The sequence below is a fragment of the Gavia stellata genome, chromosome 6, assembly GCF_030936135.1.
Source record: "Gavia stellata isolate bGavSte3 chromosome 6, bGavSte3.hap2, whole genome shotgun sequence".
NCBI lineage: Eukaryota > Metazoa > Chordata > Aves > Gaviiformes > Gaviidae > Gavia > Gavia stellata.
This window is the reverse complement of record NC_082599.1, coordinates 5,136,469-5,280,647: the sequence shown is the minus strand read 5'-3', so window position 1 is coordinate 5,280,647 and position 144,179 is coordinate 5,136,469. Positions and strand designations below refer to the sequence as shown.

At 42.0% G+C, this 144,179-nt stretch overlaps 1 protein-coding gene across 1 annotated transcript; it reads right to left on the bottom strand.

The window, feature by feature from the left end:
- Positions 1 to 32,018: 32,018 nt before the first annotated feature.
- CRHR2 (corticotropin releasing hormone receptor 2) lies at positions 32,019 to 143,007 on the bottom strand. The gene is made up of 12 exons (XM_009820612.2): positions 142,890 to 143,007; positions 142,628 to 142,747; positions 103,599 to 103,684; positions 97,154 to 97,260; positions 81,926 to 82,043; positions 77,504 to 77,657; positions 75,625 to 75,685; positions 68,515 to 68,587; positions 51,790 to 51,875; positions 48,497 to 48,632; positions 46,694 to 46,735; positions 32,019 to 32,192 (listed from the first exon to the last, which is right to left on the bottom strand). The coding sequence occupies exons 1-12, from the start codon at positions 143,005 to 143,007 to the stop codon at positions 32,052 to 32,054; spliced, it is 1,242 nt and encodes a 413-aa protein (XP_009818914.1). The 3' UTR covers positions 32,019 to 32,051.
- Positions 143,008 to 144,179: the final 1,172 nt, after the last annotated feature.

Genomic DNA, 144,179 nt, shown 5'->3' with positions numbered 1-144,179 from the left:
GAGGCCTTGGAGGACGTGAAGAAGGAAATAGTTCACTAGAAAGGGGAAAAGCTGGAGCCAGCTTGACCTGCAGAGGGTCTTAGGTTAAGAGGAGGGCTTGTAAACGCAGTGGGATATGTCAGGGTTCAGGGGTCCTGGAGCAGGGGCAGTCAGCAGAGACATAGCAAACATGCTGGTAGTAGACGAGGGATAGCACATTGAGCTGGAGAGAGGCAGGCTGTCCCTCCCCATAACCCGCAGTAGCAGTTTCTAAACAACACAGCAAATTTCCCAACACTGGTGCACGGGTAACGATACTCCCTCAGGAGGGCGGTAGATGGCTCATGAAGCTATTTGGTCTGCAGAGAGGAGGACTGTCCTGGGAGCTGTGGAATTTTCTCTTTGGTGCTTTCTTAGTGATCTGGATTCTTGGGTCCCTTCAAGAGCTTTTCAAGGTGTTTTGAGGAGATGCCAACTAGGATTATCCTTAAGGAGGCCTTGAAGCTGTTTTTGGACAGGCTAAAAGAGGAGATGTGGAATGGGTCAGGAACAGGAAGACCAGTGCCTGCTTGAACTAGTTTGCAGAACTTTGGCTTCCATGCCCGCAAGCAAATGGGGAGAGAACAGAAGACTCCAATCCCCACCTGTCCAATGCAGCTGATGGCCCCTTGAGCGTAGATCCTGCAGTATGTTAAATTCTGCAGATCCTGCAAGGATTTTAAACTCAATAGTAGAATGGGAGTGGCTTCTCAAAGCTTTCAAGGTGTGAACCTACCCTAGACAGGATGGATCTTTTCTCAGCTTTGCATTTCCTATCTTCTTATAGCAGGCTACTGTCTCCCAGAAGATATAAGTGAGGGATCAGGAGGAGACAAAGCTGTAGCATTCTGGGATGAAAGCAGGCTGACTGTAGAATCTGTGATTGTCCTGCTTTGCTCTGGGGCCTTCATGGGGGCAATAAACAACTCCTGGATGGCAAAGAGTCAAGAATGTGACAAGTCAAGCTTGGGAAAGGGATGTTTATAGACAACGTCCTACTGTCACTGAGGCATTTCTGATAGGACAGAGGAGTGCAGAGGAATGGCTGGTTTCTGTACATGTCTGTAATTTGTGTTTAGTATTTTGCAGTTTTCACTTGGTCCTTAGCAGTTTAATGCATTCATTTTTGTCCTTTAACCTTGATTCCTTTTAGAGACTCACCAGACTAATTTATATTCCATTCTGATGTTTTAGTACTTGCTCCAGACAGCTAAATGGGTGATGTGTCAATTTGTTGGCTGTATAAACCAGAGAGGAGCCAGTAAGCCTTTTCCTCTTAAACTCTCGTTGTCTCTTAGTAAATAAGCATCAAGAAAAACTCAGTCCTTAGCCTTAATGGGTGACCTCCTCATTTCCCTGATTTCTATGTGCTTTTCTTGGGATTGGCTCCTGGACATCTCTGAGGAAGCCAAGTGTAAATATGTGTGAATATTCCTGCAAGGGGAATCTTGATCCATCCTTCCCTTGCAGTTTCCAGGAAACATCCATGTTCTTGCCGTGGCTTCCCAGTCAGGCTAGCTGGTGTCCCAGCCAAGGCTTTTCAAAGGACTAAAAAACAGCACAATTCCTCCACAATCTCCTTGCACAGTCTGTTTCCTATACCACTCCCATTCACATGGAAAGATCACGAATAGTTACACGATGTATTTTTATACAAGAGAACAAGGTGTTAGAACAAGCAGTTTTTTCGGCACTTTGTTGGAGCTAGTTGCAAGCTACTCAAAAACTACTTTACTCCAAAAATGCACTCACAGCTTGGGCAGTGATGGACCACTGTGAGTGGGGAGTGAGTTTGCTGATTTTGTCAAGCTCCGGTTAGAGTCACTTGTGGAAACCAAAAATGTTTCTGCTGGGATTGCCAAGGGTTTGCCCTGTGAACTGTAGGGCTATTTGATCTCAGGACTGGTGTGCATGTGAGCGCATTGAGCTACATTTAGGCAATACTTCCACAAAGCTAATTCTGGGGTCCTGATTCCTCCTCCACAGGGAAAATGTTGTGGAAAATACAAACATCAAATGTTGCGGTGCTGCTGGTGTCAGAAGGTGCGATGCTACCACTGCTCTGTAGATCTCCCTGTACTGGATGTTGGTGGCAAATAGCTTACTTCAGACATGTTGGCTCTGGCTTCATCAGCTACTGGAGAAACAGCCCTTCAGTTGCCTTGAATAGGATTATATTGTCAAAGCTGTTTATCTCTTATTTTCGAAAAGTGAGTCAGGGAACAGTCTGAGAGCATAGGGGTAGGGGGGGCCTTACATTGTGGGTTTACTTTTCTCTCTGAAACACAAAGATGAGGCCAGTGTCTATTGCAGAGCACAGAACATAGATCCAAGAATAGACTGCAGCGTGACCATTCCTCTGTTCTTCTGTCCATAGACGGCTAGCAGACAAAAAGGTTGTTAAATGTTGGAGTTAGGGAAATTTCTCTTGCTTTGACTCAGCTAACAATTTCATATTAAATTCAGAATGGCAATTTGAACATGGATCAAAGCATTTTGACAGCTGCCAGCCTTTGATATAAACGTTTCATTGGAAAGAGTGCTGGAAGAAGCACAGCTTATATATTGGTGGATAATGGATCTTAAATTGCACATGCTGTCACACCTAAAGAGGTTGGGATTTTTGCTGAGAACTCCTGCTCTCTTTCTTTAGACCACAGTATGTTGATGCTTGAGGGAAAATGGGTTTTCAGGACCAGTTTCCTGGCTGCATTGAAGCCCTGTTGAACTGAAAATATTTAACAAGACCTTGAATGGACAAAAAGAAGCCTTCAAGACTATTTTTCCCCTTTACTGTAGCCTAAAGTCAGCAAAGCAAACAAGCAAATTGCTGCTACTTCCAGTTTTCTGGCATGCGCTACTTGTCTGTTACAGCTATGCTGTTTTAAATGAGGCCGTGTTGTGGTGGTGGTTGCTGCTGTTATCACAGATTTGCTCTTAATAAGTGTCTTGGATCCTCAGCTGTGAGTGGAGTAGGTCTCATGCAGGCTGTGTACAACCACATCAAAAAGACAGATCAGGCATGATTAATCTGACAACCTCAGCTAGATGTCTAAAGCTGGACCAGTCCCCTCAGCGCCCTTTATTGCCAACAGAGAGAAACAGACACTTATAGAGGCCTAAAAATCTCTTTCAGATGCCTCTTTTAAAGATGTGATAAGTCATGCTCTGGACTCTTGACGATGTTAACTAGCTCTCTGTTGACCACAGAAGGAGCATAGGAGAAATAACTGAAAGAGACTTTTCTACCCAAGGTAATGGCCATGAGCTGGATGCTGTGGATGCTCGTGCAGTATTTCATTGCCAAAGGTAACTTGTGTCCAGAGCGGTAGAAATGACTGACTTTTGACAGAAACAGGTTTTACAGTTAAAACATGCAAGCAATGCTTGATCATAAAAAAACCCCCTTGTTGCTAGCGATTCAGTCAGCTATAGCTGTTACACATGCCGCTGCAGAGCAGGCAGAGCATAGCTGTCTGTTGGCTGCAATTACAGGGATGAACGTGGTGATCCAGCAGCAAGGGTCAACTGATGGATGGTAACCTTGTGCTCTTACTCTTAACCCACCTGACCTGCAGGTGAAAATCTGTGTTTGACCAGGCTAACACTTCGTGGGAAAGGGAGGTGAAGCCAGCAGTGACAGCTCTGACAGCTGTAAGCAGAATGTAAGAAAGCTGTGATCCCATCCTCAGCTCACCATGGTTTCGTCTGTCTTGTCTTCAGGAGTGTCTTATCTCAGTGGTTTTTGGTTGGGTTATTTTTTTTCTTTTTTTTTCTTTTATTCTGGTTTGCTCCCAATTAGTACTGCCATGTTTTCTTCATGTGATGAGCACTTTAGTGTCACCTCGCCTCTCCTGTGTACTTCTCACACAGACAAATAATTTCTCTCTGGGAAAGCAGGGACTGGTAAGTGAAGTAGTTGCACTGTAGCAGACACTCCTAAGTTGCTAAACCACAGTTTTAAATTGCATGGGTAAAAATACAGTGGTGTAAGTGGGGAAAAGTGACTCTGCAGAAGATCAGCATTGCTCAAATTTGTATTTCAGTGTTTCCAGACCAAATGCCCTCTATCCTCAGGAAATGTAGTTCTTTTCTAACTGGGGTTGTCATGGTCTTCATGATGTATGCAGCATCTCTGGTGCTGGAGAAGGATCCTTTCAGCTGGGATGGGGTGGATGCAGTCATAGCCGAGTAGTTCCAGCACCCTGGGCCGGTTCGCGGGCATTTCCCAGGGCCAAAGTGTTTCAAAGGGGTATTGCAGCAGCTGTGCACAATGTCTTGAGCAGGGTCTCTGTTGCACACGTGCAGGGCCAGCTCAGCACGATGTCTCGTAGGACTGGCCTCTCATGCAGGGTGCCTGCATGGTGCACGCACATTGACCAGCCTCTCTGCCATGATGCCGTGATGATGAGGGATGTCTCACAACCATGTGTGAGGAGGGGGCTTCTCTTGCCTGGGTGCAGGGAGGTCATCTGAAGTGGGCCTGGGCCATCTGCACTGTGGAGGGACTCCTTGATGTTACAAGAGGGAAAATTCCATCTGTCCCAAGGCAACGTGGCTTGTGGTGCTGCTCGTCTGTGGCTGTGCAGGGGAGAAGGGAGTCATCCTAATGCAGATGTTCTTCTAAGTCAAACCATGAGCCGTAATGCTGTTCTCCATTGCCTAGGTTAGCAAAGGAAGGAGTAGCTCTGATTAGGATTTGGAGACGTGGCTTCAGTTTGTTTCCTTGTCACAGACTTCCCGCATTATTTGGAGTAAGCAGCTGTGATACTCAAAGGCACTGAGGTGCCTAATCCAGCCAGAAACAGGCACCTGAAATGCTCTGAGCTCTTCTGTGTCTCCACTTCTTCTACAACACTTAGAAAATAGCACAATGCTGTTTCCAGGGAGAAACATGTTATAGGTGGTGAGGTGCTTGGGGACAATGCCAATTCATGATCCTAACAGATCTCTGCTCTATGGGGCTTACAGAAAAAGAAAAATGCCATGTGGAGGAGACTAAGAAGACAGTATATTACACAGACACATGAATCTTGATTCAGTTGCCCAGACACAGCATCTCCTACTGTTGGAGATGCCCTAGGGTATCCCACCTGGGTTATCCTAGCTGGCTGTTACCTGTTATACCTCCTAGCTCCATGTGGAGCTCTCCAGTACCCTGGGATATTTCAGATGGCAATAGGTCCCCAGTTCCAGGTACATGAATTAAGCTCAGGATAAGACACAGTCATCTACAATAGAGATGTCTCTGTACCTCTTTTACAGTCTGTGGAGATGAAGACAATGCATAGGATAGGATCTAGGCTGCAACTCATCCTACAGCAGATGTCTAAACCAGGGCAGATCACGTGTCTACAAGCACCTATTTCTGTTCAGAGCAGGTAACCCCTTCTGCTGTGTGCAGGACAACGTCTGCTGTGAGCCCTTGCTGCAGAAGCGTCCTTCACAAAGAGATTATTCATACAAGCCCTTTAGTCCTGCTGGGATCCAGGTACCAAGCCTGCACTCTGATTTCTTGGATCTGGGCATTTTACTAAGTAGCTGAGGAGGCTGTGAGACCTCAAGCTGATAACAACATCTGGACTATTAATTTAAAAGGATGTCATCTCAGGTCTTACCACAGAGATTGCTTCCCTCCAGCAAAGCAGCAGTGATCTTGGTATCCTGGGATGAGGTAGGACATACCTCTAAAATCTCAATGTACTTTTTTTTCCATGACCTCTATCCCAGTGGAAGTCACTCTGAGATTAATCTGTCCAAGACACGAACTATTGGGAAATTTTACTTCTGCTATTTTTTACATTTTTTTAAACAGCCTTGAGCACTGTCTATTTATGGACAGAATAGTCCCTTAAACACAAAGTACAGTCTTTAGTGGTGTTATTAAACAACAAATAACCTGCGTTAATCAGAGACGAAATACAAGGTCATCTCTTTCTTCTGATTAACTTTTCCTCTTTAATTTGACTTCACTCCACGTGCTGTTGTTTCCTTCTTAAAAAAAATATGCATTTTGTGTATATATATATAAATCTGTTCGAGTTGCTATAGTGCTCACTTGTGTTATGCTTTGCTTCTTCAAGTCCAGAAGATGTACTGTGCAGAGAGAAGTTTCTGCAGTGGGACCATTTTGTGTGTAGTTTCAATGGTATTGCTGCAATGTTCAGAGCAGGATTACAGGAGGCTATTATTGTGTGACTGTATACCTCGATCAGGCTTTACGCTGGTGAAGCTAGTACCACCATCTCTATAGCTTCCCTGTATCCATACACAAGTGTATGCACACACAGGTTGCCAACTAGTCAGGCCACCAGGAAAATTTACATTTTCTTATGGCAGACTCTCTCTCTGTCCATCCCCTACAGAGGATGCCTATGTGCACTATGCTTCTTTGGGGCCTCAGGTAGCTGGATACATAGACATGTAGATAGGGAGGAGGCACCTCATCAAAAGAGTACGATATTTCTTTGTATTACTGAAGAATGTGGTTGAAGTACAGAAAAAGGGCAAAGTGAGCATTATTTGTGCTAGATCTTATTCTAGTCCCATATATTCTTTAAATTAGAGCTAATGCCACAACCAAGTTCACTTGTGATTCACACCAGTATGAGTTAGAAATAATCCTGTGGGTGTTCAGGTAATGTTTTTGGTGTACACTGATATAAATCAGATCAGGATGATTCATTGGGATTATAATGGAGTAAAACTGTGTAAGAGAAGAGTAGAATAGGAGAGTGACATTTGCCTCTAGTGGGGACTTCCAGCTCCCATTACAATCCGTGCAGATCTATTTCACACTGTGAATGGTACCTAGAACTGTTCAAATGGAAGGGCTTCATTTGCTTACCAGCACGTAAGCATCCCCTGCCATTTAAGACCTCCTAAGCTATTCCTTGTGGCCTCCGGCTGCTTCCCCTGAAAGTCCACATACAAGTCCTGTGTCATATTGGTCAGCCAGGAGTATGTCTCTGATGCTGTGAGGTATCTCTTATGGCAGGAGACACCTGTATTTTGGCAAGAAGAGACAGAGGGAACTGTGTATTTACAGGAAAGAACAGCACTCCTGCTGTCAGCTTTAGTAAAAATGTAATGAAAAAGAGACAGTAAATAATGAGGTTTTTGAGTAGCTGGGATTTTATTTTTTTTTTTTTAGTTAGAGGTTGGTTTTTTACCCCTACTCTTTCCTTTGAGGATAAATTTTTTAAATGTCTTTTTTTTCTGTGCACTTTTGTCTGTGTAAAATTTCAATAATACAGTTGTAGCATAAAATAAATATTTCAAGGTTCAACTTTGCAAAATAAATTTGTAGTGACAGTGTGATTCAGGAGATATTTTCCTCTAGAAGAATAATGATATCATCAGTAGTTTTCTCCTCCTACTTATGCCACTCTGGATCAAAAGGAGCTCCATAGAAAACAAAAGATGTGATTCATCATTACATTATACTAATAAAAAAGCAAAGTGACACACCAATGAAATAATCCCAGTGGACTTAAGCAGGTTCAGAATATAGGTAATTTCTGTGCTAAGGCATAAAGGGTGAATTCATCTCACTAGTCACTGAGGCTCCCTTTTTAGTAAACAGAGAAGTCAATGGTACAGTAAATGGAGTTCACTGTGCCTAGGGAAGGTGTCTGTAAGAGGATGGGTGAGTCATGGTCTCAGAGTGCCCATTCCTCTCCAGTGTGTTGAGTGAGAAGCTCAAAGATCAATTTCTACGTGGTGGACATCCCGCATGAGCTGAGATGAATCCTTCTATCCAACACCTTTGCCTCCAATATCTGTAGGCTACACGTCCTCATTGTACCTGCAGTAACTGTTGGAGTTTGTTGTCCACAGGGCACGACCGTGTCCTAAAACAAGACAAAATTGGGTTAAAAAGTTACTGATTTTAGTTTATCCTATCCTTAAGGGCCAAAAAGAAAGAGAAAATCAAGGCATTGGGCCCTTGGGGGGCACTAAGACTTTTTGCATGAAGACTGCAAGATCTGCAGCATCAGTCCAAGGTTTCTTCCTGCCTTCCTGGGCTCTGGGAAGATGTCACTATGCTTTGTTTAATTGTTGTGCATTTACCTTGAAACTTGTTACTCATCCTCAGAAAGCACAAGATATTTTCCACCTGCCAAATCTTTAGGAAAGTGTTTTGTGAGACAGCAGCATTTGCTGGAGGAATATTTGAGGAAGGTTTAATAAAGGTGAACTTACTGTACAGCCTTTGCTTTAGCTGAGATACAAGTCAGGATGCACTCCTCCCCACTTGGATACCCACATAAAGGCACATACCTCAAAACACATCTTTCCACTGAAAACCAACCAAACAACAAACTAAATAAAAAAAAAAACCCAAACAACAAACTCACACCAAGAAAACCCAAGCTGTAGTGGGATCGTTGACTGATTAAATCTTAAGGAGCCCAGCAACTTGGTGGCAGCAGAACATAGAGACTGAACTGAGGTTGAGGTTAGAGAGGGTCTGCTTTTTACATTATTTCAGCCATGATATTAATGTGCATTAATTGCCATTTCTTATCCCAGAACAGAAGTAAGAGCTGAATATTTAAGGCATCTGATACGCAATGGGGAAGATGTTTCCCACAAGACCAAGAGTGTGTGGTACACCCTCAGGAAAGCACTTGTTGCCATCTTCCACTCCTTCCTCTCTTCCTTATTGCTGTCCATGGAAAAAGAAGGAAGGTGACAAGAAGAATGGGCTCAGGAAAGGTGAACGGAGGAGAGTGCTATGGATGCACATATTGCCCTCGGCAGGGTTAGGACAACAGATGAGAGCATTTGTAGGAGCCACACGCTCACCTCTATACGGCTCTGAGAGACTTCAGAGACACTGCCATGCCTCTGTGTAGAGACAGAACAGTTTTCTCAAGCATCCACTGGTGTCTGTAGCTGGAAATAGACCATCCTGGGTCAGATGGACCTTTGTTCGACCCAGTATGGCATTCATATTTTTTTGTCCTCTTTACTTACAGCCATGGGGTCCTGCAACACTGGAAAATTATTTTAGTGTGTGTGTGTACAAATGTACTGTGGTCACATCCCTGCCTCCGGCTTCCCAGACTCCTCCTGTTCCTGAAGCCTCCCACACAAAAACATTTCAGAGCACCAAAGACGGGCTTGTGCTGCAGATTGTCCCTTGAAATAGCCACTTTTGTTATCAACTACTTAAGGATCGTAACAAATACCCATGTGTCTCAGGTTGAGTGAGTAATATAAATTTATTTAGGGTTTTATTTCAATGTTAACCAGAATCTTCTGGCAAAAGCTTAAATTAAGAAAGGGCTAAGTCATGCAGTAACCAGGGATTGAAAAGGAGACCTCGAATTTTCTGATCAAACTATTGGTCTCTAGAAAGTAACAGGTCATTGAAAGAAAAGCTGATTGTTGGAAATCATTAGTTTTGAAGATTCTCAAGGGATAAAAGCTATTAATAGCAATAGATAATTTGTTATGACATTCCTGACATTGACTATTTTTGCATGAGTGTTTTTTCCTCTTGAAAATCATTCTTAGTTCAGAAGTCTGAATTAATATTCATTAAAAATTATAGTTTTAGAAGGCTAACATCAACATGAAATTTCTTTTTTTCAGTAAGTTCATGAACATTTTGCAATATCTATGTTTTGTTCCACTTTTTTCTCCCTTTGAGTTGGTCCTAGTCAAGTTCATTTGCGTTATGAATTAATGACAGATTTCCTGTAAACTTTTGGTAGGTAGATCTGCTATAGCCATGGGGAGTGAAAGGACTTTAGTTTTTCCTTTCTTCCTACTGCAGTGGTTGGGAGTGAAAATCCACCCTATGTGCTAGCACAAATGATTCTGCCATCAACCTGGTGAAGGCTTACCGCTTCCCTAGAGCCGTAACAGAAAATAGCCACTGCCACCTTTGTGTTAGGTAAGTATTTCTCTTAGGCTGGGTTTTCATGGGTTTTATTGTAGAGCTCTGAGACTTATGAACTAAAATTGTGTCCCTGTGGCTCTTCAGTCTCAGAGATAGTCGGATTGTTTGTCTACAGAGGGCATGTTCCTTGCCAGCCTTTAACTTAAAACCAAGCATGAAATTTGCCCTGACTTGGTTTGCCTTGTTGCTACTAAAGACTATGGTTAGGAAATGTCCTGGTTTCGGCTGCGATGGAGTTAATTTTCTTCCTAGTATCTGGTATAGTACTGTGTTTCGGATTTAGGATGAGAATGATGTTGATGACACACTGATGTTTTAGTTGCTGCTGAGCAGTGCTTACACTAAGTCAAGGACTTTTCAGCTTCTCACACTGCCCTGCCAGGTGCACAAGAAGCTGGGAGGGGACACAGCCAGGACAGCTGACCCAAACTGCCCAAAGGGGTATTCCATACCGTATGATGTCATGTTGAAAAAAAACGGTGGGTATGGCCGCTGCTCAGGAACAGGCTGGGCATCAATCAGTGGGTTGTGAGCAACTGCATTGTGCATCACTTGTTCTGTATATTCTTTTATCATTCTTATTAGTATTTTCTCCTTTTTTTTCCTGCCTTATTAAACTGTTTTTACCTCAACCCATGAGTTTTACTTTTTCTCCGATTCTCTCCACCACCCCACTGGCGTGTGGGGGGTGAGTGAGTGGTTGTGTGGTGCTCAATTGCTGGCTGGGGTTCAACCACGACAGGAAACTAGTGGAATAAGCTCATGATCTGATAACTGAAAACAGTAAATACTTTCCTAAGGGTTATTTCCTAGTTGTTATTTCTTCAAGATGCAGCTTACACCAAATCTTCTGTCTGATATTCAATACTGACACTTGACAGCTCAGTTGTAAGTTTTTCATGTACTAAGAGCAAAAGGCAGCAAAGAGAAGCTATAAAAAAAAACAACTCTCAAAACCCACAGTACAGATAACCTCCTCAGATTCAATGCATGTTTCAAACGTTTCTCAGCTAAAGTATTTTCCTTCTCTTTTTCACACCAGCCTCATCTTCTTCTCCGAAGGCGGGACGGGGGGCTGCAGGCAAAGGGGAGAGATACCTATTCAGGGTCTGGATCAGGACATTTCTTACATCTGAAAGGGCTTAGAGCAGTGTCTGCTCCATCTCTGAATGTTATGGCCTACCTGTACATCTCCTGATAGTGACTTAAACAATTATTTTCTTATCCTAGCCTCCAGACAATTTTACTCTGATCCTCATGGAGAAACCTGGGTTGGATCCCACAGAGCCAAAGACCCTTTGGACCTAGATGAAGTTTATACCACGTATTCAGGCCAGAGGGGAAAATCTTCAGTAAAATTACAGGTAAATTGTTACCTGGTGTGCATCTCAGTGCTATCTTCCTATGCAAAAGGAACAGAGGAAGCCGCAGAAAATTAAGTCAGTGTAAAGACCTACCAGCTGTATCTGAAATAGATTTAGGAAGAGGTGAGGAAGGACTAAAGGAGGAATGTGTCAAGAGTTTGGCAAATAATACCAGAAGGGTGGTGGTGGGCTGTCACATTAATTCAAAATAACTCCCAATTCTTGATACGGTTGCTTAAATAGTTGAAATGCGCTATACATCAGACACATGGATTTGGAACAGCATATATGATGGGAGTGCTAAGCAAGCTAGAAGGCCTGGACTGTCCTTGACCAGCAGTAGGAGAACCCCAGGCACCTACACTGTGGACGTCTACACATGAAAGTTCTACATGACCGTTAGAGGGAAGGGACAGTGAGCCAATATAATAAATTCAATGAACTCTGTCATTGTAAAACACACAACCACAGCTGCTCAGAGGAATGCCAGCCTGGATGTTGAATCTGCTTCGTCAGAGGAAGAGGGTGAAGGAAGAGCTGATCATGACCTAGAGAAAAATTTGCAAGCAGAAGATTTCTGATAGTACAGGGCTCTCCAGCAAAGTAGACGTGAGCAAGGGCAGATCTGCAGCCAGGTAACTGAAGATAAATCAGTTCAAACTACAAAATTAGCATAACAGCAAGATCATTATTATTAGTGACAATGCCATTATTTGCAGTAACTGGAAACAATGTGTCAAATGCCACTTCATTTTGATTGTAAGTTGCTGAGGTTTGGTCTAGTTCAACCACAAAGTGGTGCCTGACAGGGTAAATGTCCGAAAAAAGCTGTCTTAGAAGGTTAACAGTCTTTATCTGGGCCTCAAAGTGCCCGCAGTTCTGATCTCTCACATGTGATAAGAACAAGGACTGGAGGAACACATCTGAGACCTCATCCAGTAGTTAACTTTTGGCAAAGGAGAACTTTCCATAATGAGACTAAAGTTTTCTGGAAGAGCAAGCATTGCTGGGAGCTAGTTTAAAGCTCTGGGATGAACTTCCTGCAAGAACTAATGGCCTTCACAAGCCTCACCACCTTCTGCGCAGGCTGCTTTCAATCTCAAGGATATGGAAGTGCTTATAGGTTACTTAAAAATAATGCACTGTTACCTGCATACATACACACACCCTCTGCCAGGAACAACAAAAAGAAAATAAACGTGAAAGACATTAGTCTGATTAATGCCTGTTTCATTACTAGTCATTATAGTCATGGTCAAAAATGAAGTTGAAATTAAATAGTTAATTCAAAGCAAACATCACGGTGTCCTTGGACGTTGGTGGTCATTGCCCACACCAATAAGCCAGAATTTGTACTTTACTAGGTCCAATCTCATGAATCTTTTCTTTTTTTTTCACTTTGGAGATTCAAATCTTTCTATGTCATGGTGAGATCTATCCTTTCAGATTATGGACGGCTGAGGGGTGGAGTCTCTGTATCAATCCCTTGCTCTGATCCACTCCCCCAAAGCAGCCAAAGACATGTTTAAGCTCTTAGAGAGTTGCTGGAGCAATGAATAGACAAAAACAATTTAAAGAGGTGGAAAAGTGCACTTACTGCCACCTGACACTACCTGCAAAACCTGGTGATGGATCAATTATATATAGATATATAATAATACATTCCTGATCAGGAGAGAAGGGAAAAAAAATCTGGAAAAAGCTGTAGTACTGAGACATGAGGATCCTGGTGCTTTTCCATCTGATAGCTGGGTACTCGCTGAAGGCTCCTGAATGCATTATTATGAAATTAGACAAGTAGTTTCCAGCAAGATGGTATGTCCAAGAGTCAGTTAAACTCACTGATTTCTCCAAAGAGCTACAAATAAAATATGCACATGTGAAAAAGACAGAAGAGGTTTTTTTAACTTTGCCATGTCTGACTTTAAAATGCCACTCTCTGTGCATTTACTAATTTGTATCAAACCTTGAATAATTCCCTTTCAATTTTCTGCTGAGCACTAAAGTGACCAACTAATTTTTCTTTACTTACAGTGAATTTGTGCTGGAATAACATGAGCCCATAATGACTCTTCATCCAGGCTATGTTTGAATTAGCTAATAAACCCATAAGACAAGTCTGCAGATAAATCCTATATGTTAGGCAGAATGTGAAACTCTGCTTTGTTTACCTTCTTGTACGTGAAAGAAGAGAAATTAACTGAAAACCGAAGTCAGATGGAGATTGTCATGGGCAGTGTCTTGAGACAGATGTGGGCTCCGTGCTGTAACGAGACAAGCTGGCTTGAGCATCATCTCACAGGCTGGCAGTGTAAGGAGAGGCGGTAGTGGCAAACAGAATTACTGCAAAGCAATGAAGAGAAGGACAAAGGGCAACTCTCCATCCCCAGGTGAGACCTGACTTTTAAGCTTTCTACACAAGCAGAGCCTGTTAGTCACTTACTTCTGCAGCCTGGACTCCACGGACTGCGCAGACCAGAGTCTGGGCTGACTAGCTCAAATACAGCAGCCAGGCTGTAAACATTTACATTCAGGTGAATCCCGCAGTCTATTATGGGAGAACGCTTGCTACACTAGAGGATTCTGTAACTTAGCTGAGACATAAGCAATTTTATTTTTTCACTAATGGGGCTAAGCATTGAAATATATTACCTGAGCACAGGGAAGATTCTAGCAGTATCCAGAAACATAGTTAGGTGGAGGGGTAGCAAATCTGCAAAACCTATTTTTTGCAACACGTGGAAAAAATGGTAAGTATTCATCGGTAACCCAGGGGATTTCATATGTAAAAGGTACTATGTGTGTGCAGCCTCTATGCAAGTAAATAAAGCATTTTATTATTATATTCAAAGTGCTTGCAGCATGGGCTGGAATTTTAATATAGAGAAAGGGAGAAAATGAACAGGACAAGAGGTCTGATGGGAGGATTATTGCTTCCCAGTGGCAGCATCCTGCAGTTCACTTTGTTTTTCACTCTGAACTGTGAATGAGGGACAGCAATGATGCTACTAATAAAATATTCCTTGCTGGCTCCTGAGGGGTAAGGTCATCAGGACAGAGACTGTCCTGCACAGCGGAGAGTGGATTTCAGGTGAAGTGCAGGGAATGGGAACCCCAGGGAATATATACGTGTAGGGGAAATGGAAACGTCATGGGGGGTATAGCTGAGATTATAAATTGCACAGGGAGAACACATCAAACTCCTTTCCCCACATAAGAATGGTGGGATTTAGTATGAAGGGCCACCCAAGGAGAAAAGTCCGTGATGCCCTTGCTGATTTCCCCAAAGGAGGCTTTAGGCAAGCTTTGTGGGTTTCCCAGGCTGGGAGCCCTGTCCCACCTGCACGCTGCTTGAACCCACAGGGCTGACATGCCCTAGGACTGCTGGAGATGAGACCACTGGCTCCTCTCATCTCCATCTTCACCGAGACACTATCTTCTAACTTGCCTACCGGGCCTGTGTCTGCTCCAGAGGTTATGACACATCCCAGCCCAAAAGCTGAGTCAGAAAAGGCTCAGAGTTGCTTTTGACAGAGTTTTCTTCCCTCAGGTCTCCAGCCAAAGCCAGCGGTTTTACAACGGAAAACTGCAGTGTAACTTTGGAATGTTTTCTTTGGTATTGTGTATGAGTTATAACCATTTTATAGCTTTTATTCTCTTTTTTTTTTCCTCAGCTTAATTGTGCTAGAAAAGCAGGGGGCATAGAAAACAAACAGCAAAAAGAACCCCACACTCAAGTCCTCACCACCCTCTGGCTCTCTCCAAAGAAATACACATCTTATTTTCCATTCCTGAGAAGTAATTTGATGACAGTGGACCCCAGACAGTGCCATTTTCTGTTCCCCTTGCAATCACTCCTTAGCATGTGACACCAGCTTGTACTACAGAAAACATAACGGCGAGCTCCTCTTTGTCCATCCCTTCATTACCTTGCAATCATTGCTCTTTGCTGCTGCCTCCTCTCCTTACACCGCCAGCCTGTGAGATGAAGCTCAAGCCATCTTGTCTGGTTACAGCACCCAGCCTACATCTGCCTCGGTTTACAAGTGTGCTGGTCTCTGCTCACTGCACTGTGCCAATTCATCATCACAGCAGAAAGAGACGTGACCTCGTGGACTTTCTCTCTCTCCTTCCCAGTGCTGTCCAAAGCTGTGATAAAAGGACAAAATAAATAAAAGTCTTCATTTAGGAAATGACAAAGAGAAGAAAACTGGGTGACTAATGCAGGGTAATCAGAGCATTTCAACTGCAAATGAAGAGCAGGAGGTACAGGAGAGGTTAAGTAAATACAAAGAGGTTTTCTTTGGCTTGATATAAAATGATAATGTGATGTGGTACCTGTGATACAGAAGAGCCCCACACAAGAGATTCACCTACTGGGTCTTGCACCTTTGGAGCCCTGCCTGGTTTGGCTTCTCACCCTGCCACCCCATGGGGATGTCTCAGGCACCCTAGGCCATCTCAGGTGGCACTTAGCAGGTCTGTTTAGACACGTCAGTTGACCAAGTTCTGAGGTTTAGCTCAGGAGATACTTCTTTTTAACCCACAGCTGTCTGAGCCAGCCTCCCATCTCCTCTCATAGCCAGTGGGAATATCGTCACTACAGCCTGTGGGAGCTGTTGGGGTCACCCAAAGGCAAACACCTGCATGCGGACAGGATCAACGGCTCTCTGGGCTGTGCTCACCGCATGGATGAGACCTCCACTGCTTACCATGAGGATGAAGACAACAGCTCCTCGGACACACCTGAGTACTGACACCTCAACTTAGGCTTCCTTCTCAGCAAGGTGAATCCCGACGGGGAGGTGTGAGCTTGACCTGCCCTTGGAGACAGGCAGGAACCGGGGTGCTCGGTACACTGCTCCTGCAGCAGATTTGAGATGTCTGCTTAGGTTGGGACACAGGTGAGCCGGGAAGCCTGCTGCATTGTCATACAGCAACAAGACACTTGGGAAACTGCCACCCTTTTGAAAGCCCATTTTGAATCTCACGCAGCGAATGCCCTCTGTATAACAGCTACACATGTTTGGCATGATCTCTGCAGAGTTTAAGGTGAGTCCTTCACGTGGTTCTGCTTATAGATGTTAATCTGGCCCAGGCAAACAGAAGATTCTTCTTTCAGCATGGACACAGATAGGAATATATGTAGTGTATTCAAGGGGTATACAGACACTGTCATGCCAACAAAATTGTAAACAGTAAAATAACTGAGCTGAGACAGTTTGATTGTTTGGGCTGTTGATTCAGATAGGAACAACTAATAAATAACACCATTCAGAATGATGCTGATGAGTAAGCGATAGGGAAAAGCATGTGATCCTTCCTTGCTAAAACAAGGACCAGGACGTCTGATGTATTTGGTTTTTAATTGACTTTGACTCCACAGTCTTTTGGTTTTATGTTGCAGATGGGACTGCTTGTAATCATTTCGCAAGGAGCCTGTCCCATATGTATCATAAATGTCTTGTGGCTAGAAGCTAATATCATTTCAGAATGTGTGGGAAGGGCTGATTTATTGAAGGAGTCACATGATGAGTTTTAGGTCTGCACAAGCTTGAGGCTTTCCTTTCAATCCTTAGGTGCACAGTGAGTTGGAGGGGGTGGCAGATTGGATCTGTTCATTTTACATCTCTGCCTTTATGAGTTCAGCAGGAGAGGGAACAACATGCATCCAAGAAGATTTATGATGTTGGCAACTTTGATATAGCATTTTTATGCAACTACTTCTTTTTATTGCTTTGCAAGCAACTTCCCAATACTTGTCAATGCTGACCAAAGCAAAAATGCTTTGAAAGCCTGTGTACACCAAGTGGGGGAAAAGAATGAGAATGAGCAAGCCAGCTGTTGTTAACAAGGTGCAGGTTAGCCTGGAGAACAGCACAAATGTGGAGACATACTGCTAGTCACAGGTTTTTGTCAGTGAGCATGTTAAATCATGCAAAGTGAGTAACTCTAATAAAATGAGAAAATGCAAATCAGCAAAGCTGAAAGAAAACCTTCAAGCATCCTTACTGATTACAGCATTGGATGTTTGTGTTGTTGTCATGTGTTACTTCTCCCAGGCAATGAACATTGCATGCACAGTATGGAGCTCAGGACCAGTGCAAGAATGTCACTTCCTACTCCAACCCCAGGACTGACTATTTTCCATGCAGTCTCCTATGCCTTCAAACCATTTAGTCTTTGCAGCGTGTACCAATGGTAGCAGCCCATCTACAGTGCTTCTACATTCAGCCCTTGTCCTGGTCTCAATAAGACTTTCCTCAGAGCAACCATCTCTCCCCAACCTGACCTCTGGACAGGTTGTTCACTAAACCATCATGCCCAGTAGGCTGGTTCTTGTTGCTCCGAGATGAGAATTGACTACTCCTTGGAAACCTCTCCAAGTTCAATCTCTATCTCTCTGCATATCCCTCTCTCTGGCACTTGCTTTCTTCACATCCCTGAAGACCATCCTGCTGGCAGGATAATATCCAGTTGGGTTCATATTCTTTGTACTCCCAATAAAAACTCATGCCCCTGTGATGGGCACATTCCTGTGACCAGCTGGAGGAGGCATCTCAGAACTGCTCTAGTCTTGGCAGAGGAAGACTTAGCTGTCTCTATTCTGCAGCTAGGCATGGGAGAAATTAAGAGTACAATGCCAAGCAAGGATCAATAAATAAGCACGAAGTTTCTGGAAAAATAGAAATTGAGGATGAAGTGAGCGGGTGCTGAATTGGCTGGAATTCAGAGGCTCCTAGCAGGACTCGTGACACTGTTGTCTCCACATGCGGCGGAGAAAATGCATCCAAGTTTCTCCCAAGGACTCACCCATAACCTCAAGTCAAGCTGAGGCCAAAAGCAGTCACCAAAACACATGGAGATAACTTGTAGGGTAAAGCACATAAGTGAATTAGGGTTGTGAGGCATTTAAGCACTGATTTTTGGAAGGAAGAGGGGTTTAGAGCAGTTAATGGAATGGGTAGCTGCTAAATGGGCACCATCCATTTCAAAGCCAATCCTGCCAGTTCTCTGGACATTCCCTTGCCTTCGATGGTCATTTTTGCTTTCGAAGTTTCAGTGAACACTGGTGTAACGTGGCTTGGAGAGGATGTGCTTTTAGCAAGCTCCTGATTTTCTGATGGGGGACGTTACTATCAGTTCTTTAGATGGCAAGTGACTGCAAAACCCAGGAGAAAGTACCTTGAATGCTTCAAAGGGAAAGTGTGCCAGATAGTGCCTGGTAGGAGAGAGTAGGAAAGAGATTTTGTAAAATGCTAAATTCCTGTTTTTTCTAATAAAACTTTACTTTAAAACATGTGAAGAAGAGGGACTCATGTGCTTAAAGCTCATTTAGCTTTGCCAGTGCATGACTGGATCTAATAAAAGATATGGTGCTTAGTAGGAAGCCGTACAAGCCAGGGCAGCAGCTTTATGCCAATATGTCCAAAGCTGATGCAAATTTTGGAGCTTGAAGTCAGTCTGTGTTTTGTCACATACTGGCTGGGCAAGTCAGAGGGGAAACATAAAACCCACGGTCAGTGAAGTGATAGACGTTTGCTTCATGGGCTGCTGATCTCACATAAGGAAAGCCACCGAGAAGAGTCCGTTGGGAACAGGCAGCGTGTGGCAGTCAGATCGACTAGGAGATGTGTTAAGCAGCTTTCATTAGTGATGTCTAAGGGAGAAAAGAAGAACCAGTAAGAGTCTCCCATTTTTACAAGCCCATCTTTACCAGGTATTCATGGTAGGACTAGAGTCTGTAGACATGTCTGTAGCGTGTGGATGTGGCATTGTGGGATGTAGCTTGATGGGCATGGTGCTGTGTGGTGTTGGGTGGGTTGGTTTTTGGTGTGTTGTGGTTTGTTGTTGTTGTGTGGTGTGGTGTTGGTTTGTTTTTTTTTTTTTTTTTTTTTTTTAGGTTGGACTTGATGATCTTACAGGTCTTTTCCAACCTTAGTGATTCTGTGATTCTGTGACATTTGCAGAAGTAATCTCAGCCTCCTCTGCTGACCCACAAACACCGGAGAAATTGGGAAAAACAGAAGGAAGCACCAGGTAAAGAGCTTCATGTTGATTTGACATAGGAGTAATTTTTTAAATCCTTTTTTTTTTAAAAGAATTTGGTCAATTTTAAAATAAAAAAGATAATTTTTTAAAATGTGTAATAAAGTTCTTAGTCATCAGTAACAGCATTTTGAACAACCTGTTTTCCTTCAGTCAAAATTATTGCCTCATTTAACCCAGTTTTGCAAATAGCTTCAGTTCCTGTGAAATTCCCTTTTGGGAAAGAGACATGAATTTGCTGTCTATTGGAAAAATGTCATGTTGTTCTGGTTCAGTGACCTGAACTGATTTGGTGATGGAGCTGGATATGTAAATGGTACCACTGGCACATACTTACCCCTCCAAAATGAATACGCTGCCTACAAAAAGATCTGAAGAAAGAAAAAAAAAAAGCCCACTCACGTAAATCAAAAAAAGCAAGTGAAAAATAACAGAGATTTTTCCTCTTTGTATTTTCACATACACCACCATCAAAGAAATCCAAAATGGCTTCAGGAAAAAGAGCAATGCTGTTCCTCCTACTTGCTCTTTTCCCAAGGTATACGATATCGGGTTCAAAAGCTTGATCTGTGTCTTCAAAGCTCTCAGTGGGTCAGATTTAAATTATCAAAACAGAAAAGAAACCAGTTGGTGGCTGTGAAGATTAATTCTTTTGCATCAATGAAGCCATGGAGCTTTCTGCAGTGCGTGGAGGACTCGGCACCGGTGGTTGCACTCAGCATCTGGGCACTGCCGGCCATCGTGGCTGGTTTTGTTCCCTGAGACACAGATGTGTCCAGCCAAAGCCTGCTGAGGTCCAGGAGAGCCTTTCCATCCAGTTCAAGGGACATTTGCAGAAAACCTGTAAGACTTGTTTCACAAAAGCATGTATACAGTGAAAAATACACGAACACCTGTAAGGGTATTTACAAAGTCAATTAACTCTGGTGTGCTCTCAACTCCACCAGAAATCAAAGGGAATTAAGTACTCAGCGTACACAGGAATGTTTGAAAATGTCATTAGGTGTCTATCTGCGTACTTCGAACCCAAAACACATTTGGCCAATAGCATGGAAAAATGTACATTATTTCTGGATGACTGTGTTTGTTAGCCAGCCACCTCTAACAGGGGCTTGTTGTTAGCAGAACATATACAACTCACACCTCTCATGTCTGTGCTAAATTACAGATCAGATGGACAATACCGATACAGTACTGTATGCTACATTTCAGATGTAGATTGAACTGTACATCTCTCACATTATTAATTTTTTTTTTTTGTATTTTGGTATTGCACATTGAAAAAAGAGCCCACACTGTGTTAGGTGCTAGATGCTATACGGATGCTCACTGAGAGAAGTCTGTACTGGAAAGTTCTTTCAGTGTAAGTACTCAAGCTAGACAAATGCAGGGAGAAACTACTACAAGCATATAGGGAAAGAAACTTCCTTGGAGTGACACTAGAAGTCTACAGGAGAGGTGGGAAGAGTGCATAGGGGTTCTATTCCCAATCCAAAACTTGATTTGTGAGTCACTCTTTAGCCATAAGACATCTTCTTGAGTAAACAGAAGGATCAAAAAACCATGTGTGCTCATATACATACATGCAAACAAGTCGAAGGCTAATGAAAGCCATCACTAGATATTCAAAGTGAACTCTACCGTTCATTTGAGTGTTGCAATTGTGGCAAAACAGCATAGGATGACTAGATTTGTGTTTGGTTGGGTTTTTTCCCCAAAAGATTATGTAATCCTTTTGTTAAAGAAGGCTGCTCTAGACTTGATCGCTTATCTGAAATACCTGCACACATTTACAGAATTGAGGCCAATCGCCAAATGGTTGCTGGGCAAAGAGGCTTGCAGGGATCCCTGGGAGATATAAAACCATGGCAATCATTGAATCTCACAAACAAGCAGTTGGGCTGACCTTGTGGCCTGCATTACTTTGGTTGCATACTGCTCCTGAGTTGGTTTAGATGTTGCCTCACCCTTGTACTAGGAGGAAGCAATCTGTTTCTGAACTGGGAGGTGGTCAGTTAATGTGTCAGGACCTACTGGTTGACACGGCAGCTGATCAGTTAGCCTCTGGCTGAACTGCTGAGCTGTAAGTCAGCAATCAGTGAGCATCCCCAAGGTCAAAATGAGTCAACTACTAAATCACAGGCAAGCCAGCTGAAGGACATTCAGAATTTCTGCTGTCTAAACGTGCTTTCAGGCTGGATGTGGCTGGCCAGGATTGGGACGACCCAGGTTAACCACTATTCCCTGCTCAGCCTGGATGGGGCAGCTCATTAGCCACTGTGCCAATAATCAACACAGTACTGCTGGACCCTGAGGAAAGCATCCCTGCAGAGTGCTGGTGCTGTTTCTTATGACCTTGCCAGCAGCTTTATAATTTGCCATTTTTCCACCTCAGAAGACTGAATCACTCATTTGACATATGCCAATATCCAGAGTGCAATTAATTGGTTCAGCCTTTGACATGACCCCTTGCAGCCTGGGAGCACAGAGGAAAGACGTGTCAAAAGGGTCGGAGGGTTCGTTTCACAGCCTTTGGAGACTGCTGAACACAGATAGCCTTAATGGAAGCTGGCTTGCTCGTTAGCATCTGGGAAACTCATTAAAGTTTTATGAGTTCTTTTTTAAAACTTTGGCTTCGAGTAGCTTAAGGTCACTATAGCACTGCTCTATGGTAATTATACTAATCAGAAATATTTTCTTTCTACTACACTAATTAGCAAGTGGAGAAACTTAAGAAACCAATGTAGAATACAACAGGACTATCCAGATGATGCATGTTTTTGTTTTAGCTACATATTATGCCATCAGTCCACAAATTATAGATATGCTCTATTTCTTTTCCAAAAGTTTCTCTTGAGATGCTTGTTATCTTCCAGTTCTATGGCACTAAATGAGAAAGGGAATAAAGTGAACGAGCCTATGGAAATCTGGAGGATTTACGTGAAACCTTCACACTCATGAACCTAAAATATCCTTTCCACATAGGGAAATACCATGTGCTGAGTGGTGAACTCAGAGGACTGTAATCCCACAGGTGCTTGGTTTCTCTCCATGGACTGGAAGGAAAGCCTTCTGGTAGCTCTCTGCAGAAGTAGATATCAACACTGCAGAACCAGTGAGGCTGACCAAAGACCAGGGTGGTCAGAAGATGGCTACATCCCTTCACAACTCCTCTCTTCCCAGCTCCACACTGTCCTGAAAGACTCAGCCCTAGCACCAAAACACGTTTTCTACTCAAGACCAAGGCTTGCGCACATCGCCTTCTCACGTTGCAGAGCACATTACCAACGGTATTATGCGCAGCCAAGGTGATGAGCACTGCTGGAAGTTGTACTACATACCATGGGTTCAGGGCTGTGCTACTCTTGCCCTCCAGCCAGCTCAGAGCTCATGCAGTACAAACTCCTCTTTCCTTCAAGGTGCCATGCACATATCCCTCTCTGTGCACACTGCAGCCAAATGCTCAGTGCTAGGGACAGCAAAGTTGTGTTAAGTCTCTGTAAGGAAAGCTTTCTGCAAGTCAAGGGGCAACCAGGAAAACAGCATCATTTGCCTCATCCCAAACCAGCTGGTGATCTGTCCCCAAAACAGCCTGCTGCAAGACACTTAGAAAATCATCCAAGGCATTGCCCTGTTAGTCAGTGCTAAGAGGTTCATAGTGGAAAAGGGATTCAGAGGGACTTGCTTTCAGCCCCTCCAGGCCTGGCAGGAAAGGAGAAGATCTTCTGGAGAGGTGTGTGAGCTTCAATGAGTTGAGTTTCTGTTCAGGTGGGAGGCTTTAAAAGGATGTCCAAAATCTTCTTTCTCATACTTGCTTATCTCAGGATGCTACACTGAAGAGCATTAGCAAGAAGTGACCTTACTCCGAGGAGAAGCCTTGGCATAGCCTCTCTTTGGAGTCCCTTGAGCTTTTCCCCACTCTGGGAAGAGTTCTTCAGCGGACTCTGCATATTTGCTGTGTTCATCCTTGTGACGCTCACCTGAAATTGGACCTCCGCCTGACCACGGAGTCAGGTTCCCTTTTTCTCCCTCTGATCCTTAAGCCATACTGACCTCTCTGCCCCGGAGGCCCATCCTCCCTTCTTCCAGCATATGGGTGCTTTAGGTCTTGTGTCTCTCTCTCCTCCTCATCCTCCAACAGACTGTTGCCAGGTTTGTCAGGTGACTGTTAAGAATAGTAAATCTTCATTGTGTTCTTTCCTTTTGCCATTTTAGCCTTCAAAACTGTACTACTGTGGGCTGGTGGCCAGCACTGTCCACGTGTGCTCCACTGGAATGGTTAATACTGGTATTCAATGTGTAGATGCAGGGGATTTTTACTGGTATCTCCTGGGGGTTGGAGCTTTGCTTGTAAGCAAAAGATGACAGAGGAGGCTATGAAACCGTGCATTTAAAATGGAATTTGCCATCTGATACAAGTCTCCACAGTGATTCCTCAGTATCAAACCCAATCCCTAAGCTGATATCCCTGCATCCAAGGAACTGCAGTGCAGCATCGCTGACTCCCACAGGGAATACTCGGGATGAGGCAATGTGTTGTCTTCACTGCAAGTTGGGACTGGGGATTTATTGCAAAGGAAGAGGGTGACAGGATTTAAATAGTGTCAGAAGGAAGCAATTAGTCCAGATCCAAAGTAAGCTTACACTTGCTCTCACATGCCAGCTGGCACATGCATTATCTGCAACACTGAGCACTGCAAACTTTTCCCTGGAAGACCTCTTACGTTTTCTGATTCAAGTACTTAAGTGTTCATGGATGTTCATTTCTATAATGATCCCCTGAAAACAAGAAGCCTTGTTTTCTTCATACATAATATGCTAAAAATGTCATGTCCAGAGAAGGGCAATGGAGCTGGTGATTGGTCTGGAGCACAAGTCTGATGAGGAGCAGCTGAGGGAGCTGGGATTGTTCAGTCTGGAGAAGAGGAGACTGAGGGGAGACCTTATCACTCTCTACAATTACCTGAAAGGGGGTTGCGGAGAGGTGGGTGTTGGTTTCTTCTCCCAAGTGACAAGTGACAGGACAAGAGGAAATGGCCTCAAGTTGCACCAGGGGAGGTTTGGGCTGGATATTAGGAAAAATGTCTTTACTGAGAGAGTGGTGAAACATTGGAACAGGCTGCCCAGGGAGGTGGTGGAATCACCATCCCTGGAGGTGTTCAAGGAACGTGTGGATGAGGCATTGTGGGACATGGTTTAGTGGGCATGGTGGTGCTGCGTTGATGGTTGGACTTGATGATCTTACAGGTCTTTTCCAACCTTAATGATTCTTTGATTCTGTGAAATCAAAAGTAACTTGACCAGTTTTCTTCACACACACAGACACACACTCACACATACAGACTTGCAATTGGACATGTATGTATGTGTGCATACACTGATACATAAACACACACACACACACAGAGGTTGTCAGTCCATCATATCCACAACCATTTTCCTGGCATAGCTGAGACTTTTCCTGCTGATCCAAAAGCTACATCTGAATCATCCCAGATCTGTGCTATGAATGATTATTTTGTTGAAAAAGACATAGGGCTTTAAAAGGCATCACAATGTAAAGGAGATAGTTTTCCCTAAAGAGATGTGACTCTACTCATCTTTGCATTCCAGCCAGGAGAAAGCAAAGGAAGACACTTCTTTTGAAGACAGGGGGCATGAGCATATTTCCAAGACTCCTGAGGTGCACCTGAGAAAACTACAGCAGCCAAAACTTGCTCATGTTCTTTCTTCCCTAGTGTTAGTGGAATGACTGGCAATATTACTACTAGTTTGATAGGATAATTCAGGTTGTAAGGGACCTCAGGACGTCTCTGGTCCAAATCCCTTGCTCAGAGCAGGCTCAGCTATGATCGCAGGTGAGGTTGCTCAGGGCCTTATTCAGTTGGGTCTTTAAAAATCTCTGGATCCCACCCTCAGTGGGCAACTCATCTCATTGCTTGATTGTCCTCCTGATGAAAAACTTTCTCCTTATATCTGATCTAGCCCTTTCTTGTTTCAGCTTACGTCTGTTGTCTCTTGTCCTCCTGCCACACCATTGTGAAAGGCCTGGGTCTGTCATCTCAGTAACCTCCTTGTAGGTACTGGCAGGCTGTTACTAGGTCCACGCAGAGTCTCCTCTTCCCCATGCTGAACCAGCTCCTCTAGCCTCTCTGCATATGGCAAGCGCTCCAGACCTGAGCATCTTGGTGGCCTGTGGCTGACCTTGCTCTAGTTTATCAATATCTTCTTGTACTGGGGGGCCCAAAACTGGGCACAGCATCTAGACGTGGTCCAATGAGTGCAAAGGAGAGGGGAATAATCACTTCCGTCAAAACAGCCCAGACTGCTGTTAGCCACCTTTGCTGCCAAGCCACATGGCTGGCTTGGGTTCATTTCAGCATCCACCAAGGTCCCTGGGTGCTTTTCCTCATGGTTGCTCCTCAGCCACTTGGTCTTCACCTTCCTGAGAGGGCACATGTGGCCAAGGGACTCCCCTTTGCTGTCCAGGACACCTGTGGATCATCTCAGTAGCTCTGCTCACAGGTATCCTGAACAATCATCAAATCATTAAGTCACTATTGAATGACAGCTTGAAAATCACTCACAGTCCCCCCGGACCTTGGAAATGGACAATGCCATTGGAGGCCAAACACCACTGGGGTACACGGCTGGTGTGGAAGGCAGGGAGGAGACAACTTTCTCAGAGACATGACTCCAGTCTGTGAAGATGTAGCTGAAAATGACAAGAAGGTGAGTTTGACTGGCAAATTTGTCATCAGAGATGGGAGCTCCTCCCTGTAGAAACCCAGGAACCTTGGCCCAGAAGTGCGCCTAAGCCAGTGCTTCCCCATACGCTCCTGTTCCCACCTTCTTGTCCAGCCAGACTTTTGGTGTCTGAGCTGGGATGATCCCTGAAGGGTGCCTTAGGTTCCCAGGCAGCCACAGGCTTACTTGCATGTGTTAATGCAAATTAGGAAATGCTTGTCTTCTTGAGATGAGGGTGTGTGGCTCACCTTCAGCTCAGCCAGCATTTTTATCAAAGGCTACCCAGGGAAAATCGAAGGTCTTCCTTATCTGTTTTGCTGCCAGGTATTTTTCTCCTGGCATGATTTCCAAACAGTTTAATTTAAACGGATTCAGTTCTGAGCGGCCCCATGACTTGATCCCATGCCAATGCCTTGGGATGGCATCAGCAGCTACCTTGGCTGGTGTTTCGAGGAATGGTGGGCATCTTGTCATCCCAGCTTGGATATGCCAAATGTTGTTGATGGCAGAAGTCAGCTCTCCACCAGTGGGACTATACAGTACAGCAAAGAAAAGAGTATCACCATTGCTATCAAAGTGAACTGGGAGCTGCTTCCAAACTCCTATGGGTGAGAACTTGCAGAGTCGAAAATGTTATTTTTACCTTCTCCAAATTGTTTACACTAATAAAATAAAGAGTACCATATTTTTACTCTTGAACCATGCCTAATAGCAGAGAAAGGAAAGAGACCCTCGTTAGCCTTATTTATTTAGGCAGTGCAAATTTTACTGGCTTCAGTGCACTGTGCACCAAGCTCATTGCTGGAAGAAAAAAGCACCATAGTCCCTCCTAGCTTCCTTGGCTAACTAGGTCTCCCTACACTCTGCAGCTAATAGAGGCTTATTTGCAGGATCCTGGATTAGCTAACTTGATCCTCTCCAATTCGATTTCTCCCTGGGGGAAGATCAGAGAAGTAGTTGAGTAAGTGTACAGGTGTACAAGACATTCCTAAGTATCTATTTCCATCTGAAAGAGCTTAGAGAAGGTGGGACATCTGCACAGGCCATACAGCTGCTTTTCTGGACTGACAACTGGAAGGCAGCTGGGATTCCTGGGGCATCTGAAATGGCACTAGAAGCCTATATTTAGGCAACTGAAACAAGCCCTCAGCAAGGCCAAGAGATGTATTCCATCCAGCAAGGCCAAGAGCTCCTCCTGAAGCAGATGCCCCCTGAAGGTCAGCTAAGAATCTCTGGAGAGTTCACTGCACAATTTGCTTAGGAATGCACCAAGTGTATTGGGAGATCAGACACCTGACTTACTGAGACAGAGGCCAAATTTAGGTGTCTTCATCTATTTATTGATCTTAAATGTTTAGTGAATATTTATTGTGAATGAAAACAGGGCATCCCAGAAATAGCACTGAAAACACTGGTACAAGGTCGGTGCCCTGGCATCGATATATTCTAGTGGTTTATTGTGAAGTCAGTGACTCTAAGCTCTAAAGAACCTTGTGAAAGAAAACCTTGCAGTTGAATGTCTATTGCCAGAGACATTAGTTCACTTCTTCAGCTGCCAAATTTCTTTTTTAGTCAGACCTGCTAGATGTCTGGATTTGATCTGGACAATACAGATTTGAGGTCAGGCATATGGACTACACCACAGTCCTTCAAAAGCTTGGTTGTCCAATTCACAGAGTCTAGATAAGACTAACTTCTTTCTGTAGCCACACCGTGGGACTAGAAAGACACGTGGCTAACTGCATCTAGATCAGGGCTAGACAGATCTGGCAATTCTTCAATTCCAGTTCTGGTACCTGGACTCCTTAGTTCTTGTGAAGAGCACAAAAATGACTTGTTACCACCCTCTTACTGCATACGGGCTACAATATCTCAGTCCATGTCCCTGGTGTGGGATTCAGGCTACCAAATTTTGCACTGTGTCTGTCTCTACAAAAGCCAGTAAGTCAGGTGGCCTTTATGGTCAAGGGACAAAATAGGTGTTGGGTGCAATTTCTCTGCCCTATTATAGACATCTCCTTTAGGATCAGATGATTCACACCTTGGACTCCATTGACTGTATTGAGCAGTTCTCCAATAACCACAGAAGGAACTAGGTCCAGCTGAGACTTGTGAAGAGCTACATAAAGCCAAGAGAGTCCCACTAGAATGGTCTTTGGGAGAATAGTATCCTGTGCCTAGATCGTACTTTTGCTCCATTTACTGGACAAGTCCTCCCTTCCAGCGGCAGTTACCCTGGTTGTTTATACTGCCCCTGAGACTCCAGTTGTCGCTGAGAACTATATGGTGATAGGTGTCATGGAGACACACATGACTAAGATGATCCCTTCCTTACCATACTAGCGAAGCCTCGTCTGACACAGGGCAAGCTTCACAGCTCAAGGATAATAATGAGTCACTCTGGCTAAGGACTCCAAGGGCAGATGCAGCTCTGCCCACAAAGTTGTGTTTTGTATCTATTAAAAAAAAGCAAATACCCCACTATAGGGGAAAGAAACCAGTCCAGTGAAAGTGTTGCTGTATTGCTGCATTACACTTGTACCTCAGAGCTGGGTGCATGCCCACAGCAATGAGGAAAACTCAGGATGAATCCTAGCTCTTCACCCTGAAATGTGAAGGGTAGGTTGGTTTCACAGCTAACATGGGCTATACTGACTCGTAGTTATGGTATTGAGTAGGATCTTACTGCACCTAATAAAACCAAATGAAGGATAGAGGCAGACAGGTGAACTTAAAGAAGCAATAAGATGATATTGATCAGTTGGCAGATTGGGGGAAAAAGAAACTGCCTTCAAAGCACTATTTCCATGGAGACTACTTTCCACTCCCTTTTTCTATGGCAGCTTTCATGAGGAGATCTTGATTGCCCTATGGTCTGCCTGGTCCTTCATGTGGAGGAGAGAAAGGGAAGGATAGGAATTGCCTCTTTATTGAGAACCAGAAAGGGATACTGAGAGGGCAAATATGAGCCTGACACTAATTCTACTGACAGCAGTAACAGTCCTTCCAGAGACTTGAAATGTATGCCTAGAAAATAGACCAATGGTGACCACCTTGCAAATGCAGAGAGCCCACACTTTGTGTGCCTCAGCTTGTGGCTACAGAGGAACCACAACATGAGCTCCAGGACACAGATATTCCACTTCTTGTTGCTGACCAGGAGGGTTTGGTGCCCACTGAAAGGTTAGGCAGCCTACAAACCAGTCATCGGTTGTCCACAGGGCAGCCATGTGCAGAAAAGCTAGAGCTCACTGTATATAATGGGAAGAGCTTTGGGTTGAGCCCCATGTATCCAATTTCAGATAGGAAACCCTCAGCTGGTGTAAATGACATTCCTTCTACTACCTGCCACAGAGCAGTCACCCCCTAGGACTTTGCCTGATATAACTTAGACCCTGCCTTTTTTTCTCAAATCCTGGCCTTTATGACTCCCCCAGATATGCTGTGTTCAGAGTTACACACCTCTCTATCTCCATCGTTCTCCCCTGCTGTGCACTCTCTGAGAAGCCAAAAAAAAGCCACCCTCAAAATAATTTTTTATTACCCTTCTGGGGATGGTCTGAAATCTTGCTCTGACAAGGCTGATGATGGTAGAAATTCAAGCTTGATTTTCATCACAGTGCTCTAGAGAAAATGGGCCATGTCTGTCAGTACCTCAGGCATGACAGACTGCAGAAAGCTTCCATGGCAAAACATAATTAACATAACCCATATCCCATTAATGGTGTATGTCCACCATGCTGGCTTGAAGCAGGGCTGGAAGGACTGAAAATCTCTGCTTTGGACAAATACTAATTGCAAAAAGCATTTTATTTTTTGTGAAAAATAAAATCCTGGTAGCGACAATAACCTGCAATTTTGACAGTACCTGCTGGATTGCAAATCCCTTTTTTCATTTCAGACTGGCCTAGAGACAGAGCAAGCACAGAGGTACTCAACCCACATATTTCTAAACTGTAGGTATATCTGTCCCTTCAAACACAAAATGCCAGGGGGCTGTGCATCGCTGTTGTGATGCATGCAATAAATAAAAGCACTGACACAGTCCTCTCTTATCAGACACTTTTGTTTCCCAGCTACCATGAAGATGGTTTGCATCACTTTGCAGAACTCAGGGCACTGACAGCAGTGAGTGACATAGGCAGGCACTTTTCCAATCTTATTTGTATCCCTGCCACACTGGGATCTATCTGGTTGGCATGCCACATGGAAGGCTATGTGAAGACTCTTCCCTGCTCCTCCTCCTTGGCAGACATGACAGGTCTAACTAGACAGAATCTCAAATCTCCCTTCTCCCTTCTCCCTCAGTTATCTCATTGAGGCACATGAATCCAAATATGAGTTAGGAGGGGGAAAAGTTACAAAATTTTAATTTGTTAATTTAAATTTGCTGTGCAATCTGCTCAAAGTTGAATTTGATCAAGCTGTTAGGACAGGATGCCTCCAAAAGCAGAGGATTAGCATCAGTGTCTTCCAAGATATTTTCCAGCCCTGTGTAATTCTGAAAACTAGAGAAAGACCAATTTAAATCTGGAGATTTAAATCCAACTTGTGCTGGAAAGTCCTCTAAAACATGTGAAGAAAATTCAGAATAAAGATGCTAAGGTGGAAAGAGCTAATTACTCCAGCACTGGTGAGATACAGGTGATGGAGAATATAGTAAACAACTTGCTTTTTTCTTTCTGCTCTTGCAAAGCCCAATAGAGGGAGGGAGAGTGCAGAGGGACAGGGTTCCACTGTAACACCATGAGCTGAGAAGGGAGACAATTCATCTTGCATTTAAATGCCCTCTTGCTCAGGTTTTATCATGAGGTTGTTCCTCCTCTTATTGGCTCATTATCAAACAGGATTTCTTTCCCTGATCGTAGATACAAAAACACTCTCAAGATAGGTGTCTTCTTCCTTTCCAGAGTAAAGAAAATGATGCCTGGTTTTACTGAAACCAACCCAGAGTAGTGTTTATTATTGAAAATATACAATATTTTTGAACATCACATAAAAAGCCTAGTAGATACATCTGCTCTAGTTCAAAATGCTCAATAGATAATCTTTGTGCAGCATGTAGCACTATCCTCATAATGCAAACATCCTCTTCTCATTATTATTTTTACAGTGCTTCCTTTTTATATTTTTTAAACCCAGAAAACATGTTCTGTTGTCCTTCCCCACCACAATCCTCTTAGCTGAAAAAAACCAAAGACTTTCCAAAGGCTACTTCCATTGTGTTGAAAGCGTGGGGCTAAGAGGAATAAGGATATTTTATAGAGCTATCTAGAGATACTGCTGTCCTTTTCAAAACTTTGTGGACAAACAGGGCATGGTTCTTGCAAGGCAAAGTGCCCTGTGTTAAACAGTCCAGCAATGCCCTGGCCAAATCCCAGTCTATCAAAGACAGAAATGGGGAAGGTAGATAAATTCAGATTTTTCACACCACCTTCCAGATGCTTTTTCTTGCTGCCACATGTTCTCAAATGACAGTTCTGCAGAGAAGAAATTTTTACAAAGAAACAAGAAAGAGACGGGCTATCTATACACCAAACTGTTGAAATCATTGGGAATCAATGTACAGGGTGAGATGGGCAGCATGTTAAAAATAGTCTTTGTTCACCACAATACGGAAGGGAAAAACAAAAAAAGAAAGGAGAAAAAAATTGATTGTTCCTGCCAGTGTGCTGTTTTAGACTTTGTGTTGTGAACTTCCACAAGGTGCAATCAGTGTTGAATCTCTTTCTTCTTTGAATCTGTTTCACCACCACCTACTCCAAGAGGTTTTTGCCTGGTTGCCTTAAAGCAGCGTCATGAATATGGGAGATGAGAATCCGCAAAAATATGATGGGCATCTCATTGCGAAAGAGAGCAGTGCAGAATAAAGGGAGAAAGTTTGAAGAAAGGGTCTTGGAGAGAGTGAAGAAAGAAGAACTCTGAAGGCCACCAAGTGGTGTGTGTGTGTGCAGGGCATATCACACAGCTGCCGTCTGTTTGATGCTATGGAAGCTGATTCGTGTCGGAGAGGTGGGGATAGACATGGCACGTGCCACACGCACTCGGAGGGAGTGATGGTCTTGCCAGCGGTGCCATCTTTTCCTGGCAGCAGAACGGACCTGGTGAAAAAAAAAAAAGGAAGGAACATGAACACTTGGAATACTCAGGTGTCCTCTGTAAAGGGACACTAGACAGCTCTGAGACACATGATGATACATGTCGAGCCAGTGAAACATGCAGGGCTTGATTCAGCTGCCTAAACATGGGCATCTAGTACACTTCATATTCTCCTGCGCACTGCACTCTGGGAAAAGCATGGGTTTCACATATCTCATGTCTCATATCTGACGTCTTAAATACCCCAGAGCATTTCAAATGGCAATAAATACCCAAGCTTATGCAATTGAATCAAGCTCTCAAGATGGATGCACCTGATGGAGGTCTTAGAGGAGACCTATCACAGGGCCTGTAGTTGTCCCTTTTTCCCTTGTATATGAAGGGGAATCACAGATCATCTAACTAAACATTGGCGTCTACAACACAGACACACCTGACCTAATCCTGTGAGCATCTTGTGTAGGCAGTGGAGAGCTACTCTATGGTCAACAGAAGGTCATCCTCAAGCAGATGCTTACAAATAGGCAAGATGAATCTTGAACTTTAAGTGCATATTTTGTTGCATGAACCAAAGAGAGAACCCAGGAGCTCTAGCTCAAATATAATGTATATAAGCAAGAGAAAGGCAGGTGATAGGAACTCTAGCCTCAAACACAATGTGAGGGAAAGCTTGAGATAATCCTAACACAGACTGTAATTTTTTTCCATCTTTAGTGGTCCTTACTGAGAAGGCAGGAGGAGGAGAGAAAAACAGCAGGACAGAAGTCTTTCCATGTCCCTACAAGCGTACATCTTTGAATGTATTTCCTACACATGTAGCATATTTCTCTGTGCACTCTCTCTACAGTTTGTCTCCCTATTGACACACACTTCTGTGGAAGCTCCTAGATTCACAGGGAACATCTACAGAGAAGTCTTCCTGACAAATCATTGGCACAGAAGACTCAAAGTCAGAAGCTGAAATGAAACATTTAGACCAATTTCTGGATATTCTTGTTGATCTCAGCTTACAGTAGAGATGAGAGCAATTCAGACCCGTAACATAGGCAGCTAGGTAAGCCTAAAAAAATCAGGTACGATGAATCTGGGCCCAGTTTCTTGGACAGTCAGTGGATAATTGTACTTATGATACTTGGAAAGGATGTTGACATTCTGTTGCCAACCTGAAATCCAGTCAACTTTGAAAAAAGAGCATTTTTACATACAACATCTATATCAAGCCAGGGTGTCCTTTGCCAAAACCACACTTGTTTAGAAGGTGGGGTTATAAATAATATAATGTAGACATCCCACCTCAGCTACTGACCCATAGTTCTCTTCCTGACCAAGAGAGAACCAGTCAGTATGGTTAAAGGGTATGATTTATCACCTCCTAAAGCAGATGTTCGAAGTAGGCCAGATACTGTGGTCAGATGAAAAATACCTATTTCCTTTCATTAGTTATAAAGTGAGTCTAGACAATTAGCTCTGCTTTAGATGTCTGGATTATAAATTTAGCTAAATTTAGACAATATTTATATCTTACCCTGAATGTTTTTCAATCTTTAATGTACTTATCTTCACTGCATCCCTCAAAAGTAAAGGAGTGCTCTCATCCCCATTTTACCACCGGCAGGCTAAAGCTTGGGTATTAATAACAGTGATGTTGTTGTAGAGTAGTTGTTGTAGACCTCAAAATGGATCAGCTACCATGGCAACTGTACAGGGCCTGGGATGAGCTTGCACAGCCTGTGTGAAACCCATGCTGACACAGCTTCTCAGCTATCAGCACCTGAGGCAGAACAAAGCCATCCTGGGTGTATCTATAATCACCATGGGGATTGCAGGGAAGATGGTCTTGAAACAAATTGTCCACAGCTGCACAGCCAATGCTTTTATCCATTTCTCTTAAAACTTAAGGCCTGCCTTCATGTGCAGTGTGAAGTCTACTCAAAACTTGAGCGACACGCACTCCCCAACTCCACTTCAGACCAGCTCCAACTGCTGTCTAACAGGTGCTCAAATGAGCTGATGCACTCTAGTAGCAGAGGTATTTCTCACCCAAACCACACGCTATCAGTGTTAGGTGTCCTAGATGAACAGGAGTGATGGCCTAATAGTTAAAACATACAACGGTTTATAAGGAGGACATGGGAAGCGGGGATCTGCACTCCTCTCAGATGGTTTCAATCCTCCCATTTCTTGGTGGGCCTTCAGGGACTCAGACAGACCCATGGTCTGTAGCACTAATACTTAGAAACTCTGCACTGTTGTGGTCTGGCACCTAACAATCCCTTCTCATCACCAGCTTTTTCCATGAAATACACCCCATTTCAGGTTTGTGAGTATCAACTTGGAAAACAGTTTTGCAGTTGCCCTCTTTGGTGCCTTGTCAGGGGAATTCTGAAGCTGGAAATAGGGCCATTCTATCAGAGCCTTTCTAGAAGGCACAGATTGGGCAAATCAGACCTGAGGCTCTCTTTCTTTGGTTATTTCCTCAACTATGTGTGAGCTGTGCTGCTTGATCCAACATTTAAGGTAAGTAGCTGCAGATGTTTATAGTAAGGTGAGGAGACTGCCACACTGCGTTTCTTTCTTTTGATTTTGAACCAGTGATTTGTTTCAATATAAAATAATGTCTTTTACACTTAATAGGGATGGGACAGACCCTAGAAAAATAAAGGCTATGAGGCAATAGGACTGCTTGCATGGAGAGGGGGAAGAGTGAACATCCAATGAAAGAAGAATTAAAATTAAAAGATAGCACTGCCAGGAGGCAGTGATCATCACGAATGAATTTGTGATGAGAATGAGAATAGTGTGGCTAAAGAACAGTGCAGGAGATTTCTAAAAGACCCTCTCATTATGAAGTAGTAGATACAAAATGCCTCCACTAGTTTCAAGATAGGGTTTGGTCAGTTTACAAAATCAGTTAAATGAGATAGTTATATGAGATAGCCAGAGTCAGGATGGGCTGACTCAGCTGTATGCTACTACAGGTAGAAGCCAGCCTGGACTGCTGACTTGCACTGTCTCATCAAACTGACCTCACTGGTTCACTGAACCCTTCTGTTAAAACATGAGAAACAGTGGAAAGAAGACGTGTCACGGTGTTGCACTTTCCTGGATGCCCACTGTTTGCAAACCTAACGTTGTTCTACCTGGAGTGGCCAAGGGATACTTATTTCTGATTCTGGATTTAAGGGTGCATATAATATGCACCCAAAGGCAAATACATGTGTCAGAGCACATATGAGGGGGGATGCATCTCATCTGAAAGCTTGATACCTAGTCTTGGCCAATTATTTATGCTTTCAATATAGACAATGGAGAAAGTGAGATGATCCCCCTAAGCAGGTGACAGATATGTGGAATGAATAAGTCCTTGCTCCATCTTGCTCCTCTGAGTACAAAACCAGCTTAGCTAAATGTTGGGCACCTAAGGCAAATGGTATAAGTAACATGTAAAGTGTCAGAGGGGTAACCATTGTCATCGGAAATTGTCCCATGAAGAACATGGGACTTGCTCTGCAGAGGGTTGCTGCCGCTCAAATGCTCATTTCTTCCCAGATGTCACCAAATGCTGAGATATTGTTAGAAAAAGTTTTTTTCCCTTTCTGCTGGAGTGAAATTCACCCTTCTACAGGGAGCCTGTGATCCACTTAAGCCCTTCAAAGAGGTGAATTTCTTCTTCTCTGGTGCAAAAGCAGAGAATAAATCTCTGTGTACAGTGCAGTCTTACTAAAGACATTAATAGCAGACTGGCAGTCCTGTGAGTTCCTGTATCCCAGGTACTCCTACAGCAGCATTTCCCCGGGGCATGAAAAGGGGGAGTCACCTGCTGGGCTTTTTGTGTTTCTGAGCAACTTGTGTGAACAGATACTTACTCAGCCAGTGAAGCCAGACTAGATTTATCATTTGTGCTTCAAACCAATCAAGTCAAAAAGAGTCACCTGGAGACAAAGACGTGAGTCTAAACAAGCAGTTGTCCCAATGGCTTTTATGATATGGTTTGTTTACAAGCTTTGAGAAAGGATAAAAAGTAGTAACAAAAATGCTGTCTTCTTGTACAGCTGGAGCTATTCCTAACGGACTGAGCACATGGAAATAGACTCTGCACTTACAGGGGTGAGTGCAAAGCATTTCTTAATGACAGAATAATTCACTGCAATTAGGATGTGACCAGAGCGCAAGCAGAAAAGGTTAAGCTCAAATTTATCTCTTACAATTGAACTCAGAAACAAAATGCTAGCTTAAATTTAGGTCAGAAAAGAAAAAAGAAAACTGGCTGTGACTGCTATAATAACATGTTAAAAAAGACACCAAAAAAGCTATTACAGCAGCAGAAGAGTAATAGAAAAAGATAACGCAAAATAGCAACTTCAAACCTGGTTGTTGATCTCCATGAGAGAAACTACCTCTATCCATTAAGCATTTGTAGAGTCAGTGCCATGTCCTAGAGTCAGCATTAGCACATCTATGACCTGAAATTAACAGCACTTGCCTGTAACAGCCCAAAGATACGTATGGGCTGTCATCAGTGGTTAAAGCTTAACAAAGAGTTTTGGGAATACAAATTATCAGCTTCACGGCTACCTAACTTTAGTTACTTGAGATGGCAAAGTTCATCCGTGCTGCTGAGCAGAGAGCTCGGTTCTCTGTGTTCACCCTTGGTCTATCTTTTTCTTGCAAACAGTTACTCTCTCAGAATTACCCTTTTCAGCTTTTTGCACTTTGCGTACTGTGAATAATCACAGTTTCTGAACATGTGGTCAAATCAGATTTACCAGCATATTTGTGCCTACAGAGTGTGGGCACTGCTCTCAGCAGGATTGCTTTAGAACAGTCAGGAGAAAGAATTCAGGTGATGGGATGGAGAGAAGTCAGTGGGTGATAGCTTTTCTTTCCTGATTGGATCACCTAACCGAGGAGTTCTCAAACTTTCAGATCACATCTGAAAATCACTAAAAACCACATCTGATCATAAAAATTGTTAAAAAACCTCCTCCTCAGAAGAAGAAAAGCAAAAAGAATGAAACAGATGGAGAGAAGGATGAAAACATGCAGAGAAGGTTTGCTTTTGATAAAATAGTCATCAACTTTGTATTGCTATTACTTATGCTAGACACTGGCTGCTGGCTAATTTTTTGCAGCCGTCAATTAGAAATGAGCTGAAGAAAGAGCCTTTAGCAACATTAAAAATCAGTTTTTGGAAGAAATGTCATGTCTTATTAGCAGAGAGGACAAAAACTTGATCCATTTACATAGTGCTTAGAACAAAGGGGCCCATTCACTTGGGGCTTCTTGACATAGTACTAAAATATAATACTAGCAATGTAGGTAAAAAGGAAGAGTCTGATAAGAAGAGTAGGATTAAATGAGCTATCATGGTAATGGAAGCTGGAAGTAAGACTGTTGGGACACCACCATACTCTGTCCCCAGAGAACATCTCTCACATGAAAGCATTAACAAGTGAGGGGCAGAGGGACACCAGGTACTCTCTGACTATCGAATAATCATAGTGTTCAGTAGTAACATAACCCCAACTAAGTTCTTGCTTTGCTCATATGTAACTTTTTACTCCCAGAAAACCTGATCCAAAGGCAAACGAAATAAATGAAAAAGTTTACATAGATCTCAATGGCCTTTGAAACAGACCGATTTTTGCTCTATGAAAATAGGTTTCAGTGATGAATTCGTCAAGTTCCACCCACACTTAAGCACCTCTGTGCCATCTTTCAGATCCTTGTGCTGCAGTTGGAGGTAACTGGAGAATAACTTTTGGCTTTAAACATCTTTGGTTATGAATGGTGGTGCAAATTGTGGAAAAGTTAATGAAGATTTATTCAATCTTATTGTAAGCTACAAATGAGCAAGAGGGACTTTCAAGCAATGTCCAGATAAGCAAAAGGGAACTGTCTATGCAGACTTTAAACTTCAAGACACTGGTCTCACTGTGTCTGACTCTGCAGTGTAATCCAATTCGATGAAGTTTCTGAAGCCCTGGCCTGCCTCTGTATCCAGCAGAGACACAGGAAAGGCCATAAGGTATTGACAACAGTTCATCAAAAAGAGACAACTAAAACAGGTCAGTTGAAATCTACCCTCATTTGGGTGAATCATTGCCTATAAATGAAGTTGAGGGTGATCAGCTCAACTGCATATGTGTATGTATTAGATGTCTAATGTTAGGGGGATAAATCCCATCCATTACATAATAGAACTTTAACTAACGTAAGGTGATGCCTTACATGATACCTTGAAAGTTTTCCAAAGGGTTAGGGTGTCCCTCACGGGAGGAGGGACAGTAAATGCTGGATTTAATAATAAATGCTGTGAAGAAGCCTATGGGTCAAGCCTCTCCAGATCCTTGGAGGGATTAAGTGCAGCCCTGAATGGAAGCAAAGAAACAGAATGCGTAAGCACAGAGACCACTGGACTGACAGACCGGGGGATCTGCAGATGAGGAACACTAACACTCTCAGAGGGATAGGAGTGAGCCTTTATCCATTTTTTGTAAATAAAGTACCTCACTGAGCAACTATACGTATGTTCTACAGCCACCTCTCACCCTATTGGTATGGCTTTACAAGGCTCCCAGTAGAGCCAACCTCTCAGGCCAAAGATGGTCATGTTACCATTAGACAAAAAATTGAATGAAACATCTCTATAAAGATGCCATTATCAGTGTTTAATCCTCCTAAGGTAGGGCAGGGATGTAGTCAAAACAATCTGCAAGGCTCAAAGGAAACAAAAATGAAGCTCAGGTGGAACATTTTTTTTCCCGAATAGCCTACATCACACCACTATTTTATGTAACATTGTTAAGTTTCTTTTTCTCCCCCCAAAAATTAGCCTGCTTAACTGGTCTGCAATTCATTTTTTTGCTGGAGTCTTTGGCAGCAATTCCATACAACCTGGTAACAGGTGGATAGTTTTGCAGCACCTGCCAGACTGCGATGTTTTATTTCTAAGATCACAACAGTGCAATTTTGTTATCATAACAGTTTTGACTAGTTATAAAGATTTGCCACACATTTTGGGGTGGAAGCAAATGCTGCTCCTTTCTTCTGGGTCACCAAGGACCAGAACTAACCACTAGAGAGGGAGGCGATGAATGCAATCTGCCCACCTCAAGCCTCCGTGATTTTGTTGTGGAGTGCTCTGAGTCACGCTCACAACAGCAGTGGTGTAGGGAAAGGGAAGATGGGGTGGGGAAGGACCCTCAGACCAGCTGCTACCTTTCACCATGCCTGGACTTCTCATTTTTCTCTCTCTGGCAGGACCCCAGTCTGAAGAGACCTACTGGAGTCACAGCAACGAAGGTGACTTTCTACCAGAACACATCTGGGTGTGGGAGATGGGTACTGAGAGGAGACTGCAGTCCTGTAATGAACTGCTGCCTGGTGGTCCCAAAGGGAAGGTTTGATCCCTTCCCTATATTAACCAGGCATCCTCAGGGGCATTTAGGAGTAGTACTCATACTTACACTGCTGGGCACCTTTGCTCAGAAAGCAATCGTTGGGAGATGGAATTAAACTTTAGCCCTCTAGTCCACCCCCATATTCATATTTATTCAGTGATTTGAAAGAACACTTAATGCATGTCCTTTGGGTTCAGAACGATTAATGCGAAGCCTGTTTAGATTGATGGGCAGGTGGATGACTAACCATTTAGGTGGTGATTCATAGCTGGCTATTATAATGAATAGCCTACCAAGACGATCAGATCAAAGTAACCCACTTTGAGCTTAATAGATTTTGAGAGACAGATGGTGCCTGGGTAAAGGATCAGCACAAAAAAAATTAAACATATTTATCCTTGCCTCGCACCTTGTTGTGAGAATAATTTACAGCATCGTCTAATGAAGTAACCTGTTCTATTCCTCTCTGGTTATGGTTTCTCTTTAAGTCAGCTAATTGCTTCCCATTTTAAACATTAATTCATAGTTATTTATCGATATTGACCAGATAATACTAGAATCTGAGGCTTGCTTGAGCTAAGAATTCATGCTTTGCCAGATGATTTCAGACACAGGCCTTGCTAGTTATGTATCCCTTCAGGACATGGTTAGAAATGAAAGATAGCCACCTTATTATGGACACAGGATTCATGAATTATAGAATAATTAAGGTTGGAAGGGACCTCAGAAGGCCTCTGGTCCAATGCCATGATCAAAGCAAGTCCAGCATAGAAATTTTATCCAGTTTTGAAATTACGTCAGGGCCTTACCCAGGGCCATTCAAGGACAGAGATCTCAAAACACCTCTTGGGCCTCTCTTCTAGTGCTTAAACATCCTCACTATGATTTTTTTTTCCACCATGTTTAATCAAGATTTCCCTTGTTTCCTTCATTCAGTTTGATAGTGGAGGCTGCTCTTCTGTCTAGCCTTTCATCAAGCACTATCACTTTATAAATTTGGGTCATTCTCACGCACAATCACCTTCATTCACAAGCACCCTGTTATGGTACAGCCGTGGTATTATGTCCCATTACAGTTGGTAAGGTTTCCAAGGATCACAGAACTCTCTGAGGGATCAGCACTGGTGGTTATTGGAAATGTCATGAAGCACCTAATAACAAGGACAGGTCTTCTCCGGAGGCAGGGATCCTTCCTCCATTATCCCCTTGTTTCCATCATGTCTTTGTTGAGGTAGCAGGAGTGGAGTCAGCCCTATCAGTGAAGTTCTTGTTCCTCTGGAGGTTCACCTGTGGCTGGCTGGAAATATTTTATTTCCTTTTCTGGGAGATGCTGCAGCATCTGAGATCTCACCTCCTCCACTCCAGACTCCAACAAACAGCAGCCATAAGACCAAAGCTAACACAACCCTACAGGAAGATATATTTGGAATATGAAACACTATAAATGCACTCTTTCCCTCGCTCTCTGAAATACTTTATTTTCTCTCAGGAGAAAACTGTCACTAGCAAGGAGGTCTGGCTGAGAAGGTAGATACCACACTAGAAAGGGAACTGGAGGGAAGATCCATCTTCCTTTAAAGATGCTTTATCTGTAACCAGTCAAAGAGAGAAGAGAAATGCTGGAGTGCTGTACCCATCTGCCTGTGAGCAGAAGGTGCATACTAAAGAACTGAGAGAAGACCCTGGAGACAAAAGTGTGATGAACCTTTAAGTGAGCTGTGAGCCTAGAGATCAACGAAGAGTGATTACAGCACTAGTGAGTGTCACTACTGCCTTCTGTTGCCTTCCTTCGATGCTCTCCTGTGAAAAGCCCAAGGTGACAACTATCTTCATTGGCCTAATAACAGGTAGCCTCTTTTGATCCTGAAACTATAATGAATGTTTTTCCTGGGTTTTATATCATACAAACAATTATAAGTCTACTTTACATATGCCTAAAGACTATAACCTTCACTGAGCCTTTTTTCAGTTTCAGGTCTGGCTGTGACCTGGATAGGATAATGATGGTTTTATCCAACATTCAGTTCTCAAGATCATTGTCACAAAAACCAGAGGTACCATGTGAGATGAATCTCACACCAGATACCTTTTTGAAAGACAGGCTTTAATTAAACACATGCTATCAAGCTCAGTTACTGGATTGAATTCATCAGCTGGTCGTACAGAGGCTGAAGAGATGATTTAGTGGTTTCTATGGATCTATACTCTTATCCTAACTTACATAAGGATGAGATACCATGAAAGCATACCCCTGATTATACCTTATTATCTTGTTATAAGCAAACTGATCTAGGTAGCATAAATTTCATCAACTAAAAAAATCTAAATATTTCTTAGTCAACTGCAATAAAAAATTGTCCAACAGGAGTTTTGTGGAAATGCATTCTCTTCAGCACAGTTTCAAGCCATTGTATCTATCCTTGTTCCAAAAAACTCCATCTTAAACTGTTTTTTTTTTAATCCTGTGTTATGTGAAATTAAATCCACTCTTGTGATCTGTGAGTTGATAGAAAAAATTTTGAGGAGCATCTTGATTTTTGCAGTCATTGAAAAAGAAGTTCACAACCTACATTCATTCTTTTTAAGTGGCATTTAATGTAAATGCATATGTATTTTTCATTATGCCATTTTTCATAACATCTTAAATTCTCAGAAATCTCTCATCCTCAATTTTCTTGGAAGTCCAGAGATGCTCTTTACCACTCAGATTTAATGAAATTTGCTTATTTTTGCCCTCTAGTGCTAGTAGATTTTCTCCGTGTCCAAAAAATACAACTTTTTTCCCATAAAGTCTCTAGACAAATTAATGAATCAAGTGCCAATGGCCTCTCATGGCCATCCATGGCACACACAGTTTGTTCAAAACAGCTTCAGAACTTTTCAGAAGCAATAAAACATAAAAGCCTGTCAACTTTGTATCTAAACTGCTGCTTCTCCTTAGGTTCACTGGAATAACTCATGTATAATGTGTTGGCTTGGAAAGACATTCATATTCAAAATCTGAAGGATCATATCTCCAGTAGAGGGGCCCGAATGATGCACACTCTCTCAAGACCTGGCCCATGGGCTTAATTCTCACTGCAGCCAACAAAGCTAGTCCAAGATCTGTGTGAAACATTGTGTGTTGGGGAAATGAGGGAAAGGGAGATGTTTGTATTCCCAGGTCAAATGCCTGCTCCAAAGCATAAGGAAATAAACTTGTCCCATTTGAAATTCTTTGCATGGACTGCAATCTAATAGGTTCACTTTTTCCCTTCAGTGATGCCACTGCTGAACTGTCAGACCAAATCACTGCAACATCAGGACCAAGACCTTTTATGGTAATATCTTGTATTACCAAGGTGCCACCTTCAGTTAGAGTGCTGGAGGCGCTGCCTTCTCCACTAGAACACCAGATCTATTCAAGCCTCACAGCTGTGTAACTCCTCTGATCTGAGGTAAAAGAGCTCTTAGGGAGAGAAACACTCTGAGTCATAAGGACATACTTGTTTAAATCAAGAGAGCCTGCAAGACGTGACAGAGAAAAAACTTGTTTCTGTTCCATTTGCCAAACTTCACAGGTAGAAGAACACTGACAAAAAGCCAGAAACTTTGATAACTTTCATCTGCGATCCATATTGTTTGAGCTCTACTACAGACAGTTATTGGAAGTTCGTAAGTACCTAGTGGCATCTGTATCAAACACAAAATGGTAGAGACGCAGCTGAGATCACAGCATTATTAAAGCTTTAAATTAATGGATTTTCTAGCCTTTTTGCTTGTGTCATCATTCAGAGCAGGCCTGGCACTGTATGGGATGAATAACCTGTTACAGACTATTATTACGTGCATTTAAAGAACCAAACTCTGCCATAACTGGAAAACCTGAAGTATTTAAAACCTTCTAAGCAGCAAGTCATCAGCCCATCTATCACAGAGACAGGAATATCAGGCTCACTGAAGATATAATAATTCAACAAGGCTTCAGTGATATTTATAAAGATTTCAGGCTACTGAAAGGCTACTACTTACAGGCTATTTTCCTCTTGTAGAGCAAAATCTGCTGTGGATCTCACTAAGAGTGCTGGTACCTCATGTGGATTGAGTGGCATTACCTTCATCACCACTTCTAGTAGGGATGCCTTTCTGAGAGCAACTGATGTCAGGAGAATGTCAGTGATACTTCGGATCTTCTGTACTTCTGATGTGATGCTGTTCACATGCACTAAGAAATACAGGCTTTTTCATAGCAGATAATTGAGGAAATCAATGTACTGCAAATCTAACTGAGCAGTAAATCAGTGTGGCTTTCACTGCTAAGACATGAAAGTTTACAATAAGAAAACACACTTCTGTTATGCTAACAACCAAGGCCTTCATATACGCCTCAGTTGGCAATGTAGCCTGTACAGGCCTCTCACTTCACAAGGAGGCAAGACACAGCATTATTGCAAGCTTTTGCAATGTGATGTGATGTGGCCTTCAGGATGCAATCTGGGAAGCGTAAGCTCTTTTTAGAATGCTTTGTGAGTATGTGGAGATCCAGGGAGGATAGGCACTATCACAAGAGAGATCTTTTATAATAATATACTACAGGATGCAAATCTTTTTCTGGACAGTATCATTACCAACCCAGAAAGCTCTGAAAATTCACTGAATTTGCGACTTGTTTGTAAGCTGTGTGGAGCTGAAGCTAGAACAGAGCAGGAAATTCCATCCTTTAAAACCTTTATGAGACTTCAAAAACATTCCCACAGTACCTTAAGATGAGTCCAAAATCCTTTCACAGTTTTGAAGTAGACAATGCTGCAATATTTGGGGGATTTAGAGGTATGTTATATCTCAAAGAAGTAGTTAGGGAGTTGCTATGGTTTAGCCAGTCAAGTGGAAGTTGAGCATTAGATGTAAATATATGGATACAGGGAAGACTTTGCTCACAAATTCATCTATCTGTAGGTGTTTACATGTGAGCGGAGTGTCTAGGCATGCATTATAGTCGGGGGAGAGCTAGTCCCTACTGTCAGTGAAGACTAGAGTTCAGGTGAGCAAATTAAGGTCTCTATTGCAGGCTAAGCTGATGAGAAAAATATTGTATTGACCGGCTTGAATTAGTGACATAGAGAGCTTGTGCCATTTGAGAAGCCTCATTGTCTCTCACTTGGCTTCCCGCTTCCCAGTCAGAAGGTGTCAATCTTCTACAGACCCTGTATCATATCTGGTAGACTCATGTGGATGCCTCAGATACTCTATAGACTCTCAAGCAGCACTAGATATCTTTGTTTAGGGAAATGAATCAAGATTGCCTAGATTACCCCAGTTGGGTGTCTTAACCTTGAACTGACTCCCACAGAAATGCCCATTCAAACTGTAATAGTAGAGTGATATAGCTGTTATGGAGTGATTCCACTGTTATGGAAATCATTCCAGATCTGCTAGTAGATTGTTAACAAGACATAGAAGAAGTAAGTACATGAGGTGAATCATCCTGCCTTTCAACAAGCCTGATTATGTCTGAACTTACTTAAGATACAGGAGATGGGAAGGTGGCTCATGGCCTTGGACAGAGAACTTCAGACTGCTGTAGTGTAGGAGATATTTCTCCCACTACAAGACAGCTGAAAGAATCCCAGAACAGCCAAAAAAGTGAAAGCCTGGTATGAACAGCCAACTGGTCCTGGCCCAAGTGCACAAAATAGAGGTGCACTAGGGTGGTACAAAGTCCTGACTTACTATGAAATCATGTGTTTCAGGCCCTGATGTTCACTGTGGCACCAGTGAGGGGGGCGAGGGGGGGGGGGGGAAGGAAGAAAAAGAAGACAGGAAAAAAGCCTGCTGTCTACATGGAATATTCTCCTTCTGAATTATCAGTGTAAACCTGATGAATACAAGTACTACTGAAGGAACATGCCAGACTTCTGGTGCCTTTAACCTCATCAGATTGTGCAGCAGAGTGGCTCACAAAAAAGACGTATGGTCACAAAGCAACTCAGATATCTGGCAAGGTTTTGAGGTAACTGTAGTCACACAGTTAATGTGTCTGTACTTTTGGGGGAAGATTTCACCTCCGGATTTATTAAGAGGCAAATGGAGTGGTCAGAATTTATTGAAGGAAAGTTGGAAAGAGAACTGAGAACACTCTGCTGCCAGTATATAAAAGTAGCATGTGCCTAACCTGAGAAAGCAGTGCTGCTTCTTGTTAACATCGCCTCAGAATTAATGAGGAAGAGGGGCAATGAAGAAAAGCAAAAAAAAAACCAAACTAGTGGTGCTTCATCAGCTGAGATATAAATAATGTTGCAGAGCAGCTGGGTGAGAAGACATGCCCATTCTTTCTCATAGTGCCACACAGGGAGGCCACAATGAAATTAAGAAGCAGCACAAACAAAATACATACTGATACAGCAGGAATAATTAAGACATTGAATTAATTTCTGCACAGACCCAAATTTTAACTGGACAAAGATGACATGCTTAAGTGCAGGTAAATGAGACACTGACAGTGTAAGCAGGGGAAAAGATACAAGTCTTTCACACTTTGGGGTGTAAGTCAAACACTGAGGGATATTAGTGAAACATTTCCTGCTTGAGTAGCAGTACCTAAAATTAATTCTGAGGAACACCACCGACCCTGTTCCCAACCCTCTTTTCTGAATGCAACAGGTATTGATCACTCAGAGATGGATATCCATACAGAAAAACTCACTCACTCAACTCAGCATGGCAATCCCACTATATAAATGGGTCATCTGCAGCATATCCTTAACAAGAGGCCAGCTCAGAATTAATGCTCATGTATGCCCAGAAATCATATTTACAATTAACGAGAAACTTCAAAGAAGTCTTAAAATGAAGAACAATAATTTTATAATCTGAGAAGACATTTTTTCCTCTGCCCTGACTTCCCAGGTAATAATCTAAATTTGATAAAGCTTTGTGAACAAAGGACACCTACAAAGAGGGCTGGGAAATTTAGATGCACATTAACAGAAACTTGTGCAAAAGCAATAGACTGATGGGACTATGGCCCCACGTAAAAACATCTCATGTCCCCATAATGAGGCATTCAAGTAGGTTTCACCTCCAGAAAATTAATTACACCGACAGCAGGGGACACTACTTACCTCACCATTCAAGAAGCAGTAAAATACTGACACAAAGAAGCCCTGGAAAGAATAGAAAGCAGTCAATTATTAGGTAAGCATTTTAACACGCAGAATCGGGGACTGAGCTTTATCCTGGGATCATCCTGAGCAAAACCGTAATCTTGTTGAGATCATCCACTTCCAAACAGATGAAATCTTTACCCTACAACTTCATGAGAAAATACTAAGTGTCTTGCAGCTCACAGGTGAGACATGAGAGCTAGAATCTAGACAGCTCTTCCACTGATAGAGGGGATTGCCACTCCACTGTGCTAAAGCATATCGACAGCTTCCAGCTGCCTCCCCAAATGGCACAGACCCCTCACAGGTGCTATTTCATGCCTGCCAGCTCTATGCAGATGTCTCAGACACCTACAGGAGGGTGCCAAATGGCCTTAGATGGTCTTGCGTGGACCATCAAGTGTATTATCAGGTGTATCATCAGGTTGTTTACTGAGCTGAATTTATCTGAGCTGAATTGCTCTGTGGAATCTATTGACAGCACTGACTAGACCCCTGTAATGACTGCAAAGATTGTAATGACTATAATGGAAGCTCAAATGACAACATGATGACACTTTCATCTCTAAACCTGCGAGCGGAATCCTACCCATTTTGCTTTCAGCAATGGGTTGTAATTCTTGTCACCACAACAGAGAGATACCCTGTGCTTTCTTTCTTACGCATGTCTTCATAACACTAACAATAATATAAGCAGTGTAGCATTTTTTGAGACATTGAGCATCAGCAGATAAACAATACAAATAATTTTAGGGAATGAAAAATGTGCATTGGTTCACTGGTAAAGGCTAAAGTTCCTTTGTTCATAGATTAAAAGATATTTTGTATATTCAGTTGTGTTTTCTGGTGGGATGCTCTGTGCTTCAAAGCTAAACATGCAATCAGTAAAAACAGTAATTTAAAACTAAAAACTTTTGTAATCCATAACCCTAGATTTGGCTTGACAGCATGTGTGCTGTATATTTGTAATGACATCCTGGGTATGAGAGTGCTTGTTCCTTCAGATATCAGAGGTAAAACATTAATATAAAACATAGTTCCACCCTAGTTCAAGAAGGTCTTTAAGTAGGGGTAGTAAAGCTGTAAGACACACCTAAGCAGAAACTTGTGGCTAAACACCATTCACGGTCTTCAGTCACTTTTGGTTTTGTGTCAAATTCAGAAAGCTCGTACAATTACTCACGTTCCACTGCCTTTTACATCCTGGCAGAACTCCTATTAAATTCAGGGGAGGGAGGAGAAAGCGTATGAGTTCTCATACACCATTGCATACACCATTGCAGGAGCGCTGGAGCGAGAGCCTGGGCAATACAGCTAATGTCTTAATTGAGTGAGCCCAACAGGTAGGAGTTTTTTCCCTTTGTATTAGCAACATCTAGTCTAAGTCTCAGCTCACTGTGTGCTCTGTGAAGAGAGAGGTACCTTGGGAGGGTGATTCATCATCCTCTCTCAGGCAGTTTAGCATAGAATGAAACATCACCTCTCTCTCCATTGACTAGAAGGAGCCCAGGTGAGGAGCTGTAGCTATAGACTGAACATAGTGCTGATGTTAAGGGAGATGAATCCCTCCCGTATACACCTGAGAGGAGATCTCCACTCCATATGACATGCTTATATGTCTATTATGTAAGCATGAACAAAGCTGAGCTATTTTCAACTAATATTTCTATCATGGACATCATTGCTATAAGTTTCATGGCTGAAAAGCACGGAGGATCCTTTCAGCAGTAGCTGATACCAGCTGTAAAATTGCTTTCTTACCTGAAAAGACTGCAGGAAGGAATTGAAATAGATGAAGACGATCTGGGAAATGTCATCTTCACCAGGGTTGACAAAGAAAAGCATATAGGTGATGCCTAGCAGAGGCAGAAGAACTAATGTTGCCTTGACTGCCTTCCTGTGGGCAGGAAACAGAAAACATCATAAGTGAACACAAGAAAGAGCAACTGAACCACTGTAGATTGACCCAATCCAAACAAATCACTCTTTTAGGGGAGAGAGAGGATGAGTCTCAGAGCAATTCAGAGGGAAATGAAGTACCTACATCAGCCAGAGAGGGAACTTAGGTGCCTCCTTGAGACAGTTCAGCACCTGCACATGTCAAACAAGGTGAGAAGAAAACATAAGGATGGCCTAAGACGTGTCTGCTCAGGGCTGTCCAATATGTACAGTCACTGGAGGAAAGAAGCATTTTAAGAGAGAAATTCACATGTCAACTTCTATCCAGTGTCTAACATGACTGAATGGACTTAGGGAACACAAGTACTCCCTGTGGGTACCTCCATCTCTCGAGGCATGCTGCCAGAGCATTTGCTGAGGATAGCAGTGGAAGCCTATATTTGCACAATGGCCAAATAATTTGAGCTTTTTCCCAGGAGGACATGTAAGTTTTAGGCACTTCTCAGCCTGCCTGCACAGGAACAACCCCAAGGTTTGTGACCAGCTCATTGTGTAACCCAAGATGAAGGCTCCTAGGGTCCTCAGGCAATGAAGAACACAAGTTTCTTAGGGCTCAGGAAAGGTTATTTAAGAGGGAGCCTGATCACATGTCCAAAAGACTGGATAGAGTTTAGCAGGGGAGCAGGGAAAGAGTGATAGCCTCCACTTTAGGTTGTGAAGCCACAGGTAAGTTTTCTAGTTAACACTTTCTGACCAGTGCCCGACCACTTGGAGAAATGTATTCTAGGAAAGCCTTTGCCTTTCAATCCTGCTGTTTGTCCCCACACTCTGAACTCTGGGTGACAAATGGGAACATTTTTTTATATCCCTTCCTTTCTCTCTCTTCTTCCTCCAGACAGTTTCTGTCCTATCAATGAGGCTTGCATTAGGCTGAAGCCTTGAGATTCTCTGCAGGTTTGGTAAGTGATTTCTTATACCTCAGGGTGATGTGATAAGTGCACAGTTTAGCTGCTGACCAGGGCAAGAATGCTGTGCCCACGAGATCTGCTCTATACCCATCTTTTGATTCTGTCTGCAGTATAAATGCTTTCTTTCTCTCTGCAACACCTGCACACCCAACTCAATTGCTTAGGGCTGCTTATAAATAATAAACAAGCTGGTGTTGTATAATGAAGCATAAGTGATTATTAACAGAATTATTAGGGGCTAACCTTTATTATTGGCACTATAATAGTGTCTTGGGGTGTCAGCTGCAGAACAGCACCTCATTGTGCTAGATACTGTACAAACACAGAAGACTGCGTTTTTGCTAAGTCTGTATAAATCTCTGTATAATGCCATAAGAGGCAGATAAAGACAGGCAGGTAGGCAGGCAGGGGAGCACAAAAACATTGCCAGTGTCAGCATAGAGTGACTGTCCTAACAAAGTAGCTACCACATCATTTAATACTTGCTTAACAAATGTTTGGAGCAGTCAGCTTTAGAGCAGCAAGGCTTGCCCCAGGCTTTCCTGGAATTATATGGCTTTCTATTTAGGCTGTGAAAAAGAAGATTCCCTCACAGAGCCTGTAGCAAAGATAAGATCACTGTCACCTCTTCAAGGATGAAGGCAGTTACTTTAGATTGCCTCAGAATCTAATATCTCTAAGGCTCTCTGCAAACTGCAGAAGGGATAAAAATGTATTGAGATTTGAATCAGGGTTTTTTCATGCTAGTTTTAGTTTTATGGCATGAGGTTTGAGCATGAAAAAGGGGTATTTTTCCCTTTCATTTCTCAGGAAATGTGCAGAGAAGAATCTGAACAAGAAAATCAGGCCACTGCATTAACTTCACATTTGTCCCCAAACCTCAGACAGGAGTAAAAGGAAGGAATCAGTCAAAACGACAAACCCCCATTACTGCAGCAAAACTACCTCCAAAGTCAAGAGCAGGCTGATTTGAGGACATCAAGATTCCAGCCTCAGTTTGATACACTGAGATTTTACCTAGAAATGATTTAGAGGATTGTGACCAATCTTACTCCACAAAACCTGTGCTATTTCCCCGTGTGAGGATGCTCCAAACATCTTGCAAGACACTGCAAATGGTAAGAGAGGGAGGGCAGTCAGCATCTCCTGATCTCAAAGAATTTGCTTTTGGACTGTTTAGGCTGATGTAAGTTCACACTGCTGCCAGAAGGGGCCAGGCCACCTTCCTTCTGCTGCCCTGGGCTAAACATTCATGTCTTCTCCTTTCTGCCACACTAGTGACTGCGAGGTTGCACAGTCAGCCAGCTCAGGGAGCTGATCCACCTGAGAAGCCACCCCATAGAAAGGTAATGATTAGTTAAGGATCAGGTCCGTGATGCAACCCACTGAGTGGTTACACTAATGCTGGTACCAGTTGAAGGGAGAGGGCACAAGCACCCTTCGTTACCACACCCTACACTCGGAAAAGAACATTAAACCCTACTGTAAATAACTATGTGCACAGTAATCATCAGTAATGATGCTGTTATTGATTACGGATATGATACGAATGTTTTGGCCAAGACTCTGTTCTTCTTTTACTTCTGGCTCTGCTAGGATGTTAGTATGAACAACATATCTTAATATGCATATGCACATGATTTATTGGGAAGTCTTGATATTGTATTGTTCTGCATCTACAAAGCTGGAGACTGGGACAGAGAAGCAACCTAGTAGTTTTTCACTGATTCTCCAGATTAGCTGAATGAATGGTCTAGTCATCAGTGAAGGGAGCTATGATATATTTATATAATATAATACAGATGCTTGTGTACATATAGATATTGATAAAGTTCCTATCCTCACTTGAAATCAATTTTATTGGAAGGGTGAAATTTCATGTGTCTGTTGGGGCATGTGCAAGCCTGAAAGAGGTAAAGAGGCTGGTGGCTGTGGCAGTGCACATGCCGGTAAGCCAAGGCTGTTTGTGTTGTTTGGACATGGAAATGGAGTGGAGAGAAAAAATGCAGGAACAGACAGCCTGCAAAAATACATACTGTATACCTGACTGTATGAGCTCAAGGGGCAAGAAAGACACCCTCTGAGATCAACAGTGGCATCTGGAAAGACAAAGATGGGACAAGAACAGAGCAGGCAAGGCAGTTTTTTGTTAACACCACAAACAGCAAGAAGCATCAGTTGACTTACCTGTACTGTATTGTTTCCGAAGTGGTTGAAGCTCTCAGCTTTGTCATTAAAATCCTAACTATGTTAAATAGAAATACAAAATTTATCTGGAAAAGAAGGAAAAGCAAGGAAAAAATAAGACCAGTGAGTCAAATACCGGCTTAAAGGATATGATACACCTTAAAAGGCACATATTGCAGTTCCAATCTGATTGAAAACAGCCTCTTGGTTTTACCATTGATTGCAACAGACTCAGAAGTTTACTAGAAATATCAGATTATGCAGCAAATATCCAACAGCTATTAATGTTTTCAAAACAGCAATGAAAATGGAGTACAAAATTAATGGTCCCAGCAAGGATCTTATTTTTGCTCCATTTTACTCCTTTTCTGCGTGCCACAAGGAACTAAAGGTGGGATTTCTTTGGCTATTTGCATCTGTCTCTGTCTCAGCTCATCCAAGGCTCCCTGCGTGGAGTATTTGGCAGCACTGTGCTGTGTTGATATGGCAGGTGTTTGAAACCAGCCTCCCAGTCCACAGCAGGCTGTAACGGTTAGGTAGCGCTCCCAGACCCAACGTACAAGACTGCAATGCAGAGATCTGAATGTGTATTCGGTGGAAGGTAAACATTGCACTCCACAACAGATATTTAAAACAGAGCAGATGAATCATACCTGAAAAAATACCTCTTTTTTTGCACTGTCTTTAAAGGTGAGATGATGGATTTACCACTTCCCTTTTTAATCTGCTGAGCTGGGTAATTATTATTTCTGTCACAATCTCACCACTGAGAATTGAGATTTCCTCTAATTACTGTTGTAGCATCTGCTAGCGAGTTTCTTACATAAGTTCCCTCTCAGTGTGAACAGGAAAGAAAAAAAAAACCTCTGAAAAGAAGATTCTGATTGTAGACTGAGATCAGCAGAAGGATTTGGCACCTAGGAGCAAGTTTTGGGTTGCTTTCAACACATAAAGTAGGGTAGCTTACAACATACTGACCTGTCCCAAAATTGTTGGTGATGTACACTGTCAGAAGTATAGAATTGTTATCTCAGGATTGCTGAGGTCACAACCTAAGCTTGTGAGAAGGTATTTCTCTCACACGCATTTCCAGAGTCCCAGGGCTCCTGGCATTTTGCAGTCTATGAATGGAACAATTCTGTGATTGATTTCCAACTATTTATGAACACTGTAGCAGAGCTGCCAATTTAAAGGTGTTCTCAAAATATGCTCTTTTTTTTTCTCTATGCAATGTGCTATATTTCAATTACAGTATCTTGGCATCCATCATATCATTCCCTGCGGTTACTGTAACATGGTTTATAATAAATGGTGCAATAAGCACCTGAATAGACACTGGCAGTGTTGGGAATTATGTACATTAAGCACTTATTATGTGAGATACAAAAATGCTGCTCTAGGAGTTAACATGTGACATTTTTTGAAATGATTTTCATAGCAGAGCAGGGCCTTAGGGAGCATAAGAAATAAATACAACAGTGCCATTTGTATACTTGTTCTTGCTAGAACTGTCTTTGTCATATTTAAGAGCTTGAAGTCAACTGGTTCTCACTTTATTTATCAGAGACAAAAACTGCTTCATATCACCGGTTTGACTTGAATCTTAAATTCCTCACATTGGCAATTGCACCATTCCTTGATAACACAAAGAGAAATGTTCAGGCAGTGTCTGCTGAGGGGGAGGTGGATGCGGGTGTTCTTCACTCACAGAAAGAAAACTTCTGCCTCTGAAATTCTGCTACCAAATCTTGATGTTCTTCGTCAGCTCAGAGACAGGTCTGGTTACTTCTACTGACAATGCAAAAAAGGCACCAATCCAAAACTTGCCACTTTTGCAGTCATAATGGAAGGTGCCAGATGGAATTATAGACTCTTAGGCAAGGGCAAGTTCCAAATATAAGTAAGACTAATAACATGGGATTAACATGATCAACTGGACTGGAGAAAGCATTTCAAGTTTCATAAGTCCTACTTTGATGTGAGAGCAAGGAACTGGAAATTCAAATTGCCACAGGCTGCATCAGAAAAATTAAGGATTTTGATCTTCTCTGAAATTAAGTTGCAGAAGTGTGATTCACCAGTCCAGAAGGAGAATTGCTAGCTGAAAAGTTTGGGAGTTACTTCACTAGAAATGGGGTTGTTTAGCCTGGAGAAGAGGAGGCTGAGGGGAGACCTTATCGCTCTCTACAACTACCTGAAAGGGGGTTGCAGAGAGGTGGGTGTTGGTCTCTTCTCCCAAGTGACAAGTGATAGGACAAGAGGTCTTTTCCAACCTTAGCGATTCTGTGATTCTGTGATTCTGTGAAATACTCTTATTCTATATAAATCAGTTTCTCATTCTCCCACTCTTTCCCCTAAACTCCCACATCCAAGGGTTGTAGCAACAAAAAAATGATGACATACAGAAAGCATGTGTTAATACTTCTCACCTAGATTTTCATGTATGTTTGCACTGATCCCTGGTGACAGCTGGCTTGCTCATCTGGTTGGCAGCATTAACACTGGTTGTCTCAGTTGAAGCTCACTGTGTGCTGGGTACCACCGAAAGCGGAGCATCCCAGTGGAGGCCACATTCAGGGAAGCAGTTCAGCTACCCAAGCACAGGCCACAGTACCATTTGAGGCACTTTTGCATAGCTAAGGCCTATGAGTGGCATCGGTACATGTGACACAGGGCTGATAAGAGACCACAACTGGCTACAGCAGCAACAGGAAGGCAGATACATCCGTGGTCACTTTTAACAAGCTGCCCAGGTGTCAGAGGAAAGCCTGCTAGGGACATTATTTCTATAACATTTTCTAGGAGACAGGAACACTAAGGCCTGAACAGGGGCATCAGCCACTCACCCTGAGTCCTCTTCCTAGTTCTTGCATTGAATATTCTGGATAACCACTAAGGGCAGTGGACATATGCCCACATGGGCAGTGTTCAAGCCTGTGGGTCTGAAGACAGACACTAAAATTCACCTGACGACGTACTCAGTAATCTCAAGTCTGTATTTCAGAGTGACTGTCACCCTGCCTCTTCCATCAATGTTTCTAGTCATGTACTTGTCCACAAGGCGGTTAGTCTGCAAACATCTTATTGTTATACTGTTTTCCTTCTATCTTTCTCCCAAAGTTCTCCTTTGCTGTGCAAGATTTCAAATGCTGAAGAGGATGCTTCAGGTCTCATGCTTGCAATAAAACGGAGTAGTCTTGCAGACAGCCCTAAGATAGATATCTACCCCTGAGCTAGTTACCACCAGCTCCTTTAATAACCAATGCAGAAAACCAGTTACTTTTACATTATAGTTCCTCCTGTCTATTTGAGGTGTTTACTTCAGCGTGAGATGACTCTCCCCACTTTGAAGTGCCTCTTTATGTGACTTGCACAGACAGACGTGTTGGAAGGGCATATATCGTAGGGCTGTATTACAGGGCTGCATTTAGTTGCCTAAACACAGTCACTGAGAGCCATTTTTGATGCCACGGTGTACCCCGCCTGACCTCAGACTACTGCTTCAGAACAGCATGGGCTTTCCAGAGGATCTGTATCCAATCTGCCAGACCATGTGGCGCTGACAGAGCATCTGAAAAGGTACTATGCACCTATGTTTAGGCAAAAAGGTCTCTCCTTTGAGTTAGATTAAATAAATCCTATCTTGATAGTCTTAATTTTTCCCAGTGGAACAGCTGTGAATTCAAAGCCACACTGATTTTTGGAAAAGCGTGAAGGAACAGAAGAATTCTTTGGCTAATGGTTGGCTGCCTTAACCAATTTGGCACTTTTTGGTGCTACAGCAATAGCTGTCATTTACAGAAAATCTGTCCCACTGCTCACCCAAGGCTTCAGAAACACTGATCCCAAATTCCACTTTACCTAACTGCAGAACAAACTCAGACCTGGGAGTTTTATTTCCTGTCCTGATCCTCATAAATGGCTGCTCTGTAAATAGCAAACTTGGACCCAAACTCCTCTGGATTCTTATGGAGGGTCCCAAGTTTAAACTGCTCCGAACTCCAGACCTGACATTTAGTCACACAATTACACTTTGCTAGCAATTAATAAATTAATTTAAAATGCCTGTCAAAGCCCTGGTAGTCACCTAAGGACAAATGTCAGACCTGACACCCAGTCATCTGATCACCCTGCATACCCTGATCTGTAAAGAAAGAGTGTGCGGACAAATGCTCCATGACACTGCCTAAGTACAGACTCCTAGCTTTCAGCAACAGGCAACTTTGAGGACTTTTTGAGACAGGCATTAGAGACTCATCTCTGTGCCTCAATGAGCTTTTCCTCCCTGAATGGGACTAATTAATTAACTCAACTTCCTCTTGGTTTCATCTTTACAACACTGAGTGTCAGTGAGTACTACACTTTAGCAGTTCCTGAGGAGGAGGGATGAAGATTTGAGAAGAAAATAAATTTGCCTGAAAAGCAAAGAGAAACCCATTCCAAGAGAAGGAGGGCAGAAAAAAGTAACCACAAAATTTGGTCTGTCTTTCCCTGCAAACCAGAGTCTTGTTTTTTTTAAAAAGGGCTGGTAAATGGGACAGGGGGAAATAGAGCATCCTGGGCTGGCTGGAAGGTGCTGGAAAAATGAGTCATATGTATCAGCCCAAGAGATGATGGCTGGGACACCAAGAGGATCATCAAGTCAGGAGAATCCTATGGCCGGTTTTATGTAAGGTTAGAAAAATCATTCACATCTCCTTCTGGCTTTCGAATCTACGAATAATGTATGCAGCTCCTTCAAGGCTTGGTTTTCCGCTTTCTCACAGGGCTACTTTCCACAGCTGTCACTGCATCAGGACAGGACATGAGTGCAGCCTTTGGCTCGTTAAGCACAAAGCTCCTGTTACTGGCTTCATCCCACAGGCATTTTTCAGGAAAAAGAAAAACTAATTCTTCCCCATTCTAGATTAGCTACCTAAGAGAGAAAAGTGAAGTGACTTGGCCTTGCCTGTAAAGTGATTCCTTCACACAATGAGGATAAGAAGAGTAAAACATAAGGAGCTGAGCTGGATGGGCATAATTTCATTTTTGATTACTTCTAGGCAGCTGGTTATCCCAGGCTTTATTTATATTCAGTGGAGAGAATCAGGCATTTTTCAACAGTGGTTCATTTGACTTATTTTAAATGAGAGTTTTTGGATAAATAGTGCTTGGACTTGAACCAGTTGCCCACACAAATCATCCCATGATCTTCAGATTGTCCAGGGGTATCCCACCTGAGCTTCAGCTGAACCAATCTGGCTGTATCTACTGAGGATCTGTGACATTATATTATATGAAAGCTTAAAAAATGTTTTGAGGCACCAATATCAAGGGTTCCCTTTTGTCTCCATTAAGGTTTCCCTGGGAGATCTTTAAGTCTTGAATAGGATAACCTCTCAAAGGCGGAGCTTAGCAAGCCAAAAATTCCAAGGCAAAAGATGCAAATGTGGTAACATCAAAATACTTGTTTCTGGTTTTGCCTGCTAGAAACACATTTCAGTGTGTTCAATTTTCATGAGTTCTTTTAAAAGAACACTCCTTCATTTCAGAAAGACATTTGGCTCAGTAGGACTTTTTAGTAGCACTCAAAGAGGTCTAATCTGAAGAGAAATTTTCACCGCATAATCAGATGGATTTTTATTGTCCATTTGTCCGCACTGGGCTTGACACCACAGCTCATATGGATGATAGCTTGAGCTCGTTCAGGATAGAAGACACAATCTGGGAATCAAACAGCAAACAGGCTGCTGCACATAGCTTGCAAAAGCTGAAGTCTTTGAAAGGAAAATGGATCTATTTTCTCAGCTGGAGAGAATCCATACAGTTCTAGGGACTACCAGACTGATTTCTGATTTGCAAGCAAGGAAGATGAAGCCTCTGGTGTTTATTCCTTAGATATATATATAGAAAGAGTAGCGTTTCAAAGGAAGAAAGATCTTACTACTGCAAAGTGAGTTTTCCTAGAAAAGAGCCTCTGTACTGTATCCAGCAAAGTACACAATTAATTGTCAAGGACTATCTTGTTGTTATTGGAGCTCTGTGTCAACAAATTAATTTCTCTCAGAAGTGGACAGCTCTAACAAAACCCACACATCAGTTCCATAAATGGAGACTCATGTATGGACATTTAAGAGAAGTAATGATGACAGGCAGTGCATCCTTTTTATTTATCTTTAATCTCACTTGATATTTTTATTCATTTCTGTTTATACATGTTTTCTGCTTCATAATGGAAAATAGAACTATGGATTTTTCCCTTGATATTTATGGATAGATAAAATGAATCCAAAGTTAAGGTCTTGAAGACAGAACAAAACCGCATATTTCTTATTCACTTACTTTTATTTATGATGTGCTAAGAATATCCTTATTGCTCCAATAAGACCCTCTCCAACTACAGATGGGAAAGAAGTAGTTTTCATATCTTGCCAGGCCTTTGGAGGTTTAGTGTTTCCATTTCTAAATTGGGATGAAAATTCAGAGTCCCAAGATGGAGTTATAAGCCAGTGATCCAAAAAGCATTTGGACTACCTGTTTTGGCACTGATCAATTATAATTTGAACATACAAACCCAGAAGCTCTTTTGAACTAAAAGAAACTTTCCAGTGAAAGATTTTGGTCATAAAAATTTTCTGTCATAAAAACCAAACACCATTTGAGAAGAAATTTATCTCCCTTATTGAGATGAAATAGCCAAAATATTCCAAGATGCACAAAAGAGAGAACTCTGATGGTGAAGGCTTCTTTGCAGCTTTCCTTAAGCTTAGGAGCTTAAATGGGAAGTCATTAAGTTTTTCTCCTTCTCTTTTGAGAGTTTAATGGGCAACTAGCATTTATTTTGCTCATTTCTGCTGGGCTTCCTATTTTATGCTTCACAGAAAGCTTGTATTTCTGTGCTTCCTAGAATGTTTGCTCCTCTTCACTCCCAGGAAATGTAAATATTATTCTATTTAGTCTTTGCATTTTTATGCAATGTGGTAAAATCCACCCCAGGAATAAGTCACCCAAATTGGCATCAGAGCAGTCATTTTAGCTGGGGCATTATATACTGTCATCCTGACCTCAGATGAATAGTCTGCCAGTTTATTAATGCCTTGTTTTAATTTTTCTATCATACTGTCCTGACACGGTTCTGAGACAGGGCCTTTTACCACAAAAGTTTCCCTTTCAAAGGTCACAGGCACCACAATGACTTTCTTTTGGCATACAGCAAAGTGCTGGAAAATCCTATCTGATCAGGAATGATGAGATGCAATTACGAAGAGCAAGGCATAATGTGGTGGATGGTCATGATCAGGGAGACTGTAGAAAAAGACTCCATGGGGCAGCAGTGAAAGACCAACTCTTCAGGCAAGCAGAGCAGGACTGTACACATCCTGAAGATTGTATGGGATGGAGTTGTATTTTGGTGGGAAGGGAGAGAGTGGTAAATGAACAGACACCTTCCTTAGCTGATGTCTGTGTTACACATCAGCATACAGACCCTTGCTTTTGCCTACACTGTCACCTAAACCCAAGCCCAAACACGACTCCAGTCCTGGCTGGGATCACACCATTTCCTCACTAGAGCCCTGCATCATGCATGAGCATCTTTTCCAATCTTATAACCCCATCTGTGATCCTCTCACTACTGTGCTGGTCCTTCTGTCTCTCCTGAAACACCTTCTATTCAAAAAGCTTTGCTAAAGAAACACACTGCAGGTCACTCCCCAGTCAAGTCAACTACCATGGGGTCTCTAGCCACATGTGACTCAACAGGGCTTCTCTCCAACTATTTCACCTGACAAGCCAGAATGTTGCAACACCACTAAACACATATCCTTGCTAAAATAACAATGGCACACAGAGAGTTCTTGCCTGAAGGCAGTGATAGCCCCTCGACAACCAATTCATCACACCAGCACATTCAAGATGACCACGATGACATGACAGCCTAAAACACAGGCATACTGTTGTGAATAGTCCACCTGGAGGTTCCCCAGGCTGGTCAAGTTCAAGTCGCCATGTGTTGACAGTAAAAACCACAAGAGAAGACTCAAGAGGGTCTTCCTCCAAAGAGGAACCATCCAGCCACTTGCTGATGAAATGTGATTTCCTATCTGGAAAGTATTCTGAGTAAGTTTTCTGGGCAACTGCTGCTGGTCATATGAGTCTCTTATTGGCTGTGGAACATCTCACAAACATAATTAAAAATTACAGAAAGAAAGAGACATTGTAGGAGTGTACATGGTATTGGATGCCTTGTTGGACACTATTGACCCCGCAGCTACAAAATGTAAACAACAGGAAGACAGTAATAGCAACGATGGCAGAACTGGAGATAAATTCTGGATGGACTGTAATCAAATTAGCATATCATCTTTATCCTATGTGTAGCTATGGCAGCATGCTTGCAAAACAGTGAAAATTATGATAAATGTCTTTGCAGGTCATGTACTATAACCTTGCTAGTGGTGAAAGAACTAGGAATCTGTAGAGAGAGGAAATTTAAAAAAATCAATAGGAAGACTAAAGCAATCCAGTGGTTGAGAAAAACCTAAGCCAGTCAGATAGGAAGGAGAAGGGAAAATGAAAAAGATATGTCAGTAATAATAAAAAAAAAAATTCTCAGTTTCTGAACAGAACAATGCAGAAGTGGAAGCAGAAGTGTGAAGAGAGTCAGCAGAAACTAAGAAAATATTCAAAGATGCAATTCTATCAGCAAGGAAGATGTTTGCACAGAACTAGGGGATGCTTTTCAGGGAAAACAAAAATGAAATGCATATAGATACATACATAGGTGCAATGCTTCTATATATAAAATGGCAAGTGAACAAACCTTTATGACTTTTTTAGAACACCAAAAGAAAGGGACTTTAGCAGTGTGGACTGCAATATTTTGACTGGAGCTTTACAGTCAAGCAAAAGGAAGTGAAGATCAGGATTAAGATGCACCACAGATTTTATCTTATTGGACGATATCAGAAAGGAATGGATTCCATAAATATTGGTTAAATTGCTTAATAAACCTATTTCCCCAACCTGCAATACTTTTAAAGACATACTGGAAAAACATGTATGAGACCTCATCGCTCTCTACAATTACCTGAAAGGGGGTTGCAGAGAGGTGGGTGTTGGTCTCTTCTCCCAAGTGACTAGCGACAGGACAAGAGGAAATGGCCTCAAGTTGCATCAGGGGAGGTTCAGGCTGGATATTAGGAAAAATGTCTTTACTGAGAGAGTGGTGAAACACTGGAACAGGCTGCCCAGGGAGGTGGTGGAGTCACCATCACTGGAGGTGTTCAAGGAACATGTGGACGTGGCACTGTGGGACATGGTTTAGTGGGCATGGCGGTGTGGGGTTGATGGTTGGACTTGATGATCTTACAGGTCTTTTCCAGCCTTAGTGATTCTGTGATTCTGTGAGTCTGTGTGATTCTGTAACAGGATGGCAGAAAGATAGCTGTGCTCTTCAGAAGTGTAAGCACCTATGTGGTGTTAGGATAGTCATGCAAAAGCATAGAGAAACACATTTCAAGAAAAAAAGGATAATGTGTGAACAGTGTACAGTCTCATTACACTGATAAACTGGGAAACAGAATGGGAAGAATTATTGAGTCAAGTCCTATAGCTATTGTTAACAGTTATATTGAAACATCCTTTGCACAAGCGGGCAATTGTCACGAAGGATGAGGAAAAGGCTGAGGTACTTAATGCCTTCTTTGCCTCAGTCTTTAACAGCCACACCGGGTATCCTCAGGGTATCCGTCCCCCTGAGCTGGATGACAGGGATGGAGGGCAAAATAGGCTCCCCATGATCCAGGAGGAAGCAGTTAACGACCTGCTATGCCACCTGGACACTCATAAGTCTATGGGGCCTGATGGCATCCACCCAAGGGTGCTGAGGGAACTGGCGAAAGAGCTTGCCAAGCCGCTCTCCATCATTTATCAACAGTCCTGGTCAACGGGGGAGGTCCCAGATGACTGGAGGCTTGCCAACGTGACGCCCATCTACAAGAAGGGTCGGAAGGAGGATCCGGGGAACTACAGGCCTGTCAGCCTGACCTCGGTGCCGGGGAAGGTTATGGAGAGGCTCATCTTGAGGGCGCTCACGGGACACGTGCAGGTTACCCAAGGGATCAGGCCAAGCCAGCACGGGTTCATGAAAGGCAGGTCCTGCTTGACCAACCTGATCTCCTTCTATGACCAGGTGACCCGCCTAGTGGATGAGGGGAAGGCTGTTGATGTTGTCTACCTGGACTTCAGCAAAGCCTTTGACACTGTTCCCCACAGTATTCTCCTAGAGAAGCTGGCGGCCTGTGGTTTAGACAGGTACACTCTTCGCTGGGTAAAAAACTGGCTGGATGGCCGAGCCCAGAGGGTTGTGGTGAATGGGGTGAAATCCAGCTGGCGGCCGGTCACAAGTGGAGTCCCCCAGGGCTCGGTTTTGGGACCGGTCTTGTTTAATATCTTCATTGATGATCTGGATGAGGGGATAGAGTGCTCCCTCAGCAAGTTTGCAGACGACACCAAGTTGGGAGGGAGTGTTGATCTGCTTGAGGGTAGGAAGGCTCTGCAGAAGGATCTGGACAGGCTGGATCGATGGGCTGAGGCCAACCGGATGAAGTTCAATAAGGCCAAGTGCCGGGTTCTACACTTCGGCCACAACAACCCCAGGCAACGCTACAGGCTTGGGGATGAGTGGCTGGAAAGTTCCCCTGCAGAAAAGGACCTGGGGGTGTTGATTGACACCCGGCTGAATATGAGCCAGCAGTGTGCCCAGGTGGCCAAGAAGGCCAACGGCATCCTGGCTTGCATCAGAAATGGTGTGGCCAGCAGGAGCAGGGAGGTGATCATGCCTCTGTACTCGGCTCTGGTGAGGCCGCACCTCGAATACTGTGTTCAGTTTTGGGCCCCTCACTACAAGAAGGACATTGAGGTGCTGGAGCGTGTCCAGAGAAGGGCGACAAAGCTGGTGAGGGGTCTGGAACACAAGTCTTATGAGGAGCGGCTGAGCGAGCTGGGGTTGTTTAGCCTGGAGAAGAGGAGGCTGAGGGGAGACCTTATCGCTCTCTACAACTACCTGAAAGGGGGTTGCAGAGAGGTGGGTGTTGGTCTCTTCTCCCAAGTGACTAGTGACAGGACTAGAGGAAATGGCCTCAAGTTGCGACAGGGGAGGTTCAGGCTAGACATTAGGAAAAAGTTCTTCACTGAGAGAGTGGTGAAACACTGGAATAGGCTGCCCAGGGAGGTGGTAGAGTCACCCTCCCTGGAGGTATTCAAGGAGCGTGTGGATGTGGCATTGTGGGATGTAGCTTGATGGACATGGTGCTGTGTGGTGTTGGGTGGGTTGTGGCTTGTTATTGTTGTTGTGTGGCGTGGGTTTTGTGTTTTTTTTTTTTGTTTGTTTTTTGTTTCCCCCCCCCCCCCCCCCCCCCCCCCCAGGTTGGACTCGATGATCTTACAGGTCTTTTCCAACCGTACTGATTCTGTGATTCTGTGAATATTAGATAAATCGTTACTATTCCTTGACTTCTATTGGAAGACACCTAATGAAGCCTACTTCTATGAATGCTAGAAGTCTTGTTAGTTTAGCTTAAAAATATTAATGGTCATTTATGATTAATTTCTTTTTTGTCAATAATACTATTAAGCTTAAGTACCTCCACTCTCCTCTGTGATGTACTTATAAAAAACACCACATCTTTCCACAGTCTTGGTTTTGAAAAACTAAACAAACTCAGATATTTACTGAAACTTCCTCCATGACATAGTCATCCAGAACATCAGCCAGTGATTGCTATCTATAGGATATTGCTATATCCCATAACCTGAAGCTGAGCTGGAGCTGGACAAATTCTTTGCAAGCACTGTAAAGAAGAGCAGTTGTAGAAATAAGGTCTAAAGGGGAAGAATTACATGGTTTGTAAAGTCCTCTGAAAGAGTCAGCATGGGGACAAGGGAGATCCAGCTGATGATAGTCTACTCAAGTTTCTGAAAGGAATTCAAATTCGTTTCCTCAAAAGCTTCTACAGAAATTTGGCTGTTAGAAGTTTGGAGGGAAGACCATTACATACAGAAATACAAGAAAGAAAGGGTAGGAATATATATATAGAGAGAGAGTCTGTTTTCTCAACGGAGAGAGGCTACCAGTAGACCTGTGCTGTTTTACATAGACCTTAGTGATCCATAAAAGGGAATGAAGAGCAGACTGACAGATGTTCAGTGACACTAAGCTACTCAGGATAGAAAAAATAAAAGCTGATTGCAAAGAGCTGAATAGGGACTCACAATACTAAGTGACCAGGCAATAGTATGGCCCATGAAATCACATGATATAAAGGTAGCACAATGGGGAAGTAAAGCAATCTTAACTTTACATGAAGAGTTATGAGATCTGGATATTTTCATTCACAAAAGAAATGTTGGAATTACAATAGCTAGTTCCCTGAATACTTCATCTCAGTTCCCAGTGGTCCTCAAGAAAGGAAACAAAAAATGTTTGGAATTGCTGAGAAAGAAAAAGAAAATAAAACCGAGAACAGGATGCTGCTATAAAAATCCATTTGTGTGGCCACACCTTGAGTACTGGGGCAAGCTTTGATCTTGCCACCACAAAAATGCTACATCATTACTGATTAGAACATCATAAAGACCACTGCAGTACACGTGTCAGCTGTCTCCTGAGCAAAATTCCACGTTGCAATAAGGATGAGCCCATCTACTTAAGGACACTTATCTCTTCTACAGCACTTGTCATCCAGGGATCTCAAAGCATTTTACAACGGAAGATAAGTATCATTAAGCTTGCTTTATAGCTGGGGAAACTGAGACATAGAGCAGCAATCCTACTTGTTCAAAAGTAAATATCTGATGAAGGCAGAGACAGAAGTGAACTCCAGGTCTCCCTATCAGCTCATATACCCACTTATGCCAGCAGTTAATTGATTGTGGTGAATTATTTTCAACAAAACCCAAAAAGCAGAGGTTAGAAAACTGTTCAGTTCTCAAGCACAAGGGGAAAAATCTATTAAAGCTGAATGTAAGCTTTGAGAAAAACTAAATATTTGATCTGCCTTTTTGAAAAACTGAAAATTTAATACAATTTTAGCTCTCAGAAATATTGCAGAGCAGTTCATATCTGGGATCAGTTCACAACAGTAGTTACCGAGAAAAAAAGCAGCTCAGTTAACTGCCTCCGGTGCCTATTTTCTGAGGTTCGTCCTCCAATTTTGCTGTGTTTTCATGGTTCACCAGTCCTTTGACAGGGATTACATTTAAAATTGAAGGTAAGAAATGTATTTTTCTTAATAAAATCAGGCTGAAATTCAGTTCCCTGGCATGTATTTCCAACCCTTTTCCCCTTCTTTACTTTCATAGAGGGATGTATGATTAAAACTTGGTTATGCCACTCTGAGGAAAGATACCAGAATTAAAAAAAACACTAATTTGAAGAGAAAATACCTAACAGAGTGTATTTTTCTAGTGCTATCAGAAATTGAATTTCAAAGCATCCAATATATTGGACAGTTAGATCTCTCCTGGGATATGTTCAAGCCAAAATCCATTCAGGAATGAAACAAAGAAGGATGATTACCTACATTTTCTCTCACATTTTTTGTCAATAAAAATACAGGTTTCTCACCCAGTATTCAGTATCAGCATTTATAACCAATTTCCTTTGCCTCTGAAATTGTCTCTGAAATTATTTCTCTGTTTTCAGCCCAAGTCAATGTTCAAGGTTCTTCTAAAGACAAGTAGGAAAGCAATCAAACAAATCTCTACTGTATTGTTCAAAGTTTTAGTAACCTAAGATATCACAGAGAATAAGATGGTTTAATGATGGCCTTGAGGACTGCTACCATGATCAAAGGGCTTTATTTTTGGCCAATCTTTATTTCCCAGTGAGGCTTAGAACTCCTGCCTGACCTGTTTCTTGGTGTTACGCTATCTTGTGCTGCAGCAGGTCAATGCATAGAGGCAAGAAAATGAAAAATCAAAACCAGTGGAAATACTTTTTGACAGACAAAATCCTCCTTTTAAAGAGACTTGTCATCTTTAGAAGCAGGTGTTAGCCCTCTGGAAGTAAGAATAGTTACCAACAAGAGCATACAAATTGTATCACCCCTGGCTGATATAATGACACCTCTTGAACACATAATGATGCTACCTTTGTCTAACAGGTAACCAAAACTCAGCTGAGCTGTACACTGGGCACTTGGCTCTTAACTAACTAAAGTAGGTGGAATCAATTTTAACTGCCACCAGCTGAGTGCTCACATGTGGACAGGAACTGTAATTTGATGGAGTTTTTAGACTTTCAGCCTTTAGTGTGAGCCCTCTTTTGGAAATACCATTAATTTCTTCCAGTAACATTAATGTCTTTTTATCGTACAATGGGATAGTTCTCTCACAGAATTGTTCTGTGTGTTCTTTCATAAAACATGAACTTCAGTTGAACATTTTAATTCTTCATTAGTTCAAATCCAACTCATTAGCTGTGGCTGAAGGAGGTCACAAAGTTGTACTATTTTTGAAATCTTTGTGTCTTCCATTTCTGGTGACCATTGTTCACTGGAGGGAAGAGGAAAGCAGCACTTTGTCCCCATCTGTGTTAAGGCGGAGGCGTACTGACATATTGGGAGGTGGTGATGTTTGACTGTGTTGCCCTGAGCACATGGTAGACATCAAACTTCAGTGCTCTTAACCCAGCATTTCTCATGGCACCCTTGAAAGGGTCAGTAACTCCAACAATAATAAGTGATGCTTGAGTTACTACATATGATTTGATTTTATTCATATAAGGATCAAAAAATGAGCCTGTCAAGTTGCTTTAACACACTGTGGAGTTGTGTATTTTAATTATAATCACAAGAGTCAATTGTCAGTTTAAAAAAAAAAAGGGGACACACACATTTTAGCAATCAGGAGTTTTCAGATTTGCCTTTTAGACTATATTTCCAGAGAGCTCTTTTCCTCACCCAGCAGTGCTTTCTGACGGGAGTAACCATAAGGAGAGGGAAAGAAGGGCTTGCCCTTATGTTACTTTTCTAAATTATATCAGCTGCTTTCCACCCCACAGTGCAATTGCTGTTGTTATCTCATTAATGGTTTAATTAGAGCTCAAGTGCAGGCCAATGTAGAAAGGTTCAATATACGATGTCAGTTCGGGGCAGTATAGTTACTGGCTCAGTTTAGAGGGGTCTCAAGGCTGCTCTAAATTAGAGGCAGATATAATGACCTGTATATAAAGAGGCAGCCTCCAACTGTACCTCCATTTTCTGTGCCTCTTTGGTGTCTTTAAATAGAAAGTGCTGTTCTGGGGAGAACAAAGCTGTTTTCATGACTCTAAGCTGCCTATGGTATCGGCCAGAGATGCTATCCAAGGATTTTACAGCTCTTGTTGACTAAAGGGGTTATGGTAGATTCACAGACTTCTAGGCAATGATGTGAAAACTAAATGCTCCAAGTATTGCAAACTTCCTACCTTGTGTTGTCTGAATAGGATTTGTTTGTGACTTAGTCTTTATATCAGTGAGTCAATTTACCATGAGGTTGTTTGTGTTATGGGGATGGCTCCCTTGGTGGCACACAATTATATTGTGTGTATCACACCAATTGTATTTCTCTCCTTAGAACATAAAGAAAAGAATTTTTACATAAAAACAGATTCCTACTACGTTTTTTCTCTTCAGCTACACACAATATGATCTGTTTACTGCCTCTTAACAATTAACAGAGAAATTAACTCTCCTGATTTCAGGTTAGCAAACATTGAGATTAGTAGCTGGCTTCCTAGGCAACAGAGAAGCTTTTTTCATGCTGAATCACATGAAAGGCGCAACACTGACAAGGTGAGAGCGCAAGGCTTCTTAGCCTTGAAAAAGCTGGCATTGGCTGCCTATTCTGGAGCATTTGCACCTTCTCCATGGGTGTTGGAGTGGCATAAGGAACAGCTATACTGAATCTTGGTTCCCTAAGACAGGGAACCGCACTGAGCCCTGTAAATTCTCTGTTAGGGCATCTGCCTTGTTCCTAGGTGGCTTTTACCACAAAGGAGTAGAATAGTAGAATCAGGTTTTTCAGCATTGTCCCTTCTAATAGCATTGATCTTTTCCATCCACACCCAGTATTTTCTGGGAAAGCATCACTGCACTTCAGCTGAAGGTTCAAAATGGTTTATGAATGTGCTTCCTTCCTCCTCTGCCTGCGTTGGCACAGGAGATGGAGTGCTGGGTAAACAGATAAACAGCCTGTTAACTGTTGGCGGCACTGAAAAGGAAACTTAATAACAGGAAAGCTAACAAACAAATACACAGCAATGATGGGGATGTAGAAGATGTAGATGACTGTGCAAGGAGACGCAATACTTTACCATGATTACTACATTTTTCTAATCAATGTGAATGATGGAATTGCCCTAGTTTTCAAGAGTCTCAAGTGGATGAGCAGATACTGTAACGGACCTCCTGTTTTTGAATATTTTTCCTTCCCACATCTCAAAACATTGTACAAAGGAAGGCAAACAGCGTTACAGAGGGAAGTAGAAAGAATGGCCTAAGCTCAAGGAAACAACCAAAACCAGATCACTGCAATTCTGACTTGCAGTGTTAGCTACTGTGGCAACTTCAGAGAACAGCTGAAGACGTTTGACCTTGTTTGTGTCTTATTTTACAGAAAAGGAGATGCAGAACATCACAGATGCCTATCAAATTATCCCTCAATGGGAGATGGCAGCAACCTTCCACCCACATACATGCTTACCAGAAGAACAAGAATCACTGGCCCTTGATATATGTAGTCGATATATTTCCCAGGCTCTTTTCCAAACCAGCATCTGCAAGAAACAAAACAAATAAGAAAATAATTTATAAAAGGGAATGCACTTCTTTTAGACTGTAATATCAAGGACACCAGGGAGAGATGTTCCCTTATTCCCCGAGTTGTTTAATCATATACCTAATCAGCAAGTGATTGAGTTTTCTGCTACAAAGCTACCTTTTGTTTGGACACAGATCTGAGCCCCATTTTCCCCTCCCATTAGACCATTCATGTTCCCACTACATTTTTCGCTGTTGACCATGTAAATATTTCCAAGAAATGTGAGAACCTGCTATAAGGAGGATGCAGAAGATGTGTCCTGCTGGCTCTGAAAAAGGGATAAAAGAAATATTCTGTGTAAGGAAAAAAAATCTGTTATCTATTGCAGTGCTCAGAGACACTTAAATTCCAATGGGCTGTTACTTACAGCAAACATGTCTCAAGTTGCATGGAAATGCTGTCTAAATAAGGTACTGGATGAATAAGGAGTTCATCCCATTGGCTTTGAACCAAGCTGGTGACCACCAAATCCAGCATACAGTACAAAGACATCATTTGAAGCTAGCAAATACCTGATCCAACATCACCAAAGGGAAATCAACATAGGTTAAGTGAAACCACAGGTGAACTGAAGGGCCTCAAACCAGCAAAGAGCCTGGATGTGTCATGTGTGACTGAGTGCTGGCTTGACTTTCACTTCCACTAATTGCAAGTGTTTTTCTCCCTGCTGTGTTATACAACAGACTAAGCCTGTGATTTCACAGCAACCCATACTGACGTTCACTTCATTCTCTTAACTGAGAGTAATAAATCAGTTACATTTATGTCAGTAAATGAATCAGAAACTGGGCTCAGGTCTGGACTCAATCATTTATATCATTATATTTTCCCTGGTGCAGTCCTGGCCCAGGCCAAACAATAGCCAACTCCGAAACTATTCCTGGCAGACAAATCTGGAACTAGCACGAATCAGAGGACATTCCCAATAGTCTACAAACTGCAGCTACCCTGATTTGGAGGCCAAGAGGGTTTAATAATATGGATATGAACTACTCCATGATATTTGGACTCCAGCCCTAGGAACGATTCCAGGCCCAGCTAATTTAATATTACAGATACAGCCACATGGTCGGGATCCTGGTTCCACCAAGCAGAGACAACTTTGCGGTCATAATGCCTTAAGGCTTAGGTCATTGGAGCTCCAGATCCCTTAGGAAGTAGATTTTGGAGTTCAAGGGTCTGAGATTTTTCTTCCCTTTTGTGGATACCACATAAGTCGTCTACACAGCAAAAATTATGCCTTCCCTGTGTTTGCCTTGTGACAAAAGATAAGCTTAGTGCCACTGGAGACATGAAAACAAGGGTAATTCCTGAGCCAAGGAGACCATGGAGGCAGGTGCAGATTTGCACTTTTACAAGTGTGCAAGAAATAATACTTGTTTCCTCAAAGAGGTTGCAGTCTGTAAGACGCAACCTCATGAGTCCAAGGCAAATAAATTGAGATAAAGAAAGCTATGGTTCAGATGGAATTATTTTGAATCACATAATGTCCCCAAAGCCTTTCTCAAAAATGTTTTTCTTGCTAAAACAGAAGGAGCTGTTTGCCCATTGCAAAATGCTCTTACTGAACTAAATGTACAGAAACATTGAGATATGCAGCAGGTATCTAGGAACACAATTCAGTATCACACAATTTTTTGCCTTTCTTGATTCAATTTCTACACCTTTTAAGTTCCAAATGAATGAGAGAGCTCTGAATATTTTACAAATATAAACCATGTCTGTTATTCCCTGATGCGCTGACTGCAAATTAGTGTAAATTGATAATTTTGCAACTAATCTTCCAAAATTTGGTGATAAGAGCAAGACTTGGAATAGGGTACTTCCTCCAGGCAAGCTATCATCCAAGAAGAATCCCCAGCGAAGCCTGAAATGAATGAAACAGATTTTTTTTTTTTTTTTTTTATTGCAGAGATGGAAAGATGTGAAGAAAAATGAATTGCAAGATATGCCAAGGCAGGAAATACAAATCTCCAGAACTTGCAAGACCTACATTTGGGAGAGGTTTTTGAAGGGCATTTTGGGACAACTATTATATACTGCCTGAAACTCAGAGAACCAAGATTTATTAGAAGAGGAGTTTCTGGGAAGCTGGCTGTTCTAGCAGAGGGACTAATAAGAAACAGACCAGACTGAGACATACAGCAGAACTTAGTGGGCTAGAAAAAGTCAGCAGAGAATTTGGAACAGAGCTGGTAGAGCGCAAATGAGGTTCCAGGGCAAAGGCTGCTCATTGCTCTTTGGAATTTAAATATTGCTTAATTGTAAGACCATACTGAAGAGCAAAATGCTGACATTAATTATTTGAAGGCCAGTATTAGACCAAGGTTGCATTGAGTGAAGCATCATGTGTATATACACACTTCCACACAAGTTGAGGGACAAAGGTTGTGGCCAAAAGTATACTTCTACAACACAGGCATCTTCATGGGAGCTTGATGCTCCAGGATTTAGTGGGAAAAAAAAAAGCAGCTTTTCTAGAACGTGTTCATCTCATTAGTCTATAAAACAGATCTGTTACATTGTAATATAAACATTTCTAATATACCTATTAAATGAGGCAGGTAAGTGAGAGAGGACAGATATTTGCCAGTGTCATTACCTATTGCCATAGCATTTGATTAGCTATATTTCATATTCACAGTCTAACTGTTCAAACTGGGACCTTAGCTGTGATATTGCAAACCTTTCTGCCTGTCATCTTAACCCTTACTTTAAATCCAACATAAGCTATTATTTCTGCAATAAAGTCAGCACTGCATGTTTCTTTAAAGCCAAAAAGAGAAACCTAAACCATTGAAAATTACTTGGTGCATCAGAATTTTAATTCCATCTGTGTGAAATACAAGCCATTTTCTTTTTTTTTCTCTTTTTTTTTTTACCACTGAAAGAATAAACAAACACTCCCTGAGTATTGAAGAGGGCAATTTAGGAAGACAGTTCTGATTAGACTCAGATATGTAAACATACTTCTATTGAATAGCACTAATTAATATTCTTCATGGTTCTCTGATAGTTCTTTATATAACAAAAACCACCACTGGTTTTATAATTATTGTTAATTAGATCTTACTAATGTTCTTCCCCTTACCAACTGTCCATCAAGGAAATTACTACAATAACTCTTAATCATTTGTGTGTGTTTTTTTATTGAGACTTAACAGTACTTTTTTCAGAGTTGTCAGATTTTGCTAAAGAACTTCTAAACCCCAGACAGGGTATTTGCCACAGTACCAATTATATTTGCCTCAATATGCAGAACACGGTCTCTAGCAAGAACAAAAAAGAAAAAATTCAGAAGCTGGTTGAAGCATTTTCTTAACATTCTTCCTGTGTGGTATTTTGAGCTTTTAAACTATTGTGAGCTACATAACCTGAACTCCAGTTCAACCTCCAAACAACTTAAGTTACAGATGAAATGCATACTCAATGGAGAAGAGGAGTTTCCCATTTTGTCCTGAATTTTGGGCTTTCCACTGGGATATCCAAACAGTCTTGGAGGCTGCAGGAGAGTACATGTTTTCTGTGCGTGTCCAGTTTGCTGGGTCTGACCTCATGGGGTAATAACACGTGATTTCCCCAGTGGTCAAGATAAACGGAGCATAACAGCTAGGCTGACTGGGGAGACCAGTCTGTCTTCACAGAATAGCTGAGGTTGGCAGGGACCTCTGGAGACAGTCTAGTCCACACAGTTGCCCAAAGCAGAGTCAGCTGAAGCAGGTTGCTCAGAGCTATGCCCAGCTGGCTTTTGAGTAGCTCCAAGGATGAAGACTCTACAATTTCTCTGGGCAATGGCAACCTCTTCCAGTGTTTCACCACCCTCACAATAAAAAGGTGTTTCCTGATGTTCAGATGGAATTTAATGTGTTTCAGTTTGTGCCACTGCCTCTTGTCCTGTCATGGGGCACCACTGAGAATTGTCTGGCTCCACCTTCTCCACACCCTCCTATAAGACATTTATAAACATTGATAAGATCCCCCCCTGAGCCTCCTCCTCTGCAGTCTAAACACTCCAGACTCTCTCAGCCTCTCCTTGCATGACATATGCTCCAGTATCCTGACAGCAATTATTTCTCAAAGCCAGGGATTAGTTTTATCTGACCTGTCTATATTTGCACACACTTACAGAATTCAAATTAAAGGCATGATTTCTCTATCATCCCAGCACAGAGAAAGAATTCTGTAAATGCCACAAAGTTTAGAATAAACTGACCCAAAGGCTGATGGACTGGAGAGGAGAAAAGACCGTAACTAAGTTAAATACACACATGTGCACATCTCACACACATGTACCAGAGATGCATTCCTACATGTGCTTCACTTTGACTGTTTAGCAAAATCTGCCCCTTTCCTCAGTCTGGGAGGCAGTAAGCAGGGGCTATCTGAAGTATCACATGCTTTAATGCTTGAGAAGATGACTGAATATTTATGCCAATTGACAGGACCTCAGCAAGTTATTCATCTCTTGTTTTGCTGTGGTTCATTTACTTTACTGAGTCTCCTCTGCATATAACATTACTACAAATGCAAAAAGCAGATTTCACTTAATAGACTTTGCCTTACAGCTTAATGCCCTTCTCAGCTCTTCATTTACAAGAGCTCTGCCTGTCTGCCTGGGTGTGTGTGCCAGATCAAATGAATGGCACTATTGAAGAATCCAGTCTTGATTTCTCAAGCAGAGTAAAGTACATGAATCTTGGCCCCACAGCTGACAGTAAGCAAGCACAACACTGAGGCTCCAGGCCATTACACCTCACACTATGGTGGGCAGAAGCCAAATTCTGTACTTTCTCAATGCACAACACATTTGGAATAGATATGACATGCAGTGAGGATGTATGTGAGTGAATGTTTCGCTCCAAGGCAAACACCAGCATTAAAGACAGAAAGCTGAAAACATCCCGAGACATTAGGTTTAATTGTCTGGGTCGACCAAGTGTAACCTGGCACCTCCCTTATCAGTAAGGATGTGAGGCAAATTACGTATATCACAGAATCACAGAATGGTTTGAGTTGGAAGGGACCTTTAAAGATCACCAGGTCCATTTGATAACCCACCCAAGGCAGAGAGCTTGAGCCTAGAGACTCAACAGGAACAGCCTGGATATTCTGCATACCAAATAGGATCACTTTGTCTTTCTTGCCCTGCTGACTGCATTTTGTATCCCCCTTTCTTCTGTTGCGCAGGATCTGGGCCAGTTACACCTTTGCTGGTGAAAGGTGGCACACATTCCTATGTAAATGCATCATGTCTTTCTTCATATCCATGATACATCAAGGGGAGATTCTTTCACATTCACTTTGCGGGTATACAATGATGGTGAAAGGAGGCAGTGGTACAGATGATGCAGTGGTTTCTTCATCTATCCACCTTGTGCGCAGTGCAATCCCAGTTGTTGCGGCATGCTTCTATCAGGGGTCCTACTTTCCATTATTTCTTTTGGGAGTAATGAGAAGTCTTCCAAAATGAGGTGTTCAAACCTTGGTGTTGAACTCACTCACAACAGGAATGTTCAATGTGCATCACCGTTATTAAAGCATGTTGTGTTTTGCCTCTCCAGGTTTCAAGACACAAGTTTTGGTTATTTTGGTTTTATGCTGTTTAAGCTGATTAGTTCCTTCAGCTCTAGTTCTAGAGCTGAAAGTCCTACTTCAGCACAGTGGTACAGCTGCCATGCTGCCCTGGCTTGGGCAAGGTATCAGCTGCAAGGAACCTGACCATGAAGCAAACCCAGAATGTTGTGATCCTTGATCCATCCAGAAACAAGAAGGTCTGTGAACACAGAAATTAGGGAAATCTGGTGATCTGAGGTTATCTCCCAGGGCTGATTGACTTGGACACCAAGGTTCCAACTAAAGTTCTTCTTGCCATTTTGAGACTACAGTATGAATTCTCCTCTATGATAACTGTAAGCAGGGATAGAATCACACAAAATTTCTCCTCCAGTGAAAGGGTGTCTTTCTGAATGCCAATATGTGTAACTCCTGGGAATTAGATTATCACCTTCAAAGTCACCATTAAAGCTACAGAAGAGAGATCGGTTAAGGGCTCAAAAGTTTGTGGGAAGGAACTTAGTGGTGCATAACAGAATTCCTCCCATGCCTACAGCATGGATGCCCAAAGCTCAGCAAGTCATCCTATCCATCTCCCTTACAGTCAGGAGAAATAGTGCATGTAAGTCTAATTCATCCAACCTGCTTTGGACATCTCCTTCCAGATGAGATGAAATGCACCCCAGACTGCATTTACTGTTTTGACTGATTACAGCTGGTCATAAGAGACCACAGATTAGTGCAGATGCAGACACCTACAAGGTAGACACTTACATTTAATCAGATGCACTACAGACAGACAAACAGTGTGGTCATATGAGAAACAGATTCATGCAGAAAAGAATTTTTTTAAGGTTAGGGAAGAAGGGAGCTGTAACAGATAATAGACATTGATCCAAACACTAGTTGAAAAGTCCAAGCCGAGCTATATCTGACCAGTATCGATGTTTGGGGGAAAAATTCCCAAAACACAGATGCCTCTTTATCTCACGTATTTTTCAATTTCATGCACTAACTGCTTACAGTTGGAGAAGCCAGAAACAGAAATGCAAAAATTCCAGCCATAAGACTATTCTGGGCAGACTGTCAACTGAATTCTGCACACCCAGAAGGCTTAATCCTTTAGCACTCAACTGTATTTTTTACCAAGGTCTTACTCAAGAAAAACTCCCATGGAAGGAGATTACCCTGACTGTAAATCATGTATAGAGCTATCAAATGAGAGCTTCAGGGCTTGGCCAAGGATATTTAGGAAAGGTATTTTCAGGAGTTGACTCAAGTAGTGCTCTGAAATTTGAGATGGTCTGGATTTGGATGGAGGTGATGTGATCTTTCCTCTTCCCTGTCAATCATCCTTATTTCTAAATTACCAGTTCAGCCTGCAGGCATTTCTTAATTTATTTAGAGAGCCACAGAAACACAAATGTTAATAACACTTACTGTTCATTTTCATAATATAGTTTGCCAATGGCCCAGGCAATGATGATTGGGCAAGGAATACCTGCAACACCAAAAAATCAGGAGTTAATCACAATCCATGGATGGATGGATGATACAGATGTAGATTCAGATTTGCATGAGGAGAGTTTTGGTTAATGAACTGGAAGACTCTCTTCTTCTTTCAACAGACAAGAACTGCCAAATTCACTAGTTTTGTTTGACCTCAGATTTTGCATTCAAGTGAACAGGCTGCCCACACGGGGCTTGTCTTGCCAAACCTCTCCTGGCCAAGTTCAAATTATTGATATGTTGGTTGGAAAGGACCTCTGAAGGTATCCACTCCGATCTCCTGCTCAAGGCAGAACTGGCAACACCAGCCCACCTGAGCCAAGGCTTAGCCTTGCTGAATTTTCAATACCTCCAGTGTCAGAGATTCCACAGCTTCTAAGTCACCTGTTCCACTGTTGCACTACCTTTTGATAAATTTTCTGTTTTTTTTATGTCCAACTGGAACCTCCCAGTCTGTAATTTGTGGCCATTGCCCCTTCTCATAATATCTACTACTACCAAGAAGAACTTGGCTCCATCATCTTTGTAATTATCCTTCAAATCATTCTTGGTACCTAACAGATCCCTCTTTAACTTCCTCTATGACAGATTAAACAAGCTCAGCTCCTTCAGCCTCATTTCACAGGTCATGTCCTCTAGGTCCCTGATCATACTGACGGCCTTCTGCTTCATAATCTGTAGTTTTTCCACACCCCTTTTGACCTAAGAGACCCAAAACTGACCACAGTATTCCAAAGGCAGCCTCACCAAAGCTGAGTAGAAAATATTAGTAACTTCCCTTAATCTTCTGGCCACTCAATATGTGTTTTACCTTATTCATGATGAGAAGGCACTGATGGTTCATACTCAGCCTGCATCCACTGCAAGCCCTACATCCTTTTCAGCAGGACTGCTACTCTGACCGTCGGTTCCCAGCCTGTACTGACAGACCAGCCTATATTGCTGCAGCTAGGGAAAAGGAGCATCCTTTCACAGAATCACAGAATCACTCAGGTTGGAAAAGACCTGTAAGATCATCAAGTCCAACCATGGTGGTGTTAGTTGACTAACACCACCATGCCCACTAAATCATGTCCCACAATGCCTCGTCCACATGTTCTTTGAACTGTTCCTTGAACAGCCTTTGCTCTGGCCCAGGCTGACACGGTAGAAAGGATGTAGTGGCATTCAATAAGCTATTTTTCTGCCTTTGAGTAGCCACAAGGGTAGTACAAAGGTGACATGTTAAGGGCTGTTTTCTAGGAACAAACCCCTCAGCAGTCCAAAAGACAGCTGTAAGGTTGGACTAGCAGATAATTAGGCTTCTAGTCAGCTCCTCACTTAGAAGTGTCTCATCTGTCTCGTGAGACTGAGTGGTCCATGGACAGTGCCTTTTCTGTTTTATGCCCTGTTGAGCAGCAGTGTATAAGGGATTGTGATCCCTGCTTTGCTGATCAAAGTCAAAGGGACATGGTATGAACTGCTGCATTCCCAAAATGCTGAGCCTGGGAGTTTTCTTTCTTTTTGTAACACCAGGTGCCTGAGGATCTAAATGAAGAAGTCAAATCCAGCAATAACCTATTAGCTTTATGTCATCACCACAGTGAAGAACTAAACCTGATCTCATGTTGTTCTAACAAAGTTATGTTTGAATGTCAGATTTCACCAGAGTGAATAACTAAACCTGATCTCATGTTGTTCTAACAAAGTTAGGTTTGAATGTCAGATTTCACCACAGTGGGATTTTTAAAGTTTATTCTTGCTGCTCTTGTCTTTATCACTTTAATGCCAGATACCACATAACACCATTTTAAACACATAAGGCACTTACACCATCCTATGAAGAGAAAGACCCATTTCCGCAGCTTATCTGTGGAATAAGTCATCACTATAGCCGTGTGTAAGTAGCAGCCTTCCACAAACATCCAGAAGAAGTTGGTCACCACAAAATAATTGTAGACAGTGGTAATACATCGACACCAGGGCTGGAAAGGAAACAGAAAAGAATATTTAAAAATCATGGTGAGAAAATTTTAAAGATTCTATATTCCCTTAAAAATCAATGGTAGAATTCATTCACAGGATGCAGATTTATACCTGTGACTTGGAATCAGAATATCTTAGGTGCTGTTGGGAAATCACAGCTATGTCTGTGACTTTCTGCTGAGGTTTGGCTTTGACCACAACATGAAGGATCTCCTGTACCTGAGCATGTCTGGAAAGTTAACATGCCATAAGGCATGCCCACACCAGCAGTCTGCAAGCAGTTTAAGAAGCAGCCGTGTAGGAAGAAGACAAGAGGAGGCAGGTCATTTGACTACAGATGATCTTTCAGAGAGGTACAGCCACAGCCTAGGGTCGTATTCAAAGATGACATAAGAGTCTATGCATATCTTAGGCAGTATAACCCACCTGCTGAGCAATTCAAAGAAAATATAAGATAGAAGTTAATGTCACAGACTTGCTTCATTTCCACTGAAGGGAAGGAGCACCACTGACATTTAGAGAAAAGATATTTTACTTTCAAGATACGCTTTTATCAGCTACTTCATCCCCTCTATTCCTGACATTAGTGCTTCAGTCTGTAAGTCACATCACTACACACATCACCTATGAATTTTGCCATAACTTCAACAGGAATTTTTGGTCAGGCTCGAAGTATCAGTAAAGGCATCTTCTCCTAATGGCTGTGCAGTGAGAGCACAGCTGTGGAATACACTATTAGCTACAGAGAGGCAGATGGTACCCTCACATCAATAAATCACAAGTAACTGCTGATGGTAATTTCCATAGTGCTACACACAGAAGTCTGGGAAAATTTCTTTCTGACCAAGCAGGCATTCAGCATATTCCCTGAAGCATGACATTAATTACCTATGTTAGCTGGTATCATTGATGTAATTTTGGTCTCACCATTATTCAGCCTTTTAATTAACTCTACTAAAGTATTTGAAACTTTTGACCCTCAGTTAATTTTATTTCAGACTTCATATGCATGAGGTATTGATGATCTCTAGGCAGTCAACAGAGCAGTGGATGCACTATCACACCCAGAAAAATTCTGTAGACTAAGAATTTATTGGAGAAGAACACAGTTACAAAATGATAGCCCATTCACAGGTTGTGATCGCTTCTGTTTATTGAGCTGAAATAAACAGAAGAAATCTTTTAGATGTGTTAAAGCTTTAATTTCAGTATTATGTCATTAAGATTTGAAATTTAGTTTGGCTTCATCCAAATTCAATCAAAGCAACTCAGAAGATGAAACATTTTGTTTTCAAAGTTTTCTTTAAACCAGATGAAATTTTCTTTTTTTTTTCTCCTCTTGGTCTGAGCAAAGGAAAACAAAACCACAAACCAAAAAAACCCCCTATTTTTGGCTAACACCGAATAAATATTTTGGCTCCATTCCTGACTGACCCCCAAGCTAGTAAGACTAGGTTTCCAAAGGCTCTAAGTCTCACATTTAATTTTTCGAAGGTATGAGATGAATTAAATCTTTCCCTGTGGCCTCAATCTCATGTAAATTCTCTGATACAATGTCTAGACTCTTGTTCCACTCTTTTCCTCAGTTGCAACACTTACACAGTTTTTTTCCTCTCCACAGCTGCCCATTTTCACAAGAATTGTAAAAAATAATTATATCAGAGCCTGTTGTTCCTGTGTCACAACTCAGTGGAATTAGCCAGTGGGTTGGGAAGGTACTGGGACAGATACAGACAAATACACATGATGGTGGTGAGATCTCCCTCTGCATTGTTTCCATAGGTAACCAGAATAAAATGAATTTTGAGCAATTCCTTTTGGAATTGTGGATTTATTATTATTGAATAATAAACCTAATTAGCAGAACTCATTAATTTATACCGTTACATTTATTTGACTGAGGATTCTTGATCCCCATATGTATCCACCATTAGGCTCCAGCTACCTTCAGCAATTCCCCATCTTGATTCATTAACATAAGCACTGTAACTTCATGCAAAATGTTTCCACATTGAGTCCTGGATGCTTCTGTAACTGTGTTATTACTGATCAGCACAAAAGAGATCACATCATCAGCTGGCATAAATGATGTTGCTCCTATCGATTTCAGTGGTGGTGTTCTGACTCTGACTTATACCACAATAAGAACATAGCAAAGTTATCATTAAGCTTGTATAAAGCATCTTCCCGAAAATATTGCAGTGTTTTGCAGAGAAAACATGAGTTAAAGAAAGAAAACTGAGGCATATGAGGATCTGTCCTTATATTTGCAGGTTTATATTTTCCTTGGCATTTTGTGGTCACATTTTAAAAAGCATTTGAGTGCCTGACTCCAACTGATTTTTCCTAAATAACTGTAAAAATCTGTATTAAGATTTACAGTATTGTCATGAGAGTAGATCACACAGCATAAAGCTGTCAACAATAAAGCTCATATACCACCATCTTCTGTAGCCTGAAAATGTCAGAAACACAGACAAAGCAAACAGAGAATTAATAGAAGCTGTATCTTCTCAAAGGAGCATCTGATTGAATAATAATACAGAGTTATGCATAGATGTCCCAAAAACCTTAGAATATTAGACCTCTTCTTTATCTAGGTACTAATGACTCTTCTATTTGTTTTCCCAAAATATGGGATTAAAGTTCAGATGTCAGATCTTACATTTGAAAAGTTAGCCAAAGATGATGAGTGCCCAGCTGACATTAAAATGAATGGATAGCCAGGCTCCTGGGGTGGTTTTCAATTTCTACAGGACCAGTTCCTACGTGAGTGGAGCCACGTTGACTGATATCAGCTATGGATGCAGCTCACAATCTACAGGCACTTTATTCCACCTGCTTTCCAAAAAGACAGAGTATGAAGGGGGGGTGTGTGTCTATGTGTGTGCATGTGTGTTTGTAGCACACTGTTTTTTCTTTATTATGGAGGTAAATATCAGGGGACAACTCTAAAAGGAGAATATTCCACTGTAAGAATATTATAATGGGAATGAGAACAGTAAAAACCTCTGCCAAGGGACTATCAAAAATAACTATTTCCCAAGAAAATAAAGAAAAGTGCTTTTTATTTTGGAGTGGATGCTTTTAATACACTCCAAAGTCCTCGTATTATTGGGGCTATTGGGTGATTAAACAGTGGGAGGCATTACAGTACTTACATAGGGACTGATTTAATGTCCTCACTCAGACAAGCATCTGCAGTTGGGGGTTACATGAGTGAACAAGAAATAACATGGACAGTAAGAAAAATGGGAGTATTGTGACATGCTGTATTCCTCAACAGTGCTCAAAGAAGATGCCTCACTTCTTGCCCGATTCAACCTTCCCATTTTTTATTGTGTGCATCTGTCTGGTGCCTTGAACTGGCTCTGACTCTCAATTACCCATCAGAAAAGTGACTTAGATCACTACGCCAGCAGAAAACTTTTCCCCACTTTTTTGTTGGCTAGGTTAGTTTTCCACCGGTTTAGTCAGTTCGGCCTCCAAAGGTTCAGTCCTCCCCAAGGGATCAAGAAAAGGTACAGAGCTTGTGCAAAATAAGCAGCCGGAGCTGGAGTGAAGCGCTTGGGTCCCTGAAGAAAGGAGCCATCCCTTTCAGTGATAGGGAGTTGCTGCTGGATGCAGCCCATATCACAGAATGTCATCCTCAAGGCCAGCATGAGGAAGAAGGGATTAGCAGAAAAATGGAATTTTTTCCCACAAAGATATCAAGAAGGAAAAATAGTACTGTTTCAGGCTCTATTTCTTATTTTCTTGGGAGTGCCACTGACTCCAGACAGCAAGGTGCCCACTGTCATCAAAGAAAGTAGCTGACCCAGAGCCTCAACAGCCAAATCAATTATTTCTGTAGTCTGTTCATGGGGATGTTGCCCTCTGGAATTAATGCTTTCCCTACACAAGTGCACATCACTGCAAGATGCACTGACAAAAATGTTCAAGAACCACCAAATTTAGGATCCTGCACAATACTGTGTCTCACAGTATATAAATTTGGAAAGCATCTATGGTCAATGAAGATAAGAGAGAAGCTTTTGGGTGGGATTTTTACTTTAAAAAACCCCTTTGATACTCAGTAATGAGGAAATAAATGAAAACTTAGCAAATCTAAGCTAATTTTCTTCATCTTTTTGAAATTACATGAAAGTCACTCTGAGCATGTGGATAGGTGCTTTTTGTATTATTTCTATCAGTAGAACAAATTCAGCATCCTTTCCTGCCCGCCCCCAAACTACATGACAGAGACATGCTACCTCCAAGCACTTACTTCATTGCTTTCATGTATGTTGTGATCTATCATTTGAAGCAGAAACCACATCACATTCCTCAGGATGAATGTGGTGATCAAGTTCCAGTGGATAATATTCCGCAGGCATCTAATACTCCTAAACAGGGAAATACATTTAAATCATCATATGTAGTAAATATATCACATATACATTAATGACTATATAAAATAAACAAGCTAATTCTGTTCGCTTGCAAAATGCCTCACGGTTTATCCCCATCCACTACCTCTCTTACACTACGCAACAGGAGGTTTGCCTGTCCCACGGGTCAGCAGTAACAGTCTATGAGGCTATCTGTAGCTTCTATCTTTACCAGCAAGCACGCCTGGGTCCCCATTCTCTGGCTCTCAGGGCAAATTGCACAGCCGTGCCAAAGACAAAACTTGGATTTTTCAGTGTAGTCACAACACAAATAAATGATATAAATATAAAACAGCAACAGGAGGATGGCAAAATCTGTGCTTCTTTTCCTTGCTACACACCTTCCTTCCAGAAACCACAGCAACTTTTACAAAGCCATGTACAACGATTTGTAGTGATAACATGAGGAGCTCCCTTTGACAAGAATCAATTCAAGCAAGGGAAACAGGATCTACTGGAAAGACTCAAATATTCAAATGGTCATTTCATCCTTGGTTACCAGTTTTGCTCCACTCCATCCCATCAGTTCTATTATAATGTCAACTAGAATTGATAAGCCCCTAAACAACCAGGCTGCACCGAAGTCTGTTGCATTGTTCACAGAAAGAAATTTGGTGACAAATATCTGCACTGGATTGGCAAAACTGGAATAGTTTACATTCAGTTATTCTCTTGAACAGGCTTGCCTGTGTGAAGTTCAAAGTTTTCAGACCCATTAATGCAATACGAGAGCATGGACTGCCTGGTCTTCAGTCCTGGGCTTAGCTGGCTGTACCAAGCTTTCTTAAACAAGGTAGAGCTGCATATTCTCCTTCACCAGAAAATATTTGTGTCTGTTTTTAGTCCTTCCTCAACCCCCATTCAGACGCAATGTAAAATATAAGCGCAATGTAAAATATAATCACAATGTAAAATATGAGCTACAAGAAGTTGGGACACAGCACCATAGAACAAAAAAGGAGACATCTTAAACCGTTTTTGCTGCTGAAAATGGCTCCAGGAGGCAGCCAGTGCACGATGCTGATGCCAGCAACTGAACTATCACTGAAGGCAGACAGAAAGTTACTCATTACAGATTCAGTCATCTAAGACAAGATCATTTGTCTTCTCATTCTTTGTGAAATGGTAAAGGAAGGCAAGTGCCAAGTTGCAGTTTTGCAGTTACAGAGTCTTCAGTTAAATGATCTTTTCTCAGCTAAACGCATAACACTTCAGTTATTAAAATCACTTCCACAGGGGTTCAAACAGCCAGTGCCTTTCCCAGGATCATTGTGTTAGGATTCTGCATTTGCCGTATCAGTCTCCCTGTTTGCAAAGGAATCTGTCAAGTAACATGGGACAAACACAGAAAGCGGTGTTCGCAAACCTGCTCAACTGTAGCTCAACTGACTGACAGCAAAAAGAGAAGGCACAATCCAGTAACCAACTTTGCTGGTGCCTCAGGTCTTCTGCATGACAAACAAGCCAGCCTTCTTAATAACAAACACTATTTTGCTATCATAAACACTTACTGCACTTTTCCTAGGACTCGATTAGTCAGTCTTAGAGCCAGAAGCAATTTTGTTACGTCCTTCAGCCTCACAAATCTCTCAAAGATTTCACAGCAATCCAGCAAAAAACCAAACAGACGACCTCCCACATATGAGATACTGCAACTTACAGAAAGATGCTCAGAGGTATAACCCTACTAAGTCAATGTTAAAATAGCTTCTGTGTTTAACAACTCAGGCTCCAGGTACAAAATTGGTATTTGGTTTTGAGAGCCTCAGTGACTCATGACTGGAGTCAATTTGGAAAACAAATCTCCAGCTGCTTATATCCATTCACTTTTATTTAGGCTACAAAACCCAAAAGCATTGCTCTCAGTGTAACCTGTGCTACCAGGGAACATGTCAGAGACATGCCTAACATTGAAAATTTTACTTCTAACAAAAGGCAAAGGTTCACGGTTAGGCTTTCAAAGAAACTAGGCAACCAACACCTACTGACTTTCATGCTGAACCCCAGGAACCCATCTGGCTCTGGACAGACTTTGAAACATGCTGTTAAGGTCTGTTCTCTGTTTATTGTTCTGCACATAAATGTCCTGCGGCTGCTGTTCATCTAGATGTTTTATTTACTCCCTTCAGGTTAAGGATTAGCAGATTAAGGAAGGAGTTTGAAATACTGCTTCTAGGGGGAGAAGGAGGCAGGGGACTAGAAACTGAGGAAATTTAGGTCAAACTGTAGAGTTACTGGCATGAAATTAATTGCTTTTGAGAGCTCTAACAACAAAACAGATCCAGCACATTTGCTACCCGAATGTATTTCTTGACTAAGAGAAGATAAAGGAGTGGGGAAAAAAAAATCCTTGCTGCATGCATCCATTTAGATGTAGTCTAACCATCCCATATGCTGGAATGTCACTAAATCTGGCTAGAAGAAACCTTAATCCTGCAAGATTTACAGCAGGACATTGGACTGGCTGCAGAGGCAAATAAGATCAAACAAATAGTTGTAGACTTTTTGGTTTAGTTCCTAAAAAGAGCTTTTCCCCCCAGTAGGATCCTAGTCATCAAAATCACATTCTCTTCTGTGGCTTGGACTATAAAGACAACCTCAGCATCTACTGTCTGCATGATCTTTGCCCTCCTTACTGCTTTCTGGTCATACTGTTTTGTCTTCTTTGCCCACCTCTCTGCATCTAGCCATTGACTTTTGTTTGGATTGTAAAATGCTTGGGACAGAGCAAACTTTTAGTGATGTGTGTTCAGGATGAAGAGCAAGAGGGTCTGGTCTGTGTTGGGAACTCCCAGGCTCTACAGATAATTATGATCAAAACTCTCCTTGTTTACAAAAAGCCACATGTGCTAAGGGAAGATATGTTCCTGGTGTAAAATGAAGTAAAGTATAAATGTGACCAGCAGCTGGAATTTACCAAAATGAGGCCTGAAGCCTTGTCAAATAATGCTTTGGACGTGAAACAGGGACACTTAGGTCCCATGTCCCACTACATTTAGCAAAAGCCATAGTCTGGGTATCAGCAGCCTTGTACCATGGCCTCATTCCCTTTCTGAGACACTCTGTGTACGGCACGGATGGTAAGTAGATGCTTTCATCTGCTAAAAAGCTTCATGTCTTTGCTAACAGAGCAATGAAGAAGAGGCTGTAGAGCAAGAATTTTGTTTTTCCAGCTGCAGTCTCTCCCCAGTCACATTCCCCACCTCAATACAGGATTTGCTTTTGTGATGTCTGGGCCACTACTCTGCTGGTGTTAACAGCAGTTAGGGTTTTAATGGAAGCACCGGTACAGCCAGGCTGAGAAACACAGGTCTGAAAGTGCCGCAGAGTTTCTCAATGGCTCAGGCAGTGATGTGACCCCAGGCACAGAGTGGTTTTAACCTTTTCCCTTTTTTTTGTTTTTCTCTTTCCTTTTCTTTTAATAAGAGTCCCAACTGCAGACTTTAAGTTTGTTTTTGTTTGTAGAGAGCCCAGAGCATGTGGTTTCTGTTTGTTTCTGTCTCCTAACTACTACTAGCACAGAAATCACAGTGGCAGTAATGCAATTCATAGCCAAGGGCAGGAAAAGCTTGAGAAATAACTGTGTCAGGTTAATTCTGGGGAGGGAGAAACAGCAGGGTTAATATAGTGTGTGGAGGCTCTAGGGCACAGCAGCGGAGGACTGCAGCTAAGTCAATTGATGTAACAAGAGAAAAAGATCTCTGCCAGCCACCTGAGAATGCTGCTCTCATTTACAGGCACTGCTGGTGAATGTTATTATCATTATTTAGTATGGGTAAAGCATCTAGAGAGATACTGACTGAGATAAGGGTCCCCTCATTACAGGAACTATTCACATGAGACTGTTCTGTTGGGCTCAGGAGCTTACCCTGTGCATAAAGTTTATCTGTGTAGCCAGATTGGAGTCTGAGGTGGACAGTGAATGAAGGACACATCCCACATCGGGCAACAAAGCTGGTGAGTAATAGGAGACCTGTAGTGCAGCTAATGTTTGGTGAAGGGACAAAGCCGACTTTGTCATCCTCACTCATCTCAAAGCCTGAGAAAGAAACTCATAATACTCATAGGGGTAATTTGTCCTCAATGGGTCTTTTCCTGGCTCTTGGTAGATGGAAGCTAGCTTAAATTTATAAGCCTTAATTTAAATTTAAATACTTCTGTTATTAATGAAAATGACCTGTCCCTTTTTGAAAACTTGTTAAACAGTCACAACAGTCTTTTATAACAATGAGCTCCAAAGTTCCTTTCTCCTTGATTAATTATTGCATTCACTCCATGGAATGAAAAAGTAAGCAAGTCTGTGCTCCAGAAATGGCAATAACTGCCCTCACAGGCATCACTGAAAAGGAATTCACATCACATTGTAAATGGGAGGAGGTGGAATTTGAAACACATTGGAGTTACACATTATAAGTTAGTGAATTGAGCTTTCCTAGCGTCACAGTGATTGCATGAATGCATTCCCTCACAACTCAGAAGCTAAGAAATTTGAGGTTATTCTTACCTCAGTAGGGAGATATCACAATTTGGAGACTGTGGTAGTGACAGCATCAGGAAGATGAGAGCACAGACAGAAGAGAGCTACCTTCTTGGGAGGGCAAAGAGTCTGACATATCACAAGATACCATGGACTGAGGCTACCAACTTCGATTAAAGAACATTTTCCTGTATTTGCTTCCTGCCCTGATCCTTTTCGTACAAAAAGTGTTGGTCAAGACCTTGGCTCGACTATTCTACTAGCTCTTCCCTGGTGCATGGGTTCAAAGATGGAAGGAATAAGAAAAGAAGTTGTAGCAATTCAGTCAGAACAGACTTAAGGATTGAAGCCACAACATAAAGCCGTAAGAACTTCCATATTCAATCAAACTAATGAGCCATGTAGGCTGTGACTTGGTCCCCAGTGATGATCAGTAAAAGATGGTATGGGAAACAGGGGAGGCAGAGTGTTAGTTGTTCTTTGCTCTTCCCTCCTTGCTTCTGGCCGTCAGAGGTTTTAAGATATTCCCGATTCAGAGACCGCGTTTAATCACGTTAAATCACCCTGTTGGTGGCCCCAGCTCCTCACGGGAGTCACTGAACTCCTTTTGTGGTTTACGCTCACTGGGGTCAGGCCATGGCTTATGCTACTAACATGATGGAATGAAGAGCTCATAGACTGTTATTCATGGTAAAATACATTTGTCTATGTTGGTTCCTCTTCTCTGCTTGCCTGTCGCCTCCCAAGGGCTGGATGAGGAAGCATTGCCTCACAACTACATTCCCTCCTGTCCTTTGGGAGTTGCAGGGAGGAGGGATAGAAAGAGTCTGGAACCAGACAGCAGGAAACTGCTAGTCCCATGGGCTGCTGGAGCAAGCTGGGAGGAGTGGTTGGTAGTGTATCTATCTATCTCCAACATGTGTTCCTGAAGTAGCATACTTCATGCAGCAATTTCACACAGAATCACAGAATCACAGAATCACTAAGGTTGGAAACTTCTAGCTGTGCCTGACAGCAGATTTTGGGCCTGAAATATCCCACTGAAATACAGCAAGTAGTGTCAGACAGGCACAAATAAGCAGTGTATGTTACACTGAGCAAAGAAGCGGGCAGAAGGAAAAGGATTTCCTTGAAAAGGGGAGAAAAGAAGGACTTATAGTTTCTGACTTGAAGGGAGGAAAGATACTGCCACTGGAAACATCTTGGCTCTGTCAGTGAAAGGGTTTATTGGCTCCTCATGATTTCTTAAGAACCAGTGCTTTGCCCCCCTGTTGAGTGATCTCCAGATGACCGCTTCTGACAAGGCAAGAGTTTCTGCTGAAGGCCTGCCGCACACGAGTCCTGCTGCTGTGCCACTCCTGCTGCTGGTTTGGGCAGAGGTGTCCTCACGTCAGGCAGGCAGGACTTTTTGCCAGGAGTCATTGTTCAGAGTACAGCCACTTGCCCCAAGGCTAATGCTGTGAGGCTTTGGATAGAAGCGTGTAGCAAGAGACAGCATATTTTCACAGGAGACTGAGTTATGAAGTATATTGCTTTATATTTACGGGAATCTGGGGACAATGGTACAGGAAAATATATGTGTTCCAGTGAGTTGTGAGTCCCAGACTATGTCTCTGGCTGTGCTGTCCAAAACCAGATAAGATGATCTGGGAGCACATGCCCGGCACACACTGCACACACACACACACACACAGATCCCCATAAAAGCATCAGCTTGGGCTCTGCAGCAAGAGGTTAAACACAAAGAAGCAATTAAGGTGAAAGCAAACATACTTCTCTTTGGCCTTCCTAATTAGTAAATCAAAATCCAGGTGTATGGTGGGAAATTACACATAATGACTTCTTTGTTTGATTTGAGAACAGACTATGTTTCAAGCCCAAATGTCATCCCCTGACTCGATATCGTACCACTGTTTGGTGTGTGGGGTGTCATAACCAGGCTTCCATGTTGGGAACAATAGCAGCAAACGAAAAAAAAAAAATATATTCTCTGGCAGTTGACCGTAGCCTGTGTCAGAGGTGGGCAGAAAGAGTTTCTGGTTGTTGGTAGAGAAAGCACATTCTGCTAATTATTTCTGTCAAATGACCTTAATTGTATGGTTGGATACAGAAAGCAGAGAATTAGAAAATCCGTTCTTTTGGCTTGGGAAATGCTGAGATCTGAAAAGGCAGAAAATCTGATCAACTCTTTCTGTAGAGGTGGCCCCAATGATCAGAAATGGAGAACTATAAAAGGGTTTCTAAAATAGCACTGGTAAAACTCAAAGTAGCCTTTCTGTTGATTCATGGTTTTTTTTTCTCACTCTATCCATACAGCAGTATCTTTCCTCTGGGATCTGCAGAGCTACTATTTTCTGATTCAAAGCATGACACAAACAATTAACACTAGCAATCATAATAATGTGCCAGCATGGTCGAAAGCTAGCTGAATTAGTTGAATCATCTGCATGGAAATAATTGCAAATTATAACTTTATTAAAAAAGCTTGGAAACCTTCTATTAATTCATGTAGTATTCTATTAATAATGATGTTCAATTAAGACAGCTGTCCCAAAGTCAGTCTGAAAACAGTTGGCAGGAGAAATCTGAGAGCGCTTCGCTGGAGTCCTTCCCATTTGTTGAACAAGCAGCAAGGAGAATCATGGACAATACTTAAAAAAATATTTTCCCCTTTAGTCTTTTCTAGGGCAGGCAAAGCTCATGCACAAGCCATAAATGGCATGGTGTGAGAAGAATACCTAACAGCAAGTTATTTCCCAGGCTCTGAGCTTGTCATGGCCTATTTGCTTTCATCCACATGGAGACCTCCCCTGAGGTCCTCATGGTTTCCCCTGTGTGCTCATGTTCAATCACTGCATATATTCTGGTACTAATGCTTACAGATGGGAAAAGCAGCTGGAGAGGTTGGCAGGGAAAACGAGCTGTTTGGTGGCAGTTATAAATATTCCCACAGGAAATGCAAGGGGCAGTTGCAAGGGAAGAATGAAACCCTGGAAGAGACTAACAGCTTTATTACGAGGACAGGGGTGAATTGCTCAGGTGAAGAGGAGAAGCAGCACCTTCCATTAGTGTTTAGGATATGCATAGATCCTAAAACCAAACCCACTGTGGAACCATCTGTGCTCCACTAAACCTTTTCTAAAGCTTTTTTCTTCTGCCCTCAAGTCCATTTTTAATCACAGGACAGAGGACATTCTGCCTGCTTTAGACACAAAGGCTTAGAGCACTGATGTTCCCAGGGTTGGAAGGATGCTGCCAATACAAGACGGAACAGGACCGCAGGTGGGACAGCCCCAGGGCAGGACCAGACCGACAGTGTTCAGCACTGCTTGGCTGCGTAGCATGGGGTCCAAAACGGCCCTCTGCAAACTACCCGTGAGCACGCTGACAATGAACAGTATGGATAACTATAGGACACTACATCAGCCTATTCTTTGTTCCTAGTCAGTGTACAAAGAGAAATGTTGCCCCTGAGAACTACGTGGTCAAATATGGGCTAATTGAAACCCAGTCACTGGATACTCCAGTCTAGTAACACGGCTCCAATCTTGACTATGCAATCAGCTCTTCCACTGGAGAAAATTCCTCTGTTCTTTTCACAGGAATGACAAACTCGGACACAGATTACTTCATTTAGTACAGCATGTGCTTGTGCTTTAGCTGGCTGAAAAAAGATTTAGGAATCTGCCCGAATTTGCTTTGCTAAATGGAGGTCAGATGTCAGCCAGTTTTGAACCAAACAGGAAACGGGGCTGTAAAGTATCTTTTTAGCAGAAGCTACCTTGCAGCTCAGGTTTTAGTAGCCTGTAACAAACTAGCTTAAGAGTAGCAGGGGCACAGTACATGTCTACAGCTCTCTGAGGTTTATCCAAGACATTGCTCTATTGACACAGGTTGCAGTTATCAGTCCAGACTGTAGAAGGGTGAATGTTTTCTACAAAGAGTGATCATTGCAGCTGGATTGCACAAATTACAGTTAGGACTTCAGAAGCCAGACACTGAGAGCTGATAGTGGTTGATCTGGCTTACAGCTACTGTTTGGGAAATGTAAGAGTGCACAGCATGTCCTCATTCATAATCCCCTTGTGGGACTATACTGAAAAAAAATCTGAAAGAAAATTAATTTAAATGACCAGCTAGGGAATTCAGGGGTTATGGTTTTTTTGCTTTTAATACAATTAGAAATGTTTATTAAATTATCTACATTTGCAGATACTGTGCGGGTAAACCAAGGAGGAAAGTCTGAGGCACTGATGCTGCTGTTCACACTTTCCTTGGCCTCATTTCCACCAAAACATGGTGTGAAATATGTCATTATTTTTGAGTATTTGGCCAGGAATTCAGGAAAGACCATATAGGATCATTCATAGCCTGCTCCTTCCAAATATTCATTCCTGTGCTTGGTCTAAATTCATTAGCTTCACTGTGCGTGCGGAAATGTTTCCAGTGGTTCGACCTGGACACCTCCTCCAGGAAGCTGCTGTTGCCGTAACACTCAGAGGCAGTCCACATGCTAGCAGGAGTGTACATGCCCCACTTAGGGCTGACACCAATCAGGGATTTACCACCTCTCTCATGTTTTACTTGACAAGAGCAATGTGAAGCAGCAGTATTCATCTTTTAGATTAGGCAGAAAAGAAGGTGGCTGGGTGCTGAACAACTACCGTGGAGTTAGTGAGGGGTGTAGATGTGCAATTCCTTGGATGAAAACTGAAATTGAACCATTTAGTACTTGAATACCTGCAGGTGCATTTGTAGTGGGTAACTAAACATCTAGGCTTGAAAACATCGCTGATTCTCCTTCTCAGAGATGACTCAGGGCATGTTCTTCTTTGATGTAAATTGCACTCCTGAGCATGATTCATATCTAAACTGTAAAGACCAAACTTCACTTTCTTCCTTCCTCTGAAACCTTGGAAAAGTTGCAAGGCTTGCTCCACTTTTCCCAAAAACATTCTGTCATCATCAAAAGGAGAACAGAGAACAGACATGTTTTAGCTAGTCAGTCAACACAGATCTAATCTTGCACAGAGCACTTCTATTACCAAAACTTAAACAAGTTAGAGTCCATCTCCAGAAACACTGCCTCACAGCTAAAATCTTGACAATGACAGAAATATACCACTAGGAATGTATTTCAAGCACAGGATAGGAATTGGCCTCCTGATCCTCCAAATCCCAGGTCAAGAAAGTCATTAGGTAAAAGTCCTTCATAAATTCCTGAAACTCTAGTTTAACTCCAGGTTAAATTTTTCCTCCATTACATTGCTCCTGCACCCCTCTGCTCTGTGGGCTGGAAATCATCCTCTAATACCCACTTACAATCTATCTGTAGAGAGCCTATACCCATTTCTTGCACTGAGATTGTCCTCGATTGTAAGTAGCTCTTCAGTTTCTAATGTTTATCCAACAGTGATGTATTTATAGGCAGCAATATTACTCCTTGTCAGCCTTCATATTTCTAGGCTACAATACTACTATTCCAGACGCAGCTTATGAAACCTTCCACTCCTAAGGATACAGCTCTCTGTGCTAACTTTTAATTACTGGTATTATTCCAGGACTTCAGGAGGGCTTTGGTCTCCTCTGTGTTTTTTGCGCTAGGTAGGCTCTATACAAAGAGTCTAAAGAAGAAGTCATACAGTATGAGGAGAGGGGGGTGAGTAAGGGCAGTGGGAAGCAAAGACATTGGCCTAAGCTTAATCAATAGGGAATGTGTTTTTGTCCTTCACCTGAGTTTGTGAGATGAGACACTTCGTATGATTTCAGGCAGTGCAGCCACTTCAGATGTTTTGTATTCAAAGAAGACCATCTCATTGCATATGTGCTTTTTTTACAGAGCTCCATTGTTTTCATTCCTGCCTTGCTTTGAGAACTATGGACTATTACGGGGGGGGGTACAGAGTCCTGTCTCCAAACCTACAGCCATTACAACCACCATACACATGCTCTGCAATTACCGGTATTTATGATGAAGTTTAAAAAATGCCATGTGCTTGAATCATTATTTAAGGCTCTGCTATTCTAAGTGGCAGATTGAATAGACTTAACTAGGCTGGGTGGAAAGCCAGGAGATGAAGAGGAAAATGGAGCATGGACGTGAACTCATGAATTCACTTAGTTGATGCCCTGTCCTGGGACTTGCTCTTTTTCCTCCATGCAGAAAGGTATGTCTGGGAGGACTGCGCTTAGATCTAGAGCCTGCTCTGCTCTAATCACAGCAGATACCACATGACTTTTAAGTGCAAACCAGTACTAATTGTGCAGATCACCTACCCACTAGGTTCTGACAGGTGTCAGATCACTTTGGTCTATGAAACCTGCTCTGTATGGATGCTCTACATTTCTTCTGACAGGTTTCTACAAATCATTTAATCAAACTCTTCCATTCTTACTAACAGAGGCCTGCAGCAGCAGTCTCACCAATTGCATGCCAGTATGAAGATCAAGAGGCAGTTAAAAGGAGCTTGGAACAGGGGAGGATAAAGGAAAGTAGATCTTCCTCTCCTAAACCCTGGGAGATGGGGGGGGGGGGGGGGAGAGAAAAACAAAAGTGACTATGTTGTTTCAAGAAAAAAATGTTTCAGTCTTTTGGGAGAAAAAATATGTGAGATTTAGGAAATCTGGCTGTAATCACAAGAAAGAAATGGGACGCTGCCTCAGACCTATGAGAAAAAAAAAAGATGTTTTAAAGGGGAAACAGAAAGAGGTAACTTTAGGGACAAGAGAAAAGCAAAGGTTCCGTCAAAACCTCAATTTCCTTTTGTTACCACCATACTAGTGACAAAAGATGTTATGCCAATGTTCGTGGGTTTGGTTTTTTTAGAGCTGCCTTTATCCAGCAACCTGTGCAGAAGGACATATAATTTTTAATCTTCAGCCTATCTTCCTTTCAGCACCATCCTTCTTTATTGGATTCAAAACTCAGCAGGGACTTAGATGTTTCCCAGAACAAATACCTGTCTTCCCATACTTCTTCTTCGGTCACTACTGCACAAATAAAACATCTTGTGATTGAATCCAGTCAGGTTGCTGCTGGCCGTTGCCAGCACATGGTTTAAAAACAAGTCAGGAGTTTTACAAAGGACTCTAATTCCACCTCAGAGGCTGGTATAACAGCACACTAACAAGGAAAAAGCCAGGACAAAGCAATTTGGGTTTCTGCATTATCAGCAACCGTAAAGGAAAAATATGATTCAGAAGAACAAAAGAAGTGTCTTAATCCTTTTGCTTTTTTTTTTTCCCCCAGCTTGATTGGTATTACTGATAGTAGGATTCATTCTATGGACAATTTCTGATTTACTAGTGTGATAATGTGATTATGTGGGATGATGAGAGCCGTGTCAGCGGGAACTGCCTGTGTGCACCTGAGGGATGGATCAAACCTTTACTATTAATGAGAACACACAGACTATGAGATTCACAGCAGTGCAGATACATTTAACAATGCCCTGTGAAGTGCCCTGAGCAAATCTCTCCAGATCCTGTGTTGGAGACCAATACAGAACATTTGGTTTATGCACAAATTCTTCATTTTTCCTTCTCAGCATATTTCTTTTTGTGTGTGTGCTTGTTTTGTTTTACATTGTAAAGACAGCACAGCTTTCACACTTTTAAGACCACCTACATTTAGACCTTGAGGAACTATCCTTGACTTAGATCTTTAGGAGCTATCTCAATGACTCATTACCATTCAGTCAGCATGCCAACAAAAATCAAGTCCTCTCCCATAATGCTGGGCTTCACTTTTTATTATTTAGGTGCTAAATGAAATGTTTACTGGCTTATTTTTTCCTTGCACAGCCAAGAAAGAAGGATTGGTTCATATGTGACAGAACTAAAGAGAAAAAGACTGGAATAGGTCTTTGCAGTAAAAGTGAGTTCCTGGCTGAGTTCTCCTCCCTTCTCAGTTGTGTTGGGGGTCTCCTGGCAACACAAACACAGATGGCAGATGATTTCATTACTTGCTGCTACATCTGAACTTTCTGACCTTCAAAATATCTTTTGGTGTATGGTTCCTTAGGGTTTAGGACAGTAGAGCATTTCTGCTGGCGTGGAGGTTGGGTTGTGAATGGAGGACAGAGGGTTGCATAAGGAACTGAAGAAGACAGGAACTGGGGACAAGATGACATAGGATAGATTTGGAAGAATAGGGACTAGACCCAGTTCTTTCCCCTTCCCACTTCAGCACAACTGCGGGCTAAGCTTCCCATCAATGCAGCAGCTACCTGGGCTATGTCAGCAACAGTAATGGTAAAGCTCATCTCCAAAAGCAGAATACCCATCTCACAAGTTGATCATCAAAGCAATACTCATTGCCATGCCAATCAGATATTTAACCTGCTTTTAAAACCTCCCGTCTGAGAGAACCCACAGCCTTCCTAGCAGTTCTGTTCCAGTACAGCAGGTGGGCTCCAATCTCTTCCTTCAGACAGGAGTGCCTTTGGGACTCCATCCGCACTGACAGAGCAAAGGAAAATCAAGCAGGTGATGGGTGAGAAGCATAAAAATGTGGCGCAGCCGTAGAACTTGAGCCTTCCCGGAGGTCTCCTCTATCTTCACTCTCAGCAGGCACTCATGGAGTGAGGTAGGTGGTTGGAGTGGGGCAGGGATAAGGAATGGATAGTTTTCCACTTTGGGCCAATATGTGGGACTATCAGATCTAGCCTTCAGTGCCTTCTATTCCTTTTTTAGCTAGGAATTATCTAAATTCTCTGTTTTCACCCAGTTAGTAGATGTCTTCTTCCATCCAAACTAAAACAGGAATAAAAGCCCCTAATAATAGGACTTAATTATCAAAACTGATTTGCTCTTGGGACACTTTGAAGATGTAAGTGTGATGAAGATCTGCATAACCTAGAATTTGTGTAGGGGAAATCTGTAACGCAGCATGAACCTGGACTGCCTTCACTGGAGCATTTTTAGAACTTTTGAAAACAGGTATAACTCTACAGACACTGAGGTAGCTCATGCTGGTTAATGCTGGCTGGACACTAGATTTTTTTTTGCATGATACGGTGGGAATTTGAAAAGATGGACTATCTTAATTCATAGCATGTACAGGGAAGTACCTAATTGCTGCAGTCATTTTTAATGCTGAAGCTGACTGCAAAATTTAAATCTTAAAGTTTAAATACCAGAAGAACAATTTAAAAGAGGTCAGCTAGACTCCTTCTGTGTTAGAAGCTGGATAATACATTTATACCGTATTGTCTAATTGTTTTTCTGTTATTTACTCAAGCATTTATAAAAGATTCAGCATCGAAGCGGGGAATGGAGTTACAATGAATAATTTGCATTCTTTATTCAGTGTAAATTAATTCAGGTCTCCAAGAGCTATGGGAATTAGCATTATACGCACAGTAAAAAGGTTGAAATGGAAGTTTAAACTGATGCACCATAAATGTTCCCATTGAATGTTTTAAGCTTTTTTTCCTTCCCATTAGCATAGATTATTCTGTTTATAGATGCTGGGGTGAAAGAAGATTCCTGTTGTTAGTAAGAAAGACCTTCTTGTTAGGAATGCTTAAGAGGAAGACCTAGCATAAGACTTTGTAGGGATGCTCCACTCTAGAAAAGCAGTAATTCTTTCACTTAGGTAACTGCCAATCATCATGTTGTAATCCTGGGGTGGGGGTGGGGAGTCCCTGTTTCTCCCCTGCTACTAGTATAAGATTTTTCTCAACGAACTGCACTTAGTTCAGGTTGAACGCTCCTAGACAAAACAGCACAAATAGTACAGAAATACCAGTCAGGTAATCCAACAAATAATACAGAAATATCCAACCAGGCCACTCCTATTAAAATATATTCCTGTGACTCAGGCTGTGTACATACAATATATATGATGACTGATGCACATCTACATATTACTTTCCACTAAGTTTCCTTCCCTCCTGCCCTTTCTCTTCTCCCTGTAGCCCTAACGCTTCTTCACAGACTTTCTTTCACTGACATATCCATTTGACCTGATAAACTCCCTTCTGTATCATGGAACCAGGGAAGGGAAGTGTTTCTATGCAGTTTCCTTGATTTTCATTCATCTTTTCATGAGCACTGGTGGGGATAAAGCTCCTCTAAAGATTTTTCTCCTGTTATTTAAGAAAACTTCTACGTTCTTTAAAAGAAGAAAAATTGAAATTAACCCAAAGCAAAATGGAAAGATTTCATTCTATCTCCTTTGGTCTAGATCTCGGCATTACTTGTCAGGGAAGGCAAAATGCCTTATGTTATCATGCGCTGCCTTATAAAAAAGAAAACTTGCCTCCAAAACTTGCAACTCGACACACTCAAATCCCAGCTTCCCTTAATGAAGCACTCTGTGCTCACTGAATTTTTTGCTGCATCAATAAATCATGTACAGTTCTCTTCCTGAATACAAATAGGCTTTAGGTCCTACGCACGGAAGCCACCATTACAGCTCATCCAATGCATCAGTCAATGAAACCATGTACATGCTTGGGAGTGTAAAAGCCATGATCATTTTTCAAGACCATACACGACCTGGACAGTGTTATTAGAGGGCTTGAGTAACCCAGTAAGTGTCACACACCCAACCAAGTTAGAAGCATGCAAAGAGATTACTCACCTCAAGCACAAGAAAAGCATAAAGGCAACTATAAGGGCCCCTACTGATATACAGTGCCCCAGGTAGTTTATGATGAGAGCAATCTTGTAATGGAGCGCATACTTCCTCTGGAGGTAAAGAGATAACATGATTAAATCAGCATGACTCTCTAAGCATTGACATTAAGGAACAGTTAATCAGTTTAGGAAACAGTAATTACTTTTCTTGACTAAAATCATATAATAGCCCCAGGGCTAATGCCTATGTATAAGCCAAACATGCTGCCCAGGCACAGGAGTACAGGCTTGGTTTCATTTCAGTTTGGGATTTGTCCATAGTTTCTTATAAATCTCAGCAAAAAAGGGGGTTTTTTCCCCCTTTTTTTCCTTGCAATTTACTCAGGATTTCTTATTTTCATTATTACGCTATTTTAAAACTTTGTCATTTTAGGGTGACAAATCTACCAAAGACACATCTTCTGACAGTTTCAAAAGTTATAAAACATTATTTTGTTATGAAACTGCATGGTCTTAGTGAGCCAGGTTATGCTACTTTCCTACTCAAATGGTTTAGTTTTCATACAAAACTGAATCAGCTGTCAGTAAGAATAAATAGTAAGCCCTTTCCATACAGGCAGATTTTTCTCTGAGGTACATTCCTTGCAAGCTACGATCCTTATTTTTCAAATTGAGGGCAGAACCAATGCAGACTAAAAGAGCTGGAATATGGTGGTGTCCTTTCAGTTTTGAGAGAGCCTGATGAACGAGAGGTCCTGTTGTTTTTAGCAGCGACCCAAGTATGTGGTGAAACTTACTGTATTAGTGCCTATTTCCTAGGATGCTGGGGAGATTATTGGTAGGTTCTTGATCCTGTAAACAAAGAATTAAGTACAAAAGTGCTCCCACCTAAATCAGTGAATTTAGTGGTGTGACCAAAATTTGACCTTGAAGTAACTGGAACATTCGTTATTGATGGGCTGCTGCTGGCTTCAGAGAAAAGAGAAGCATCTCCTCTCTTTGCCTGATGGATAGGAAGAAGTAGAAAAACACTATTCAGATAAATACTAAAGCTGGTTAAAAATTGACAGAGGTTTTCTACTTAAAAAATAAATACCCCTGAAAAAATATATTTATTTATTTATTAGTTTTGGCATTTGTTTCTTTTCAGGTTAAGCAGATCTCCCCCACTTTCAGATGTTGTCCTCCTTCAAAAGAATGAGACTTGAAAACTAGCCACCTAAATTTCCTCCCTTCTGATAAAAATATAAAAGTAAATTCCTACAAATGGCATCAGTTTTCTAATTTTGGTTGAACTTCCTTTGTTTCCTTTTTTCTAACAATTTCCCTTAACATTTTATTCCAGTCAAAGGAATTTGTCAGTGAATGAATGTTTAGATGAACTACAACCAGCAGCTGTAGTTAATCTGTTCCATTGTTCTGTGAAGATAGCATCTTTCAGCACTTTGCCAGAGAGCAAGCAAGCACTCTTGGAATAATTTTCATGATGAAACCTGCCTATATCTTCAGCACATGGAGTAATGTGCTGTTTCTGGACAGAACTCAACCATGTAAGGTATTTTTAAGTCTATTATAAAATCCTCTAAAATAAACTTCCCCATACACAGGCCCATTTTCTGAATAGCCTTGAGGAGAAAAAAAAAAAAAAAAACAACCCACCAAACCTACAAGATCTGAATTCCACACTGAGTTTTATTTATCCTTAAGTCACAGGGACACCTAAAGGGGAAGAAAACACGCTTGACCTGATATGCCTACCTGAAATGCAATGTCGTACTTTTCAGCTAGTGCCCTAGCAAGCTGCCGTGCTTATTTCCTGCTTAATTCATAGAATCATAGAATATCTCAAGTTGGAAGGGACCCATAAGGATCATCGAGTCCAACTCCCCGCTTCTCACAGGACTACCTAAAACTAAACCATATGACTAAGAGCGTCATCCAGAATCACTCATGTAGTGCTAGAAATCTTCTGGAAGATGACAAAGTTTCTCCCAGGCCAAGGATCCTGCTGTTTGAATCTGACCCTTCAGCTCCCTCCTCTAGTTTTAAGGAGGTATGGTTCAAAACATGAGAAAATTAATTGGCAAAAAATATAATTAAGCTCCTCTTTGGTGCACTGATGCTGAAGGAAAAACAGGCACGACTTTTATTTTTTCTGTTGCTGACACTACCAAGGCTTCCTGAAGGCAAATTCAAGTATCATAAAAAAGAGAACTGCCTCAGTGCCTATGAAAAACTAAGCTGACAGGGTGGCAAGATCACTCTCCACCAGCCTACATGCAATCTGTATCTCTGGTAGAATTGGAGACAACACCTTCAGGGCTGAAAAACACGTGCCCAGAATCAGTCATGTGTTGGCCAAAGCTCAGTTCATGTAAAATACTTGCATAACTCTTTTCTGCCTCACCCTCTTGAAGACTGATACATTTAAAATGGTAACAACCTTCTACTGTTACCCAATATTCCTCTGCTTCCAGGAAGATGTTTCACGTCACTAAAATACAGATTTAAATCCTATTCAGGCTTAGGAGGAGGGTCGTTACATTAAAAAGGAGATAGAAAAGGAGATGGTCTGGACACTTTGTTAGCCTTCCTCTCCGGACCTCAGCAGGTCACATCACTGGAGTCCTCTTCCATACCTTATGCATGACAATCATGTTACATCAGACAGTGCAGAGATATCTTCCAGCCACCTTCTACCAGGCAAACTGAGGAAGCACAGCTTTATGTCTTTACCTGCACCAGTTTTGCAAATCTAAGGCACATTGGACTCCCTGCAGCCAGATTTCATGCTAATGATGGAGTCATTCTGTCTAGAGGACTTTTTCCTTTGCTTTAGCTAGGACATGACTGCTAACCTGTCCAAACCAAATCCGCTAATGATTTGAGCTAAGAACCATCTAATGACAGCACTCTCAGCTCTCCAGATGACAAAGATCTTTCTCCCTCTAACAGAACTTCCTGACAGGTCCTGCCAGTGTTTACAGCACACGTCTTCCTCCGAGGCTCTGGACTCCATTCCCAGTTCAGTCACTTCAGATTTCTTCCTGTTGCCAGGATGATCTCATCACCAGTACAGTTTAAAGACACCATATCTCCTCTCCAAAGACTTTCAGAAGCAACTGGGAAGTATCTTTGTCATCCAAGATGCCTCTGAGTTCACCGCTTTCCTGTTCTGAGCCAGCTGGAAGCTGGGTAGCTGTGGCTAATGCGACTGTGCTCCTAAGCAGGATACATTAACTAAAGCCCAGCATGGTGCTAACTCAGCTACACAGCTTGAAGCCACCTCAAAACACTAGCAGAGCCAAATTCATATCCAGCTGCCACAGGCCACATAGGCAAGACCAAAGTTCCTAATTTATAGCTCTTTTTGGAGGCTAAGATGCCTGAGACTCTCATTTATCTTCTAACAAGAGCACAGATTTGTGCCAGATGCAGCAAAGGTCCCTTTAACACAGGAGCTTGTAGGCTGAGTAGAAGCTTTCCATTCATCACACATTATGCCATCAAACAGCCAGTTGGATAAAAATGCTTTCTGTACCTGATTCCTGTGCCTGGAGAAGGACCTAAGTGATTGTTCAGAGGATGGGATTCAGTCTGACGTTAGAGCACCTACATTTGGGTATCTACCCCACATCTGAACCGATATCTGAAGCAAGGGCTAGTAACAGTTATGCACACACAGGCATCTAGTGCCCCTTGAGGTGCACTCAGGAGACTCTGTGCTTCCTAGCTGGTCCTGCTGACTGACCTCCAATTGCAGTTGCTGAAGGACGCAGGTATTCCAGAAGGCGTGTGTCACACCTGCCAGATGCATGGAAACACACTAGGGCATTTTAAACTACACCGTGAAACTACATGCGGGCAACTAGATCCCAGCCAAAGTGGGAATCTAGGAGCAAAGCAGCCCCAGAGCACAGTTTTATCAGCTACTGCCGCAGCCCTTGACCGCAAGTAAAGCAATGATGTATTCATGTAATCCAGTGAATGCGTGTTACAGGAGCTTATGCCCCCTAAGACCCACAGCTGAAAAAAACTAAGACTTCCGTTGCTACATTACCAACACTCTGTCATAAAGCATGTAGCACTGGGGGTTGATCTTGAAAAGTCCTGTTCCTGTCCCATGTATCAACCACCGCATTTGAAGTCAAACCATGTAATTCCTTAGCACTCTGGCTGTGAGTAGCCAAGCTTGACAGTAGTGTTGCTTTCTGTATTAAAAATAAACACGAAACACAGGGCGTACCTTCTGGCTGATGCTTAGCATCTGCTAGGATCAGTCAATAAATAATAATAGACCCACATGTGTGCTTGCATCTCACCTTTAATCAAAATGGAGGATTATAGAAATCTGTGGGGATTTTTCTTTTTTCTTTTTTTTGAGATCACAAAGCAACCCAAGTATCCATCTGTAACACTGAGCATTATGTAGAGATTTCAAAAGTATTCACAAATATTAGTATTTGCAAAGCTTGTCACAAATCTTTAAAGATCTAATAAATGAGTTTTTAAGCTTTTGCAAACAAGGGTCGGGGTATATCTGCACTTTCATTTGTTTAAGTAACATGCTATTTAAGAAATTTTAAGCTATCACCATAGCTGCAAAGTTTTAAAAGCAAAAACAGAGTAAAGGAAATAATCTTGTCCTCTAGTCACAACACTTCTCCAGCCTCTTCAAATAAAAATCCTCTGTATTTGCTTGTGCAGAGATACCAACTGTTCAAGTCATGCAGACAAACACATAAAGAATGTCATTAAAATACAGCAGCATTTTCCTGAGCTGGTACAGCAGACTGCTACTATCAGCTCAGGTTTCCCGTACCAGCTAACCCACATCAAAGACTTTGAGTCTTCGCCCAGCTCTGTTCCCCATTCTCTAAATCAGCACTGGCTGCTATACACCCCCGCTCTTGCCCATTTTTAAGAAGGTGGTTTCACGGAAGTGCAAATCCATTTCAGTCAGAGATGGTCTGCTGCCACAATCTGCTATCCCCCTCGAACCCCAGCCACGCTTTCACTCCCCTTGCATGTGCTGGCCCCAGCACTCCTGCAATAATGCAGTAAGATGGTTTATGGAATGGATTCATCTGAAAAATGACCCAGCAAAAAGTTAGTTTTTCATTTTAAGTGGGAAAGAAATGTAAGGAAGGGCTGCACGGGGGTGGTCCCAACTTAGACCAGCTTAAATTGCCATGGGAGCCTCTCCACTACGCTAGACCAACTTGAATGTGTACCAGTCCCTCTGGATGGCAGTCAGGTACTGGTACATCTTTTCTTACTTTCTAGAAGCCTCTAGCAAATGGAGTTGTGGGGGTGTGGGCTACTACCAAATTGCCTAGCCGGTGGGTGAGAGTAGGCACTCCTCAGCAGCTGGTGTGTAGTTAACTGTTTTCTGATTCACTTGTCAAAGCCCACATTCAGCAACAACATGGATCTTACAGGATGGATGCTGGGCCACAGCCAAGGTACATCATAACTGTTTTGGGTACAGCACTAGTCCAGATAGTTCCCGAGTACTATATCCGGATTAGCTCTGCAAACAGCCCTCAGCAGATGAGACCTTGTTTTCCTCTCAGTTTGCAACTGGCATGGCCCAACTCCAATGACAGAATGAGTGGAATGAACCCCAAAACATAAACAGGCCCGAGCTGCTGGGCTCCACCCTGGTTCTTAGGGGGAAAGTCACCCCTGACAGAGAGACAGCACAAAGCCTATGTGTGCTTGTGTCCCACCACAGCACTCAAAACAGGAGGAAGAGAAAGAGAACATGGCATGAAAGGCTTGAAGGTTTAAACTGCGTGAGGATGAATGTCTATGACGCCTCCAAGAAAAGCTGAGACATTTGACAGGAAAAGGACTTTGCATAATGGCTTGCAGCCTTTCTGAAGGAGCTTAACCCTATATGGTAATTTCATTCTGTAAACTCCTATATAATGCAAGACTGGCTCAATCTTTTAAAGACAGCTGGGACCCGAGTCTGCTTTTTATGTATTTTCTGCTGCTGCCCCTGTACATATTTGCTGAAGGAAAAATGACATTGAGATCCGGAAAGGCCAGTTGTTGATGAGACCTAAGAACTGATAGGTATAGGGTGCAATCAGCTGTTGAAAGCTTGTTTTTCAGTGCCAAAGAAGCTTTTGGTCTTATTGTTATTATTACTGACATTTACTGTAGCAGCTGTAGGCTCTGAACAAAGCTAGGAAGGATCTGCATAAACATACATCATCAAGGACACAGTGTAATAAAGCATCCTTTTTTAAAAACCATGTAAGTAGGGTATATGAAGAGAAGATAAGTGATTTGCCTGGATTCATAGGGAGGATTTGTTGCAGAGACAGAAATGGAATCTGTCTCAGAAGTCCCAAATTAGTATGTTAACCTTAAGCTTAGCTTTGCATTCATGTATGCTGAGAAATGGCATTGAGAAGAATGAAGGGAAAAATACAGACCTTGTCGTCCAGAATAGGCTCGCACTGAGAGTAGTTTATCTTGGAAGCCCATGTCCCATTGCCCAGGCATTCTCTGTAGGCATTTCCTGGTATGGACCAAAATAAAAGAGAAATGAACACTCTGTGGTGGACTTTAAACAGCCTAGCAATTTCAGATTTAAGAAAAGGTTAACAGAACAGATTATTCACAAGGCAAATCAACTTATCCCACCTCTATGAGGACTAGAACAGCCTTCTGAGGTGGGAAGAGGAGAAATAAAGGACATAAACACATCTAGAGACAACAAGTATTTAAAGATACGTATTGATAATGTTTTCTTACAGCATATGGGTTCAGAAGACAGCAAAGGTATGAGAATAATGTTGCAAGAGAAAGCTTAATGTTAGTATAGTCTTTTAAAAAGCAGTTAAATGATGTATTCAAAAATGGGCAGAAAGATTTAGGTCTTCAGTGCTCCATCTAGGAGAATGGCATGTGTATGGTAAACTTATTGCTCTACTCCCCTCCCATTTATCCCACTGTAAACTAGAAGAAATATTCCTGGAGATACTGATTTTCTAGAGTCTTCTTATGCAACAACATTATTGGTAAAACTTCTGCAAAGAACCTAAAAAAGGAGCAAGATAACCACATCTCCCAACCCTGGGGCAGGCAGGCTGGGGAGGCCACACCAGAATGTTTCTGAAAAGATTTCAGAAATGGGTACACCTAGTTAGGATGTGTTCACCCATCCTCAGTGAAAATGAAACCACTTCTGATCTTTTTCCAAGGTGTTGGTTCTCCCAGAATGTGAGTGAAAATCACTAATTACTTTACTGAAGCAGAGGGATTTCATGTCCAATTGCAATGTCACCCTGAGGAGCTCTGGGAACTGCGTGTAGTAATATTGGGGGCGAGGAGGGGAGTTCAATTTCTGGCAAACACTCCTCTTCATCACAAGGAACTCAGAGAGGAAACTATGGAGTTTGGATGTACAAACTACCTTCCTCCACCCATCAAAAGCACATCCAATCCCAAGCAATAGGTTTTTTCCAAGCTTATTTTGAACTGTGTTTTAGAAACAAGAGAATTAAAATAAAACAGGAAATTCAGAAAGGTCCCCAAAGGACACATATAAACAACTTCCTAATGAACTCTTCACGATGTTCTTGCTGCCTTTTACCCAATTCTTTCTTGGGCCTTTGCCATGGTCATTCAGTGCTAGTTCAGCACCCAGCCATCAGGAAAATAAGATGTCAAATAAAAGCATCAGATTGAACGTTTCTAAAAGTGCTGTTGACAATAGCCATTGAAAAAGGTAGAAAGACTTTTGAAAAGGTGCTTTTTCCTACAGAGAAGGAAAGTCCACATGGAACAGTTCACCTAGATGCTCCATTATACCATATCCATACAGATCACTGAATTCCATACTACTATTGTCTATTTGCACTTTTTCACTGCTTCTTCTTGGAGTGACAAAGCCAAATAAAATAAAATAAAATGACTAGTAACATTTGAGTCAACTACAGAAACTTGTGCTAAAGGTTAAGGACCTCAGTTTCCATTTCTGTCACTAGTTTCCAGACAATTCATATACTTCCCTCTCTTTCTTACTGGTGAATCAGGTATAGACTGCCATTTTCCGTGCAATTTTTTTGTGCAGTTTTCCCCTGAAGGCTACACAGGTGATTAGACTTCTTTCCTCACTGCTCTGTTTATTATTATTCAACATCGCAAGCTAAATATGTCTCAGGGCATCTTTTACCCCTTCCTCTGAGACCAGGTCTGAGTGGGATTCAGGTGGTTGGATCCGAGTTACATCCCTGAAAGCTCTTCTATTTGGCCCCTCCTTTTGGCCGGTGCTGAGGCTCTGTGCAGAATGGTTGCTGATTTTGAGTCTCTGTAGCAAACATCTGACTCTCCAGACACTGAGTGGGAAGCTTTGGAGCTTAGTTGAATACTGAATCCCACTTCCAGGGTAACGCTCATAAGAAATCCTTGTTTTATTCATTCTGACTCTTCCTTTCCCTCACCACATCTTTCCAGCTCGGGTGTGGAGACCACACAATCAGCGCTATGAGACACTTAGAACATCCAACTGGGTCTACATAAGTACCTGAGAGGGAAAGGCACATTTGAAGGAGTTATTTATCCATGCAAAAGGAAAACCACTCTTCTTCTTCTGACTTCCCTCTAGATGAGAAATTGACAGAAAACAAATATAGCTTGAAGTTAGGTGAAAGAGAGGGGGAGTGTCAAAACTAGGGAAAGAAGACCTCTTTGACCCCAAGGCTCCCTTCAAATGTTTCTCATAGTTGAAAAAGAAAGCAAATATTAGGAGTACTCCCCCCATCCACACTAACTTCTTCCTCTGCTCTTCTTAATGTTATTTCCATTTTACAGGTACAGAAACAGAAGAAAAACGTGTGCACATGACTTCCTGAAAATGACCTGGCAGGACCATGGCAGAGCTGTGAACCATCACAAACCATGCACTCTACCTTATCATGCCACGAGGCCTCTGTCCCCTGCGCTACATCTTCCCTGCTCATTAAAACCTTCTTTTCAGAAGGATAAATGTGTGTCTCATGTTTCTTGTCCAAAATAATTATTAGAGAACAGATCATGATCAGCAAAGCAAGATTGAGCATAACGAATGCCATCCATTTCCACCTCCATTTTGATGTGTAACCCCTCCACTTAGAATATTAGGAGCCATAAAATGTGCCTCTGAGCTCTCTTTCAGTGCAAATGCAGGAATCCTATACAACACCCACACCAAAGCAGTTGTTTGAGAAACGGTGATCTGGGTTTATGAGCTGTCACACCAGACTCTTACATGGTGAGTATCTGAACAAGAGAAGGCTAAAATCAAACTCTGAATTTCTCTAGTCCAGACTCTCCTCCAATATCTGCCACTTCTCGGAAACAAACACAGCAAGTAGATCTGACTTCTGGGAACGTCTCATTCCAAACTCTAGTAGTCATAAGTAATTTATACCCCAAAGCAAAGGTCTTCCTTCTTTCTTCCAAATGCCTTACAGCATTAGTTCTAATAGCCACATAGAAACAAGTTTCCAATCATACTGAAATGTATTTTCGTATATCTATTTTAATAACACAATACAGATCTTTACTCAGTGCTTTAAAGGAGAAATATCTGATTTAGTGAGTGAGGTAATATTAGAGAGTAAGAGCCTCACTGCAGGCATCTGGAAGAAGCAGCTCTTGTTCATGCACAGATGAATCCCATGGCATATAGTGAGTCTAGCGTTTCTTGCAGATGTTGGACCAATTGCATATGCACTGGACAGAGGCTCACTTGTGTTCACAGACAGTAAGTCGCATCTGGCATGTCCTGAACTTCCTGTGTGTGCTTGTATATCTCTGCACAGAAGACCCTGGATAAAATAATGGCAACTTCAAATAATCATCTTAGTCTTTTTCACAGCAGCAAACAGTTGCTTCATAGCATCCCTACTTACTGTCAAAAGCAGCACAGAGAAGATGAAGAAATACCAGACTCTGGACTCAATGACAGGCTGAGTCACTGGGACATGCAGAGTTGTAGCAGTGATCAAAGCAGCAAAGAGATACCAGAAAGATGACAGAGACATTGGTTCTATGAAAGATAACAGTGGAAGATATGTGTCCCCCAGCTTCAGAGTATGTAAAGGAAGAGAAGAGGGAAACCAACAGTCGGTGATCTTACCAAGGAACTTCCATGATCTCTTTGGTGATTGAACGTGCTGAAGAATATTCCTTCCCACCTGGTTTTCCAAAGAGAACTGGGATTAATGTGCTTTTTGCTAGCAGCATACTTGCCCTTTGTTTTAAAGCACCGGCTACAGAAACAGGCTGGATTAAATTCAGTTTTTCTTAACAATTGTCATGCAAAATAAGGAGAAAATGGAAGAGTCATGATGGAGAGCTCCATTGTAGAAACAAACAATGAACACCCAGGAGGAAAAGAATAGATGAATGATCTTTCTAGGGCAACAATAGCTAATGAAAGCTATTAGCACTATTTCTTTTTTTCCTAGGTAAAGAAAAAAACGAACTGTGCCAATTGTCATTTCCTCAGACAAATGGCATTCTGAAGAACTCAGTATACTTACTTGTCTTATAATTTCTCCTTCCTTACTGACTTTATTCTAAAGAACAGATACACAAAATAAAGAGATTTTTGGTGGTTATAACTTGTGGTTATTTGTGCTCTGTGTGCACTTGCACTCATATAATACAACCGGACAAGCAGATTTAATCTTCATGCAAATGAATAATGAGCAGTAGATGATTCATGATGACACAGGAAACGCACAGCCTTTATACACATAGCTTTTGACACATCATCCAATATTCCTTTCTATGCTTCAGTCTATGGCCTCTTCTTTGACTTTGAAAATGTTAATTTCCTTTTGTTGTAGATTATTAGCAACATTTGTGGCACTTGATTGCTTCTGCTTAACCATCAGTCCAGGGGACAGGCAAGGAGGTAAAAGGGAACTCCCTGAATAGAAAGAAATATCCAGTAGGGCTCAGACTGTCACTCAGGTTGCTAGCTTCCAGAAAATGTATTTCATCCCCTCCAGGCCAGCCAGTAAAACATACGCATTTTCATATTTCCTCTAAGGGCTGATTCAGTCATGCTGAGCATAGTCATATTCTATCAATAAAGCCAATGACAGCACTGGCAGTATTCCCAGAGTCAAACGCAGCAATTAGAGCCCCTCAGACAGTGTACTGCAATACCTTCTACTACTGTTCCTGCTCTGTAGTGGTGGCTGCTGTTTTGACAGCCCAGTGCCAGACCTTGATTCCACACACCGCCAACATTTCAGCTCCTTACACAATATAGGTGCACATATACAAAGACAGTAGAAGTACCAACATTTGCAGTTCTCATGGGCTCTAAGGTGATGTAAAAGGGATCTTCATTTCTGAAAAACTTTGTATCACATCACAAAAATCTAGGTAAGAGATCTGAGCACGACTGTAACAAAACATTGGCAGGAATAGAACTGAGAAACCCTATTCCTTACAACCAGCCACCCACAGCAGGAACAGAGGCTCTTCGATGTATGAAGCTGTTGTAAAAGCAATGCTTGCCGAAAAGTCCTAGTGAACAACACTGTTCCAACCCACCTCATAAAGTCTCTGTTAGCAATCTGTCACTGTTCACTCTTAGCTTAAATAATCCTTAAGAGTCCCTTCAGCGAGCAGGGAACTTTGGATTTGGATGATAGGGAAGAGAGTATCCTCAGCAAGTCTGCAGATGACACCAAACTGGGAGGAATGGCTGATAATGCCAGAGGGTTGTGCTGCCATCCGGAAGGACTTAGACAGGCTGGAGAAATGGGATGACAAGAACCTCATGAAGTTCAACAAAGGGAAATGCAAAGTCCTGCACCTGGAGAAGAACAATCCCATGCACCAGTACATGCTGGGGGCCACCCAGCTGGAAAGAAGGTGAATGGTATCCTGGGCTGCATCAGGTAAAGCATTGCCAGCAGGTAAAGGGACATGATCCTTCCCCTCTACTCATCAGGATTGCCTGATGAGGCCACCTCTAGAGTACTGTGTCCAGTTCTGGGCTCACCAGTACAAGAGACACATGGACATACTGGAGAAAGCTCAATGGAAGGCCACAAGGATGATTAAGGGACTGAAGCACCTCACATATGGGGAAATGCTGAGAGAGCTGGGACAGTTCATCCTGGAAAAGAGAAGGCTCAGGAGGCATCTTACTAATGTATATAAATATCTGAAGGGAGAGTGTAAAGAGGACGGAGCCAGGCTCTTTTCAGTGGTGCCCAGTGGACCAGAGGCAATAGGCACAAACTGAAATACAAGAGGTCCTGTCTGAACATCAGGAAACACATTTTTACTCTGAGGGTGACTGAGCACTGGAACAGGTTGCCCAGGGAGGTTGTGGAGTCTCCCTCCTTGAAGATACTCAAAAGCCATCTGGACATGGTCCTGGGCAACTGGTTCTAGGTGGCCCTGCTTGAGCAGGGGCGTTGGACCAGATCACCTCCAGAGGTCCATTCCAACCTCAACCATGCTGTGATTCTGTGATTAATAAGACACTACTATGCTCTGGAACAACTTTAAAACACAGCTTAGGTTCAATGTTTTACATCAGTTTGAGAGGTAAAACCTTGAGCTTAATTTCATTTCCAACAGCAGATGATGTTGCATTTCCGAAAGGAATATGCAACGAAGAGTATTTGATGAGTGGCATTTTTTTATTTTTTTTTTTTTATTGACCCTGTTGAAGAACAGAAAGCCTTTTAGGTAGTGGTAACTCAATCTGTATAGATTGGCCTAGTGGCAAGCTTGTATTTAGTCAGTAAAAATCCATTAAAAGCATGAAACAAACAAGAGACAGGAGCACAGGGTAAAGGTAAGTGGATGTAATTCTCAGCAGGAAGTTAACCACATCCTTCCAGTCATTAGCAGGTGAAAGACAATTCCAGACACTGCATGCAAGCACTACTGCAATGGTTCTTGTCCTTGACAACTGGAACTAAGCTGGTTTTGAAAAAGCTTTTAGTCATCTTGTTGTGTCTTATGTAGATGACTTTCTGACAAGGTTTACATTTCCAGTCATCATTAAAATGAAAATTTGCCCTCTCCAACTACTTATGCCTTTCATCCTGGATCCCACGAACACAGAATGGCCCTATAATCACAAGACAAGTTCATCTGCTACTGGAGTGAAGGGAATAAATAGGCAAATGTATAAATAAATAAAACAGTCTGTTAAGTTCTGAGCTGTACACAGCTAAGGGTATCTGACTGCTTTGACAGCTTGCTGATCATTGTTAGCTGTCAGCCAAGCTGAAATGAAGGATCTATCAACCAGAAAACCAGAACCCCCACTGAACAAACTCCCTAGAAAGTAAAAACTTTTGGAAAGTGGAGTTAGCAGTGACTATGGCAATCTCAGAGTCACAGATGCAGTGAACAACTGAAAGAGCACAGTGGCTCGTGTCATCCATCTCCCTGCCAACAGGATTTGTTCAGTCCAGGTTAAAAAGCGTAAGCCCCAAGAATTCCTAATAATTACTTTGTAAAACTATTTCAGACAGTCTGTTAAATCTCTCCACTGGGAATTTTTTTGCTGATAATCTAAATAGCTTTTTTCCCCCCCTCCTTTTTAAGACAACTATTAAACTCTTTTTGCCTCTGTATTGCCCTCTGACCAAGTTGAATAACTTGCCTTCCTTTTCGGGTAGGTTAGGTCTGCATATTTAACACAGGCAGAGTTCAACCTTGTAATTTTAGAGTACCAACCTGCAACTAGCCTTGTTCAGCATATCTTACCAGTCCCTTCCTACACTGGCTTCAGGACACAGCAAAGTGGGCTGTATAGCAACCAGTCAATGGTGCCCTCAACTTGGAGATATTTATAATAAGAAGTTTGCCAATGGAAAGCAAGCATAAATAAGTGAGGTTTTTCCTTAGGTATGCAACATTAAAATAGGTTCTATGAAATGCTCGCCTTTAAAATCAGAAGAGACAGTGGCGAAAACCTCTCTTGTTTCAGTGCCAGGCCTAAAGCTGGATGACATTTTCTGAGGTGAATAAATGATTTTTGAAATACACAGTTTTGGGGCAATGAAAATCACTTGTTAAGTCTGGTAAACTGGACCTAGGTTTTACCCCCCAAAAAGAAAAATTTTAGAAAAATTCAAAGAACACAGGGGTAAACCAAAACAAAATGAAACAAAATATTCCAGCGTTGAACACCGTAGCCCATAAGTTACTCACAACATGGAGTACTTCAACTCTGGTCCTTCCACTGTTGGACTTCAAGAGGAACTTGAACCCAGTTCAACGGATTCCTTCCTTTCAGAGTGTCCTAATCACTGGGATATTGCGAGATTCTCCCAGTGTCTCCTCCAAATAATTTTTATTCATTTACTGTTCAAAAGAAGACATTTCACTTGGTATTAAGCAAAAAATTTTCTCTTGGGTACTTATCTGCCATGATCCCCAGTAAATCCAATAGGAACTGCATGATATAAATTCCTTACATTGGCTGCTGAGATTTCAAAGGATTCAGACCAAATGAGATAGAAAAAAACCTGTGTTGCATAAAGGATATGTCACTTCATGTGTATACTATTCTTAGCCCTTTTTCAAGGTCTCAGAAAAACAGCAAGTGTCTAAAAATAGGGTCTGAATCACGGGGCTATAAATTATTTATTCATGTGCCATCCTTCCTCTTTGGTGGGTTTCTTCTGGTTGTTGCAGTGACAAGCTAGAGCCAGGTAGGATTCACAATGCACCAGTAGTACACTGCTTGCTATTTCTAGAAATCGTAAGTGACAGCGGTATAATTCTAACAGCAGTCAGATGTCCATGAGATTGAAAAGAAAAATACCTCTCCACATACTTTGTTTGTGCATGAGGGATATTCAGACAAAAATAAGGAGAGGAAAGAACAGTTATCCAACCACTGCTTATTACTTTGTACGTCAGCCAACATCATCCTGAAAGCCAAGCTTTGTGCAAATAGAGGTTTTCTTAGATGTTATGGTTGGGGTTTTTTGACATTCATGTAGAATTATAATGCACTTATAGGAGAGTCCTGGAAGGCAGATAAATAATACTTTAGGCAAGACACGTTCCCCTTGAAAAATATTTCTGACCTCAGCTCTCTCTAGCTCATCAACCTGATCTTTCTTCAGGCTTTCAAGCACATAAGAAACTTTGCTCAGCTTTCTATTGTTTTCCTTTGCCAAGAAGTCCTAAAATGCTTTATGAGAAGCTCAAGCAGTCTAATTATGCTCACTTTCTGTATCGATTTCCTATCTGCTAAAAAGCTCAAGTGATTCACCCAGGTCATATAACATGTCAAAAGCAAAGGCAGGAACAGAACCTTTTAGAAGTTTAGAAGTCCTCCAGACTTCTTCATCTTAGAAAAACATTTTTCTGGATTTCTAGCCCAAGGCATACTCCTTAGGCATACTGATAAAAATTATAGTCTTACCCAAACCTTTGTGCCCACTCTTACATAGAGCCTCTCACTCATGTATACAGCACTTCTGACCACAACTTTCCTTAGACAAGCTGAGCAGGTTTAATGCTTGCTGGAGTATGGGAGTATAAAAGGGCATCCAAGGTATACAGTTCTAGAGGTCTGTACCTCTTTCTCCATCACCTATTTTTCACTTAAGTGCTGAGGTCCAAGAATCAACCTTTATTAAATCTTCTCCAGGCAACCCTTGGCTGCCTTCTAGACAGGTTGGCTAGGAACCTGCTTGGTGTGTTGCCCTGTTCACTGCAAACCTTACTGAGGCCTGGATCCCACGTGCATCTCCTTCCTGGGCCAGGCAGCTGTTCCCATTTCTGAGATGCACCTCAATCCTGGGCTGTGGCTAGATCTTGGGCTATGCTTTTACCTTCTTAACAACAGCTGATTCCAGGATCCACAGCCTGACCTCTGTGTCCCTACCTCTTTTCTTCACACTTCCATTACTGATATAAGTATGTCCCAATCCAGAGTTTCTGATTCTGATGTATCATCTCCACTGTGCTCAATACATCACTCTTGTCCTAGGGAGGGGCTGCGTGGCAGCAAGTATTGCCATTTTAGCACCTTAAGAAAGATCCCATAGACTGAATTTTGCACAGCTGTCAGAAAAATGGCTCTTTTTAACTTTGTTCAATGAAATACCTATTAATATAAAACTATACATGAAAGAAAGTACACATTCTTTTTGACTTTCCAATCCCTTGCAAGTCAACCCCACACAGTTCTCCTCAGGAAATAAAACCACAATTTCTTGTAATATTTTTCACTCTTTTCATTCCTCCAAGGTTAACAAAAACTGTTCTGTAAAACATATCTCTTTGACAGTGCATATTCTGTTTCTTTAAAGCTTCATTTTGAACTGTTGCAGGATTGAGATGTGGACAGTGGCAGGGAATCCTCAAATGGTTGCCCTTTCCCAAAATGATCGCTCCTCAGAAGGATGATTGGAGAATTATCCTGGAAGCTGCTTGCTTTGTCACATCTTATTACACCTCCTGTTGCAACCCTTCTATTAATCATTCAACAAAACAGAATTATTATTCATGTCTATAATTATTATCCTAATATACTATTAATTTCCTTAGGAAATTATTACATGGCTTGTGATTAAGAAAACTCCTGTTTTGAAATGCCAGGACCATGCTGTTACAGAAACAACTGAGGGAACATGAAGAAGACAGGGAGACAGAGACAAGTGAACACACTCACTAGCATTTGATAAATGCTCAGTTAACCCTGCTTTCACAAACATGCAAGTGCACAGTTTTTTATCTCATACTGATTGACATGACAGAGTTTGGGCCACATGCGTCAAAAGCACTAAGAAAGGGCAAGAAGGAATATAATCCCTCCTGAGTCAAAAAGTGCTGCAATGCCTGAAATTAAAAGCATATCCTGTGATAGTTTGCAAAGTTCATCATTTTGAAACAAATGGAGGTTACTTTCTTATGAGGAAAGGCTGAGAGACTTGGGTCTTTTTAGTCTGGAGAAGAGAAGACTGAGGGAGGATCTTTTTAATGCTTATAAATACTGAAGGGGTGGGTGCCAGGAGGATGGGGCCAGTCTTTTTTCAGTGGTGCCCAGTGACAGGACGAGAGGTAACAGGCACAAACTTGGTCATAGAAAGTTCCACCTAAACATGAGAAGGAACTTCTTTACTCTGAGGGTGGCAGAGCACTGGAACAAGCTGCCCAGAGAGGCTGTGGGGTCTCCGTCTCTGGAGATATTCAAAACTCGCCTGGACGCATTCCTGTGGAACCTGCTCTAGGTGAACCTGCTCTGGCGAGGGTGTTGGACTAGATGGTCTCCAGAGGTCCCTTCCAACCCCTATCATTCATTCTGTGATTCTGTGATTCTTCTGTGTTGTGTTACTGTGCTGAACTTGACATGAAGATGCAGGGCGAGTCTACAACCTCCAAAAGCTATCTGCACTTTACAGATAATTCCCTGAGACAGCACATACGCAAATGTGAATGCACATAAAACCCAATGGTTTTCAACTCAGACCTGCATGTATCTTTAAGCAGAAAGATAAAAGAGGGAGATTATGAAGCAATCTGTATTGAACTATTCCTCAGGTTATCACCTTTTCCTTTAACTTGGTTGTCAGCACAAGAAAAGAAAAAAAAGGCAAAAAAATATGGAACCTCTTCATTGTAGCTGAACAGAAACCAGGATCTATTTGACACCCAAAAAAACTGTTGTGAGAGAAAAGTCTGAAATTCATGCTGGGCTTACCATTTACACACACACCTATTCAAATTAATCTTTGCTGGAAGTGCAAGTATCACACACAAGAAAGACCAGACATTTGTCACTCATTTAACATGCACAGACTAGTTCAGCAAGTCACAGAAACAGATGAAATTGAGCTCAAGATTAAGACACACAAATTCTGATGTCATGATGCAGATGCTCAAATGTAAGTGAAGGTTATAATGTACATGCTGCTAGATAAACATCTAGTACTATTTGAGACGGCCTATGGTGGCCATGGCATCTACTTAATCTAGGGCATCCAAATAGTGCTAGATTCTTAAGCCTAGGCAATTGCATTGACCCCTAATGATTGCAGCCAGCACAGTCTAAACTGAGATTCAGCTGATCAGTTGTTTACTTTATGGAGCTGAATTGATCTTCCACTGACCACATCTCTATTGACAATAGGGGGAACTTAATCACCTAAAACACATATAAGCACCTTCATATAGACAACTAGATTTAGGTGTCTGGGCTAAACGAAATATTGGCCTGGATGGGCCTGTAATTTGATGTCAAACAACCACTCCTGTGTCTGTTTTAAAGACCTCCCTCACTTGAGTCTGGATCATGTAATTGTTTTAAGAAACATAGGCTATCATCCAACTAGTGTTCATAGGAATCATGCACAAATTGCTAGGAAAACTTCTATGGCTCAGAACACGTGGGAACACCCACCTACGTAGATACCTAAAAAACATATGAGTGAGAAAGGTGTAGTCTAAGAAAAGGTTCTCACTGCTGGTCAGTCCAACAGGTCATTAATTCTCCCATTGTTCTGCGGTGGTAGTGAGTTTCTGTGAAGCACTAAGACTGGAGGAGGAAAGTCATTACCCAGGGCTGAAGCACAGTTGGTTTCTCAGCCTGCCAGACTAGGAGAGCACAGAGCTATGAAGCTCCCTGCCTAAGCCCCTTCTGGAAAGCTGTCAGGGCACTGGCTGATAATGATGTTTGATCTTTTTAGTAATTGCCTCTTAGTTGAAATTCAGAATTCAATTAGTCACTTGCCATAATTACTGAACACACAGAGAGATGGCAATGAAAATGAGAGGTGTAACTGTACTTTATTACCCGTAGTAAAGCACAGTGGAATTGAGAAGCACTATGATCTGATTAACACAATAGTGGGAGAGAGGGGAAAGGAGCCTGCGGGTAGAGTTCTCCTAGGACAGCTGACTCGAGAAGACAATTTGTACAGCCTGTTGAGGTAAATGAGTCCCAGTGTGCAGCCTCCCTCTAGTTTAATTTCTGCTGAGGTAAGTGGGAATGTGGGGAGCAGTGTCCTTCTCACAGAGCCTTTGCTGCCTGGAATTTATTCAGGAATTTGATGACCTTATGAAATATGAGTTGCAATCTTGTAAGCAAAGCACAGCAGCTGTATGAATGGTCTATGATGGAGCATAGAGTCAATGTTCACTGGGAATCCTGACCTGGTCCCAGTTAAGAGCTCTGTAAAAATAATGAGAAAGGTGGTTGAGAAAAGCAGGAGGTGGTGGCTAGGCATGTGACTGGATTCCAAAATGCGCCCATTCATGTGATATTTGCCTGGTAAGGTTCAAATACCTTTTGACATGGAATTCAGATGAAACCTCCAGCAGAGGCTGTGAGAGGAAAGCAGCACACAGGAGAGACAAGGGCCCTCAAAAAATAAGAACAACCCAGGAACACAAGGAAAGATATCAAACATGACACAGGGAATGAGTCTTGCTAAAAGGTCAAGAGGATCTAGAAAACCAGATTATCACAGAGTCAGCACTGGGGTTTTGTCTATACCACAGTAACGTCCATCAGGAACAGTTGTTCAGATTTACAGGGATTTTTGTTGGTTGTTTTTTTCATGTCAAACTCTTGTCCAGATCATAGATCCAGCATTTTATAAGAACCATTGCCTTTTAGAAAATTACAGCCTTACAGGATGATTCAGACAGATCCTGTCACACTTACGTGTCTTAGGATGTCTGGGCAAAAACACAACATACGCTACTGTCAGCTTATACTTTATTTGCTTGCCAGAAAGCACCATGACTTCCTTAAGCCTAAATATCCAGCAGGAGAGTTTGGTGTAGAAACAGGCTGTCTACAAGACAAATAAAAAAAAGAAGACTGCAAGCATGAGACGGATGACCCTTTGCCAAAGTCACGCCTGCCAGCTTTCCTAACTAAACCTGATATAAGAGCATAAAAATTCCAGATGATTCTTGGCAGATATGAGCCCATTTCGCTGAGCCACAATTCTCCTTCTAAAAATGTAACTCCAAAAAGGGGTAAGAATGGGCAAGTTCTCCCAATTTCTGTGAAATCAACTTGATTCTTAATGCAAACTCCCCCATAATCATACTATTTTACAGGATAAACAAAATATTCAGCAACACCAAGAGCCTGAATTTTGATTGTGGAGATGACTGTTGATGTGACAGGTTATAAATAGCTTCTTTAAGCCATCACAGATTAAGTTTCTTTGAGATGAGAAAGTAAAGTCCCTGCAGATACTGGGAAATACAACAGTAATTCTAAGTCTTAAAGTCCTATTACAGCTAATAATAGCATTACACTTTCTGGTGATTGTCTCTCCCTATAAATACCCTCCTTCTCCCACTGGGGAGCAGAATAAGGTTTAAAAACAACTGCATGAAAACACTTGCCAGGAGAAAAGCAACACCCAGCTCAGATCTTCCTTCTTACACGGCCACAATGAGGAACAGGAAACATTCATTAAAGAAATTACCTTAAAGAGCACTGGGCTTGAGCTCCAGTTTCGCCTCCCTGTCTTACCAGTTTTTCTCTTCCCATCCTTGAAACTAGTGCCAAAGGTTTATTGAATAAATAACACAAACCAAGCACAGCACTGCTATGGAGAACACTGTGTCCAAAGATGTTTTACCTGGTAAGAAGGGCAGCAGGTATTAGCTGACTTTATAGGTATATGTGCTACATTGATAATGAACCTATTTGTTAGAGCCTGAATTTGAAAGTCCACCAACTGCTTAAACCACCCCAGGCTCCCCTTCCTATGCTTTATATTACTGCTTCCATTGCTGTAAACACTGCTGCATTTGTATGCTTTCCCAAAATGTAGCATGAATCACGTGCCAATCCTTTCCTCTAGGACAGCGTGTGTCAAAACTTTAAGTGAGATCAGAAACCTGAGAGAAATAATATTTTATCTAATGTATGCTAGTACTAGACAGATAGCAGGAAATTTGATTTGCAAGTGATATCAAAAAGGAAGTGAAAAAGTACGAGATTAATTTTGAGAGGGAACTGCAAAGAACCATATTGTTCTGTGAGGGTTGTTTTCATGCACACACCACCTTATGAATCAGAAAAGGCAGATCAGAGATATGCATTTGGCACTCTGAGTGCAAGATGGGACTGTCTGCAGTGCTCCTTGGTCTCTGTTTCAGACCAGCTTACCAAGACATCTCCCAGCTCGCACACAAGCGATTGCTCTCCTCACAAGAAATCCCCTGTGCACAAGGAGTTGAGTGATCACATGTTGGCCAGGAAGACGATGAATAATCTGCAAAAGCTCAGGCAGGTGGAAAAGAGGCTGTTCCTCTGACATAACCTTATTCATACAATGCATCACTCATTTGGAAAACCTGCTGTTATGTGGGAAGGTGCTTTCTTATCACCTGATAATTATTGTCTTTTTGGGGGTTTGAAATGGCATGGGAGGGAGAAAGGGGATTTTAAAATCTCTTCTAATTTTATAGCGTATAATGGGTGCTGTCATCACATGCTGTGACAGTCTAAGAAAAGCATTTCAGCAGCTTCATTTCTTGGCTAAGCTCTCTGATAAATCTTAAGAGCCTGAGCTCATTTCAATTAGGAATGATTAGCAGGCCATCTCTGAACCATTCCACATGGTTTTGGGTTCACCGTAGCCTGGCAAACATGGTATGGCAGCTTCAACATCATCACACGCATCTTTTTAAGATCTGTATACATGCGATCTCATTCCTGTCTGCAACATTCTTCATAAAGCCCTACCACAAAAAAGACAAGTATTTCAAACCAGGCCAAAAGCCATCCTTATAATGGAATAATGCATTCAGTCCCCTGAATGCAAACTACCTTCTGGTGGAAGCCTGCCTCAGGGAAAGACTATGGCTACTCTGTTAAGAAGATGTCCTTCTATTTCTCTCCCAGCACCACTCAAGATAAGAAAGAAGCATCTGGGCAGCCTTTTAGTGCCCAAAGGCAACAAAGACTTCATGGCAATGGAAGTTTTGGGAACTGTTGCAGTAAACAGGAGTATGGATTTGTGTACAACAAGAACAGAAATTCTGCTCCCAAACTTGTGGTGGAAAAGAAGATGTTCTCCTAACAGGCACTGCTGTGGGTCCTTGATCAGTATTGGAATTAGCTCAGTCACCCAGCAGAAGAGAACTATATAACAGGTACCACTACGCAAACTTCCCAGAGTCAGTTATGTGCCACCTGCAGGTACTGAAGTGACGGAAAAGTGAAGGTTGGTGATACTCTGTCCAAAATTGGCACTACCAAAGTTGGCGAAGAACACTATTCCCTTTGATTAATTCACCACACAGTTCCATGACTTCAAGGAAGTAGATGGAAAGACTAAGTCATTTCACACTGGCACAAAACGTTGCACACCTTGCAAATGCTGCACATCCAGTTCTCAACAGTTACATGCACTGCTTTACATACAGGACATTAATCTTATGCTGGTGATACAACTCTCCTCCCAGTACAAAAAAAGACAGATCAGCCCCCATAATATTCTAGAGACTTCTCAGAGCACTAAAAATGACACTTCATAGAATAGAATCATAGAATCATTTTGGTTGGAAAAGACCTTTAAGATCATCAGGTCCAACCGTAGTCCAACCTTCTCATTGTTTCAACTTAGCTCAGGTATTTCCTCAACATTCATTCATTTCCAAGCAAGTTCCTCTTACTCTGTTATCAATCTGGAATGACATTATTTAGTTTGCTTTAAAGTCATACTGTTGATACCTTAATTCTTCACTTTCAGGCCATCTTCATAAATTTTATTTCTGGTAATAATTATTATTCTTTAATTTCTGCAGTCCTCCAAGAGACTGGAGGGTGTATACTGTAAATGAATACTATAGCCCAGCCTTGCCTGTGCTTCTTTCCAAGCCGTCAGACCCTTGTCCCGGAAAGCTAAAACTCCCCTTGCATTTCCGTGATTGCTGAGAAGGAGCTTGTTCTAACCAAGAAGGAAAAGTGACTATGTTAATGATAAAGAAAACCTTTCCCTGTGTTTCTCTTTTGTTCTTTTTCTGAAGCTGACTATGAAGGTCTTCTCTTTAGTTCTAGAATTGAGGCTTTCAGAACCCAAATCTGTTGATTTAATCAGCCACAGGTTTATGTATCACCTTCCTGGGGAAAACACTGGCTCCAGGGATTCAGGGGGATTCTGAAGAAACACCAACTGGATCCAGACTGAAAATAACCAATAAAAATGGGGCATGTGTAGGCTTTGGTGTGGTGGGGTTTTTTTGTGGTTTTTTTTGTTTGTTTGTTTTTGGGGTTTTTTTTGCTTTTTTTGGTTTCAGTTTTTTAATCCGGATCGGTCTGCAGAGCCTAGTGTGGTTCCCAAAGGACAACACAAGCATGAATAAGGCACTGGGGAAACAAAAGATGGAAAGAAAGAGGCGAGAGGAAAGCGAGGCAGTCTTCTTAGCTTAGCACCACCCCTAAACAAATGATGCATCCAGCAAGGACATCAGCCAAGAACGAGGTGGAAGAAAATGCTCTATGTGTTTCAAAGAGGATAAAAGAGTTGGTGATGCTTCAGCACACATCAGATTTACAGTTTAATACAGACAACTGCACAAAGGACCGTAAGGCAGGATGCTGTAGAAAGCTCCTGTCATTCAGTAGCTGAATTTGATTGCTCTTTAAATAGTTGCAGATGTTCTGTCATGCTGACATGGAAGATGGGCACTAAGAGTGTTTACAGTGAGAATGCAAGAAGAGGATTTTTAGAAAATACAATGAGAAATGGAAGACAAAAAGGTGTCTTTAAAGAGATGTACCATTTCCTTTCAACAAAGAGAGCAACAAGATCAAGTAAAATATGTTTGAAAGTGCTTATTCACCTAGGAGAAGTGTTTAGTGCTCATCATTCACTTCCATTTAGATGAGACTCTCCCATTTAGATACTTACTACCTTCTTTGGTAATAGATTTTCTCTTATGAAAAGAAACACATTACTGAGAACTCATACATTACATTTCTTACACTGAGGCAGATTTATCCACAGTGCCATTTTCATTTCAACCACAGAATTAACCCCCTGAGAGCGTACGTTATTTAACCATTGGGTATTCAAGTGAGGACTGCTAAATTCATGTTCTGCTTGGTACCAAACCATAAAAACTTAAATCCCAAGTTTGCCATGAACAACTGTGTTGTAGAAGGAAAAAAAAAAAGCGGGGGGGGGGGGGGAGGAGAAAAAAAGAGATGTGTGAATGGGAAGACAAATTGCATTGGATTTCAAAGAATCCGAAGCGTATGAAAATGTGTCTTAAATTTATAAAACTTTACAAAGCAACACAGCGTTGACTTCATCTGCCAAATAACAATGAGCTACTGGCCTATACATCAAATGTGGAAAAGGTGAAAAGGTGATATTAGGCTTGTTTTCTTTGATAGATGAATTCAAACGTAACTTCTATACCTTTTTTTTTTTTTTAAATTATGGTGAAACCAATTGCCTTCGCAGAACAGTGGATTACATTTTATAGCAATACAACCTTCATGTGCACTTTTTGACTGGGGTACAGAAAAGCTACACAATGCTGTTGAAAAGTATGTTAGTTTGGCAGTTTGGACATACTTTTAATTTAATGTGCACAGGAAAAAATCTGCAGTGCAACATAAAATCTCTGCACATATAAGCATCCTATTCCTGAAGCCTTGTCTATAAGAAAAATAAGCAGCCACTTACAGTTTCCACTGGAAATGTTAATTTTCACCCAGTGTCTCAAGAGATTAAGTGCTGTTCTATTAAACCCTAACACTGTGGGTTTTTTCCATTTTTATTCTATGAATTTTATTTTAAAATACTGCAATAGGGAGACCCAGTCTATCTCTAACTGATCTATCATCTCCCTTTCACAGAGTAATGCAAAATGGCAAAGACCTTCTGGAAGACCTGCAGTTTGTCCTTCAGTAATGCATTTGCCAACCCTGAAGACATATAGTTCCATCTGTGGGTCAGACCTTATCTCTAGACAAGATAGAAGGACAGGAATAAAGAAAAGGAGCAAAGTTTTTATAAAAAGTAACAAAATGTGGTACAAAGATCCATAGTGCTAATTAACTGTTCCAGCATCTCAGCCAGCCTGGTAAGGCTGTCTAATTAGCTGTCACAAACTACGCCTAAAGAATTCTTTGAGCTCCCTCTTTTGCCTGCATTGCAATGATGGCTCTAAAAGCCCATTCAAGCAGTCTTTCCATCTTCAAGCCAAAGCAAAACAGGCTTTTGACATGTGCTTTCTTTTAATCATAGAAGCAGTACAGATGTGGAACCTTCTTGGGTTATTACTAAAGATGGGCATGTGCAGAGTGTGATTTGGTCTATACATCTTTCTCTGTTGACCAGAAATGGAATTGAACAGGCTTAGGTCAGTCATCATTCAGAGATGGCTAAAATTCAGTGAGATAAATCCCACCTTATGTAAATGGTCCAAACAAGAATTTATTTTGGATCTTGATGTTCAGCAAGTACAATGCTACAGTTTTCTGGCATGGAGCCTAGAAGAATTCCAGAGTAAAAAAATCTAAACTGAATTGTACCTTCTTTCAGGAAGGGTGTGATATGGGAGGGTCACCTAGGGTGCATACAGAACATGAAGCAAGCCATAGCTGCAGAAGATAAGTTAATAGTTCCCGAATCTGGACTTTGCTCCCTCCATGGTTTTAGCAGGACAGCGACAAATTAATATCCACAAAATAACATTTTGAGTGTTCCGAATTAGATTCTTCCTTCTGAAGTGGCATCTGGAGGTTTTGTACAGCACTGATTTCAGTTACAGTAGCAGAAGCCTCAGTCAGAGACCCAGGCCCTCCTTGTGCTGCAAGATGTACTCACGTGAAATTGAAAACAGCACCTTTCCTAAGTTTCTATGAGCTAAGGTTATACAGAAACAGTATAAGAAGAAACTGGAGGTAGAGTGCAGGATCCAAGCTAGAGTGTAAGAATACTGCAAATAGCATAACAAAAAAACCAGTCACAGATCACAGCTAACAACGAACACAGTTGTTCCAGGACAGAGTTGCCATTAGCCTCCATCAAACCCACACAGCATGGAAAAAACCTGCATTCCCAAAGAAGCGATGATCACAGGAAACACACCAAGAGAAGGATGGCTTTTCCGTAAGTGCTCCTGACGCTCGCATAAAAGCCAGGCTCAATCCATCCATAACAAAAAAGCAGATAAGGGAGTTCACAGCTGAACCTTCATTTCACCTGCTGTAACTTACAAAGAGAGATTTGCTGCATAACAGTTCTCAAATGAAATGTTAGTGAGTAGAAGACAACTTTACTGTCACTTACGCAGTCACAACATCCTGGAGTAGTTCCCATTAAAGACTTTTTAAAGGATATTATTACTAAGAATTTTTTTCTTCTCAGCTATCCGATTTTAATTATATCATGTAAAATGAGATCATTCAATGCACTACGCTTTAAGTCTTCTCCTCTTAAAATAGAATGTAGATCTTTATATAGATAGAAGATTCTTTTTGTAATTACACATGAAGTGTTTAGGATAAAATGTCTTTTCCTTTCCCGTGCACAAGAATTTATCTTTGGATCAATCAATAGAAGAAGGTTAGCAGACTTCCTAATGAGAGTACAATGTTAACTAAAATTGGTTCTCATTATTTTTGAAACATGAAGGAGATGCAACATACATCATGTAGCAATTTCTTCTGGTCATCATCTGTGAAATTCAGTTAATAATTGCTATAATTAGCTGTTACATGATTGTATATTCAGAATATGATAGGAAGAAACATTTAGCTTCAGAGAATTACTTGGGATTTAGTTTAGTCTAAGAGAAGAATATATCTCATTATCTCTGTTTAAATAGATTTACAATACAGGACGCATATACCAACTACTTCAATTGCCTCTGTTACCTTAGTATTGAAAATAATTTACGAAAACTATTCACAGGATGCTTCAGACTGCAGAGAATGCTACTTGATTACATATGACCACAGCCAGTTTACAAAACCTCCTTTAAATCTTTCTGCCTTCTCCCTTTTTAACATTTACTTTCCACTTACACATTTTTCCATCCTGAAATACTGTTGTTCATGATCAGTCAAAGTAACTGATCTCGGAACTTAAAAACTGAGTTACACATACATTTGTAGAAGGATTTTGTGAGCCATATAGTAGCACTAATGCATCCTTAACTGTTGCAGCTTTCTAAACACTTCTTGGTTCTGTAACCAGATGAAACATCTGGATCAACAGAAGTAAGCATTTCATGCAGTTATGTGTCAGTGCTAGCTCCTTTAGCAACATTCAGAGTGCCTTTAGGAGAGTCCTACTTAGTTAAAGGGAAAAAAAGTGCTGAAGAGCAAGAGATTCACCCCCTGCCCTTTCCAACACCCCGTGAAACAGCTGTGTAAAAAGACAACTCCCTTGTGATAACTGTGATGGAAATGGATTCACAAATGCTGCTGAAACAGGGAAACTGTATTCCCTTAAGATCTGTCGAATAGAGAGCAGTTAATGAAGGAAAGCCTGGAGGTGTCATGGTATAGTTCCTTGACAGTCAGCTGATGGCACCTGACGGAAAACTGAGAGCCTTGTCTTTGAAGCTAAGTTTGAGAAGGTAGAAACATACATTCAGCTTTCACAGCCCTGTGGAATTTTAAGGACCATGTTAAATAGGACGTGATATCAGAAACTCCAGGAAAGTTTAAAAATATTTGTAGGGAATGAAGATAATTACTACAGAACAGTGAGTCTGTTTCAATGAAAGAAGATCAATTTTGAAATCCTTTGAAGTAAGACAACCAACCTAGAACTTCAGGTAAAAATAACAAGTCAATTTAGTCTGGTGTCTATTTTGGGAAAGGATATGTGCTACAGGCAGAGAGAACTTCTCCATATGACTTCACTAAGCTGTTACAAGATAAAAATGTCTTTCAGTTAGCACACTGAATCCTCATTGTTTTCTGAGACCGAAAACCAGTTAGTGTATTTAGCTATAGACCATGTGTTGAATTTAAAACATTTACACCTGGCTTAAAATACAGCCAGAGATCACCAAAACAGCTATACGAGAATCATGACTGTAGGGAGTATTTACAGAGAAGTGATGGGAACATAACCAAGCCGAACCGGGCAGTGAGACTGCAGTAGCATACCCAAGCATTGACATCTTTGCCTTTTAGTCCTAGCTGGGCTAGAGCATCCGAAACTGATGGTTGTGCTCTTACAGCTTTGATGTTATTAGTACTAAGTCAAGTGACACTTAGATGCATCTATAACAGTCAACAACTTCAATCACTCCTCTGACTGCAGAGTAGACTTATCCCTTTGCACGGTTCTTTGGAGAAATAACTGATTTCTTTCCATATTCAAGGTAGGATATGCCACTAAAAATTAAGTCAGCTTGGGTAGACTGCATAGACATTTCAATCTGTAAATTCCATTCAAATGCCCCAGCTTATCTTTCTAGAAGCACTTCCCTAGGACAACAGCCTGTGCGCTGTAGCATTCAGTCCCCATAACTGTATTTCCAAGCTTTAAGAGTTTTGACAAAAAATATCAGAATTAATTTTGCTGTATTTATTTCATATCCTCCTGTAGTGAGTTGACCTTGGCTGGCTGCCAGGTGCCCACAGACTGCTCACTCTCTGCCTCTCCTCATCAGGACAGGGGGATAAAATAAGATGAAAAACTCCTAGGTCGAGGTAAAGACAGTTTAATTAAAAAAGAGCTGAAAGTGGCTCTGTCCAACATGGGGACAGCCACTGGCCTCTTGCCGCAGAAGCCACTCCTGCAGCCCCCCTGCTATCTAAACCTTGCCATGTAAACACAGTACACCTCCTCTCTTTCCTCTCACACTTTATGGCCTTCTAGAGCCTCCTAGTAGTTGCCTGGGGCAGCACATATTTTCTGGAGTTCGTTTAAAGCCTCCCTAAAAAAAGATCTGGTCCCTAGGCACCACAATAATGCAAGCAAAATGAAGGTAACTTTTACTATCTATAATCATCAATAATCTGGTCTATACAGGAAAAAGCAAACAAGAAAATACCACAACAAAAAACCAACACCTCAACAACAAACCACAATATCACAGCAAACAAAAAAAATCTCTTGCCTGATCTTGCAAAAAAATGAAACCGATTCTTCTAAAACTGCAAAGTATCATTTACATTTGCATGCATTCATGAGATTCATCTAAGCATTCAGGACATTGCTAATACTGGAGCTGAAACCTACTTATTGAAAAGCATTTTTGTGGATATGTTAGCACTTCCAAAAGAACACAGAAATGTCTCAAGATATTTTTCCTTATCAATGATCTGACTCATATTTAACTCTTTTATGCAAAGTTTCTCTTGCAAAGCTTCCTGCCAGACCCTGGTAGTCAAAGGCAGGTTTACGTGAACTGTAACCACATGGCACTACTCCTTCATTAGAAAATTATATGTATTATGTACAGCAAAATTGCATAATCTGTGTAATTAGCTCATCTCAGTCATTGCTGGTAATGAAAATAGCTGTGAAGGTTGAACAGAGCGGGAAGTTAATGACATCCATTCAAGAATAAGGATTGCAATTGTAAAACTGACTGGCTCTTGCTATCTCTCCTGTCCCAGAGCACAGAAAGCTGAGACGACCATTAACTGGAAGCACTCAAAAGACACCGATTTATAGCAAATATATGTAAACTGCAGAAAACCAGAAGCTGATTCGCAAACAGATTAGTGTCCGTGAGATGGTGCATGGGATGAACAGTTAAAGACAGTATCCTCAACTTCTGTATTAAGCTATGTCAGATCCACTGGTGCATCAAAGCCCCACAATGCACAGTAAAAAACCTAATCCTTCCCCATTCCTAGTTTTCTTTACTTTTGTCTTCTTTTCCCCCTTGTCCTGACAATGGCGTTGTTTCTCCTTTTACTACTTACTCACTTAAGTATAAGCCCTGATTCTGCACTTTCTTTAACCTAGGGTTAAGCTACTGGTTTCACTACCACTTCATTTTAGCTTGTGGGCTACCCAGACCCTAGTGACACTCTATCACACACCTGCATTGCTCACAGACAAGTTGCAACTGCATTCATGGGGCTGATATCAAACAGACAATAAGCCTTCAGGGAATCAATATACCGTTACTTTGCTTTTAGCACGAAAAGGCAATGCAGAGCCTGATCAAAGGCTGTTTTTCTTCTAACATACTGTCTTTCTCACATCATTGCCTGAGAGTTTGAATTCCTCTTCTTCATTTGTGCTACAATGTTGCATGGTGTATTTGAAGTGTATTTTCAGAAAAAAAATATTTGAAGAACTAAACTCAGCTTATGGAAAATGAAGACAATCTCCACTGATAAAGCAGGACAGGTCAATAATTTATCTCCACTGGATCAAGGAATGAGGCAAAATCCACTGGATGGGATTATCTGACAACAGAATATGTATTACACTAGCGAATGTAGCCTAGGAAACAACTCTGCATTGCAGAGAAGAGCACCGAATAGCTGAATAAATGTGATTTTTATAACTAAGCATTTCCTTTGGCACACAGAAAAATTGCAGGTGCTACAGACCAGCAGATCTGCACCAAGACAACAAGGCATGAAAATAAAGAGATACAGATGAGCTGTGAAAACCTATGGTTAAACACAGAAATATATTGATAACTGTAGCTATCACTTACACAGATTAAATATCCAAGCTCACAGATATTTCTGCAACTCTGAAGATGTTACTTACAATAACTTCAGTTTTCCCAGACCACACAAAAAGGGTGCTTTCCAACCAGTTCACGTTTTCGTGTTGAGACTAGAAGATTTTTATTGCTGAAAGAGAGCCCTGGAGACAACAATATTAAGATATTGAAATCCAACTGCCTGCTTAGCACTTTGTACATCTGAAAGTCTTTGTATGAAAACTCTTATAAAGGACTGCAAAACACAGATTCTGTCCTCAAAACTGTCCTGCTTGGCTCCAAAGAAATTAATGACACTGAGGAATAGAGGTGACATATTACCACAGAACTTCTTGGACTTTAAACCAAAAAAGCAGGAGAGAACTCTTTATAGAGTTGGAAGGCTTCCGAGTTCCTGATTTATTGGAGTTACTTTACAAAGGGCAAGACCAAAGGACGGGAGACTGAAGCAGCTTGCCTGAGGTCAGTTGCAGGGTATGAAACAGGTCTCATTTACTGCCCGTTCCGACAGTTACAAGCTGCATTCGGCGTGAAACTACCCTAGTCCTATCCCTTTCAAACTGGCACCACCACAAACACTGTCTCTTGACTGCAGCAGGGTACCAGAACAACCCCACACGTTAGTGATGTCCCAGAGGGATCAATGAAAGCTGTGGTCAGGCAAATCTTTGCAGTCACACTGAAAGCTGCTCTTTGAAGGCAACACAGTCAGAAGCAAAGTTGTTCTAATGTGAGGTTGGGGTCCTGTCATGTGCCTGCCCACCAACTCAGGGAACAAGAAAGCCAGAGGAAAGACAGAAAGAAGAGATCATGAAGGAAACTAGTCTATGAACATCTCTTCCCATAGGAGCAAGGAAAGACAGAAAGCACTTAGGCTAAACATGCTAAAAATCAAGCTGCACATCACCTTTTCATTTACAAGACAGATACGTTGGCTCTGACATTTTCTTCTGTTGAGTTTTAATTTGCTCAGAGACTCTGGTAGCACTGCTGTTGGTAATTGCATGTTATTCTATGCTGCCTGCCTTGGATGCAGTACAACACGTATCACACTTACTCTTTATATCTGGTATTTAATCAACAATTCCCTTCTCTCACCTGCTGTTCTTTGGGATGGCAACTCAGATTTTTGCTTGCTGTCTCACAGCTGGCAGCCAGCTTGCATGGCACTCCAGTTTTTCCCCACAAATGCTTTCTGCACGTCTCCTAATGTTTCCCCCTTCCCTCCATCAGGGTTCATGCACTGCATTCTTTGACAGCACTAACATCTGAGCCATTCCTCACCTGTGTTCTGTTATGCCATCTTTCCATGAAACCTCAAACACTTTTTCCTTAAATATCTAGGAGCTGATTGCTGCTTCTCACCCCTGTACAACCTGCCATGCTACACTGCCAGCTCTTACTCATGCACAATGGCATTTCTACATTTTAAACCACTTAACCCGTTCACTAAAGCCTTCTGCAGGAACTCCCCCCTCACCCATTCCCACCGTGACTCTTAACTCATGTTCTTCTCCAGGCAAAAGGTCTCTGTCTCTCTGCTCGCTTTCACCTCAATCAGTAACCTCCCTTTCCATTCCCAGTCTGCTTGGCTGATGCTCTGCTCTTCCTCTGTCCTCTTTTCCTCATACTTCCACTCTTCCTGCAACCTCTTGTAATTGCAGAAGAGAAATAAATTAGCAGCAGAAGCCAGTCAGCCCCAGTGAGATGAAAAATCCTTTAATTCTGAGAACTGTTCCACATATTTCCCAGATGGTCTCAGAAAGTGTCATCTTTCAGGTGTGGCAGACCTCCTTCATCAGACATTTAGCACACTGCTTGGATGCAAGCTCCAGGCTCATCAGAGGGACATCTGAGCCAAGTCACTGGTGCTCTCTTCTGACAGTTGAACAGAAGGTTTATTCCTCTTACCCTGAGGTAGAAGAGGATGTGCATACCAAAGTCATAGTTCAAGTTTCCAGCAAGCAGTATGCAACACTCAGGACCCAGACATTTGAAAATTCCAGCACTTAAGCTGCTTAATTTCATCCCAAGGAAGTTATTTTTATCCAGTCCTTCTACCTTGAGCAGATAGCTTTTCTGAATGAGCCATCAATGAGTCATCGACATTTCAGGATCAAATCAAAGCAATTAGCCCTGCCTTTTCCAGCTGATTTTCATTAAGGTAACATGGCAACTAGACAAAGGTCAGTGCCCTGTGGGTCTCACCTGATTCCCCTAAAAGCAAGCAAAGGATGAACTAAAGCAAGTAAAAGTAAAATGGTGCAGAAAAATTACATGTTACACATCAATAGCCATATGGAATCAAAACAAGAGCCTGAGACTACACTCATTCTGTTGCACATCATGTAATACACATTCTTCATATTCTGCTTATAGCTCAAGTGTCCTAGAAACTAAAAAACACCACCACTGAGTGCCATGTCACAGGTGTCCATGAAGAATAAAAGATTGATAATAGAGACCACTGAAGGACCCATTTGAAATCTGTAGGGATATCACAAAACCATAGAAATGCTAGTTAGAAGAAGCAGTAGAGTTCATCTAGTCCAACTTGAAATATGTCATGTTGCCACACCATGTTTATTTTCACCAAGCAAAGCCAGGACTTCCTCAGCTCAGTGCTCAAAATCACTAGAAATGCTTTGTTGCCAGAAGGAACTGGTAAAACCAGAATAAAGTTTTCAAAGCTACTCATGAACTTAAGGACTTGGACACATAACTGACTTACTACAGTGAAATCAATTTCTTTCCCTGAGATTTCAGAAGGTGACTGTTAGCTCATGTTTACCAGAAGCTGAGTGCACACACAGTCAATTTTCAGATGGTCCCAGAGCATCAGTGACTCATTCATTTGTCTGCCCCATTCACGGGACTTTCTGTGCCTAGTTAGGTTACTGCGGGGAATGGGAAAACAGGACTAGGGTTTTGATAGAGAGCCTAGAAGAGGTAATGCATTGAAGGCAGACAGGAGGCATGCAGTTATCTAACCAGTGGAAGAAGTGATGAAAAAATAAGAACACAAAATCTCTCGAGGCCCTATAATTGGAAGGAGCGTGGTCAGGTGTTCCACTTCTGCTGGTCCGTGTGCTGATGTAATCACAGTAACTGAGTCATGGATCTGCAGCTGAGATCTAACAGAGAATCAGTAAAATAGGAATCTCTAGGAAATACTTTACATTCATTTGCTGAAAAATCCAACTATTATTTATAATATTTCTATTTACAGGAGAGCATTTTGCATACTCCCATGACATTATAAACTGAAACACACTACTATGATGCCTGTGCTGTTCTGACACACTCACCTCTCCAGTTCAGCTCACAGACCCTTCTATTCCCCTCAGCATTCGCTGAAAGAATAAACCAAAGTGCTTGTGTGAGAATAAAACTGGTATTATCATTGTTGCCAAAGTTTATTTTAGAGGAGAAATGTGTGGTGAATACAGAAGAGGTGAAGGGGTTAAGAACAGATTAGGAGAAAAAAGACAAAGCCAGGCTGAGAATGGGTTTATAGGTGGATATGGATGACTTAACTACAAGATAAGACCCTGGTGGTGCACTTTTAGCTCTCCCTCAAGAAAGAGCCTCTTGGACTGGGCAATGCAATGCACCACCATTGCTGCATTTGGATCCATCCCTGTTCTTTTTGAGACTTAGGCTTTGAAACAGAAGGCAGATCCAAATAGTACTTTGTTCCCTCACTTCTCAAACAAAACAAACAAAAAAACCTACTTATTTTAGTGCTGCAAAGAAGGCTTCCTTAGTCACAGTCAGCTTTGGCGCAGTGCTGCCAGTTGACAGGTGGAGATAGTCATTTTTAGAGAGGACTAACGAGAGGGAGACATTTGTTAAACATTGGCACAGTAACGGGGCAAGTGGTTGAGTTTATACATGAGGTTTATGAGAAGTGGGAGATTCAGAAGAACAGATTCGATGGACAAAATGAACCAAATGTGGATGTGTGGGAACCTGGCTTTCTTTAGTACAAAGCGTTGACAAGGAAGATTGAAAGGACTTCACTCTACAGAGGTCTTGTGAGCTGGTGGCAGTGTTACCTGGCTCCCACACGGTCCCATGCCACTCAGAGGACAGGTGCATGACTGTGCAAATCCCTGCAACTTCCCACCCCAGACGTCACCATCCACATCCTGAGGCAGGGAGCTCGCAGAACAGGAACATAAGGCCTTGAAGAAAAGGGCTTCCCAAGTAAGTCAGGGGTCTCTCTGTCTCTCTCTCTCTCTCTCTCCCCCAGAGCTCCCGGGACAGAAGAAACTCCTACCAGGCAGGAACCTGCTATGTGCTTTCTCTATGGAAGCCTAAAACTGTGCGGTCTCTCTGAAGTGCCCTTGCTTTTCATCACCCCCATCATCCCCTGCCTTTTACTCTATTGTCTTGGAAAGGAATAGGGTGTCCCCAGTTTATGACACCTAGAAATCCATTTCCAGCAACTAAACACCTGCTGTCCCCACTGGTTTCCAATCAGCTCAGAGCATTCAGTTGGTCAAGTGTATTAAGATTAGCACAGAAAATAAGATCCTTGAAAATACCATCTGCTTCCAGACTCTACGTTAACTGCTGTAGTTGAAAAGCAGCAATCAATGCAGCAAGCCTGGAGATTCTGAAAGAAGTAATGATTGTTCATCATGTACTTTGAAATACACAAATGCTGATGTTTCAGGTATTACTGGCATAATTCAGCAATAACTAAGTTAAATTAAATTTCTTAGCAGTGAGAAAAAGAATCACTAGGAGTTCACATCTAAGTTTAATTAAAACAGTGATGATACACTAACAAAGTCATTTCCTATTTTCTCTGTTTGTCTCCTTTCCATAACACATTTTGTGTTCTTCAAATCTCTATTTGCTCCCTGGCCGACTCAGGAGCATAAGGAACTGCATTAATTCTTGTGTCACTGTATGGTCAGTGCTTTCCAACCACCAGGGGTTTCGGACAATGCAACCACATTGGGAATGGTTCTTTCTTCTTCCGTTTTCCCAGGGAAAACCCTTCCTGAGATCTGGAGAGTTTTTTTCTAGGATTTTTGTAAACACTGAGTTTCTGTTCTTATAATTTGCTTCAATGGATTGCTTCTCACTGCACAAGTCTCACATGGAGCAGCATCTGGCCCTCTGTTATTCCCAGCACTGCAGAGAAAGAAGTCAGCATAAAGCAATCCGAGTTTTATTGATTTTATGAATTTGTCCCAAGAGCTACCAATTACAAACTCCATGAATAACATCTGAGGAGAATGAAACTGCACTGAAAAAGGAAAATATCTACTAGAAATCCATTCCCCTCCAATTTCTATGGTAAACCATATTTCTCATTGCCTTCCCAAGCTACTAAGAGTGGCTATTCTAATTTGGATGCCAAGTCATAAGCAATGTTGGGGTCAAAAGCTGAGTAAGAGTTTCCCTTTCACAGGACAGCAGACCTTGAGCAAAGTCTTGCACAACTTTCAGAGTCTGAGAACTTCACTGGGACCAGGACACAGGTTTAAGTACTGTTCTTCCAAGCCACAGAAGGTGTAAAGATTCACCATTACATGAACAGCAAAGATACTTCCCTGTCACTGAAGAACACAGAGGAAAATATAGAGAACCTAAATCCAGTCAATGGACTTACTGATCTGCAGAACACTCCTCCCATGAGCAACAGGCAAGTTCAGCAGTCACAGCTGAGGAAGGTATTGTCCCACTGTTAAATATACCTATTTGTTATTCTTGTTAAGTGGGAGCACCTAGAGCATCTGTCAGGTACCTGAGAGTCCACAGAGAGAATCTAACAGTACCTGCCAGGGGACAGCACTCAGGCAGGAGAAATCACGTGGATGCAATAGGAAGCAGTACAGCAATGAACATGGTGTGCAGAGCAAGGAGGAATCCCTGTATCATCCAAATGCAGGTTCTTGTTGACTGCTTAAGCTTCTTCGATGGAGATGCTTCACCCCTGAATGGTTACATTGTGCTTTGCATAGCTCCACATCTTCTAACATAAGACACACCTCCTTGGGAACAAAGCTTAGCACTTCCCTTCCTTTAGCCTTTCAGAGCAGCCCTGGTGAAACCACCACCAACCACCTACCTTCAGCCAGTGACCTGCTCTCAAGCAAGTGCTCCACAAAGGCAGGGACAGCAGGGTTCCTTCCAGAACATCCCCCACCTCCTCCGCCACTGCGTTCTTGTCCCCAGTTCACTTCAGTGGGTCTCTTTTACCACCCAGCAGGATGGGGAGGCTTCAGAAGCAGCATTGTCGGTAATTATAGCAGGACAAAGTCCTGGACCGCTATTCACAACAGTTTTCTTTCACCCCATCTATCATTTCCACCCCCAAGTGACTCAGTGCAGATGCCTGTGGACACTTACTTTAGCTGCACTTTAAGTGACACCCTGTGGCTGAGAGGAGGAATTACGGGTGACCATTCCTTCAGCGACACTCTCCCAAAGGTTTTGTGACAATAAACACAGAGGCTGAAACTCAGTGAGTCACAGACAGTCTCAAGTGTTCAGCGACTGGAGAGAAGAGCCTGATTCCACCTTCCGCAGCAGGGTTTCAGACCTCATCCTCCCACAGCTTGTCTGGGCGGAAAATGTGTCACAAGGCACAATAAAACAAGAAATCCCACATTCACAAAAGTGCCCACACTAGATGTAGCGGGGGGAGATTTTTCCTCTCGTTTTGACATTGTGAGGTTAGGATTTCCTGCTTTGTCTCCCTTTGTAATGCATTTGATTCTTTCCCTTCCCCATATGTTCCTGAGCCATTCCCTCTTCCACTCCTCCCCTGGCTTCAGAAGCACACAATTTTGCAAGTGTCATCTAATTCCTAACTTGTGGGAAAAAACTGAACCTCAGACCATCTGTTTGTCAGCTGGTAGTTGCCGTCACCTTAGACAACAGCTCACTATCTGACACAAGTGACAGAGAGGTGGATGGTGCAGCTTCCTTAGAGAGAGGGTCACGGAAGCCTCCAAAAATCATGTGGGCAGCCCTGTGTTTGCTGACGCTCCTGAAGGCCACAAGGTTCAGAGCCCTCTCAGAGACCTGTCATCGCTCTCTCGCTGCGATAAGCCACTTTCCCCAGCAATGCTGGGTGATGACCCCTCTGCCACAAGTTCAGGGTCACCACCCTGAAGGGCAAAGCAAGGGACTGGGCCTCCTGCTGCTGCTGTCAGGTCTGACTGACCTCGGCAGAGCATCAGGTGGGCTTCGTGCAGAATGGCAGCAGCAATTCCTGGCTCTGGGAAACGTGTGAAGTATTCCTCAGAAGTCAAGTGTACTTAAGAGAATCCCAATCAGACACAATGGGATCATAGCAAAGCCACCTCATAACGTAACAGGTGAAGAACAAAAATACTAATCGGCGTTTAATTAGCTGGAGAAAAGGTCCCTGAACATGAAGCAACATTAACAATCTTCTTATTTTACTACATGCAATTAACTTCTGTTCTGTGCTCAATGAAGAAATCACACATTTCACAGGATGATAGTAGTGGGAGCAAGAAAGAGGGGTTATTCTCATTCCTCCTTTTAAATATTGTTTTCAAAATTCTTCTTCCACACTGCAAAATCAGAGTGATCTCTTACCACAAATTATGCTTCACAATGGAAAGAAAAAAAGAATAAAAACTTGAGGAAAAAAAAGTAAAGCCTTTCCCATCTGTGCATGCACTGAAATCAAGAGCCTCCCACTGCTGTATTTGTGGAAGAATTCAACCTAAACTAGCAAGAGAAAATGAACAAAGATGGTTGAAATCTTACTCTGGATACAGCGCTACTGGAGTTAACCTGACATAATCAACTACAGATTTGATCTCCTCAGAAAGAAGCTTTACAAGCTTAAAAACTATGTTTTCTTCCCTCCCCCAGAATTCCAGTTCTGGCCTTTTTTTTCCTCTGCTGTGTTTGTTTAGTTTCTCATCTGCCTCCTTCCTTTAACTTTCACGTACTCTTGACTCCCTAGCTGACAAATATTGTGTTGGTCACCCCAAGATGGCTAAACCATGGCTTCTGCAAGACTGCAGAATCGTTTTTTTTTTTTTTAACAGCCTTTTTGTAGTGAGTCCATAATTAAAATTGGCTACAAAACATCTCTTCTTACCCCAAATCTCCTTCTGTCTTTAAACAGTCCAGTGGAATAAAAGCCTTCTGGACATCTAACAAGATTACAGAAGAGGGACGAGGTGGGAGTAGTTGTAGGGCTTCGTAGTACTTTTCTGAGTCTGAAAACACAAATGCATTGCCTAGCAAAAAGAGAAAGTTGTGTATTTGATCTTTGAAACTCTTCTTTTGGAAATGTGTTTTAAATATATAAAAAGCCCTTCAATCAAAACAGCAGTGCACCAGAACTGCTCAGCATCTGCTGCCTCTCAGGCTGGGATGCTTCCTCTCACCTTGTCCTTTTTTCTGGCCTATACCTCAGCTGTATCTCCCCACTGCATCCAGCTGTACCTCTAGAAATCACCTCTCATGCTTACAAGGCTGTGTTGATGGGCATTTTATTTCTCTCTCTCCAATAAAGATGAAAGGCCACCAGCGCATAAAGGGTCTCTGTCTTATACAAAGGGACCTAGCTTTCAAAAATGCACCCTCTAGAAATAAAACCAGAATAACTTCTGAGGAAAAAGTTAAGTCATGCTAATGTGATCAACAGAAGTGCTCAAGACACTAAAATACACGAGATAAAACACAAGTGAAAATGTTAATTGAGTCTCTAGGCTAGCCACTTATAAAAGTGCACATTTCTGTAATTATCAGGACAGGTCTTACCTATATAGTATGAACAAGACTCCGTGACCAATGATTTCCAAGCGAGGCTCATGTTTTATATGCAAACTGAAGCCATAACTCCAGAAGAACTTTGAACAATAATTAATCAGAAAGAAAAGCAGCAGAGGTTAGATCTTGATAAAAGAATGTCTGTTTAACCTATGAAAATTAGCCTTTTTGCTCTTTTAAAAATCTATTTAACCCTTTCCAAAAGAGGGAGGATGCAAAAGAGAAGAGCTATTAATTTACTTCTTCACCCTTCCCTCAGCACACAAAAGATTATTTGCCTCTGTTCAAGATGAGACAACGAAGAGCTACAGGAATTTTTCTTTCAGTGTGGAGTAAGCCATATCAATAGGTACAACTGTGATACTTGTGCTCATGGCTCTTTCTCCTATGTCCATCCATGTGAACAACAGTCCAGTTGCTAAGTCATCAACCCCCTCCAAATCATTCTCAACAAGGCAGCTGGTTATAGGGCCACCAAGGAATCATAGAATCATAGAATATCTCAAGTTGGAAGGGACCTATAAGGATCATCGAGTCCAACTTCCTGCTCCTTGCAGGACTACCTGAAACTAAACCATATGACTAAGAGTGTCATCCAGACGATCCTTGAACTCTGACAGGCTTGGTGCTGTGACCACTTCCCTGGAAAGCCTGTTCCAGTGACTGACTACCCTCTCAGTGAAAAACCTTTTCCTAATGTCCCATCTGAACTTCCCCTGATGCAGCTTCATTCCATTTTCTCGTGTCCTGTTGCTGGTCACCAGCGAGAGGAGATCAGCACCTCCCCCTCCGCTGCCACCCTTGAGGACATTGTAGACTGTGATGAGGTCACCCCTCAGCCTTCTCTTCTCCAAGCTGAACAAGCCAAGTGACCTCAGGTGCTTCGCCTAAGTCTTGCCCTTGAGGCCTTTTGCCATCTTGGTCGCCCTCCTCTGCACACACTCTAATAGTTTGATGTCCTTGTTATATCAAGGTGCCCAAAAGTGCACACAGTGCTCGAGGTGGGGCTGCACCAGTGCAGTGCAGAGTGCATCAGTCACCTCCCTCAACCAGCTAGCTCTGCTGTGCTTGATGCACCCCAGGACACGGTGTGTACAACGTAGCGTACACTCCCTCAGAACAAGGACTAGGCAAGGAGGGACCAAATCTCCACCAGTATAAGGTTAGCAGTGCTTTTGTGCCTGTTTTCAGCAGCATAGTCCCTGGAGAGATGAGGATGCTTTTTGCAATACCCGAAACACTCATCTGAAGTGGCTATCTCAGTCAAAGAGCTTTCCTATAAGGAGGGAGGGGGGGATTTGCAGAGAGAGAGAGTTAGAGCTATAGAGACCTTTTGTTCCTGGTGATCACAAAAGCAGTCTAGCTTCCTAATGTTAATGCCCAGGTGTCAGTTCAGTTCAACTCAACAGACACCCAAGGATAAATTCAGCTGCCTAAACACAGGCATCGTATCATTTGTCTTAGAGTATCTGTAACACCTATGTGGCCTGGAAGTTAAAACACAAACCTACACAAGGCCTGGGCCCTCTGAAACAGGAACTAGATACCAGGCAAGATACCCCTGGACATATCAAATGGCACTAGCACTTCTGCATGGGCTCCTGAACTGTTCTGTACATTTAGGTTGAGCTGAGTAACTCCCTAGGCTTCATCCCCTGTATCAATTAGAGCTCCACTAACTTTTATTAGAGCTTAGATACTTAAATTAGCTGTTGATACCTACATGGAAATACCTAGATTCCTGTGTCTTAATCTGCAAGCTGGAAGCCTTCCAATGCTTCCACCTCCTGCCTGCAACCAGCACAAACCAAGCTGACCAGCCCCTGATGGACAGGTCTCACCATAGAATACCCCTCCGCTGCACTGGCTGTTGTAGACAAACTCAAATCAGACAGCTAAGGCTACAAGAGTCGACACTTATTGCCTGTCAGAAGAACATCTAATCCTGCATTTCTTCATTGCACAGGGCAATTTGTAGGGAAAGGAAAGAGCTGAAGTAGACATACTTTAGCCTGTAACATGCTGTAAGTACTTACATCTATGACCACGTTTTTGCAAGCAGCAAAAAAAGTCTCATTACTGCCCATTTGCTGAATTAATCAAGCTTCAGGCTATCCTAATAAGTGAATTAATCTGTTTTCTAAAACAAGAATAAAAGCTTCACACTGTCAAAGTATAAACACATCTAGAGGGCAGCAATGATATTGTCATCTTCAGCTAAATATAGATCCTGAGCAGAGACAAGTGCACAGCCACGCGCTGCACCAACATGTATATTTTTCCCTTTATTTTTTCCCTTTGAGAATAATACATAAGGTTTGCTGTAAAACTGCAAAGTTGTAAGTGGATGGCATAGTTTTCAGATCCTTGGTCAAAGAACATCTTGCCTATATTCACAAATCACACTACAGGGTAACCAGATCTTGATTTGTCAGCATGACTTTACTTCCTAAATAAAGAAGGAGAAAAAAAATTACCAAAATAACAAAGTGTCAGAGATGAAAAATACTCACAGACTGACAGACTTTGTTTTACGAATCCAGCTGAAACTTATCTGAGTCACTCAGCAGTTCCCAAGAGACACACAGAAACAGAGACACATGCACAAAATCACCACAGGAATTTTTTGCAGTTAGAATGGAAATATTTTATGCAAACATTTCACTCTATAGTGGTAAAGAGGAGGGGATTTTTTATGCACCAGTTCTTGTTCTTAAGTTTTTTGACTCAAATACTCTTCTGTTAAATTTTGCTGGCATATTGCAGGGTTTGATAGCATTCCCCATCTGAGCACTCAGAGGTTCTGAGATAGACAGAGCGACAATCAAAGCATGACAGTTGACAAGAGGATACCAAGCCAGGGTAGGCCAATCCAAAGCCTTTGATGAGCTGATCTGTGCAGCAACCTGCTTATTGCATTTTGTCTTGAATTCCATACACTACGTGCCCAGAGACTACAATAAGGGGCAGAAATAGCCCCATAAGTACCAGAACTTGGGCAGCCTGGTTTGCCACAGATCAGCATCTTGTGCTTGACTGGTATAAGATTTTCATACAGTTCAGGCACTTCCAAGTCTGCAATTTCTAGTATCTACAATGCAAAACCTTTTGTTTACCGGGAATGCTACTGGGTTCATTCCCTCCAGCTGATGGGCTACTTTTATGAAACTGGTAGGAACTTGGAATCTTTGAGATCTTAATTTCTAAAAAACCAAAAAAAATTACTGAAATACATCCAAAAGTTTTATACACATTAGAACGAGAAATATATTCACAGCCATACAAAACCAGACTAAAGATACGCTATAGTTCCTAAAAGGTGGCAGCTCACAAACACGGGATGCACAACAGTATAATAAATAGTTGAGTTACAACCTAGAACTGGATAAGCCCTTAGTAAAAGAAAGGCACTGCACAGTGCTTTTTCTAAACTTGTTTGATTTTGCTCTCAAAACCAATTCAGAACAATATTACACACCATCATTTCTCCTTTTGCCTCATCAAAATGCAAAACAAAACAGGACAAAACTACACTACATGTCTTAGGCAGACATCTTATGTTGATCCAAGCCATCTCCTCATCAAACCTTCACTTTGCAGCTGGATTGTTCACCTCTGAAATTTGCAAGATCCATTTCCCGGTTTTTGTCAGTTGTCTTTGCTTATTTTATTATCTGCACAAGGTGCACAGTCTAGGTTTTTAGCACATTGAGTCCCACTACAAATGGCCCTCTAGTCAGCCCACAAACTAACTTGGTGAAATCATGCAAGTAAAAGTAGTTGGACTGTGTCAGTATTTGGCCTTCCCAAACTTTGGACATGTTCTGCATGTACTAGTTGCCACATCTTTGAAATCACAAAAGAAGATTGCACCTCTGTATTCGAATCTTAACCTGCTGTTCTCCTGCGTTCTCAAGCCTTAATCACCAACTACTATCTCCCAAGAAGCTACTGATTTTACAAGTTGACTCAAATCTCGGTATAGTCCTTCCCTTCCTTTTCTGCACCACAACTTGGAGGTACTACACACATGTAAGAGTGTAAGATCAACTGAAAGCCACCTACAGTGGTTTCAGTGGACTTCAGTTCTCTATTGCAAGCTACATACGCTACCATATCTGGGCACCAGTATGCACTACCAATCAGTCCTGCAGACATATATTTTCTCAACGTGACTACCCACATTTTATGTTGAAAGGAGAAAAATGTCCATTTCCCCAGACTATGACAAAATAAAGCTTCAGCATTTCAATAACGTAGTTTCATCAGTCTTTAATTTAATTAACATGACATTGTTTTAAGAGTAATGAATTTAAGAAAATTTAGTAGCACTGTAATACAAGCATTAGCCACCATTGAGAAGCAGAGAAACAGGGAAGAACTTTGAATTATGTCATTGATGAACTACTGAAAGCATTAACAGAGTTTATCAAAATAAAATGAGGCATTCAAGATTTTTTTTCGTCTATGCACAGGAAAAGCATTCAAATTCTCTCCAGTGTGTTTATGATATAAATAAGGAATCATCCATAATGCATTTCTTTTCTTTTTTTTTCCTTCCCTCTTTCCTTTTGGAGAAAAACATAAGGCAGTGGAAATACTGACATCTTGCACCAAAATAAGGAAATGGGAAAAAAATCTTTGAGGTACCTTTTCTATGGCTGTTCTTTTAGGGTCCATTCTGATACACTTGCTCTTGTCTGAGCTGCCTTAAATTCTCAGAAATTTTCTTCTGATCTCAACTGAGACTGTAAAGGTAGTGGACTATCTGCTATAATCAAAGACAGCATAACCCAGCCCTTTGCATGTTGCCAAACATTTTATTGCAAAGAGCACAGGTCAGAGAATATAGGGTTTGAAGATGATCTTGCAGTTCTCTGAGGTAACCTCCTTACTCTGCTCAAAGTCAAGGATGACAGAAACTGGTCCCTAAGAACAAATTTGGAAGAGGGCTTTGTTTTGCATAGCAAATACACAGAACTTTTGTCTAGGTATCTGACCCTTGACACCTAGAGCTGGGGAAAGAATAAATTCACTTTCAACAAGTTAAAAAATAAGGTCTAAGATGACAGGGTCATTCTTTTATGGGACTTATTGAGAATGCTAGTCCGACAAAATTAACACTACCTGAAAATTAGACTACTAACACCTGAGCAACAGTTTGGAGTGAAACACGGAATAAAACGTCCCCACAGTCAAAAGCACACCGAGTAGTCTGAAAAAATGAGTGACAAACAAGTGGGTACACATATTTGGAACTATGTTAAAAACTCTTAATGACAGGTCCAAACAGTATTGACAGATAAGGAAAAGGAAATGAGTTCCTGGGTCCAACAGCCTGAATGATAAATTTTTAGTGAGTCATCATTATTGTTTACCTCTAAGACTAAAGCATCAGTTCCAAGACATTTCTAAGGAGCCCCCATACTCCCTTGCTTTGAATATTATTTGCCTTATGATATCGTCTACTGTTTCCCTTGCAGTAATGATGCAACCACCCCAGCCTCATAAGCCAAGCACTGATGAAGTTACTAAACAGATTCCAGACCCCAGCCTTGTGTTTGTTAGATAAAACTTCCAGCCCAGTTTGTCCCCCTGTTCACACAGACAGCCTCTCAAAGGGACAGTCCTTTCAAAATACAGTTCTTAGGTGTTAAGAGTAAGCACTTCACATGTCAAAGGATCTTTAATTATCTAAATGGCTGAAGCACTGCTACAAATACATTCAGCGATACGTATCTACACATGAACAAACACACAAAGCACAGTATACCCTCCTTAGATTGCAGAGGGATTTTTGCCCAGATCTACCTAAATACACTTAAGTAAAGAGGAATCCGTGTCCAGAAGTCTGTGCTTTTGAGAAATCTGCATCATTCCAGGCAAGAATTTTGAATACACAGACTGGAATGTGGAGGAAATGTTGATTCCCAGGCAAACACTTTTTTTTTTTTTTTTTTTAATGGAAAATATATTTTGGGTCTCCCAGGTGCCTTCTCAACACCAGATCTGTGGGAGAAGGAAAGGAGTTTGTACTTACTTGTGGTGTTGTATTTGATCCCATTGAAGAACTCTGGGCAGGGTCTCTCTACTAGTTCCCCCGCGGAGGTTCTGGGCCAGCAGGTCCCGATCTGATCCGTTGTGGCATTGCAGTACGGACCTTTTGCATTAAAAAAGGAGATAGAAAGGGAAAAAGAAGCAGTTGAGAAAGCACAAAAGCGACACACTTTGCATCACAAAGCAACCCGAATCTTAGCACTTATAAAGCTTTTCCGACCCCTGTGCTAGGTAATGTTTCCTACCATCAAAGCCCAGGAAAGGGATAGAGGAACTCTCTAAAAAAGTCTCTTGTAAACGATCCAGGAGGCTGCAGTTGACATCAAATTCTTCTAAGATGAGCTGAGATATGGTCACATCCATTATTGCCCCCGGGACTGCTGGACTGGATCAGGCTCCTTCCCCCCTTTTCTGCTTTTTTTTGTCCGCTCTCCTTTCTTCCTTTCTGGAAACAAATGAACATCAAGCTGCGGACACCCTGCAATCTCGTGTGTGTGAGCCTCTCTTCCTCCCAGCGTGCTGACAACTTGGCTGAGAGTCTGCGTCTGGCTGTGCAGTTCAATCCTCCAAGCTCTTCTTTGCTTTAAAACAGCAGCTCAGGAACCAATGGGATCACACTGAGCCCAGAGTAAGGGGCTCGCGTCTCTTAGCCAGCTTCCCTGGTCTAGCAGCTCTCCAATGCCGCCTTACGTTGCCAGACTGTTGTATTGCTTTCTCTCCCTCCCTCTTCTCATGCGCTCGCTCGCGCTCTCTCTTTCTCTCTCTCTCTCTCTCTCACACACACACAGAGAGTTTTATTGTTAGCTTTGGGGATGAGCTCTTTTGCAAAAATACTCGCTGCAAACTACAGCCAAGGAGAAAAGGAAAAGCCATCAGATGAATATAACTTCTCTGGCTTTTTGTGAAGCAAAGCAATTCCTGCCTTTATTGTGTGGAACTGAGGATGAGCAGAGATGCTTGGACAGGGAGGGGGAAGAAGGGACCCAGTTCAGTAGCTGCAGTACTGGATCCTGAGCAGATCTTGAGAAAGAAGAGAAACAATAAAATCTGGGATGAGGGAAATAGTCTGATAAAAGGGCGGCTTCGGAACAAAGGAATCCGGAGTAATGACCCACCGGAGAGGTAGAGTGGGGAGAGTGAGAGAAGGGTTGGGAACCCAGCCTGGGTGAAGCAAGGCAGAGAGACAACATATCTTTCAGTCACTGTGGGACATGCTGGAGAGCAGCTTAGACCTAACCAGCCTTTCTGACTTACTACATTAGGATAGGAGGAAATCTGTATGAAAAAGTGGCAAAAACTTGCTAAGGAGGATCATCTAGGATCACGGATTCCGAAGGATCTTAGGAAGCAAATAGAAAACTGACTTGTAAGGGAGAAAGCAAGGTGAGTATATATGCTAGTAGCAGAGATGAATGCAGAAACAGAAGGCAAGGACAATAAAGAAGCTTTGACTGAAAAAAAGGTATCCAAAAATGAACTCCTCTTTACAGTCTGAGTTCACAGCTTTAGATTGGACGTGGTGCTTACACTGAGTT

Bases quoted from the DNA above. Each gene is read 5' to 3' on its own strand.
- CRHR2 (XM_009820612.2), bottom strand. From the start codon at position 143,007: ATGGATGTGACCATATCTCAGCTCATCTTAGAAGAATTTGATGTCAAC. The intron at 82,044-97,153 runs GTGAGTAATCTC...TTCCCTGTTTAG, and splicing joins ATGCTTTTCTTGTGCTTGAG to GAGTATTAGATGCCTGCGGA. The intron at 68,588-75,624 runs GTAAGTGTTATT...TGTTTCTTGCAG, and splicing joins CTATATTATGAAAATGAACA to ATGCTGGTTTGGAAAAGAGC.